At 56.5% G+C, this 116077-nt stretch overlaps 40 protein-coding genes across 40 annotated transcripts; 19 read left to right on the top strand and 21 right to left on the bottom strand.

Annotated features, from left to right (window-relative positions):
• Positions 1–4148: 4148 nt before the first annotated feature.
• PHYSODRAFT_337132 (hypothetical protein) lies at positions 4149–5674 on the top strand (the record flags this gene model as incomplete). Its single annotated transcript, XM_009534753.1, has 2 exons — positions 4149–4555; positions 4618–5674. 2 exons carry the CDS (start codon positions 4149–4151, stop codon positions 5672–5674), a joined length of 1464 nt encoding a protein of 487 aa, XP_009533048.1.
• Positions 5675–15755: 10081 nt separating this feature from the next.
• PHYSODRAFT_514989 (hypothetical protein) lies at positions 15756–16436 on the bottom strand (the record flags this gene model as incomplete). Its single annotated transcript, XM_009534752.1, has 1 exon — positions 15756–16436. The coding sequence occupies one exon, from the start codon at positions 16434–16436 to the stop codon at positions 15756–15758; it is 681 nt and encodes a 226-aa protein (XP_009533047.1).
• Positions 16437–17883: 1447 nt separating this feature from the next.
• On the bottom strand, positions 17884–18189 carry PHYSODRAFT_337130 (hypothetical protein; the record flags this gene model as incomplete). Its single annotated transcript, XM_009534751.1, has 1 exon — positions 17884–18189. One exon carries the CDS (start codon positions 18187–18189, stop codon positions 17884–17886), a length of 306 nt encoding a protein of 101 aa, XP_009533046.1.
• A 1863-nt stretch (positions 18190–20052) lies between these two features.
• PHYSODRAFT_304260 (hypothetical protein) lies at positions 20053–20759 on the bottom strand (the record flags this gene model as incomplete). The annotated part of the gene is made up of 3 exons (XM_009534750.1): positions 20053–20396; positions 20444–20594; positions 20646–20759. 3 exons carry the CDS (start codon positions 20757–20759, stop codon positions 20053–20055), a joined length of 609 nt encoding a protein of 202 aa, XP_009533045.1.
• A 4929-nt stretch (positions 20760–25688) lies between these two features.
• Positions 25689–26273, bottom strand: PHYSODRAFT_515952 (hypothetical protein; the record flags this gene model as incomplete). Its single annotated transcript, XM_009534749.1, has 3 exons — positions 25689–25838; positions 25881–25976; positions 26073–26273. 3 exons carry the CDS (start codon positions 26271–26273, stop codon positions 25689–25691), a joined length of 447 nt encoding a protein of 148 aa, XP_009533044.1.
• Positions 26274–28118: 1845 nt separating this feature from the next.
• PHYSODRAFT_515881 (hypothetical protein) lies at positions 28119–29669 on the top strand (the record flags this gene model as incomplete). Its single annotated transcript, XM_009534748.1, has 1 exon — positions 28119–29669. One exon carries the CDS (start codon positions 28119–28121, stop codon positions 29667–29669), a length of 1551 nt encoding a protein of 516 aa, XP_009533043.1.
• Positions 29670–29899: 230 nt separating this feature from the next.
• PHYSODRAFT_515489 (hypothetical protein) lies at positions 29900–32997 on the top strand (the record flags this gene model as incomplete). The annotated part of the gene is made up of 5 exons (XM_009534747.1): positions 29900–30174; positions 30441–30591; positions 30663–30717; positions 30788–31105; positions 31583–32997. The coding sequence occupies 5 exons, from the start codon at positions 29900–29902 to the stop codon at positions 32995–32997; spliced, it is 2214 nt and encodes a 737-aa protein (XP_009533042.1).
• Positions 32998–33060: 63 nt separating this feature from the next.
• PHYSODRAFT_518018 (hypothetical protein) lies at positions 33061–42147 on the bottom strand (the record flags this gene model as incomplete). Its single annotated transcript, XM_009534746.1, has 5 exons — positions 33061–36279; positions 36790–38506; positions 38558–38823; positions 38893–41118; positions 41425–42147. 5 exons carry the CDS (start codon positions 42145–42147, stop codon positions 33061–33063), a joined length of 8151 nt encoding a protein of 2716 aa, XP_009533041.1.
• A 1358-nt stretch (positions 42148–43505) lies between these two features.
• On the bottom strand, positions 43506–44003 carry PHYSODRAFT_409250 (hypothetical protein; the record flags this gene model as incomplete). Its single annotated transcript, XM_009534745.1, has 1 exon — positions 43506–44003. A coding segment is annotated over one exon (498 nt), but the record flags the coding sequence as incomplete, so codon positions are not given.
• A 1316-nt stretch (positions 44004–45319) lies between these two features.
• On the bottom strand, positions 45320–47029 carry PHYSODRAFT_517031 (hypothetical protein; the record flags this gene model as incomplete). The annotated part of the gene is made up of 2 exons (XM_009534744.1): positions 45320–45755; positions 45963–47029. 2 exons carry the CDS (start codon positions 47027–47029, stop codon positions 45320–45322), a joined length of 1503 nt encoding a protein of 500 aa, XP_009533039.1.
• A 335-nt stretch (positions 47030–47364) lies between these two features.
• Positions 47365–49155, bottom strand: PHYSODRAFT_515284 (hypothetical protein; the record flags this gene model as incomplete). Its single annotated transcript, XM_009534743.1, has 2 exons — positions 47365–47895; positions 47965–49155. The coding sequence occupies 2 exons, from the start codon at positions 49153–49155 to the stop codon at positions 47365–47367; spliced, it is 1722 nt and encodes a 573-aa protein (XP_009533038.1).
• A 153-nt stretch (positions 49156–49308) lies between these two features.
• Positions 49309–51198, bottom strand: PHYSODRAFT_548332 (hypothetical protein; the record flags this gene model as incomplete). Its single annotated transcript, XM_009534742.1, has 1 exon — positions 49309–51198. The coding sequence occupies one exon, from the start codon at positions 51196–51198 to the stop codon at positions 49522–49524; it is 1677 nt and encodes a 558-aa protein (XP_009533037.1). The 3' UTR covers positions 49309–49521.
• A 1727-nt stretch (positions 51199–52925) lies between these two features.
• On the top strand, positions 52926–53810 carry PHYSODRAFT_317650 (hypothetical protein; the record flags this gene model as incomplete). Its single annotated transcript, XM_009534741.1, has 2 exons — positions 52926–53583; positions 53668–53810. 2 exons carry the CDS (start codon positions 52926–52928, stop codon positions 53808–53810), a joined length of 801 nt encoding a protein of 266 aa, XP_009533036.1.
• Positions 53811–53883: 73 nt separating this feature from the next.
• On the bottom strand, positions 53884–55048 carry PHYSODRAFT_563420 (hypothetical protein; the record flags this gene model as incomplete). Its single annotated transcript, XM_009534740.1, has 3 exons — positions 53884–54585; positions 54669–54759; positions 54855–55048. 3 exons carry the CDS (start codon positions 55046–55048, stop codon positions 53884–53886), a joined length of 987 nt encoding a protein of 328 aa, XP_009533035.1.
• A 166-nt stretch (positions 55049–55214) lies between these two features.
• On the top strand, positions 55215–55762 carry PHYSODRAFT_287011 (hypothetical protein). The gene is made up of 2 exons (XM_009534739.1): positions 55215–55539; positions 55625–55762. The coding sequence occupies exons 1-2, from the start codon at positions 55238–55240 to the stop codon at positions 55632–55634; spliced, it is 312 nt and encodes a 103-aa protein (XP_009533034.1). The 5' UTR covers positions 55215–55237; the 3' UTR covers positions 55635–55762.
• Positions 55763–55960: 198 nt separating this feature from the next.
• Positions 55961–57464, bottom strand: PHYSODRAFT_361606 (hypothetical protein). The gene has a single exon (XM_009534738.1). It carries the CDS (start codon positions 57414–57416, stop codon positions 56031–56033), a length of 1386 nt encoding a protein of 461 aa, XP_009533033.1. The 5' UTR covers positions 57417–57464; the 3' UTR covers positions 55961–56030.
• A 159-nt stretch (positions 57465–57623) lies between these two features.
• On the top strand, positions 57624–58843 carry PHYSODRAFT_515950 (hypothetical protein; the record flags this gene model as incomplete). The annotated part of the gene is made up of 2 exons (XM_009534737.1): positions 57624–57772; positions 57862–58843. The coding sequence occupies 2 exons, from the start codon at positions 57624–57626 to the stop codon at positions 58841–58843; spliced, it is 1131 nt and encodes a 376-aa protein (XP_009533032.1).
• A 262-nt stretch (positions 58844–59105) lies between these two features.
• PHYSODRAFT_517121 (hypothetical protein) lies at positions 59106–61193 on the bottom strand (the record flags this gene model as incomplete). Its single annotated transcript, XM_009534736.1, has 2 exons — positions 59106–60482; positions 60573–61193. 2 exons carry the CDS (start codon positions 61191–61193, stop codon positions 59106–59108), a joined length of 1998 nt encoding a protein of 665 aa, XP_009533031.1.
• Positions 61194–62311: 1118 nt separating this feature from the next.
• On the top strand, positions 62312–63387 carry PHYSODRAFT_304247 (hypothetical protein; the record flags this gene model as incomplete). The annotated part of the gene is made up of 2 exons (XM_009534735.1): positions 62312–62485; positions 62518–63387. 2 exons carry the CDS (start codon positions 62312–62314, stop codon positions 63385–63387), a joined length of 1044 nt encoding a protein of 347 aa, XP_009533030.1.
• Positions 63388–63683: 296 nt separating this feature from the next.
• Positions 63684–65234, bottom strand: PHYSODRAFT_516429 (hypothetical protein; the record flags this gene model as incomplete). The annotated part of the gene is made up of 2 exons (XM_009534734.1): positions 63684–64639; positions 64688–65234. 2 exons carry the CDS (start codon positions 65232–65234, stop codon positions 63684–63686), a joined length of 1503 nt encoding a protein of 500 aa, XP_009533029.1.
• Positions 65235–65701: 467 nt separating this feature from the next.
• Positions 65702–67369, top strand: PHYSODRAFT_317644 (hypothetical protein; the record flags this gene model as incomplete). The annotated part of the gene is made up of 2 exons (XM_009534733.1): positions 65702–67210; positions 67256–67369. 2 exons carry the CDS (start codon positions 65702–65704, stop codon positions 67367–67369), a joined length of 1623 nt encoding a protein of 540 aa, XP_009533028.1.
• A 98-nt stretch (positions 67370–67467) lies between these two features.
• Positions 67468–67968, bottom strand: PHYSODRAFT_361605 (hypothetical protein; the record flags this gene model as incomplete). The annotated part of the gene is made up of 2 exons (XM_009534732.1): positions 67468–67779; positions 67840–67968. The coding sequence occupies 2 exons, from the start codon at positions 67966–67968 to the stop codon at positions 67468–67470; spliced, it is 441 nt and encodes a 146-aa protein (XP_009533027.1).
• A 482-nt stretch (positions 67969–68450) lies between these two features.
• Positions 68451–71638, top strand: PHYSODRAFT_304243 (hypothetical protein; the record flags this gene model as incomplete). Its single annotated transcript, XM_009534731.1, has 3 exons — positions 68451–70325; positions 70370–70397; positions 70476–71638. 3 exons carry the CDS (start codon positions 68451–68453, stop codon positions 71636–71638), a joined length of 3066 nt encoding a protein of 1021 aa, XP_009533026.1.
• A 327-nt stretch (positions 71639–71965) lies between these two features.
• On the bottom strand, positions 71966–73297 carry PHYSODRAFT_317642 (hypothetical protein; the record flags this gene model as incomplete). The annotated part of the gene is made up of 2 exons (XM_009534730.1): positions 71966–71988; positions 72529–73297. 2 exons carry the CDS (start codon positions 73295–73297, stop codon positions 71966–71968), a joined length of 792 nt encoding a protein of 263 aa, XP_009533025.1.
• Positions 73298–73435: 138 nt separating this feature from the next.
• PHYSODRAFT_317641 (hypothetical protein) lies at positions 73436–75430 on the top strand (the record flags this gene model as incomplete). The annotated part of the gene is made up of 3 exons (XM_009534729.1): positions 73436–73457; positions 73632–74640; positions 74668–75430. 3 exons carry the CDS (start codon positions 73436–73438, stop codon positions 75428–75430), a joined length of 1794 nt encoding a protein of 597 aa, XP_009533024.1.
• Positions 75431–75541: 111 nt separating this feature from the next.
• On the bottom strand, positions 75542–79027 carry PHYSODRAFT_563407 (hypothetical protein; the record flags this gene model as incomplete). The annotated part of the gene is made up of 6 exons (XM_009534728.1): positions 75542–75760; positions 75836–75972; positions 76049–76326; positions 76365–76424; positions 78183–78631; positions 78683–79027. The coding sequence occupies 6 exons, from the start codon at positions 79025–79027 to the stop codon at positions 75611–75613; spliced, it is 1419 nt and encodes a 472-aa protein (XP_009533023.1). The 3' UTR covers positions 75542–75610.
• A 259-nt stretch (positions 79028–79286) lies between these two features.
• On the top strand, positions 79287–80714 carry PHYSODRAFT_516828 (hypothetical protein; the record flags this gene model as incomplete). Its single annotated transcript, XM_009534727.1, has 1 exon — positions 79287–80714. The coding sequence occupies one exon, from the start codon at positions 79287–79289 to the stop codon at positions 80712–80714; it is 1428 nt and encodes a 475-aa protein (XP_009533022.1).
• A 400-nt stretch (positions 80715–81114) lies between these two features.
• On the top strand, positions 81115–82776 carry PHYSODRAFT_248726 (hypothetical protein; the record flags this gene model as incomplete). Its single annotated transcript, XM_009534726.1, has 1 exon — positions 81115–82776. The coding sequence occupies one exon, from the start codon at positions 81115–81117 to the stop codon at positions 82774–82776; it is 1662 nt and encodes a 553-aa protein (XP_009533021.1).
• A 3473-nt stretch (positions 82777–86249) lies between these two features.
• On the top strand, positions 86250–87563 carry PHYSODRAFT_337103 (hypothetical protein; the record flags this gene model as incomplete). Its single annotated transcript, XM_009534725.1, has 1 exon — positions 86250–87563. One exon carries the CDS (start codon positions 86250–86252, stop codon positions 87561–87563), a length of 1314 nt encoding a protein of 437 aa, XP_009533020.1.
• A 39-nt stretch (positions 87564–87602) lies between these two features.
• On the bottom strand, positions 87603–88454 carry PHYSODRAFT_317637 (hypothetical protein; the record flags this gene model as incomplete). Its single annotated transcript, XM_009534724.1, has 1 exon — positions 87603–88454. The coding sequence occupies one exon, from the start codon at positions 88452–88454 to the stop codon at positions 87603–87605; it is 852 nt and encodes a 283-aa protein (XP_009533019.1).
• A 714-nt stretch (positions 88455–89168) lies between these two features.
• Positions 89169–90423, bottom strand: PHYSODRAFT_438959 (hypothetical protein; the record flags this gene model as incomplete). The annotated part of the gene is made up of 3 exons (XM_009534723.1): positions 89169–89525; positions 89599–89721; positions 89797–90423. Coding segments are annotated over 3 exons (1107 nt in total), but the record flags the coding sequence as incomplete, so codon positions are not given.
• A 658-nt stretch (positions 90424–91081) lies between these two features.
• Positions 91082–93928, top strand: PHYSODRAFT_248704 (hypothetical protein; the record flags this gene model as incomplete). Its single annotated transcript, XM_009534722.1, has 5 exons — positions 91082–91135; positions 91316–92167; positions 92496–92541; positions 92679–93394; positions 93476–93928. The coding sequence occupies 5 exons, from the start codon at positions 91082–91084 to the stop codon at positions 93926–93928; spliced, it is 2121 nt and encodes a 706-aa protein (XP_009533017.1).
• A 152-nt stretch (positions 93929–94080) lies between these two features.
• On the bottom strand, positions 94081–97952 carry PHYSODRAFT_563400 (hypothetical protein; the record flags this gene model as incomplete). Its single annotated transcript, XM_009534721.1, has 4 exons — positions 94081–96686; positions 96780–96918; positions 97087–97638; positions 97725–97952. 4 exons carry the CDS (start codon positions 97950–97952, stop codon positions 94081–94083), a joined length of 3525 nt encoding a protein of 1174 aa, XP_009533016.1.
• A 372-nt stretch (positions 97953–98324) lies between these two features.
• Positions 98325–99356, top strand: PHYSODRAFT_337099 (hypothetical protein; the record flags this gene model as incomplete). Its single annotated transcript, XM_009534720.1, has 1 exon — positions 98325–99356. The coding sequence occupies one exon, from the start codon at positions 98325–98327 to the stop codon at positions 99354–99356; it is 1032 nt and encodes a 343-aa protein (XP_009533015.1).
• Positions 99357–99562: 206 nt separating this feature from the next.
• On the top strand, positions 99563–100424 carry PHYSODRAFT_563395 (hypothetical protein; the record flags this gene model as incomplete). Its single annotated transcript, XM_009534719.1, has 1 exon — positions 99563–100424. Exon 1 carries the CDS (start codon positions 99570–99572, stop codon positions 100422–100424), a length of 855 nt encoding a protein of 284 aa, XP_009533014.1. The 5' UTR covers positions 99563–99569.
• Positions 100425–102681: 2257 nt separating this feature from the next.
• On the top strand, positions 102682–103596 carry PHYSODRAFT_514935 (hypothetical protein; the record flags this gene model as incomplete). Its single annotated transcript, XM_009534718.1, has 1 exon — positions 102682–103596. The coding sequence occupies one exon, from the start codon at positions 102682–102684 to the stop codon at positions 103594–103596; it is 915 nt and encodes a 304-aa protein (XP_009533013.1).
• A 93-nt stretch (positions 103597–103689) lies between these two features.
• Positions 103690–105073, bottom strand: PHYSODRAFT_514957 (hypothetical protein; the record flags this gene model as incomplete). Its single annotated transcript, XM_009534717.1, has 4 exons — positions 103690–103748; positions 103820–104101; positions 104173–104311; positions 104474–105073. 4 exons carry the CDS (start codon positions 105071–105073, stop codon positions 103690–103692), a joined length of 1080 nt encoding a protein of 359 aa, XP_009533012.1.
• Positions 105074–105106: 33 nt separating this feature from the next.
• On the bottom strand, positions 105107–105472 carry PHYSODRAFT_518192 (hypothetical protein; the record flags this gene model as incomplete). Its single annotated transcript, XM_009534716.1, has 1 exon — positions 105107–105472. A coding segment is annotated over one exon (366 nt), but the record flags the coding sequence as incomplete, so codon positions are not given.
• A 1541-nt stretch (positions 105473–107013) lies between these two features.
• On the top strand, positions 107014–107850 carry PHYSODRAFT_287008 (hypothetical protein; the record flags this gene model as incomplete). The annotated part of the gene is made up of 1 exon (XM_009534715.1): positions 107014–107850. The coding sequence occupies exon 1, from the start codon at positions 107047–107049 to the stop codon at positions 107848–107850; it is 804 nt and encodes a 267-aa protein (XP_009533010.1). The 5' UTR covers positions 107014–107046.
• Positions 107851–108491: 641 nt separating this feature from the next.
• On the top strand, positions 108492–109100 carry PHYSODRAFT_337094 (hypothetical protein; the record flags this gene model as incomplete). The annotated part of the gene is made up of 3 exons (XM_009534714.1): positions 108492–108608; positions 108691–108802; positions 108877–109100. 3 exons carry the CDS (start codon positions 108492–108494, stop codon positions 109098–109100), a joined length of 453 nt encoding a protein of 150 aa, XP_009533009.1.
• Between the last annotated feature and the right edge of the window lie 6977 nt (positions 109101–116077).

Below are 116077 nucleotides of genomic sequence, written 5' to 3'. Positions count from 1 at the left end.
GCTGAAACTTCCTTCGCCACTCGTAGGCCGTACGTTCAGGAAGGCTGGACGGTTTAGGCCCTAGCATGGCGGACACGGTACCCTGGGCATCCCATCCATGGACAAGGTAGAACGGAGTGTCGAGCCTGGTTCCATCGAAAGAGGTATTCAGGGCGAACATCAACCTTTCAGCATGTTCGTCCCAGTCACTCTGGTCTACCTCGGCCACGTAGGCACGGATGCTCCTGACCACGGTCTGGACAGAGCGTTCTTGCTGGCCGTTAGCCTGGGGCCGGTAGGCCAGGGTGGCTCGTTGCTTACTACCCAGGAGGTCCCGGAACCGAGTGAAGACCTCACTCATGAATCTAGGATCCTGGTCGTGACGCAGCATTGAACTCGCCCCGAACCTCCTGAATACCCGCTCTTCGTAGGCCTCGGCAACATCTTGGGCAGTTGTGGAGCCCATCGGCGTGCACATCACGTATCCGGAAAAGTCGTCCTGAAATAGTAATAGGAACGTGTTTCCACGCTCTGATTTGGACAGATGAGTCACAAAGTCCATAGATACAACCTCGAAAGGTCGCCTAGGTTCAATGTTCCCGGGAGACGGGCCTGGATTAGGCGGGCGCCCCTTGCCGCTAGCACAATCTGTGCACTCTTTCACGCACGCCTCCACATCGGCGTACATACCATGCCAATAGAACTCTGATCGGAGCTTCTCGTGGGTCCGGATAATACCCTGGTGACCACCCTGAAAATCTTCGTGGGCGTAACGCAGCACGCCCGCCCTCAAAGATTCAGGCACGACTAGCCTGAGCTCATCATTCATGTCCCTGGGTCGATCCCGAGTAGCCCGACTCAGGCGGTAGAGAATACCTCTTGCATCCAGGGCAAAAAGTTCAGCCTGCTTGGAGATCCGCCGTATCTGAGGGTGAGAGGAGTCTTCCAACTCACCATTCAGAAACTTCTTGATCTCAACGAGCTGGCTGTCCTGATCCTGATGCGCTTTGGTGCGTCTCCACCGTTCAGCCTGATACTCGAGTGGGCCCATCGGGGCCCGATCCTCGGACTCCATGGCGGCTCGACTTCGAGTGACCGCTGCCATGACACGAGCGGCCAGGGGCAACGGGTCTGAATCCACGCCCGAAACACCCTCGTCTTCCTGGATGGCAACCAGAGCAGTCTGGTTCGGACCGTCCTGTTTGACCTCAATCTGGGCTGATTCGTCCAGCACCACAACCGTCTTCATGAGCTTTTCTTGGATCTTCGACACACGTTCCAGGTGAAGAAGCTCTTGGGCGTAATGAACCTGCCACGACTCACCCAGTGCCAGAGTCTTGGACATCAGGTAGTCTGCAGCCTGGTTGTAGTCACGCTTGACATGGACCAGCCTGATCGACTTGGACTTGTCCTTCTGAACTTCATACTCGGCGAGTTGGTGCTGTAAATTGGGCTGATTACAGTTGATCAGTCCCTGAACTTGCTGAATCACGATCCTGGAATCGCCCACCACGACCAGATCCTGGATCCCACATTCAGACGCCAGTTCCAGACCCTTCAGCAGGCCATGATATTCGGCGTCGTTCCCAGTAACGTCATCCAGGATGAAACCGTGTGCGGTCAGGACGTGCCAGTCTGGAAGCTCCCAAATGATGCATCCACAACTTCCTTGGCGCGTAGATGTTTTCGCAGCGCCGTCGAAGCTCAGGACATATCCTTGGTAGTCTGAATCCAGCATCTCCACGCTGATTACAGGTGGCGCCTTGACGCGCCCCTTGGCCGGAATCAGGGTTTGAGCAACCTGATTCAGGTGTTCGCGTGGCGTGATGCCTGCTCCCATGATGGCAGCAAGTCCGTCCTCGTTCCGCTGCACCTTCCGAATTTCCAGGTTCCACTGAGACAGGATGACTCCCCAGCGCACGCACCTACCGTCGGCCGACTTGGATTTGAGCAGTCAATTCAGGACAGAATACCTTGAATAAACCACACTCTTGGCGCCCTGGACGATAGTTTTGAACACTTCCAGAACCCGCAGGACTGCAACGACTTCCTTCTCCGCAATGTGGTAACGTAGCTCTGCGTCGTTCAGGACACGCCCCGTGTACCGGACAGGCTGAATCACCCCGTCATATTCCTGGCCAAGGACAGCGCAAGCTGCGCACTGGTTGGCATGGGGAATGACCACAAATGGCTTCGTCCGGTCCGGGGGTCTGAGCAGCGGAGTTGACACGGTCTTGCGTTTCAGGATCTCAAAGGCCTCCTTAGCCTGTCCGAGGTCTCGTCCAGCCCGGATCTGGTCATCCGTCAACTCGTACAGGGCAGCCGCCACCACCGGGAAATCCTCTATGAACTTGTGGTAGTGATTCAGGCTGACCAGGAACGATTGGACCCCTTTCAGGGTCGACGGGAATGGGAGGTTTTGGACACCCTTCGCAATCTTCGGAGTAGCCCGGACCCCTTCTGCACTGATCTCGTGAGAGAGGTACGGAATAGACAACTTCCCGAACTCGCTTTTAGGCAGGCTAACCGAGATGTTGCAGTAGCGTTACCGGAAAAGCAGCGCATTCAGTTCCTGGCAAAGTTGATCCCAGGTGACCGCCCCATGAGCAATATCGTCGATATAGGAACTTCGACCAAGCACCGATCCCATCTGGGGTGGCGTGGGAATGTTCCGCTTGACCACCGTCATGACATCGGTCAGGGCAGGCACCCTCTGCTCAGCCTGAATCCACTCCGCTTCATCCTGATCGGAGGGGTCTAGCTTCAGGAACTCCAATACGTCCGGATCCACCTTGGCCTCTTCTTCGGGTGGCAATCTCACAAATCCCCAGAGACAGTTGTTCAACATGGCTTGGTAGATGAGCGGGGCGTTTTTCAGGCCGAATGGCATGGGTACCCACTGATAGTATCCCAGCGGGCACACAAAAGCCGAAATTAGTTTCGCACGCTCGGTCATCGTAATAGCCCAGAATCCACTCGCCATATCCAGACTCATAAACCACATCGCACTCTCGAAACCGATCAAAAGGTCGTCAATCAGGGGCAGCGGGTAATTCGAAAGTTGGATGAAACTGTTAACAACCCCGTAGTCGATGCACATCCGGAAGTCAACCCCGTTCTTCTTCAGGACGATGACAATAGGAGAGGCCCAGGCAGACGTGGACGTCTCAATCAGGCCTGTTTCCAGGAGCTTCTTGAGCAGCTCATACACCTTGGAAAACAGGTTCGGGGCAATCGACCGCGGACGTTGAGCAACAGGTTTCGCATCGCCCACGTCCAGGTCACACACGATCCCACGAGCAGGTGCCGGCGCTGCGTTTCCATCACCTAAGAAAATTGTGCGATGCGCGTTCAGGATGTCACGCAGTTGTTCTTCCTCGATTTGGGTCGTTCGTCCCGGTTCCCCAACGTCAGCCTTCTCGATGTCACACTCTGGACTGAGATCCTTCAATTCGGGAATCAGGGCCAATTCGTCGCGCAGTTGGGAAAGCAGGTCACTGCCTTCATGGATGTAGACCTCTGGCTCGTAATCCAACTCTTCTGCATTCAACCGCATACAACGGGCGTACGCCTGCTCCAGTTGCTCGATCGGGGTACCTGTAATGGGCCTACTTTGGCTCACTACTTTAGCTTACACGTGCGCGCACGTGTGTGAGGAAGCGTAGCGTAGTTTAAGCTAGAGTTAATTATACTCGGGCCTCCGAGTATAGATTGATCTAAATAAACGACCCAAATAATATTTTTGGGTTAAAAATGAGAACTGCTATTTTTGTTTTATGTTTCTGACTTCCTCTAAATGTAATATTCTAAACTAGGAATCTGCCAACGGCTGGTTCGCAGCATTCTGCTAACATGCAAGTCACTCATTGGCTAAAAGATGCTGCTTTCAGCCAATAGGAATCCTAAATGTGTATGGACCACCCGTCGTGGTGGTCGTAAATGTATGTAGCCATTGGTGTACCTTACACCAAGGTCGAGGAAGTGTTCAAACCTCTAACAGACGTCGTGTCTGTTAGAGTTACAAGTGACTGTAGCCACTTGTGCGTGTGACCCTGTTACACCATCCCCCCCTCAAGGATAGACGCGCCGAGTCACGGCACGTCAATCAGGAAATTGACCATTCGTCAATTCTTCACGTTGGGAGAAAGAAAGCTCGAGCTCATTCCGCAATGAGCTCGCCTCAGAAGAAGACCGACGCTGCAGCAGAGGGGAAGTCCTCCGCTGGGATAGAGATTCTCTCTATCCCCGTGTACCGCGAGCGTCTCAAAGCAAAGCGTGACGCTCTTGCTACCAAGGCTGCGGCGGGGACAACTCAACCAGAGATTGTCCTTGAAGGTTCTTCTGTAGTCAACGACGCCGTTGACTACGAAGACGATGACGTGAAGATGGAAGAGGGCGAGGCCTCTTCTAGCAAGCGCAATGAGTCTATCGACGGCGATAGTCTCGACCCGCAAGCCGGGTCGAGACGCCCTCGTGAAGGAGACGACTCGGACGCTTCGAGCTCGAAGCGTTCGCGCGGCGAGAGCGACACTCCGCTCTCTGCTGCTGGGGCTTTAAGCTCCCCGCGTGAGGTGGCGTCTTCAAGTTCCCCGCGCGCTGCCTGAGCAGCGCGCGATCCGTGGATGCCGTCTGCGTCAGAGATCACAGCAACACTGTGCCTCCAAATGAAATCCCGCTGTACGTATGCAGCGGTATCCACGACGATGCTGTTGCGGAGGAGCAGCACTTTGATCCGTTAACGAATCAAAGGTGCGACTACTGCATCGGGCTCTTCCACGAGCTCCGGTACTTATCCAGCAAGAAGACCTCTTCTCGCAGCAAAGTGCCTGAGTGGCAGGCACTTTGTCAAAGTTGGAATGCTTTTGTTGAGAACTTCAACAAGAAACCGGCTGCTTACCGCGAGCGGGTTAAGCATGCCCGTGAGCGCTTCGAGACATTCTCGACGCGCGGGAGGTTGGCGCAGCTCCACAGATCCTCTGTGGACGCTGGTATTCCATGCGCTGTGCTCGAAGGCCATCAGTGCACGTTGTGTCTTCCGGGTGCGGTGCGCTTCAGCGACCGCGACCTAAACGGGTACACGACGATTCGTGTACCTGAGAGTCTCAAGGATCTCCGTGCCAAGTTCTTGGCACGCGAGGAACGCGACGATCGTGGGACCTCGGGCGCTGTAGGTGACGACAGCGCTCGCACTACCTTCGCGTCGGCAGTGCGTGGTGAGCTTCGTACGCCCTCACCATTTCCGGAACGTCCTGCAGCAGGACGTCCCGCGGCTCCCATGTATCTTGGTGGGGCGGAAACCCTCTCCAACGAATACGATAACGAACCGGTTGCCGGTTCGTTTTCGGGATACTATGGTCCACAATACGCTCAACAATCCAGCGTGTTGAGCCGCGGGCGTCGCGGATCGGAGGCGGTGGTGGTGGGAACACGCCCCGGGTATGATCAACCTGGGGTTGACCTTGGCCCGGCGCTCGAGGAGCGAGTCGCTGCTGTGGAGCAGCTTCAGAGCCGTGAGTTCGCCGCTCTGAAGCAGGAGGAGGCGATCCTGAGGGCTCAAGTCGCTCAGGCCTCGCAGACCGCGTCGGACATCTCTGTCGACGTGGGAGGTCGCGTCGCACGCTTGGCCCAGCGCGTTCACGCGCTGGAGCAGAGGTTTGCTCCCGCTGGGGCATCCGCTTCGGGCCAGCCGAGCTAGGTGGCTCGTACAGCTGGTATGGCTTCAGCCACCCGACGTAAAAGGTCGGATGGAGGCGCATGCTCGATGGAATATCTAGCGTGTAGGCGTTGCGGTGGCGTGCCAACACTGTGAACGGCCCGATGAAGCGCGGAGCGAGCTTGCTCGCCCCGAAGTCGGAAACTGCATGTTTAGGCAGGTTTTGAGTTGCTAACAAAACTAATGAACCCTTCTTGAATTCATTAGTGTTGCCCCTACCAACATTGTCTGCGTTCAGCTTCTGTCAGTCGACAGAAGCTGCAATAGCGTCTTGGACAAACCGAATGACGGCTTGTCTGCGCTGCACGAAGTTGATTGCGCCCGAGCTGAACTCGTTCAGCTCGTTTCTAGCCGTAGGCCCGGCCTCTGCGTTCGTCTTCGCGGTGTCTGTGCCCTGCACAATCCCCAATCTTCTTCTTCTTGTTGCGCGTAGTCGCGGCTGACACTGTGCAAGTGTCAGCGGCATTCTGCGGCTGCTGCGTTGCAGTCGTAGATCCTCCCCCACTTAAGGAAGGAGCCACCATCCCGAGTAGACTCGGGAGGCGTGGGTGCCTGATGGCATCACGTAGAACGGTGTATGCCCGGTCGCGGCATGCACCGAGTTGCTGATGGCGAACTCCGCCATCGGCAGACACTCGCTCCAGTGTTGGAACGAGTGAGCGTAGCTCTTAAGCACGTCTACGAGCACGCGGTTCACGCGCTCGGTCTGCCCGTCCGTCTGCGGATGGTCCGCAGTCGACATCGAAAGTTGACTCCCAAGAAGTGTAAACACTTCTTGCCAAAGGTGTGCAGTGAAGCGCGGGTCCCGATCCGACACAATGTCGATCGGCATGCCATGGTGTTTGAACACCATGTCAACGAACAGACGCGCCGTCTGCTTCGCAGTCACTTCAGCGGGTACCGCAGCAAGATGTACCATCTTGCTGAAGCGGTCAACAAAGACCACAACGCCCGTGTTCCCCTGGCTGTCCGGGGGAAGACCGAACACGAAGTCCAAAGACATGGACTGCCAACACTCCCGTGGAGTCGGTAGTGACTGCAAGGGAGCCTGCGCGAAAGGCGCAGGCTTCACACGTTGACAAACCTCGCAAGCAGGGACGTACTTGCGCACCCATTTATATTGGTGGGCCCAGTAGAAGTCTCGCGTGAGAAGAAGGTATGTCTTCTCACGGCCCGGATGCCCCGCAGGCGGTGCATCGTGATACTCATACATGATCCTGAGTCGCAGGTCATGGGCATTGGGCACGACAACGCGGTCCGCGTTGTCGTCGACTGCACTATAGAGTAAAAACCGGTCGTGCACCCGATAACGGTGTGCACGAGCACGAAGATGCTTCGGCAGCTTCTGACGAGCTTTGTCAGAAGGCGCTGAGCCGTAGGCCAGCAAGAGCTTCGCGTCCGCGTCGTGCGCGTACGCGACCTTCACGTCGTCCAACAGTGACGACGTCGGGGTGCTCGATCGCATGGCGTCAATGGCATTGACGTCGGCATCAGTCGTGGCGTAGTCAGGTCGACGCGAGAGCGCGTCGGCCACCACATTGAGTCTTCCGGGTTTGTACTCAACCTGGAAGTTATACTCTGCGAAGAATGAGAGCCATCTCGCCATCCGTTGCGAGATGTGCGGCGACTTCACAGCTGTCCGCAGTGACGCGTGGTCTGTATAGACCACGAACGGTTTGCTTCCGAGTAGATACACTCGGAACTTCGCGAGTGCGTACTTCATGGCAAGGAGTTCGTTGCCATGTACCGGGTAGTTGCGCTCAGCTGGCTTCAGCTGACGCGATTGGTAGTAGACGACCCTCGTGATCGTGCTGCATCAACGCACATCCGATTGCGAAGTCGGATGCGTCACACACAACGTGGAATGGACGATCTTGGTCGGCCACCGCCAAGATTGGCGCCTTAGTCAAGCCCCGCTTGACTGCATCGAAGGTCTGCTGACACTCAGCAGTCCAAACCCACTCGGCGTCATTCTTCAGGAGCTGTGACAGCGGGCGTATCATGCCCGCGTAGTCCTTCACGTACTTGCACAAGTATGTGGCCAAGCCAAGGAACTGCCGCAGTTCCTTGACGTTCGACGGCGTCGGCCACTCATTGATCACTCTAACCTTCTCAGGGTCAGGGCGGACACCGTTCTTCCCGACGAGACACCCGAGCACGGGTATCTCGCTCGCCCCGAAGATGCACTTCTTCAGGTTCGCATAGAGCTTGGGCTTGCGCATGAGCGCAAGCAGCTTCCGGAGATGCACGTTGTGCATCTCAACATCGCTCATCCCGTCCGCAGCCCGGCTGTGGACGAACACATCGTCGAAGTAGCTCGGTGCGAAGTCGCGCACCGAGCGCAACAAGTGCGCCACGCACCTGTTGACGGTCGCAGGGGCGTTCTTCAGACCCTGTGGCATCACTAGCCACTCCCAGAGCATGCCGCTCGGCGTACTCACAGCCGTGAGAGGGATATCGCTCTCACGCATGCGGATCTGATAGAATCCATCGCGCAGATCAAGAGCACTGTAGATAGTGCTCCTGGCCATCGAATCGATGATGACATCTTTTCGCGGTATCGGTGTCTGTGCCGGTATCGTCGCATCGTTCAGCTTGTTGTACGCATGAACGATGCGCCAACCGCCCTGTGGCTTCTTGACACAGAACGTCGGAGCACTGTGCGGGGATTTCGATTCCCGCACTTGTCCAGTTTTGCGACGACTCTCAAAGAAGTCGTCGATCGCCTTGACCTGCTCTCGCGGCAGTGGCCACTGCCGCGTGACACAGTACTTCGTCCCCGGCACGAGATCAATCTCGTGCTGGATGCGTTATCCTGCGGAAGCTCCGCAGGAATCTCTTCCGGGAGTACGTCCGCGTACTCCCGTAAGATCTCGTAGTAGGGGCTCGTCTTCAATGAGTCCCAGCTCTGCTCTTCAAAGCGCTTCTTCTTAGTCTTCGCACAGAGAGTGTCCTCGCTCTCAGTGGTGTTCTCCGTGAAGAACTGCCTCAGTTCTTCATTCTCGCTCTTCGTTCTCTCGGTGTCCGAGAGAATGCATATTTGCTCGATGCGTCCATCGTGCAAGTCACGCGCGAAGCGCTTCCAGCTCATGACTGGAAGCGAAGTCAACTCCGACACTTGCGTCGGAGGGTTAGCGAGAGTCATCTCCCTGTACCGGAACCCGGCACAGGTACGCGTCAAGACGTTCAACGTCTCCACGTCCGGCTTCTCAGCCTCCGTCTGCCCGGCAGACATTCCTTGTAGCGTCTCGGCCCCAGGCCGAGACTTGCGTAGCGACCTTCGCATGCGCCGTCTTCTTGTTTTGTGGAGCCCGGCTCCGCTTGGTTCTTGACCCCGTCCAGGCCCAGCCGTGGACGGGTGTTCTTCTTCAGTACCGCCGGCGGGTTCCTCCCGCGGGCGAGCGACTTCAAGCCCGGCTTGGTCGCCCGGCGCTTCATCGTGCAGCCCGGCTGCACGACAGCATGCAAGTTTTTCCGGTGCGGAACGTTTGCAACCGTCCGCACCGCTTGCAGCGTCGACTCCCGGAGTCGACACGCCATCCTTACCTCGACGCCTGTTATTGGCGGAGCCCTCCATTACGGAGGGTGCGTCGGCTTCCCGAGCCGACGAATCAAATTCACCCAAGCCATCGACTTCCGGAGTCGACGGCGTTATGTCACCTTGGCCCTTATTATTGGCCAGACCTGATCCAATCAGATTCGCGTCAGCCTCCACGGCTGAGGCGTGTGACTCGCTTGCGCCATCCGTGCCCCTTGAGGCCGGAGACTCTTCCTGATTCGCTGAAAAGCGGGTGTCGATCTCCGAGGTCAACACATGTCCTTCATTAGTTGTCGGCAGCAACGCCGACTCTTGCGCGCCCAGAGCGCTCCGGGACAGCGGCGTTAGGCGCTGTTTCGAGTGGGGAGTCGCGCGCATCTGTCGGTGTGTGCGTAGCGGTAACAGGGCCATCGCTCACTGTTCCTCTGTCGCGACCGAAGCGCACGAGAGTGCGCTTCTCCCAATCGATGACGGGATCATGCCGTGCAAGCCACGGCATGCCCAATACAATGTCACACTTATCGTCCAGATCCAGGACGATAAAGGTCTCGACAAACTCTTGATCTTCATACGTGAAGCGCACGCGTACCATGCGCTTCTCGGTCTTCACGACGGCACCCGTTGCCAGTCGTACTTCCAACATACTTCGAGGTATCTTTAAATCCTCGAAGTCAAGCCTTGATAGACTTCGCAGTCGAACAAAGTTCTTCGACGCGCCAGAATCTACCAAAGCACGGAGAGAGCCGCTTGCTCTCATCGAGTTCACATTCAGGATGACAAGGTCAGGGTTGTCATCTTGGTTCTTGCAGTGAGGATGAACCTCACTGGGGGCTGCAGTCCTCAGTGTCGCGTGTCCAAGGTCGACACGCGGAACTGCATTACCAGTAGGGCGCCCCGCGCCTACTGGCATCCAGCGTTTTTGTTTGGTTGCGACGGTGCCCGGCACCGCCGCGATAGCCACCCTGCTGGTGCACGGGGGCCGTGCACTCCCGAGCAAAGTGACCGACTCTACCGCAACGGTAGCATCGCACATTGTTTCCCTGCGACTGCTGGGGTCCAGCAGTTGCAGCACTCGAGAGGTCCAAGGGTTCTGGGCCTCCCGTCCTCACTACCGGGCGTGGCTGTGGCCTCGGCACATGTGCATGCAGCTTAGCCTGCCGCAGGCTAAACTCCTCCTGCATTGCAAGTGTAATTGCAGCTTCGGAATTCCAATGCTATGCATGTCGCTCATTGGCTAAGAGATGCTGCTCTCAGCCAATAGGAATCCTAAGTCTCTATGGACCACCCGTCGTGGTGGTCGTAAATGTATGTAGCCTTTGGTGTGTCTACACCAAGGTCGAGGAAGTCTTTCGAACCTCTAACAGACGTCGTGTCTGTTAGAGTTACAAGTGACTGTAGCCACTTGTGCGTGTAACCCTGTTACAGTACCAGACATGGCCGGGGTCAGAAATTCCAACTCGTCTTCATCATCAAACTCTACCTCCATGCGAGTGTCATCCTCGACCGCATCCTGGATCCCATCCAGAACGTTTTCCTGAATCTCTTCCTGAATCTCAGTCTGCGTTGAGATATCCTCCACGGCGGAGAGCTCGACATCCGGCTCGTGTGCCTCCGACGAGTCACCACGATCGTTCTCCGGACAGTCTGTCACATCTTCCAGGGTATCCGGCACTTCATCCACGGTTCCCTGCGCATTGTTGTCCTGAATCTACGCTTCATCGGTCTGAACGCACACATCTTGAGTCGTGATCGTTTGAGTAGCGACATGGCACATGATCCTGGATGGCCGCCCCTGGGGGAGCGGTGTTTGTTGTAGGCAAACCAGCTTCTCTTCCTTCCTTTCCGGTCCAGTCTTGATCCGGAGCCTGGATGGCCACTTGTAAACCTGCTTCGGGACGGGCGATGGTGCCTGTGCCTTCGCCAGCTCATCAAGTCGGTCAGCCTCGGCTATTTCCTCCGGAGTCAGGGCGCACTCCTGCATCAACTTCTGCCTCTCCTTGTAGTCGCCCCGTCCAGGTCGGACGAAACGACCGTAAGCCGGATAGTGTCCGTAAACCACAATCCTGGCTACCGGGGTCCGAGAGTCAATCCAAATCATCTACAACGAAATGTTCATCACCTTAATCGCCACCGGCCAGGACCGGGATGCGTAGATGACCTGTGTCACCCAGCGATCTCCCCGGCCGGCCCAAACCACATCTCGTTCGGGGTGTGCTCGACCATACTCGATCCGGACGATCGCGTGTTCTCCTGGCTGAAGATAAAGCGTTCGTCTGGGGGCCACAGGCAGGTCCAATTCTGGACGTCGCCTCAGTGGCCCACCCCGCATCACGATAGTCTCCTCATCCGGGAGCTGGACCAGGGCTTCTCGCACACAGATCCTGACTCCAGCAGAATACATGAAGTTCATGCCCAACAGCACATCCAATCCTTCTCCAATGTTCGCGACCCACACATCCAGGACATACACCACTCGGAGACCGCGGGTAAGCTTGATTCGAGCCCGGGCAGAGATATAAGTCGGAACGCCCCCTAGACCAGACACCTTGATTTGTCTGTGCATCTGCAGTTTCAGCTTGAGTCTACGCGCTAGATCCAGGCTGACCATGCAGACAGACGCACCAGTGTCCAAGAGGATACTTGTTCGGAAATCGTTCACTGCACCATACACCATCGCAACATCATGACTATTTTCGTCTGCTTCGTGACCTTCCCACCATCCGTATCGTTCACCGAAATTCAGCCATAATTCGACTGGCCCATCCAGGGTCTCTCCATTCGGGGCTTCCCCGATCCGGTCTTCTCCATTCAGGGTCTGCGATTCAGGCCGATTTGGTTCAGGGTCAGCAGCGGGTCCATCTTGAATTATAGAAGTCATGCATTGTTGGTTATCTCGTTTCTTCATCCTCAAATCAGGGCCGACATACACTAAGACACACAATCCTGGGGTCTTCCTAAGCCCGACGCGTACTGGATCCCCATCCAGCGGGCTTATTCGTTTAACGACCGACCAGGATCGGCCTGACCACCCTGGATGGGATCCAGGATGGCCTTGGGCAGGTCTTTCAGGGCACCCTTGCGAATGAGGTCCATGATAGCCTGGATGGCCTTGTGCTCTTCACATCGTCCAACGTGGAACTCGCCACACTTCTTGCAGGGCAGGGCTCGGCATCTGTCAGTCGGATGCCCCATGCGTCCACAGCGGTCACAAACCAGGTCGATCCAGTAGCGTTCAGCGCGATGTCCAAACTCGTAACAGTTTTCACAATAGTCGGACTGATCCAGGTTGTTCCGGTCAGGATCACCCTGCCTGGGTGACTTCGCCCCTGACCGGAAATCCTGATTCGGGGGACGCCAGCCTGAATGTTCCAAGATCTGGAAAACAGCCTTCCTCATCTCGTCCTCCCTAGCCGTACTCTCTGCGATGGCGTCTCGAACCACTCCATTCAGGTTTTCGTTCACCGCAGCAGGAGGGGAATCAGGCTTGGACTCTGGTTCATCTTCGAAATGGACATGGATTTCCTGATCCTGGTCTGAATCGCTCCCATCCAGGCCGACAAAAGCACGTCCGGTCCGGCGAGGCTTGAATCGCCCCTGACCAGCATTGTCCGCTCGGAAGTCGCGCGTCCTGGATGGAGGGGTATCGTAACCCCCACCCAGCGTCACCTCTTCATCCTGTTCCAGGGCGAACTGCAGACCCGGGATCCGCTTGAATCGCTGACTCTTCAGGGCCTGCATCAAGTCTGAATCTTTCAGGCCCTTGATGAAACGCTTAACGTGATGCGAGACGTCCTTCCTGGATGACCGGTAGTTGATGCTAGCCTTGCCAGCCGCGTCGTTCAGGCGGTAGAAATACTCCAGAGCCGACTCGCCACCCTTCTGCTTCATCGTTCAGTAGCGCTCAGAGTCGGGGGTCCTGGCCTTGAGATACTTCTTCCTGAACTCGCCGGCCAGGGACTTCCAGTCGTTCTGGACCTGCTTCGGGAGTTGCCCACGCCAATTCCGGACCGGGGATGACATCTTCATCTTGAGCTCGCTGATCTGGGCCCGGTTGGACCAGCCTCCTTGGCTGGCTAGGTTCGTGAACCTTCCCCACCAGCTTCGGCGGTCGCCCAGGGACGCCTTCTCGTCGAACTTCTCCAGCGCACTCGAGTTCACATAGGGGTGGATCGTCAACGAGGTTTCCCCCGCCTTGATCTTCCTGGCCGAGGCCTCGACCAGGTCGCCCCCGTCCAGACTGCTGTCAGAATCACTTGAGCTGGAATCGCTGTCGCTTGAGTCAGAACTGCTTGAGCTGCTTGACGACGGATCTTCATCCTTCTGGGTCTTCTTCCTGGATGGCTTGGGCGGGGGCTTCCTCGGCGGCGGCTTGGATCCGGACTTAGCGGGAACAGTCGCCTTGGGCACCTCTGCCTTCGTCGCCTTGGGCGTCGGTTCAGCCTTAGGCACTTGGGTCCGGGTCTTAGTGCTGGAAGTAAGCCTGGCCAGATCCACTTCCGGGATGGTCGCACGAAGTTGAGCTTCGGCGATGTTCTTCGGTCCCGGCTGTGCACCGTTACTGGCGATCTGTCCCGCACTGACGCCACTCCTCATGGTTGCCGATTCAGGGTTTGGCTCTTCCACTTAACCGGGGTTACCGAATCAGGGTTGAATGGCGCCCGACCAGATTGAACCTGAGTGGATGTTGCTCGAAGGTCCCGAATTTGGGACGCTTGGAAACGCCTCATGTGCTTCGCAGCTTCTCGCTCGTTGTCTCGCTCGGACGCCAAGGCCTGGTACCTCCGCTGGAACGCGTTCTGCTGGGCATCCAGACTCCTCTTTGTCTCCGCGGCCCACGCTGCGCGCTCGGCCTCCATGCGCGCCTCCACCTCGACCTGTTGCTGCTGATCGTAATTCAAGGCATCGGCCTGGAGGCGTTGACGTTCAGCCTGGGCGGCCTCGTCACGAGCGGCCTGGACGACGGCGTCCAGGTCTGGTTGGACCGGGTCCAGACGGGGACCTCCAGCCAGGGCAGCAGCAATCCGACGTTCGGACTCCTGGATCCGGCGTTCAGCCTCTTCCAGCTTGCGCTGGGCTTTGACTTCACGCTGGCTCTGGGCTTCCGACGTGGCTTGCTGGGTCAGGGCCATGAGGTCCAGGGCGGTCTGTAGGCGCTGTGACGTCGTTCATCGTGGTGACCGCAACTTCGGCCACCCCAGACGAGATCGACATGTACGACCGACTGGACGCCCTGGATCCGTGCGAGCGTCTCGAGCGTCCTGACCGGCTAGACCGCCTGGACGAAGACCTCCGCTTCGACTTCGAGGACCGCTTCGAGGAGCGTCGGTGACGACGGCTCCTGGCGCTGCTGGTCACCGACTCGCTGGACGACTCCGAGCCTGATTCGGACTGGTAGCGGTGCCGGCGGTGTCTGGACGAGGACTTGGTCCTGGATCTGTCCGTCCGCGACTTGGAGGTCTGAACGGACTCGGCCATCTCGACGTCATCCTGGTCTACCTCGACGGCGCGCTTCGACACGACACGCTGGGTCACGTAGTAACCCACCGCGCCTCCACCGACCGCGAATCCAGGACGCCCAGCCTAAATCGACATAGTCATCGGACCGTACGTCGAGGGCGGCACGAGGGCGCCAGCGCTGAATCCAAGTCCGATCGAGGACGAGCTCTCGGAGCTGTTCCTGGATGGGTTGGATCCAGACATCGTTCCGTACAGGGAGGCCTCCGGGGATCCAGAAGTACCGACCAAGCTCGTGACAGGGTCCGAAGTCGCATTTTCCTGGATCGGGGCGGCCTCCTCCGCCTGGACGACATCACTCCGACTGGAGGTCCTGGGCGACGCCAATTCAGACGGGTTCGACGCGGACGGCAGCGACGCAAGCGGCGGCCGGGCTGGATGGTGTTGTTGGCGCTTCGGTTCAGGCTCGCCATCCTGGACTCCTCGCCGAACGAAGACCAGTCAGCTTGAGGCGGAGAACGTATTCCCGGCCGAGTAGGCCTAGATCGTAATCCGTCATCAATAGATCTCCGTCTTGATCTTCAGCGTGGTAGTCCTGGATGGATGCTTGTTCAGATTCGGGAGTCTCTGATGCTTGCGCTTTCACGACAGGGATGATCTTGAACGTAGCGCCAACAACAAGTGAACGCCACTCCACCGGTTCCAGGGCCAGCAGACGCAGTACGTCCTGGATGACCACTCCCAGCTTGGCTGGAGCGACCTTGGCCGCTCTCGCCCTGAACCAGACCGGAGCCAGATTATCAAACCTGAATCCGGCTTCGAACAGCAGAGCTTGCAGGATGGCCATGCACTCCCGCGGCGTCAGCATCTGGACCGGAACCTGGACAGTCATGAGATCCTGGGCGGTGCTCAAGTCCCGACGGTCGAGACGAAGTTCCGCGATCCAGCCTCCATCCTGGTCCTCCAAGAGTGCTCGCGCACTGAGGTACCTGGACGTGGTCAACATGGCGGCCATCCAGGGCTGTGCATCCGGTTTGGGTGTCGATCAGGAGTACTCTACAGCGGGCGGGGTCACGCGTTCGGACTCCACCCGCTCCCACCTGGACACTTGCTGCGCGACGTACGCCTTTTCCTGGACCTCGGTGAACCTCTGGTCAGGCGAAGCGAGCCTGGATCCGGAGCTTGGTCTGGGACGACTTGATTTGGGGTCGTCTTGGTCGAAGCTTCCTGGACCGAGGATTCAGGGTTCGTCGTGGTCGCTTGGGTGGACGGCGAGGTCTCTTGCGAGTCCTCAAGCTCGGCCACTTCTTGGACAGTCGGCAGCGGCTTGTCTTCCAGGTTCGGGGTCTCCTTGGACTCCGCATCTTGATCCGGCAGCGGAGAGTCCGAAACTCGATCCGCCGCCGGGGGCTCAACCTCATCGGCGCCTCCCGCAGACGCCTTGGCGGGCTCATCCTGGACGGACTCACCCTGATCTTGAGCAGCCTTCGGGTCAGGATCCTGGACGTCCAGCTCGCCATCCGGGGACACTTGGTGCGCGTCATCCTGGACGGACGGTGCTGGAGTCGGCTCCTTCTCCGACGACTTGGCTTTTGCCTCGCGGGCCGCCTTGTGCTTTGCAGCGCCTGCCTTCCGAGCTGCCCGGACAACCTCGTCCAGGCTCGCGTGCTCCTCCGGCGGCAGCCCCTGAGACCTACGCGACTGGCGCGACGCATCACCGCGTCCCTCGCCATCGCGTCCTTCCTCGCGCATGTCTTCTCCGTTTTCTCTCGCCATAAACGCTTCGGTCAGAGGGTTAGTAGACTTCGCAACCTCAATCATAACAATAAATGTAACCGCAACTCAGTGAAGTCCCAAAGGATTCGAATCCGGGCACGCGCACCAGCTGAGGCGAGGCGGGTGAACGCCTTTTGCCGCCCAGGTGTACAGTGGCCCGAAAAGGATCTAGACTTGTCCCCTCGAAACAACCCTGGACGAGCACTTGGTGTTGTCATGGGTGGCGTGTGTTTTTTGTGGAATCCCTTTGGGTGTCGTTTGTCTTCGAACGTGAGACTTGCACTGCGTGGGTTGCGGGAAACAGGATAATATCGCTAGGACCAGGAAGCGGAGCTAACGCACACTTCAGAACGCAGCTTTCATAGCCTGGATCCGGAGAGATAACCTTAACAATACAGAGTTATACACAAATATACAATACACACAACCGTCACTTATTCTTTGGTTGGCCCTTGGACGGTGGGCCCTACGCACCAGTCAACAAAGATGGTAGATCCAGGACACTGGCAAGTCCAAGACCCTCAATCAATCGCGCACCACCCTCAATCAAGAGGGAAAAAGCCGAATCAATACAAAACACAGTCCTTCCTATCACTCAGTAGCCTATCGACAAATCACTAGGTGGTGACTACCTCAACCGCCCTAGGAGTAGCTTAATATGAAATGGCAGTGCTGTCCAGGACAAACACCCCAACTAGAATATGAAATAAAGCTTATCAACCCTGGCCGCACGACAGCTCAGGTACTCGCCTTAACTTGGTTTGATACTTACTATGAGAGCTCCACACACGACCCTTACGTTCTTAGCCGAGGTGCCCTGACTGCAGGGGGAGAACCAAAGACACAAGGCTCCTTTGAGTCTGAACCAGCTCTGAATAGCCTGGCTCCCAACCGAAGACACTTGCGATGTAGCAGGAAAAACGAACTCTGTTTGGTCTTATCTTTGTAGGCTATCACTAATCGTAACATGCAGTCTTGGAAGTTTTATCTTGGTTTCAGTATAGGTTGTCGTCGGTTGAGTCGCAAAGATCCAGCGGGGATCGGCAGCACAGCTGGGAGGGAGTTCAAGGTTCCATGTGCCGAGCAGATCTTGGACGGTCGGCTTGGTCGGTCGTTAATGTCTTGGTTTCTATGGTCAAATCTTGGAGCTTGGAGAGTCGTCCATTCGGGATACACGTTGTCGATTCAGGATACACGGGCTTTGGTCAGGCAGCTTAGGCATCGACGAGCTTGGTCGGGCACGTCTTCGGCTCTTGTGGCATGACTGGCTCGATCTTGGCTGGGGGGGGTCCAGGCTGGCAGCCTTCAGGGTCATCAATCTTGGTCCAGCCTGGACACACCTTGATCATCCTGATTCAGGGCGCTGAGTGCATATCCAGGCTCTTCCGCCACTTGGATCCTGGATCCAGCTAGAACCAGGCCGTCAACGTGGGGCTCGGGCAGAAATCTGGAGCCGCATCGTGTCACTTGTCATCGTCGTCACTCTCGTCGTAGCCAGCGGCGTCGGAATCGATCTCAGGCGTCTTGCCGGCGTGGTCTTCGGCGGGTCGTCGGCGTCGGACATGTCGCTCCCGCTGTCCTCGGTGACACCATCGTAGTCGGGCTTCGTCACGAAGCCGAGTAGCTGCTTTCCGTCGAGGGCTGCGCACACGGGAGCCTTCCAGACGTCGAAGTTGTCGGCTCCGATGAGTCTGGTGAAGTCGTCGCTGGAGGCTTGGCTTGAGCTCATAACCTGTTGCGAGATTAACGGAGAGGCTAGGACGAGAGGAGTGTGGAGGAGTCGTCAAAAGACGAAGTGAGTTAGATTAGAGATGGCGCACTGTCAGCAGCAGAGTTTAGATGGTTGGTTCTAGCAAACCTACACTGGTACAGTCTATACAGCATAGTTACTCCTTGACTAACAGCTTTGAAGGGACCTTTTGTATCAGATCATCCGCTTCCAGGGGTAGTTGTATAGTATGTGCCACTATGTAAAGGGTGCAAACATTGGCACACCCTACTGCCAGCTCGGGCTACAAGCCTACGATCGACCTCGGTGGTTGGCAGTGGCAACCCGCCACTGCCAATCTGAAGATCAGCCTGTCGCCCACTGCACGGGCTGAATTGGGGCTATCCACTTCAACCCACTACAACAGTTAGATTGCCATTTCACAACCTTAGGCAATTCTTTTGAAATTTAAACGTAGTTTTAGCCAATCAAAACGCGTATAACAGCTGAATATTAACAAGAAGAAAACAGTCTTGAAGAAAATGAGAGCTTTTTAACGGTAATTTGAGTGCCAAATGAGAAATACCAAAAGTAATCTTCGGGTGAGGTACGGTATCTCGAAAACTCCAAATGGTTTGTACTAAGTAAGCATCATTTTGTTTGACGCGGTCTCACCAGGATCGTGACGCAAAGGGGCAGATTTTGCGCATTTGCGTAACGATCCTGGTCTTCACGGACTTCTACTGTATAAGTTCTACGAATTTGTTAGCACGTCGCGCACTACGATGAAATACATCCTGCTGCCAATTCTCTGCCACGCTCGCTGTACGCTGTAGCCTACTTTAACGGGGATAATATTCGGTTCATGGTGACCGCTCCATAACCATGGGCGCATGGGGCTTACAAAGTATAGCTAAGAGGGATGTCCAGATAAAAAAGTGATAACTTATTGGCTGGCTGACTTCTTCAGTCACAGCGAAAAAGTAAGCGAAAAAAGTCGGCGTTATGTCTAAGCCTGGTAAAAGTCATCCAACCGACTTTTTCGCTGTAACCTACGGAGTATCATACTGCAACATTCTTTTAGAGAGGCGGTTTCCTTGAAAGCTCCGACTGCGGGTGTTTCCTGTTGCCTACCGACTGCGGTGGCGGCCACTACACCATTTCCGGGTCGTTCTGTACTAATGCTCGATTCAAAACGATCACGAAGAAAAAGGGTGAGTATACTTATGGCGTATACTTGGCCGACTTCTGATCAAATTCTCGATTCAAAATGACCACAGCCATTTTCAAAACGATCAGCTGCCCTTTCTGTGATACCACAGAGGGAAGCAGATCAACAATTGTCCTTTTCGAGAAAATTCTGGCTGATCTCAGTATTAATTTGGGAACATAAATACGACGCAGTGTCAATTGTTGATCAGTCTTTCCCACAACGTACCAGAAAACTGGCACATGTTCATTTAGAAAATGAAAGTGATTGTTTTGAATCCGTGTACTGTTCTGGTCGGAGTCGGACGTGTATACTGCCCTTTTTTCTACGTGATTGTTTTGAATCGATCATTTGTGCAGAACGACCCGGAAATGGTGTACAGCTCGCAGTAGAAGACGAAGGCGACGCGCACAGACTCATTATGCCAACCCGGAAGGCTCAAGCAACTAGATCCGGGCTAGTCGGGACGACAAAGCCACCAGCGTCAGCAGGACTACCGGCCTATACCAAGAAGAGGGAAACTCGCAAAACGGAGAGTCTTCTGATAATTCACCGTCCAGCACTGGGACGCCTGGGCTTCGTGAGCCCCCCTTGAAGAGAACGAGAGCCTCAAGTCACACACCATCTCCGCAGGAAGAAACCGTACTTGGTGCGATTGCCGTCCCAGCTACCGGTCAAGTTGCAGCATCAACGGCCAAAGCAACTGGGCGCAGAGCCGCCAAGAAGAAGGCCAACAGTCGGCGTAACCAGTCCGACCCGAAGAACTCCACTCGCAAGACCACCAAGGTGAAGACGAAGCCGACGTCGGGTAACACAGTGGACACAGATGGCGCCGCCACCACATAGCCCAATGCAAAGAAACAAAGCTCAAAGAAGTCTACGGCGTCAAAGGCGAAGGTGAAGTCTACGGCGTCAACGGCGAAGGTGAAGGAAGTGCAGAGCATGCAGTGGACAATCCAGCTGACGGCTTTGGCAATTGAAGCGCGTTTCAAGAACAAGCTGATTCTGTCAAAGTTCGCTGAGCAGCTACAACATCTTGCCGGGGAGCACCGTGCCGACTCTCACCGTCAAGCTCGTGGGCTGCAGCAACCTCTTGCTTGTGTGTGGCATGCTCACGCTCGACGCCTGTAGCAGCAGGAACGTTCCCCTGCAAAGCTTCAGGCAACCGCGCAAACCCAACTCCGCTAGCACTGACCTGTTGGAAGGCAACATACCGCTATTGTGGGCTGAAAGCAACACCGTCTTTAGCCAGAAGTGCGTCTTCTACCTCCACTGCGGCAGCCGTGGCCGCCAGCGTGACGTCTGTCACTCCTGAGCTGACGCTGTCGACGTCCATGACGTCAGGTTCATCGTCGTCTGAGCGCGCTCTGCTACGCGCCATTGTGGTGCTGCTTTTTCAAAGAAAAAAAGTCTGATCTCCCGGGAAAAACAGGTCCCAGACCTACTTCTTTTCTAATGACTTTTAAGTTGGCAAATCTGGCACCTGCTTTATTTATCTTTCGGTTTTTTAAAATAAGTCGGCCACCAAAAGTAAGTTTTTTTTTTTATTTGGACATCCCTCTAACATGCCGTGATGAGTATCTTGCAATCGAAATCAAGCACACCTTTGAGCCAACGGCTGTACATGTAGATATCGCTGAATCCATGCCTAGTTTTGCCGAGTGCGCTAAGCTTAGTTCTGTGCTGTTTGTACATTGCAGTCATCTTGCCCTTAAATTATTCATTTTTTATGTAGGAATGAGAATTCTAATATAAACTGGTACCTTATAGGAACAGGGATTAGCGCGTATAAGAGCGGACCATCAACTCATATTTTTTATAATGAATTCAATTAAACTATAGATATGATTGTATCGCAGTTATAATTGTCTGTAACATTGTACATGTACATGTATACCCGTGAAACATGATTTGGGAGGTCCGCTCTTATGCGCGCTAATCCCTGTACTGTCCGGAAGGTGAGACGAATATTGCCCCCCCCCCCCCCCTCTAAGAGGCGCAAACGACAGTTCTTACGAACTGCGAATATGTGCGCGAATCCAGAGGATCTGAGTCCATTCATGGTCACAGTTGTGGTGGAACTTTACCCGGCATGCTTTAAGAAATGGACATTCACACAGTTAACGGTCTCTGGATAGTGATTAAGCCTAATCTCGTATCACTAAACACTATCCGGAGGTTAGAGGAGTTTTGACTTGAATTTGTATATCATTGGTCATCGGGAGAGCCTTTATTAGTGCTAATCAGAGGGTATCCCTGTTCGGGATATCACTCCAAAGAGGATTCATGTTCTTTCGTAAGACGATACATAGCCCCAGAATGGCTATCATAAGACAAAGCGTCTTACGTTTTCCGATCAACGCGTTTTGACTACATCTTGGTTTTTGTATACCAGTGGCTACATTGCATATTGTCTGTCAAAACATAAGACAGTTTGTCGGACACTAGTTTGCGCCATACAATTGGCCAAAAGTGTTCAGGTCACAGCGGCATCGTTGCCGCGGACGCGGTGGCAACGTTGAGCGCCGAAACGATGCAGTTGCATGGTGCGGTAGGGTAAGTAGCCTCTTGTTCGCACACGAAGCGATGTGCCTGTAGTTGGCCGCTGGCAGCAAGCTTAAATATCGGCATAATGACTGCACGAACGCGTGCATGCAGTCCGTGGAGCTGTTCCACTCAGAGGTGCAGCCGTTGTAGGGCACGGAGTTACGATGAAGTTGGCAGACGTAAACTAAGAGGGACAAATAGCTCGTAACGGTACTACATGTACATTTTAATGTAGTAAATTTTATGCTTGAGCGTACATCATAGTAGTTGTGAAGGCGTGGCAGCCAGGGAACGGTGTTGCCAGTGGGCTTCCCGAGATCCTCCAACCCCCTCTTACCTAATCATTACAGTCCAGCAACAAAATGCAACCACGTACTCTGCAACGGCGATAATACCTAGATCTTATACCTACGACGCTGAGGTGCGGAGGAGCTCCACACTGCTGCGCGGGCGCTCGGCGCGCGCCATATCGCTGCTGGGCTCGACCTTCGGCATCGGCGAGTTACTCGGTATCTCCTGCAACTAAGCCACTGCCTGCAGCCATGCTTTTTGTCGATGCTACAGCGTAGACTGGTTTGCGTATGCGCGCTCTATCCGAATCTCCATCTTCTATGTAGTGTTAGTACTTTACTGTAGAAAGGAGAGTTGGCGTGGTGGGGTGAACGACAACAGTCGTTCACCCCAGTAACGCGAAGAAACATTGCTCCACTACGGGAACAAACGGTCGCATGATAACTGTGCTATGATGTCCTTACATTCCATTCCTGGCAAGTATATTTAAATCTTCTAGCAGGAGGTTAGTGCATGGCGTCAGGATCAAAGGCCCGGACATTTCAAGGGGCATTTTTCAAGTGCGCTGCCTCTAGTAAAGGGGGCAAAATGCGCACACAGATAAATCAGTCCAATTTACGAGCCGAGATGCAGCAACACTCGAGACTACATAATACAATATTAACCAATGAAATTGCTACATTTGATTTGTCGTCAAACTGTCTTACGAATGCTCGACACAAGTGATTGTCTGTACTGCACACCTGCGGATGTTTGAGATAATGCAACATAGGGTTTTATGTTGCATTATCGGTTAAAGAACCATTTGAAACAACAGCAATGACAGTTGTACAGCAATTATATTACAGCATAGCAGCGCAAACTCCGATTCATTTGAGCTCAGAGCATGCTTTCGGAACCAGACAGCAGCAATAATAAAGAGGGGTGATCAGTCAATCAATGTAAACTGCGAAGAATCGACCGTATCGGAGCAGCAAGCGAGCAGGGTCGTCGTCATATCGGCTAAGTTAGTTTAGACAAGTGACTGTCATTTCTACGATACGATATCTACATGTACATGTCGGATGACACAGCAGCAGCAATGATAAACCGTCGTTGAGTAAACAAAATTATCGCTATTGATTAATGATAGTGGGTGCAGACTGTTTGTTGCGAGCCGATTTCGAAGTGAGGAGAGCTAAACGGCGTGGAAGTCAGTATAGCAATTCTACAAAATCAAGTTGCAGGCGTCACAATTGGACATATAGCCCCGATAACCCGAGAAAAATAAACAAACTATACATTCAACATGAACTGAAGTTCAGTCTGGCAGCTTGAAGCTGTGCAAGTATGCAGCATGAATATCTGTAGTGTGAGTTCATGTAGATCCGCCACGGCAGATCGAGCAGCGTAAGCGACCCAGCAATTGGACGCATGGTACTTCACAATACAAAAATTAGAGCATGTGCTAAAATTCAAGAACTTCTTCACGCAACGCTCTTCTACAGCTATTACTACATAGTACTACTAGTAGTAAATAAAGTTTTCTACTCTACAGGTTTTGGGATACAGTAAAAAAAAAGCGACCGAACTGCGAACACCGCGGGCCAAAGCCCGCACACCAGTTATTAAATTTGACATGTTTGTGATTCTGGAACGTGTATTTATCATATCAGCATGGGCGCTAGACTAGATTTCGCGTTGTAGCTGCCTGTGCAGTACTCCCAGTTCCATTTGAATAGTGGATGGCGTATCGTCACGCTTCGTGGCATATAGTTGTAAATATTAAAGCATCCAGCACAACACATACTTTTATCTAGTGCTTTAACCACGTATCAAGTGCAATACAAGCTCCCAAGTACGCATTATCACTATACTGGTACCTTCAAACGATATTGTACCGTCATTGTGGTACAATTATGATTGTGATGCCTCTGGATTGTGATAAAAAGTGGTCTCCCGAGGCTGTCACTACGGAGAGGATCGTCTGTACACGAGTACATGTACTGTATTAATATAAAATGTGGTCTCTGCTCGACGAGCAGTGCTTGGCAAGCACTGCTTGCTACATGTATTGACGCATCGTCGAGCAGAGGGCAAAGATACAGATTCCTATGCTAACCTTAAGGGCCTGGTCGTGGAACGCTCGTCTCGGCTTTCGATCGTCTTAGACGATGTGGCGACATTTTTTCTTCTTTTTGATTGGTCAGTTATTAGCTCGATCGGCTAGGTTCATCGTCTCCAGACTGACCAATCTGAGACGACTAAATCACCGGTCTCACTTTGGAGACGAGCGTCTTCACTGCGTTTCGATGGTGCAGAGCGAAAGCATCGTTGCTGCAGTTGCTGCGGCCACGGAAGCTCTCGCGACGGCGGTCCACACTGCTGTGTGGGCAATTTCGAACCCAAAGCAGAACATCATTACCCTGACACCGCTAGAGTTTGAGGCTATGCTTTACGACGCGGTCTACGACGAGTGGTTTCGACAGAATCTAACGTGTAGCCAAGCTACGTTTCTAAGGCTTTGTGGTGTTCTGCGTCAGGAGCTGAAAGATTTTGAGCTAGATCGATTTATGAAGGAGCACTCATTTGAGGAGAAGGTTGCTTGTTTTCTTTTTTTTTTCGGCTCGCAGGGTGGCTATAGAGAAACTACGGCTGCGTTTGCAATTTCGAAGTCATGGGCTATCGACGTGATTGGTATATTTCTCAAGACTTTACGCCGGTCGCTGCGCAAGTTCGTTCATTTTCCGCGGCATGCTCATGAATGGACCCGAGTTCAAGACAAATTCCAAGCGAAAGGTGGAATTCCAGGAGTGGTGGGCGCGATAGACGGCTCTCTAGTGGAGATTAACAGGCCCGAGGACTTTGAGGGATACTATTGTCGAAAGATGTTCCCAGCGCTAAATGTGCAGGCTGTTGTTGACGACAAAATGCGCTTTGCTAGCGTGGAGATTCAGCCGGGCTCGTGGTCTGACCAAAAAACATGGCGTGCGTCTACTTTAGGCTCCAACTTCAAAGACGTTTTGCCAGCGGGGACCCACTTGTTAGGAGATGCAGGATATGCTATTAGTCCGGCTATCATGACGCCGTTCATGGAAAATAATGGAGCCGGTTTGACACGCAAGCAGCTACGCTACAATTATCTACATTCCCGAACTAGGACGACAGTCGAGTGTGCTTTTGGACTCTGGAAAGGTCGCTTCAGAATTGGTAACTGCTGCATTAACACCAAATGCGTCGAGAAGGCTGTGGATATTGTGGCTGCAACGATTGTTTTCCACAATATTTTGTTGGGTTTGAAGGATGACACTTCTTTCGAAGATGAAGATGACGCGCGGGTGAACTTCGATGAAGAGGAAGATATTGTTGTAACTGGGAACAACTCTGAGATGACTCCAAGCTTTCTAAGAAATGTTGCTTCGAGAAAACGTGAGTCCATTTTGGCTTTTACCGAAGCTTTTGAGCTAGTCTAGAAAACGTGTGTAGCTAGATTTTAATGGTCGCGGCGAATCAAATCCAGTAGCTCTCGGATCGTTTCATTCTGCACTCGAAGTCGCTCGCTCTGAGCTTGCATTTCCGACAAGAGTTGCTCGGTTTGGGCATGAGCCCGCTCATTTTGCTCGCGGAACAGCTCGGTCTGTTGCTGCACAGCAGCTGCAATGTCTTCGGCACCCCCATTTCGGACTGTAGCAAGTCCTTGGCCCAAAGCTTCTAGCCCTTCGCTAAAACCTTTAGCAACCGCACTCAAACCCGCCTCCACACACTCCCCCTGGGTGCGCTTCTGTCGCTTATTAGACGACACCGTGGAGCCAGACATGGTGCGGGGCGTTGGAGATTGAGGAAGGGGAGGTGAGGCAGGCGTGGCGAAGGCAGCGACGTCGGCGCTCGCAGCGTCACCAGCAGCAGCAATTGTATCCGGGTCCTCCGTGCTAAGATGCGGTCGGTTGTTCATCCCCGTCGCATCACCCCAGTAGTCTTTCATGATGGAGTAGTGATTTGGGCGCCGCACGGGTCCGTCGTTGCCAGTTCGACCTTCTGCTTCCCGCGCAGACGGCCACTTTTGCTTCATGTTCTTCATCTTTAAATAATATTCACCGCACATCATGATTAATAACTTAGTAGTGGCTCATTCCGATAGATATTTTCACATTGTAGATATTTACCTTAGATTGACACTGGTGGTCAGTGAATACTTTGCTCTGGTTAACAGAGAGTGTTGATGCTAAGACGGCCCACGCATATTTGATGCGCTTGATGTCCTTCGTGTTCTTGAAGTTGTCAGCTAACTCTGCGTAACGGAGGCGAAAGAACTCGCTCACGTCATCATCGCTTCATGATGCAGCTGGCCTGGTCGAAGCTCCTCGTCCTCCACGACCACCGCGACCTGCCCCGCGACCACCACGGCCTCCACCATGCGGGGGTGCTCTCTCGACGCCGCTCCCGTTGGGGTCCGTGCCGCTTACGCTTCTATCAGTAGCGTCTTCAGCTTCAGCGCCGCCCACAGGTGGAGCAGTAAGGGTGCCTTCCATGGCTGCGAGCTCTCGAGTGTGATGGTGCTGAGTCGAGCAGCTTGACACACCAAAACTAAGACGGTCTCCAGCCAACCGACCACATCGGCTCGATTCACCTTAGGGGTAGGCTTACCGGAGACGAGCGAGACTGAGACGATCATTCCCCGACCAGTCCCTAAGGGGGATGGGCACAACTCCCACCCGCTGAAAGATACAACCAGTGGTTGGTTGTCAACCACCACAAAGGAAAACATTAGCAAAAATAATGATCGCTAAACTCAGTTCCTTACAGTTGTGTACATCTATAGGTAATACATGCACAGTATCCGAAATGGCAACGCCGTGTCCGGGCGTCGCATCGTCTTCTCAACCGTTCCGGTGCTTCAGTTGCCGCTGCAAACGGAGACGTACATGTAGTTGTAGTCCCGTTGCAGCAACCAGGTCGCTGGTCGGTGCATGCAAAAACCGTTCCGAATTTCTAACAAAACGGGCGACAAACAACGACTTTGCGCACACAAAGTTTAGAAAAGCGCATTTTGCACTTGTAGTGCATGTACCGGTACTGTACACAGCACATTCAGTAGTGTTGAATGTTCCAGTATATAGTTTAAATTCTATACCACCTCCTAGTCAAGTGACTTTACCGGACAAGTTGCGCGTAACAGAACAAATTGCTGATTAACGCTGAAGTGGAAGACGAGAGGAGGCGCCTTCAAGCTGACCAGGTTTACGATTCAAAGCGCGCTTTGGAGGCTTGGAAGGGCACGGTTCTTTTATGTAGAAATCGTTTGGGTAAACAGTTTGTTTGTAAACGACATCGTAACCTTCGATCATTCTGGAAACATCGAGCACGCGTTGACACCGTCGGTGTCCGGCAAAGACTGCCATTAGTTCTCCTGCCCTTTGTGCACGATTGCAGGTATAATGACAACATTGTTCTTGTCAACGGCTCGAGGGGCGCAATGTTTATTAATAGCTGTAAAGCTGGTGCCTTTTTGGTCCAAAACGATTGCGATCCATTTCTGTAGACGAAAAAAAAGTGACAGCCGAAAAGAGACGAGGCGTTTACGTGTCCATGCACATCCCCCCACCATCTTCTTTCGCCAGTGTACATAGTTAATCTCTGTCAAAGTTCAGGCTTCCCCGCGAGTTCTTGTGGCAGTGGCGGCCGGACATTCAGCGGCGAGCAAGCGATGGATCGACCTGGCTGAGCCTGTACCACCAGAGCTAGGCTGGCTCTGGTGGTAGGCTCCCCTAAAGCAACGGACATGCAGCGCAATGGTGGCGGTCGGTCGAGCTCTAGAAGATAGGCATGCAGGACGTCTCACTTTCCAATTTCTCCTCTAGCGGAGACTTCCAGCGAAACCAGTCAACGGCACCCTCGAACTTCCTCGCCCGACCTTCGACTAACCATGGTGTCCACCGTCTCCGCTGCCCAGCGCGGCAAGACGGCCTTCTTCACGATGGACGATGCCAAGGCGTCCTTCAACCTCTTCTGCTCGGTCTTGGGCATGGGATCGCTTACGATGCCCGCCAACTACGCGCGCGCCGGCCCCGTGTACGCCTCCATCGCGCTGGCCTTCATGATCTTCGCCAACACGTACGCCACGCTCAAGCTGTCGCGAGTGCTGCTCGTGTCGCCGTCGTCCGTCAAGACGTACGGTGACCTGGGCGAGTGGGCCCTGGGCAAGTGGGGCCGCTTCTTCACGACTCTCTCGCAGATGGGCGTGTGCCTCCTGTCGCCCTGCGCCTTCCTGGTGCTTGGCAGCACGCTGCTCGACGTGCTGTTCCCGGACTCGTTCAGCCAGACCTTCTGGATCATCTTCATGGCGCTCATGGTCATCCCCGTGTGCCTCATCCCGACGCTCAAGGAGAGTGCCGGCATGGCCTTCGCCGCCACCATGGGCACGGTCATTGCCGACGTCATTGCCGTCATTGTCATCCAGTGGAAGATGCGCGGCCACGGAGCGATTCCCACCCCCGACATCTCGGCTCACCAGGTGCTGATGTGCTTCGGCAACCTCGCGCTGGCCTACGGTGCTGCCATTGTCGTCCCGGATCTCCACCGTGAGCACTCGCAGCCGCAGCGTATGCCCCGCGTGGTGGTGATCACCATCCTGATCATCTCTGCCTTCTTCATCGCGATTGCGCTGGCCGGTTACACTGCCGGTGGCTGCCAGCTCTCGGGTAACATCCTGTACTCGATCGTGAGCACGTCAGCCCCGCTTGGCCTGGCCCCGCTTGGCTTCACCACCGACCGCGGAGCTGTGGTGATGGCGTACCTGTTCATGCAGGTGCACATTACCATCGCCTTCTCGACGCTCATGATGCCGCCGTTCTACATGGCTGAGCGTCTCATCCTGGGCATGCACAAGGGCCCCAAGGTTGTGCGCTTCAACAGTGAGGAGGACCGCGCCAACGTGGAGCAGGACCTGGAGCTGCAGGGATCGTACGTGCGCAGCTCGACGCCCAACGAAATGTCCAACCGCCAGGTGTCGACCTCCAGCATGATCGAGAAGTCCGAGGGCCGGATGTCCCAGCTGCGTGTGGCGCTCGAGTTCGGCGAGGAGATCACGGAGGAGCAGCTCCACGAGCCATACAAGAAGAACGCGCTGCACTACATCGCTCTGCGTATCTGCATCATTGTCATTCTGGTGGTGTGCGCCGTGCTGGCGCGTAAGCGGTTCCTCGACTTGGTGGACTTCACGGGCGCCACCGCCCACACGACGAGCTGCCTGCTCATGCCGCTGATCATCTACCTGCGCGTGTTCTGGAGGAAGATGTCGGTACTGGACAAGGCTGCGTCCATGGTGGTGATCGTGGTGTGCGCCGCCGCCGGCTGCTACGTCATGATCTACGCCGGCAAGGAGCTCTTCACGCCCTCGGACGACGACACGCTGTTCCCGTACTGCGAGGCCGAGTTCCAGGACGCGCCGTACTACATCAGGAATAGCACCAACTAAGCCAACCCCGTCCTGATCGCGGCGGTACATCATAGTTTTGCGGCTGGGTTCAACACCGCACGAGTTCTATACAATGAAAACTTGGAATACACTTGACGTACAGCTTACATGTACCCCCCCCCTCCCTCGCACAAACAAAAATTGAAAGAGAGCGGTTGCTGCTGAAAAGTGGCATCGTAGTATTGTACTACTACTACTACATCTCACAGGCCGCAAGCGTAGCAGATACCATGACTGCCGCCGTCTCCGCTGCTGGTGCGCTGCTCTGGATGGTGCAAGCGCTGCTGGAGGAGCACGGATGGACTGTGCAGGACGTCGACCCTGATGCGCGTCGCCCCCAGCGCCCCGAGAGCTTTGCAGGGGACGCAAATCTGCTGCCAGCACAGCGCTATCAGCCGTCGTCGTCAGGAGGAGACGCCGACGTTCACGAGCGCGCGCTGCTGGTGGGCGGCAAACTGTTCGTCCACTTCGTATCGTCCGCCGAGAGCGTCCAGCTGAGTCTACAGTGGGTGGCTCACTTGAGTTGACCTTTTATTCAAGGAAGGCCTCAGCTAAAGTTATCGATACTTTTATTTGTTTTTAGAGTGTCCGAGTTTGTGAAGCCTCGTGGGCAGCAGTCGGATGAGCAAGACCCAGACCAGGGGCATGTGCTGTACACTGGACCGTGGCGCTGCAACCTGGAGATCCTCGGCTGGAGGTTAGCGGCAAAAAACTCATTATCTTTATCCTGTTTTTCAGTTTTTACCCAGGGCTAACTTTTTCTTGCGGTAGACTGGAGCGCAACTTTTTTCCTGAGTCCACGAGCGGACCCTGTTCGGTGGCTTCAGATGCAGAGCTCAGCCGTCTCCCAGAGCCGCTCCTTGCTCGCATTGGAGGATTCTTGAGCATCCCGGACTTTTGTCGAGTCACGCAGACGAGCAAGGTGGGAGAACTCGGGAATGTGTCTGACTATTGATTCGATGCAGAACATTGACTTCGTGTCTTCCGTTGTAGTATTTGCACCAGCTGCAAGAAGATGCGGAGCTGTGGCAGCAATTCCTGCAGCGTGGTACGTCTATTGTGTTCTGAATGCAGACCCTCCAACCACCCCTAACTGTAGAACTATGTGCTCTGTGCAGACTACCCAAGCGTGCACTCTGAAGACCACCCAAAGTCTCTATATCGACAGCACCGTGCCTACCTGAAGCGAATGGAGGCATGGAACCAGTTCGACAGCGAGCGTCGTCTCCAAGAATTCATGCATCACCAACCGGCTCACTGGCGTTGGCGCTCGGGTGGGCGGATGCCAGCACCGCCACTGCGCCCGCCCATGCCTCCACCGTTTTTATCACTAGAAGACTCATGGTCGCTAGTAGCGACGCCACGGCCGCCGCACCACCCTAGCCTGTTCGGTGATGAAGATCTCGGGTTCCTGCATGATCCGTCCACGTTCTATCGTGACCCGTTCACGTTCTATCGCGAGCTCGAGTACCCGAACTTCTTCTTTGACTGATCTTACGGCAGCAGCGTAATCTCCAGGAGAACGCTGCAAGATCATGCTCGTCCAATTTTGGGCATCCACGTATTTGGTATTTATATAGCAAACTAATTAACACTCTAACACGGAGGCCGAAGGTTTTCACACGCAGATTGTCACCTCGGCGTCCTGCCCATGCGGTGGGGAAGCACCGGAAACGGCAGCGTCGGCGTTGGAGCCTCAGCGTACACTTTAGCATCGGGGGACGGAAATGCCAGCTACTACTACTACCAAGAACCGGCAGCTCCATTTGCTGCGCCGACTACCTCGCAAATCCACGGCCAAGCCCGCAGAGCGAAGAAGCCACCCGATAAACGACCGGCAAGGAAAGTTGCCGGACCTTCAAGATCAAGCCTCGAGTCGGAGGGCCCGTCGGAAGCTGCTGATCGCCCGGAAGGAATAGCCGATCACGAGTCAGAGCCTTCCAAACGCTCGCTAATTATGTGTGCTGGAAAGAGTGTGTATGGGTCAACTACATGTAGTAATACCGGAGCCGATGATTCTCGCAGCGACAATGGCGAGCGATTACTGCCAAACAACAACAACGCTGAAGCAGCTCACAGCAACCAGACGACCCACTTTCGATCTCCTGCCACAGCCAAGACAACTACACTGAGTGAACCGCATTCACCGCCACGGCAGCGTACCGACGAGGAGCTTGAGCAGATCATCCGAGACCTACGCCAGCAAGTCTTTCAACAGCAGCAACAGCAACAGCAACAGAAGCAAAACCATATCAAGCCGACATCTTCTGCAAGAAGTGAGCACTCTGCTGCTGATTCCGACCAGCCTCAAAAACACCACCGCAAACACTTGAAAAACCCCGTCGAGAAGATGGAGAGAGTGGCCCCAACTGTCCCCGTGGCTGCGAGTATTGGGTCAAGCTCGATGACAAACAGCGGAGTACTCCTCCAGCGCCCGCTTTCAAGCAGTTACCTCAACAAGATCTTTGCCGAGAGCACCATCCAAATGGTTGTGCCTGCCATCATTTACGAGGCGCCTACAGCCACCTCGGGTCGTGGCTGCAGATCCAGCGGCAACACTAATGCTGACGGCCAGGTATCCTCGCTCGACTTTGCGTCCTTACGCAGTGCGATGCCGAGATCCAGGCCCAGCTCGAGTTCTGGGGGCCACCACGGCGGCAAGCAACCCTCGAATCCACGCCAACTGCGACCTAAACAAACGTCCGGATCCATGCGAATACCGCGCGATAAAGCGCGTGGTGGGCAAACTGGCGACGAATACTCGAGCGACTACGACGACAGTTTTCTCTACTTGGTCGACGCTGAAGGCGATGCAGACTGGCCGGAGTCAGTCTCCCTGTCACCCGTCGGTCCGTGGGTTGTCGACAATTTCGCTTCCGGAGTTGCGACCGAGACACCGCGTTCGCCTTCTGTGTCTACCTGCCATTCCGTTTCAAGTCTCGGCAGTGACGACTTCGAATGCAACGATAGCGGGGGAGGGGGGGGAACCTGGAGCAACACTGAACTGTCAGCAATGTCACCTCGAAGTCGCCTCCTGTACTTTTCCGCTTGTGCAGACGAAGTCGAGACGTCGAGGGGTTTGTTCTCACAGCTGCAGCACCAGCAACCTCTGCGTCGATCCGCCACATGTGGAAGTGACCTACTAGGAAACATGAAGCTTTCGACCGCCACTAGACCAAAGCGCTGCTCGTCGGCCAAGACTGCACGGCATAAGGGCCGTACCCCCAATTCAGCTTCATTCTCAAAGGGCTCTAAGCCAAAAGCCCCTTGTCGACCGAATCAATTGCGAAAGCGCCCACCCAGTGGAGGCGCCACCGACACGAGCTAATGCCATACTACAGAATTCAAAGAAAACTTGTTTAGTAAAAAAATATCGAGTTTGACTGTCCTTCTAAGCCTCTCGCGCATTGTTGTGCGCCGTGTCGAGGTCAATCCGGAGCAGCATCGACAGCTCCTCGCGTGACCGGTGCAACGTCCAGTTTGGCTTCGGACTAGTGTGGGCCTCCGCTTCGGCGCCTTCATGCTCGGGGCCGATATCGGTTGAGATCTTCTCCAGCCAGCGACTTCCGCGCTTTACAGAGTGGCTCGAGTCGTGTTGGTTCTCCCCGTCCAGGTCGAGCGCCTCCAGCAGCACGTCTTCGGTAGTTATAGCTGCAGGTGAGGACGGAGGAGAGATCAGCAACGCCCCCGTGTCACCATCAACGTTGTGGGTGACCTCCTCACTGTAGGCAGGCACCGTCACCCCGAACGCCTTCTCCACCTCAGCGAACAACTTCTTCACTTCTTGAACTCCCTGAGCCTTCTCGCTTGTAGCATCGCTGTCTTCTGCATCGATATTGTCCCGCATTTGAGCCCGGATCGTGCCGTTGGAGTCGAGGTGGTCCACCAGCCACTGAGGGATCCAGGTCGCGCTGTCACGGAATTTTGGCTCATTCCTGAAGAGCTCTTGAAGCATCAGCGAGCTGCTGGCGCGACGAAGCACAAACTCGAGCAGTAGCAGTGTGTACTCGTGCGACCCATGATCCCGGTAGTACGCCACGCTCTCCAAGATGCCCCGCGATGGCGAGAAGACGTGTCGATGGATATCCCACACCTCCTTTGCTTGCTCGGAAGTCTCCGCACGCATCTCTTCCGTGTCCAAGAGTTCCCCGAATACAGCCAATACCTTCTCTGCATGGGTGTCTTTCACCTCTTCCAGCACCCCGATTAACAGAGCCACAAGACGGTCGCACTTTGGCGAGGCAGCTTCACTCTCAAAGATGACGCGCGTCAAAATCGGCAAGACGATCTCTTCCAGTTCAAACAGAACCACGTTCTTCAGTGCTGTGTGGTTGAATAACAGCGTGGAGTCCACAGGCAGAGGCACTGGCTTGTCGTGAAATTTCAGCATACACCGCAGCAGTTTGATCTCCAACTGGAACGTGCACAGTCGAAGGTCGTGCTCGCGCAATGGAGAAGAGGATCTCGTCTCGATCGCCAACGGAGCGATACCCCTCGACGACACAGCGGGACTCGCTGAAGACGTGGCGACCTCCGAGACTTCACAGGACATTTGCAGACTCAGCAGGAGGTGGTCGACGAACTGCAGCTTCTCCAGGAACAAACGGTGGATCGCACGAGCTTCGGTCACCTTCGCCCCCTGCCCGGCGCCTCCAATTGCCTTACTGACGCACTTCTCGAGGAACGCGCCCAACTGCTTCATCGCTGCCACCCGCATCTCCATCGAGAGCGTCAAGACGCAGCCAGAGGCGGGGTCGCTCACGTCTAGATGAGGCTCCCGACAGTAAAACAGGTTGAGGGACGCGCGGAAGAACGCCACCAGCGACTTCTCTGCGTCTTCACGCTGCTCTGCAGCTTCTCGAGCTAGGACAGTCACAGCAGCTGAGAGCACCAGGAAGCAGCTTTCGGCCAGCTCGGGGCTCTCAGGACTGAGGAACAGCACGTCAAACAGCCACGTGCGTTGACTCTCTGCGTGCTGCAAGGCCGGCTTCGCGGACAAGGAGGTGGGCGATGCCACCATTTCCGAGAGGACCCACTTACTGAGTTGAATCTGCTCCTCTTCGACCCCAACGTCCGGGGTTTGGTCAAAACTGGACAACCACAAGGCTATACGAGCGCTGACCTTGTAGTGACTTGAAGTCATTGCATTCGTCACCACTGGTGAAGGTTTAGCTGAGGTAGATGCTCGACACCGTAGTGAGCTGATACCGAACAGGAACTGACATCCCAGTTGACACACTTGCCGAACCACTCGAGGATCACATTGCCCCGACATCCTCGTGGCGCTCTCCACCAGGTCGTGGATGAATCGGTCGTAGATCGGGTCAAACGCGTTCACAACGGTCTCAAACCGCGCGTTTTCCTGCATGATCTGAGTCGCGAGTGTCTGCACTTGGCTGGACAGCGTCAGGTCTTCACATTCTGGTACAGACTGCTCCTCTGCTGACCGCCTCTCGTAGATCAGCATGTAGGCGCTCCTCCTCTTCATCTGAACGACGGGCGAGTAGGTGCCTTGAAGCGCATCCCATTTTTGTGCCACTTCCTCTCCTCCGAAGCATTCGTCGCCCATCGTGTCCACGTCAAAGTCGCGCACTACTTCATCGTTAAACTCCAGCCACCGCTGAGTGTCGGTATCATGTCGGTCCTTGATAAACGAGTAGTAGTGACCGGTGTCTGACGTGCCAGAGTGCACCACCACGCCCACAAGATCGTACATTATCGCTTTGCCGCCTTCGTCACTCGCAGTAGCTCCGTCAGTAGCTGCAAGCGCTTCGCTCGTGTATGGAAACATGTTGATCTCAGTGGGGAACTCGAGGTAATCGTTGATCTTGACCTTCTCCATCGTGTCGTAGTCGAACTCAAACCGCTTGAGGTGGCACACCAACGTCTGCGGGAGCGTCTTGATGCAGACGCGCTTCGTCGCCGACACTTTCCGCTGCACGCGCTCGCAGAAGTACGCGTTCTCTCCCTCCAGCGTCTCCCCTTGCACGTATAGCTCCAGCGACTCGGTCAAGTGCCGCTTCTTGGACACCTCTAGGCTCAGCGCGAAGAATTTCTCCTCCCGCTCGGATAAATTACCCTGCTGCGTAAGAATCTGGTTGACTAGGACGCCTCCGAAGCAACGGGCCATGAAATCTATGTCACTATCATCGCTCGACTCAGTGTCTGTAGATTTTGTAGCAGGTTTGGGTCGGATGAACATCTCGAGTCGGTCCAGCAACAGGCTGAAGAACTCGTCCGCGTCCATTTGGATGTGGACGTCAGTTGAGCTGCCGTCCATGTCCTTGTGAGAGAGAGCGAACGCCGTGGGGTCAGACGCGCGGTAGTTTGTGTATGCCAATGAGACGAACAGCTTCTGGAGCTGCTCCACCTCCTCCCGCCACGACGACGACGACTTGTCGGCTTTAATCTGTGCGCAGTCCAACGCGAGCAACCCCTGGCAGAAGCTTGGCATCATAAAGAGCTGCTGCACCAGCGAGTTCATGTAGCAGATGCACCCGGGGTTCACCAGTCCAGCGTGGTGCGTGCTCTTCTCGGTATCCAGGAACGAGTCCGCCGGCGCATAATTCCATTGTCGGCCTGCTGCGTTCACAGTCTCCAATACGCGCAACTGATGGTCGTGAAGATACGACAGTAAATCCATCATATCGCCGTTCAGACTGCTTATATCGACAGAAGTCTGGGGGAATGCTAAGTTCAAGAGAAGTCGCTGGGCGAGCTCCCGCGTGATACCTGTCTTGCATATTGGAGGAACGGGAGTGGCAAGCTCGCTGCTCATATCGCCAAAAAGTAGGTCATTGTGGACAAATTGAATCATCTTCCCCCCGGAATCGTGGGCAGATGAGCACTTTGGGTCACAATGGAGTATCACAGTGCGAATCTTCTCGGAGATGCCCGTAAGCAAAGCCAGTAGCATCAAATACCCACCCAGAACCCCCTCTTCCTGATGCCGAGGGCTTTTGATACTCCTCGTAGCGGCAGCTTCTTGTCGCTGAGATACAATTCGACTCAGGTTCCTCACCAGTCGACCTGGAATCCTTCTCCTGATGAGGCTATCAGCTAGAGCCTCATTCGCATCCTCTGAAGACGTTATTGACCGTGCGCTGCAGCCCAAGAGCACTCTGCAGAATGCAAACAGTTCCTCCACATCCGCGAAGGACGAAACTCCAGTAAAGGAATTCTCGGATACGAGAAAACACGCCGAGACTACGAGCGGCTCATAGAGCGCTCGTGCGGGGCTGCCGACATCCATGACGCCAAAGGCCATCGCCATCTCGGATAAAGCTCCAAACGCTAGGGTGCGTGTAGATTTCGATGGACAGTCCACTAGCAGTGCCTTCAACCACTTCGAGAGTGTGATTCGATCATCAACCACTTCATTGTCAATCTCCGATTCAAACACCGTGATCGTAAGATGCGGTGCGAAGCGGATCAGCGAGCAGCACATTTGGACGCCGCAGTAAACCGCCTCCGCCGCTTCTTCCGAAAAGAAGGACTCGGATTTACGAGAACAGAATTTCTCCGTCAGCTGTACGGCCGATTGCAGCATCGACGACAGTTCAATCGACTTGACGAACTCGGGCAAAGTCGAGGACTGTAGACGAACATCAAAAGGCGACAAACTATCACGCTGCGGCTTCTCTAACGAGCTCATGCGACTCCAGTGGAAGAAATAGTTGAGAACTCGCATCACCGCCGCTAGACACGTCGCTCGAATGTTCTGAGCGTACTGGGGCGAGATTGAGTCTCCTGCCTCACTGTTGTCAGTCTCCAGGGGCCACTTCAGCAGCGTCTCGTACAAGTGTCTGGCGCCTCCCAAGCGGACGAAGCGCTCCCTCCACTGCCGACGTCCAGAATTCAGCTCCTGGTTGCCCTTCGCGTCGGTCTCGATCGGTATCAACAGCGCTTCCACCAATCGAAGCGCATACAGCAGTCTGTGGATGTTCGATCCGTCCAATAGCTCCGCCCATTCTACTTGCCCTCCTCCAGCCTCTTGGTCCTTCGCCTCGCTACGCAACCGAATCATTTTACGCAGTAGTTCGTTGTTTGTCGGCAGTCGACAGAGCAGATCCCAGGTCCGTTGCGAAGTCGCTTCATCCCAGTCAACGAGCTCCAGTAGAACGTCGAAGTGCGAGCCTTGGTTCGCGAGGATCTGGCTCATGATGCCGTACCTCGTCTGCTGCTTCTCTGAGTAATTGCGCTCGTCTTTCAAACCTCCAGACGTGAAGTCGGTCAGCGCTTGGTCGATATCTTCAGGCCTTAAATCCGGCCCCCGCTGTGGTGAAGGAGCTTGAGGCCACCGCAAATTCGCTCGTACACATGGAGACCGCAGGTTGGTCTTGACGGGGCTTTCGGTCATCATGAGTTCGCCTCTGAGGTCGACTTTCAATGGAGAATTGTCAGCCTCCGAGGGGCGACTCGCTGGGCGTGGAGGTAAAGTCGAGTCTTCTCCTCCCTTTTGGGCGTCTTCCACCTCTGTTTCGTCATTTGCGTCAACGATAACGTCCAGCAGCGCGTGCTGCTGCCGGAACGTCCAGCTCGGCCGCCGACCCGTACGGAATCCGACTTTGGCTGGGTCAGACTGCGGGTCCTTCATCGGAGACGGGTAAATCTCCAGGTATGGGAGCCGCTCTTCCAAATGCTCGATCCGGAACGTCTTCTTGCGGTTAGTATCGCCGCTGTCGGCAGTACTGCAGACTCCTTCGCTCTCCAATTTTTGCAGCATCTTCTCTTCGTCTTCCTTGGCTGCAGAGTCGTCTCCTACTCGACAGGCCTCCAAGAAGTAGCGCAGCAGATCCACACAGCGGTTGACGACAGCTACGTCGGCAGCGAGTTTACTTGAATAGCTCTGATCGGCATTATCCAGTTGATCAGAAGAAAGTGGAGACGGAAGCATGTGCGTTCGCACCATTTCGGCGTCCGCCTTGGCCGCCGCGATGAACTCCATGCACTTCTCGAGGAACCGCATCTTGCACTGGAACGGCAGCTCCGTATCCCGAACGCTGGGGGCAAACGCCAAGTGGAAGCTCGCCAGTAGAGTGATCGTCTCCTCTGCTACCGCCGAGTCTGTCGCCTTAACAGCGAGTTGCCAGAGTTCGTCCAGTCCGACGAGGGGTTGGCCCGTCATGAGCTCCACCGACTCGTCCTTCTCGCCCTCAGAGCTGCTGCCACTACTTGGTCTCTCAGTCGGTGACGGAACCAGGGAAGAATCCCCTACCGACACAGCTGTTGTGAATATCTCCAGCCCTCCTTTCAAGAGGTTGATGCGACGGAAGATACTGTGGAAGCAGCACAAGGTGGAGAGCGTGATGCAATCCCCCGGTAGAGTTGGGAACTTGGTTGTAAGGAGATATTCAGCGATGCCCAACGGCATGAGAGCGCGAGGTGGACGCGCGTTCTCCTTCTCCTGGGCGATCGCTCTTGTCTGCAGTGGCGTGCTCATACAGAGTTCAATCCACTGGAAGCAGAGCGCGCCCTCGTCCAGCAAGAACGCGTCCACGACCATCAGCTGCCACACGTTATCCAGCTGCTCTTCAGTGAACGACGAGGCTTCGGACTGCCTGTACTCGTCCAGAATCCACGCTCCTCGGAGTGCAAGCAGTCGGGTTTTGATCTCATTCACATGATCCACCAATGCAAGCAGCTTCGCTCGCTCTTCGTCTTCCATCTTGATCCACTTGGACGCGTCTAGCGCGAGTCGAACCCGCTGCTTGTACTCGACAATCTCGTCCAGGAGCACCTGCACGTACGACTTGTTGCACTGACTCGGGGTCGCCACAGCGATATCCACCTCCACAACCAACGAGGCCAACTGCGTGAACAGCTTCAGAGACGTCGCCAGCTTCTCCCTCCGAAGGATATTTTCCAGGCACAAACCAAGGAATTCGTCCACCATCGCTCGGTCCTTTACGCCCTCAAGCGCCTCACTGTCGTCCCCAGCCACCTCCAGCCGAAGCATCTCGTGCATGCGCAGCAGAACTTCATCACGGACGTTCTCCGACTTGACCGACGGGAGCACAACCGTCCAAAGGTGCATCAAAATCCTCTGTCGGAGCGACCGTCGAGTAGAATTATCGTCCTCAGGGGAGCCGTCGGGTATATCCGCCAGCAGCTTCCGCCCTGCAATCGCAGCTAAGAGCCCCAGTTGGTTCAAGTCCAACTTGGCCTTGACCGCTTCAATGCGCTGCACGAGGTGATTCAACGACGGGAGCTCCATGAACGTCGCCATCTCCAGCAGCAGGTCGTGGATCGTCGCCCTGAACGCCTCGTGACGGCGCTGAGCCGGTCGCGACTCCTCCTCCGCGTCTGCGTCTGCCTCTGCGTGGTAGCAGCTCCAGACCAAGTCGATCCACTCGCTCGGGAGGCGCTCGAGCTCGGACGTGAACTGGAAGAGCGACGTCGAGCGCTTGACCAGCTCCACGTGCATCTTCTCCCCCAGCAGCTCCTGCATCAGCCGCTTGTCATGCATCCAGTCCACCAGGAACTTGAGCTTGGCGTAGAGCGACGCGGCGGTGGGCTCTACCTGCTCCTGGATCTGCTCGTTGTACAGCCGCGTGATTATCACGACGATCTCTGTGAGTCCGTAGATGCGCTTCTCCAGCGAATTGCTCTGGAAGAACCGCAGCGAGATCTCGAGGCGAAGCAGCTGCACTCGCTGCTCGCACACTTGGCGCTCCGAGTCGGTAGAATCTGCTGCAGCGTCCGAGTCGTGCTGGATCTTGACCAGGATAAGCTCCATGACCTGCACCACCTCCAGCAGCGAGTCCCTCGACAGCGCGTAGAATTCTCCCGGCTGCAGACTCGTGATGAGGGCACGAACGGCGTCGATCAGCTCTGGGAAGTAGAGCGTCAGGAACTCGGTGGTCAAATGGTCCTTGACGTCGTAGAGCAGGCGTAGAACGCACTGCAAGGCTTCGAACGACGCGCTCGAGCGCAGCACCTCGAGCAACGCCGAGAAGCCGCCGACCGTCCCCCAGTACTCGAGGTTGCGCAGGAAGTAGCGCGACGTGTACTCGGAGCTGTCTGGTACAGTGAATCTACCTCGACGTTCTACCTCGTTCTCCTCGTTCTCCTGATTGAGCGCGCTGCCGTCGTTACTGGTGCCATGAAACAGGTAGAACCGGCGGTGGGCGTCCAGGATCCTGGCCAGACACGCCAGGCGAGCGATCTCCCCTCGCTGCAGACTCTTGACGACTGCACTGAGCGTCCACTGGTAGAACGCGTTGACTCGTTCTACCGCACTCAGGTCGAACGCTCTACCCAGCAGCAGCTGCACCACCTGCGGTAGCAATTCAGAGTCGAGTCGTTCTACCAATTCCGCCGGTAGAGCGTCGGACGCCGCCAACGTCGTGAGCAGCTCGAGCCAATGCGTCGGGTCGTCGCAGGCCACGAGCTCACTCACGACCGCCGCGCAGGTGCCTTCCACGTCGCGCTGCAGCTCCTTCGCCACCTGCGCCACGTCCTCCTGTAGCTCCGTCGCCATCACCAATGGTAGTAGCACTCTACCCTTCCGCCGGGTTTGGCTTTGCGAGATGCCAGGGGTCAACAAGCTTCAATTCAAGCTTCAAGTGGCGTCGCTTCAGAGGCGTCCGTCCGTCCGTCCGTCCGTCCAAAGCAGGAGAGATAACCGTCGAGAATCTTTCTCCTCTACAGACAGCCATGCGCAGTAGTATATTGAGCCGTTCAACGCCTCCTCCTTCCGTTCTCCTTCCTACTGCACGTCCACCAACGAGGTGATGACGTCGCCTTCGCTTACGTCGCTGGGCGGGGCTCTGCGCTCGCTGCGCCAGAGCAGCTTGGCGTGCGCTCCGACGGCCTTGGCCGCCCTGTAGTCTTTGCTCGGGTGGTCCCCCACGTGCAGGAAGCGCTGCGTCTGTAGAGCGCCCTCCCCCACCTGCCCCTGCAGCTGGCTGAAGGTCGAGTGGAAGATGCTCGCGTGCGGCTTCACATGCGGCTGGGTGAAGGAGGCCGTGACGACGTCAAAGGCGTCGCGCAGCTGCAGCCCCTCGAGCAGCGTCTCCAGGCGCTCGTCGAAGTTGGAGATGACGCCCATAGGCACCTGCTGCCGCTGCAGCCGCTCGAGCGTCGGCCGCACGTCCTCGAAGACCGTCCAGGCCTCGGGCCGCGCGAAGTGCGCGTACAGGTCGCGCGTGAAGCGCTCGCTCTGCTCCTGATGCGCGCAGTCGGCCACGTCCGCGCGCTTCATGACGTTGAGCACGAGGCGCCGCCACCACGGGAAGGCGGAGGAGGCCGAGGCCCCGTCCGAGCCGAAGTTGGGCGACTGCTTGGACAGCCGACTGAACTCGGCCGGGAAGTGCGCAGAGAGCGCGGCAGCCGCGGCCTCGCGCCGCGCGGACGAGAATCGCTGGCCCGAAGCCGCCTCCCAGAAGCACAGGTACGTCGCGCCCGGGGGCTCCGCGGGCCGCAGCAGCGTCCCCGTCGCGTCGAACGTCACGTATCGCCAGGCTCGGGTCGTCATGGGATCAGAGGGAAGTGATGCGTAGAGATGGCTACAACTACTTGACGAGATGGCTACAAAAAAGGCAACTGTTAGTTGAAGTTGACACTGTTGCCTTTGAGCCAGGGGAAGCGGAAGCTGAAGTCGAAACCTGCAGCTAGAACGTAGAACGAGAAGGTGAGTACGCTCTACATGTAGGAGAAGAAAAGGGAGGAGACCGACGCACCGTAGTGCACCACGCGGCACGTGAGCGTGAGCAGCATCCAGACGAGCGCCCTCTGCGTCTCCAGCACGAACGCGAGGTGACTCAGCGCCCCCGTCCCGGTGACGCGTCGGATGGCACTCACGACGAGCAGGAACGAGGCGCACTCGAGTAGGCTGTTGAGCAGGACTGACTGCAGTCTCTGTAGAGCGTTCTCCTGCGTGATCCCCTGGAGCTCTTTGTGGTACTGAGCGCTGGGCAGGTGCACCATGACGCGCACGAAGCCCGCGTAGAAAAGCGGGGTGATGAACTCCAAGTACTCGTTGAGCACGAGGAACTCCGACTTGAACAAGACCTCGAGGGTTATCTGCAGGACGCGCGACGGGTGCTGGTCGCAGCCGGCGTGGCGCTTCCCAAAGGAAACTTTGTCCTGTGATGGGTGTTGTGATGGTTGAGCGTATATCTTAGAGCTGAGTCCATTGGTCGCGTTCCAGCGGATGGTGGGGGGGGCGTTCGTAGGATATGCGGCACTAATTCGAGCTAGCATCGACTCCTCGCTAACCGCACGAGAGAGAGTTTTGGTGCTTGACTTCAGTGAGAACTTCTCCAGGCTGTGAACAATCTGCTTCCCCGACTGCGATATTGTATGAGGGAGACACGAGCGCAGTTGGATCTGAGAGTGTCTCTGCCTAGCAAACTTGTCGTGTTCCCCGCATATGAAGCGTCCTAGATCGAGCAGTGCAACGTCATGCACGACCACGCCAGCCTCGCGACTCAGGCGGCCGCGGATGGCCACAACCCCCTGGTACAATTCGTACAACGCCAGCGCTGTGTTCACCAAGCCAAAGGCTATAACAATCGACACGGTCGTGAGGGAGGTCATTTGCTGCATGCGCGTGGCCAAATACACAGCGTTGAAGAAGTCGACGGTGAAGGTGACGGCTTCCGGCAGCATGTCCTCCATGTGGCGGATACTGGACGCGACGATGTTTTTCGTGACTAACTTAATCAGCGGGAGCAGCATCATGACTGGAAGCTCGTATCTCGTACTCACAACGGCGTGAAAGAGCACTTGGTAGGCCGGATACACGACCAGTGTCAACGCTTGAGCGAATATGAAGAGCACGAAGCCCCAAAGCTGCTCACTGTGTCCAAGCAACGGTTTGAAGCCTTGCTGGCCCAATGCCAGTCTGAGGGACCCAGCAACGATTCCCAGCAGTGTAGGCACCATCAGGGCGCTCACAAACGGAATCGGGAACGCCAGACTTCCAGCAACAACCATACACAGCGTCGTATTTCCGATCATGGCGCAGATCAGTACAAGAATTACCTGTCTAATAGATATCGCCACAGCCTCAACTACGTTCCTCAGCTCCACGAGCATCGTGTAGGCGATGACACCACAGATGACGACGCAGCGTATCCACAGACCGTAGTTGTCTTCCCATCCAGCATTCGGGTCTTGAAGGGGGGCGCACTCGAGCGCGAGTACAAATCCTACCATCGGCAATGGAGTCCCAACGCATACAAGAAACACCCGAACGCGCGAGACCTTCCTGGTATACTCGTGGAGGGCCAGTAGCCTTTCAACTGAGAACCTGCCACGATTCTCCACTTGAAGGAACACCCAAGCCCGCCTAAGCTTGGTGCACAGAGTCCTGGAAGATCTTGCCACTTGAACTTCATTACCCCCGAGCTTTCTTGTCTTGAGGATTCCATCCCGGCTCCAACACGACAAACATGTAAATGTAAAGTGCTGATAAGATGGCGTAGACAGAGCTATGATGCCCGTTATAGCTCCCACTTGGCCTGACGCACATGAATAAATTTATGGTTTGAATATTTGTTTTGCTATGTAAGAAAAAGTGTAAGCAAAAGTGTCATGAAGAGGTAAAATAGTGCAAACTTGCGCTGGGTTAGATATATTTTCTTCTACATCACGAATGTGAGATGTACCATCCGTAGAAAACACGAACCTGCAAAAAATTGTTTTCGTTACAGCTCCTTGTGTCCGTGGATGTCCTTCACGTTCGTCGCAGTGCCCCGTGCACGCGGTGGCACTACAAAATGATGTGGTGGGCTTCTTTCATGGATACAAAGGAATTCCACATGCAGGGGCGCGTGCCGGAGCAGTACTTGCCCGTCATGGCGTACTAAGTGGGAGCCTGTGGGGAACAAGTTTCTCACTCCCATCGCCATCATGCACTCACAATATTGCTGCTTTTGTCGCCCTTTATCATCTGCGCAGCGCTGCAGACACACGTGGACTCAGAGGCATCCATGTCGCTGGGGACAACGAGCTGATCCTGCGAGTACTTAAAACTCGAGCGCCACCAAAAGCAAGACGACTACAAATGTGGTTTCTCAAGTGCAGACGTACCGCGGACAGAGTGCGAGTCGCGTCATGGACACTCTTGAGCAAGTCGGGGAACACTGCAGCGCGCAGCCTGGCCTTGACAGTACCGGAGGAAGAGCTGACGCACGACCTCGAACCAGAGGCAATTCAGGCAAGATTCCCACATATCGACACACTTGTGTCGCGATGTATGCTTGAGTGGTCTAACACGCACACAGATGCAACAGAGGCGCTAATAGATCAACGCCTACAAGGGAATAGTGGAGAGGAAGCGGCCGAGGGTTAAACCACGGCAGTAGGGTTGTTAGGACTCAATCCTCGTTAGGAGAAGTTGTCCAATATACCTCATCATCACATCGATGTCCTTCACGTTCAGTTGGAATGAAGAATACCAGTTCCAAGAATTCTCCTAATTTTTAAGGGTGCACTCTGTTTATTCAAAATTGGCTAAGATCTTGGCAGAATAGAAAATCCCCCACAATACTCCTGCGAGTCCTAATGAATTCAAGAAATGCTGCTGGCCTCGTTGCTAATCCACGGGAACTGAAACGTAAAGTCGTAACCTGCTAGCACCACCGGGCCAAAGCAAAAACACGAACTTGTGAGTGAGAAATGTCAATTTACCAGCTAGTTAGTTACCTATCTGCAAACGCACCGTAGTGCACCACCCGGAAGGTCAGCGTCAGCAGCATCCACACCGTCAGTTTACTTTGAACCAAGGCCATCTGCGTCTCCAGCACGAACGCCAAGTGATATAACGCGCGCAGGCTAATCGTGCGTTGGATCACTACCAAAAGTGCCAGGAAGGACACGATCTCGAGCCCTCCGTACGTGAAGACGGACTGCACCGTATCTCGAACGGTGGCAGGAGTAATACCGTCTAGCTCTGTATGGTATTGGACGCTTGGCAGCTGGACCATCACGCACACAAAGTTCGCGTAGCAAATGGGAACAAACGACCCTAAGTACTCGGTCAGTACGAGGCACTCCGAGCGGAACAAGATCTCGAGAGTTCTCTGGAGAATGCGCGACGTCGGATGAGGGGAATTCGCGCTTGCTCTTCTGGATGCGCTGTGTTGCTGGGATGATCTTACTGGGATGCTGCTTATCGGTGCCCCCGCACAAACCTTAGCACTCTGGCGTCTGGAGGACATCCGTCTTAAACTTTGAGATCGTTGGTTCAGATAGGCCGTGGCCATATCTACGCTGCGAATGGATAAAACTGCCAAGCTACTGAGGCGGCGGAGGTGAGCCTTGACGGCTGGCTTGAAAGGGAACTTCTCCAGCCGAGAAAGCTGAATTTTTCCAGCTTGGGAAAGTTTATGAGGCAGGCATGAGCGCAGTTGAATTTTCGAGAGTTCCTGTCTAGCGAATCTGTCGACATTTTGGCAGATTGAGCAGCCCACTTCAAGCAGATTCAACCGTTCACCGCTGCACCGCATCTCTCGGTTGACCTGCCGCTGCAGTTCGTACGACGTCCCATACAGACTCTGCAGCGTTATAACCGAGCGAATAATGTCCACGGCCATCACGGTCGCCACTGTAATGGTCGACGACGTTCGCTGCATACATGTAGCCATGTACACGGCATTGAAGAAGTCCACGGTGAAGATGATCGACTCGGGCATCATGTCCTCCATGTAGTCGATGCTCTCAGCCACAACATTTTTCATGAGAATCTTGATGATTGGCAGTAGAAACAAGACCGGTAACTCGAATTTCGTATCCGTCACTGCGTTGAAGAGCACCTGGTACACTGGGTAAATTACGAGCGTCGCCGCTTGAGCCATGATAAACAGAACGAAGCCAAATATCTGGGCGTGGTGGGAGACCATCTTCTTGAAAGTTTGGGTACCGAACGCTATCCGGAGAGAAATGGCTACAATAGCGAGCAACGGGGGCACCATGACAATGCTCATGAATGGAATGGGAAACGCCAAGTAAGCAGCTACAGCCATGCACAACGCGATATCCACCACCACCACACAGACCAGGACGAAAATCGTCTGCAACACTGAGATCGCCACCTCTTCGATCAAGTTCTTGAGCTCTACGAGCATCGTGAAGGCGATGACACTGCAAATGACGGCACTTCGTACCCAGATGCCGATGTTTTCGCTCCAGCCAGCGTTTGGGTCTTGGAGTGGCACGCACTCCACCAACAGAACAAAGGCGACCATGGGCAATGGGGTACCGAGGCACACCACGAACACTCGAGCGCGTGATGTCCGTCGAATGTACTCTTCGAGTGACAGGAACCTTTCGATGGAGTACCTGCCTCGATAGCTTATTTGCACCCGCATCCACGCCCGTCTGAGTTTGATTAGCAGAATCTTAATGGGCATCTGCATTGCTCGTCTATGCACTTGAGCATGCCCTGGACGTCGTGGCTGGGGTGGAGCCATCATGGCATCAAACCAAAATGACAGTCAATGACGAGTTCAAGTGCTACAATTATAGGCGAAGTGAGAAACAAAATAAATAGTTTCTCCTGATGCCGGACACTATTTGTAGAGCCACAGACACATGACAAATCGAGAAGAAGCTATGAACAATATCTACATGCTAATCTGTAAGTTTTTTTTAATCTGTAGGTATCACTTAGATACTTGCGTTGGTCCACGAAAACTGGAAGGTGAAGTCGAAACCTGGGAAATAGCAACAACATAATCAGCTGAAGCTAGTCAAGGAGAGCTCTCACTAACTCACCATAGTGAACCACTCGACACGTCAGCGTCAGCAGCATCCACACGATCAGTTTGCTCTGGATCAACGACGTCTGCGTCTCCAACACGAACGCTAGGTGATACAGTGCATCCATGCCAATAGTACGTCGAATGGCAAACACGAGGAGCAAAAATGACAGAAGCTCGAGTAGTCCGTAGTAGAAGACCGGCAGCAGCGTATCCATCACGTTGTCTTGTGTGATGCCGTCGAGTTCTGTGTGGTACTGCGCGCTCGGGAGTCGAACCATGATGAGCAGGAAGTTGACGTAGAAGGCTGGTGTGAAGGACTCCAAGTACTCGGTGAGAACGAGACACTCCGTCATGAACATAATTTCCAGCGTTCGCTGGAGAATCCGTGATGGGGGTACTGAATACGACGAAATGACGCTTTGAGTCCGCGTGGCCGTGCTTTTTTGCGATGTCTTGGTGGTGATACTGTTCATGACCGAAACTGCGTAGGCCTTGGTAGCAATTTGTCTTGCAGCCTTCCATCCTGCACTTTGAACAGGTTGGCACAGATGTGGAGCGCTAGTGCTGTTGTCTATCGGTACAACACTCGTACTAAAGGCGCGTCGTCGGTGCGCTTTAATAGGAGGTTTGAGTGGGTACTTCTCCAACCGGGCGATGGTGCTTTTGCCAGTCGAGGAGAGCGTATGAGGGAGACACGAACGCAATTGGATCTGCGAGAGCTCCTGCCTCTCGAACTTGTCGCGGTGCTGGCACAACGAGCAGCCAACCTCCAACAGATCCAGGGTAGTAATATTGCTGCCCAAGTCATGATTCAGTCGCCGTTTGATCTCTATCCCAGTATGGCGCAGTCTCCGAAGAGCGTAGACAGTATGAAACACGTCAACGAACATGATAGCCGCTACCGTAAAGACCGACGAAGCCTGGCGCATGCAAGTGGCCACATAGACAGCATTGAAGAAGTCGACAGTGAAAATGACCGACTCGGGTAGCATGTCCTCCATGTAGTAGATGCTCGACGCGACAATGTTCTTGACCATCATCTTGACAATCGGGAGCAGCATCATAACGCTGAGCTCAAAGTGCGTGTTCACGGAGGCGCTAAACAGCACCTGGTAGATGGGGTAGACGACCAGCGTCAGCGCCTGAGCGAAGATGAAGAGCACGAAGCCGTACAACTGCGCTGGGTGCTCCTGCATCTTCTTGAACCCGTCACCTCCGAACGAAACTCGGAGCGCCACCGCCACAATCGCGAGCAACGGAGGCACCATCAACAGACTCATGAACGGGATTGGGAACACCAAGTAGGCCGCTGCGGTCATCAGCAGCGTAGAATCCACCACCATCACGCAAACCAGCACGAAACCTGCCTGTCGTATGGAGACTTTGACGCCCTCGATCAAATACTTCAGCTCCACGAGCATCGTGGCCGCGATCACGCCGCAGATGACAGCGCTGCGAATCCAAAGACCGTAGTTCTCTCTCCACCCAACGCTCGGGTCTTGCAGCGGTACGCATTCTACCAGCAAAACGAAGGCGGTCATGGGGAACGGAGAACCCAGACACACGAGCAGCACTCGAAGTCTTGAAGTGCGCTGCGTGTATTCCCCCAACGCAAGAAGTCTCTCGATGGAGTACTGTCCTCGGTGGCTCACTTGGGTCGACTTCCACACGTGCTTGAGTCTGCCCAGCACGGTTTTGGGCTTCTTCAATCGCCTTGTGGGGCTGGCACCGCGCACTGGACGCTGTGGCTGCGGTGCGACGGAAGGGGTAACCATGAGTCAGCACTGAAGTGTCTTGGCGCTTGAGAAGAGAACTTCTCAACAAGAAGTCCAAATACGAATAGCCTGGCAGCTGATTTGGTGAGGGCTAATACTGGAAGCTCACGATACAGACGACTTGGAGGACACACCAGTGGGACTGTAATGGTTGATAGGATGGAACTTCCTGGTCCTGCTTGTCACCTTCTGGAGAAGCAGGATCGTGGGGATACATTAACCGAGACTTACGCTCTTCTTCCTTTTGGTTCCTCATCCTACTCGTTACGCATAATGTTGTGTGGTTGATTTTGGATAGGCGGCGGCGGCATGGGCCTCGGGCTCTTCCATTAACGGAGTGCGAGGCAACGCCGCATTGGGGGCCACTTAGGCGGCGCAGGCAGCCTCCTGAGCCGACTCGACCACGAACTCGCCGGCGATCTCCAGCGGCGAGTTGGCCCACTCCACCTTGGGCAGGTACTCGCCCTTGGGCACGAAGTGGCGCGGCAGGTCGAGCGTGGTCCAGACGTCCTCCAGAGCCGTCATCAGGTCCTCCACCATAGCGTCCGAGTGGGTCGGCAGCGGCGTCAGACGCAGACGCTCCTCGCCACGGGGCACGGTCGGGAAGTTAATGGGCTGCACGTAGATGCGGTGCTTCTCCATGAGGATGCGCGAGGCCTCCTTGACCTTGACGGCGTCGCCCACCATCAGCGGGATGATGTGGCTCACACTCGGCAGCAGAGGGAAGCCGGCGTCCACCAGCTTGTTCTTGAGCTCCTGCGAGCGGGCGTGCATGGTGGCACGCTCCACCTGGCTCTCCTTCAGGTGGTTTACCGAGGCGCGGGCGCCGGCGGCGAGCATGGGAGGCATGGACGAGCTGAAGATGAAGCCCGAGGCGCACGAGCGCATGGCGTCCACGAGCGCGGCGTTGCCGGCCACGTAGCCGCCCATGATGCCGTAGCCCTTGGCCAGGGTGCCCGTCACCATGGTGATACGGTCCAGGCAGTGGTCACGCTCAGCGACGCCGGCACCGCGGTTGCCGTACAGTCCCACGGCGTGCACCTCGTCGTTAAAGGTCATGGCGCCGTACTTGTCGGCCAGGTCGCAGATCTCGTGCAGCGGGGCCACCGTGCCCTCCATGGAGTTGACGCTCTCGAAGAGGATGAGCTTGGGCGCGTTGGGGTCGGCCATCTTGAGCTTCTCCTCGAGGTCCTTTGTGTCGTTGTGCTTGTAGATGTACTTCTTGGCGCCGCTGTGGCGTATACCCTGGATCATGGACGCGTGGTTCAGGCTGTCCGAGAACATGATGAGGTCGGGGAAGATCTTGGTGAGGGTGCTGATGACGCTGTCGTTGGCCACGTAGCAGGATGTGAAGAGCAGCGCCGCCTCCTGCTGGTGAAGGTCGGCCAGGTCGCGCTCGAGCAGCACGTGGTTGTGGTTGGTGCCCGAGATGTTGCGGGTGCCGCCCGAGCCGGCGCCCGACTTCATAAGGTACTCCTGCATGGCGGCGATGACCTTGGGGTGCTGGCCCATGCTGAGGTAGTCGTTGCTGCACCAGGCGACGACCTCCTTGGTCTTGCCCGAGTCCTCGTGGTGCGTGGCGCGCGGGAACTTGCCGCGCTTGCGCTCCAGGTCAGCGAACAGGCGGTAGCGGCCCTCGCGCTTGATGGTCTCGATGGTCTGCGCGAAGCCCTTCTCGTACTGCGTGGCCGAGAGGCCGCCGACGCGGTTCTGACGCGTGGCCGCCGTAGGGAAGCGCGCCACGGCGGACGAGTAGGGCTTGGGGCCGCCGAGCTGCGCGGCCTTCTGCTGCTGCGCCTTCTTCTTGAGCTCGGCGATGCGCTTGAGCGTGGCGTGCGACGTGGTGGACGTGGCGTGCGCCTGCGAGCTGCTGCCGCCGGCGGCCGCGGCGCCCATGACCGAGGACATGTGCGGGCACATCTTGGCCAGCTGCGAGATGTTGGGCAGCAGCGCGGCGCGGGACGTGGGCAGCGCGTGCATGAAGGGGCAGCGCGAGGCGGCCTGCATGCGCCCGGCGGCGACGGAGGCGCGGGTGAGGGCCATCGTGAAGGGGGGGCGGACGGCGCGAGGGGCTTGTGCTGGTGGTCACCAGTTCCAAAATGAACAATCGCGCAGGAGGCGGGGCAGACCACCAGCAGGGGAGCGCGGCCATTGGTCTAAAATATGTAAATGCGGAGACCTGCATTAATCGATAGTATAAACTGTCGATTTTATCGCTATACTCAGGTATGGTGAAAGTGTTTTGTGTCTAGACTTTAAAGCAAGTTTAGAACGCAGAACCAGGATAGTCGATCTCGGCAGCGTGTGGTCAGGCTTTACCGTGCGAAGCACCGTTTGTGTCGGCTGAACGGTTTCGGCGTGTCTTCCCTCCCGAACAGCGCGCAAGGCCGGGCCAGCCTTATCCAGCTACATACAGCGTTCAAGTCTAACTGCCTGCACCAACGGGATACCGAGCGGAGGAACTGGGCTCCCTCGGGCGAGGAAAACCTTCGGCCGCGAGAAACGCACACCCCGGACTGATCATATTTTGCGTCACTCAACATGGCGACCCGCCGCCCCACGTTGCGTACGATGTCCGCCACCGGCAAGCGCGGCGGCGATGGGGAAGAGGTGGCCAGATGCGTTGGCCGAACTGTCGATAGGATGCGGCCCGTAAAAGCTCGGAGACCGTGGTGCCGCGCTCGGGCAAGCGAGCTCTGCATCGAGCGTTGTTGCGATGCAACGAGCGTGTTGCTTGGGGTCGGTTTGTCTGGCGGCGACGTTTTTAGCAGCCTCTGAAGCAGCACCGGCGGGACGGCGCCTGCTCGCTATGTCTAATTGCGTGCCGCTGGCACACTTGCATGCGCTGTTTGCAAGCGCGCCGAGCTGTTCCGATGGCGCCGCACAGCTGGGCAGCCAGCAGACTGCGGCTGGTTCCGGAGGTGCGGCCGCCTTTGCCAAGCGAGACTCAACGTCTCGACGAGCCCAAAATCCGCACGTGATCGGATTTGGGTCCGCCTGGGTTCTACCATAAGATAATCGCTCGGATTGCGCTTCGACCGTGCAGAGCGGTGTCTTCAACGTCGAGGTGTCGCGCAGGCGGAGGTTAAACCCGCCAAGCAATGGCTGAGGGGGCAGACTACGGCGCGCTGAGCAATCGACTCGATTGCTCGATTTCTGTATCGACTTACATGTATCGAGGCGAGCAGACTGCTTGAAGGTCAAGCACCAGGTTGAATCGAGAGCTGCCCGTGCTCAGGCCCGTGACCCCGTTCGGTGAGCCGCTCATTCAATCCAACGCGGGCAAATGATCCGAGTAATGCCGATGATTTCCAAGCGGATCAGCACCAACTTCGTGTAGTTCGCACCGGACCAAGGCTCATTTCGCTGGCACCGACCGCGTGCCTCGGTTACCTTCGCCTCTCACTGGCGGGGGCCACGCCAGTCGCCCACGCCCCGCACTGAAACGCTCTGCTTGGGTCTGCACGCAAGCACATAGATCCTCCGCGCCCAAGCACCCGCACTCGCCACCACTCGATCTGCCATCCTAGACTGCTTGCAACATGTGAAGTCCGCTTCGAAACTGGACCAAAATTGGTCTGGAATTGGTCCTGCTTCAAAATTGCACCACCGGATAATCGAGCAATAATGCGCTAGAGCAGGTTCAGTTTTCCAATCGGCTAAACCGGTATGTAATCCGGTATTCCCTTCTCCAGGCCCACTAATACGCTCAAACATTCCTCCTCATAACAGCACCCGCATACTTTTCACATCGACCCTATCAAAGCATCATGGGCGAGCGCAAGGTGCTGAACAAGTACTTCCCGCCGGACTTCGATCCGTCGCTGATCCCGCGGCGCAAGAAGCCCAAGAATGAGCAGGTGGAGGTGCGCATGATGCTGCCCTTCTCCATCCAGTGCGCCACCTGCGGCGAGTACATGTACCGCGGCAAGAAGTTCAACTCGCGCAAGGAGGAGGTGCTGGAGGAGAACTACCACGGCATCCGCATCTACCGCTTCTACATCAAGTGCATCACGTGCTCGTCCGAGATCACCTTCAAGACGGACCCCAAGCGCGGCGACTACGTGGCCGAGCACGGCTGCCAGCGCAACTTCGAGCCCTGGCGCGAGACGGAGGACGAGCAGGAGGCCGCCATCGCCCAGCGCGCCGAGGAGGAGAAGGGCGACGCCATGAAGGCGCTCGAGAACCGCACGCTCGACTCCAAGCGCGAGATGGACATCCTGGACGCGCTGGACGAGATCAAGGCCATCAACCAGCGCCACGCCAAGGTGGACACGGACAAGCTGCTGCAGCAGCACGCTGACGAGGGCAAGCTCAGCAAGGAGGAGCAGGAGGAGCAGCTCGAGGAGGACCGGCGCGAGGCGCATCGCGTGTTTGCGGAGAGGCAAAAGCTGCAGCAGAAGCAGAACACGCTGAAGAGGCCAGTAGGTGATGCAAGTGAAGATACCAAGGCGACTACAGCTGCGACCGGGCTGACGTCCTCGATTGGTGAAAGTAAAGCTGACTCAACAGCAGCAGCGCCGCTTACACTGGCGGTGACGATAAAGAAGAAGACCACAGTAGTTGCCAAGAAGAAGAAGAAGGCCAAGGCGAAGGCACCAGCAGCACCTGTAGCCAGCCTAGTAGCTGAATATAGTGACAGCAGCGACGAATAGGAGGATCTAGACGTGTTGAACAAAATGCTATCTTCTCTCTTCTCTCAGCACGGAATCGTTCGCGTAGATCTCGTTACTGGTTGGGCTCATACGGTGCCAGCAGGTTCTCGGAGAAGGCCTTAAGCGACGGCACGCCGCGCACCTCCTCGGTCAGCAGCGGCATTTCCACGACGTGGAAGTCCTCGTACAGGTCGTAGATCTGGTCGATGTACTTCTGCTGCATCTTTTGGCGGGCACCGCAGCTCTTGCACGTTGATCCCTCCTCCGGGTACAGCACCTGGTTCACGACCACATTGTGCACGTCGATCTCGTACTTGGTGAGCTCCTGCACAAGGCGCTCCGTCTCGTAAAGCGACAGGAACTCGGGGATGCACACGCACACGAACGTGGTGCGCTCCGGGTCCTTAAACTGCGCGTTCACCTTCTGGATGACCTCGCGCGTCTGCTCCAGCTTGCCCAGCAGCATCTCCTGCGAGGGCAGCGCGCCGCCCAGCAGCGCCGACACCTGCGAGAACATGCCCGAAAACTGGTTCTTGAGCGACAGGATCTTGTCGAAGGCCTTGTCCAGCGCCGTGGGGAAGCTCAGCAGGCGCAGCGTGTGGCCCGTGGGGGCCGTGTCGAACACGATGACCGAGTAGTCCATGTTCTGCACCTGCTTCATGAGCTCCGCGAAGCTCATGGCCTCGTCGATGCCGGGGATTGAGTTGGTCAGGTCCTTCATGAACGAGGCCATGCCCGAGTTGTCCTGCACGCCATCGGCATTCATCTCCTCCAGCTAGCAAGGGCAGCAACAAAACGTTGGTAGAGTCAGTAAATCGAAGTGGGGCAGTAGGTAGAGGCGGTAGAGCGGCGTCCTACGTCGACATTGGGGTCAATCTCCATGACCGCGAGGTTGGTGAAGCCGTTGACGGGCGTCGGCTCGCGCGTGAACTTCTGGCCGAACGCGTCACTACGCAGGAGAGAGGGGTAGAATAAAGCAAGTAGAGTGAGCGCCAGAGGAAGAGAAAGGTAGAGCGCATGTACTACTTGCAGTACAGCGCAGACCTGAGGTTGTGCGCGGGGTCCGTGGACACGATGAGGACCTTCTCGCGCTGCGCCGCCAGCTGGATGGCCAGGCAGCAGGACGTGGTGGTCTTGCCCACGCCGCCCTTGCCGCCCACGAAGATCCACTGCAGCGACTTCTGCGCCACCAGGTTGCGCAGGCTCGCCTCGGGTACGTCCGCCACTTCGTCGGCCATTTCTGCGCTTTGGCTCGGTTGTTTCAATAGTGCAGCCACGTCGGCAGCGAACCTTAGCTAGAGTCGTTCTAAGTGCGTTTCGAACTTAGATATATGTCTATTTTGACTTCCCGATAAACATATTGCCTTCCTGGAAGACTTCGCGTTGGACCACAGACTCCATTAGCAGCACCCCGAGCTGAGACCAAGATGATGTCGGCTCTGCTCCGCTCCGCCGCGCGCCGCCCGACGGCCACGCTGGTGTCCCGCACCACTCAGCAGCAGCAGCGCTCGCTGTGGGCGAAGGTGCCCGAGGGCCAGGATGCGGACCGCGTGGCCAGCCGCATGCAGACGATCCTGGCGGGCGACGGCACGCTCAAGACGCTGGCGCTCAAGCGCTTCCACGAGAAGAAGTGGCAGAAGCGCAAGCGCAAAGCCGAGGAGCAGAACATCCGCCGCGCCAACCGCCGCGTCGGATCCATGATCGACTTCATCCTGCGCCGCAAGAAATCGTGCGTCTCCTGCTTCTGCTGCTGGCTGTGTCAATTAACTGTTGCTGACCGTGTTGGTTTTGTGTGGCTGTGCTGTGCTGTGCAGGGGCCACTAAGCTGGAGCAAGGAGAGCTGCGTCTGCCTACTACTACCCAGAGACTAGAGAGAAGAGGAGATACAGAGCCCGACTTGTTGAATAGTGAGCGCCGCTAGTGGCGAGGAGAGATGATCGTGGAAATCGAGTGTTTCGCCCGAGTTGCTGGCTTGGAGTGCTGCTGAACAGGGAGAAGCAAGCAGCAAGTCGAGTGTTTTACGTTACTGGCGCTACAGCAAGCTGTAAAGCAGGGAAACCGGAACAGGGAACGCAGTGCAGATGTGCTACGAGTTGCAGGGTTCCTGCTTCTTCATTAGGAAGGGGATTATAAAGACGCGGCTCGAGGGCCGATGTGTTTGTTATCTGCGAGTATGGAGGCGACGTTGGCAGCGGCCAACGCTGCTCAGCTGGGTACCGCTTAAGCGAGCCACGCCTTGATGTTGGCGATCTGCTTCTCCACGGCGCTCTTGCTGGTGCCGCCCGTGACGTTCTTGCGCTCGACGCTGACGTCAAAGTTCCAGACGTCCAGGACATCCTGCTCGAACTTGGGGTGCAGCGTGGACAGCTCCTCGAACGTGAGCGAGCTCAGCGGCTTGTTCTTGTCCTCGGCCAGACGCACGGCGGCGCCGGCGACGTGGTGGGTCTCACGGAAGGGGACGCCCTTGCGCACCAGGTACTCGGCCAGGTCGGTGGCCAGCATCTCCGTGACGAGGAAGCTGCGCATCTTGTCGCCGTGCGGGGTCATGGTGGCCAGCACACCGGTGGCGATCTGCAGGCAGTCCTGGATGGTGTCGACGACGTCGAAGAGCGCCGTCTTGTCCTCCTGCAGATCCTTGTTGTACGAGCGCGGCAGACCCTTGAGCGTCACGAGGAAGCCGTTGAGGCGGCCGATGACGGTGCCGCTCTTGCCGCGAAGCAGCTCGAGCGCGTCCGGGTTCTTCTTCTGGGGCATGAGCGAGCTGCCCGTGCTGTAGGCGTCGGCCATGGTCACGAACTTGAGCGTGTTGTAGATGATAAGGTCCTCCGAGAGCTGCGAGAGGTGCACCATGAGCATCGAGGCCCAGAAGAGGAACTCGGCGATGAAGTCGCGGTCGCACACGCCGTCCAGGCTGTTGGGCGTCACGTTAGCGAAGCCCAGCGACTTGGCCAGCGCCTCGCGGTCCAGGCCGAACGAGTTGCCGGCCAGCGCGCCGTTGCCCAGCGGCATGTAGTCCACGCGCTTGGTGAGGTCGGCCAGGCGGTCGGCGTCACGCAGCAGTGCCGCGCCGTGGCTCAGCACCCAGTGCGAGAAGCGCAGCGGCTGCGCCGGCTGCAGGTGCGTGAAGCCGGGCATGAGCAGCTCGATGTTGTTCTCGGCCAGCTGGTTGGCCGTGCCGATGAGCTCCTTGAGGCCCTCCTGGATGCCCACGATGGTGCGCTTGAGGTACAGGCGCACGTCCGTGGCCACCTGGTCGTTGCGGCTGCGGCCCGTGTGCAGCTTGCCGCCCACGGCGCCGATGAGCTCCGTGAGGCGGCGCTCGTTGGCCGTGTGGATGTCCTCGTCACCGTCCTTGGGCTCGAACGTGCCGGCCGCCCACTCCTCGCCGACCTTGTCCAGGCCGGCCACGATGGCGTCAGCCTCGGCCGTCGTCAGCACGCCGCTCTTCTCGAGCGCGCGCGCGTAGGCCTGGCTGCCGTCCAGGTCCACGCGCCACATGCGCTTGTCCACGGACAGCGACTCGTTGAACTTGTTCATGACCGGGTCCACGTTGCCGCGGAAGCGGCCGCCCCAGAGCTTCTTGGCTTCCTTCGGTGCCTCGGACATGGCGGAAATGGCTACACTACGTTACTCTTGGCTACTGCGCTTGGGCTCTCGTCTTGAGTTGTGAGAGCGCGTTTAACCGGAGCTGATGACCACCAGCGCTCATCTCGCGTATTAGCGGGCGGATCCCAAGATCGTCTTTCCGCCAATCGGCGCACGCGATCGTGTACCATGTGTGAGTGGTACATGGCTTCACCAGCGGTGGAAGGCATGGCGACGACGACGGACGCCACGACGGCTTGGGATGACCAGCGCGTGTGGGAAGACGCGGGTTTCCTGTGCTTCCTGGAGGAGCACAAGGTCTCTACGAAGGACCTGTTGACTCCGTCGTGCAATGGCGACTCGCTTCGCTTCTTCCGGTAAGGCGATATTGGCGCCTAAAGTTGTGTATCATTCCATGTCCTCAGATTCACGTTTTCCTTGTTTTCTCTGCGTCACACGCCTCCAGACTCAAACAACTTGCTGGGACCGGTGCAACAGAAGATGAAGACCCTCGACTGCAGGCTATTGCTGCCAATTTGGCCCGAGAAGCGGCTGAAAACGACACAGAGCACGTCGAGCAGGCTGTACCACAAGCTGTTCCATGGCTTCCAGGTTTCTATTCGCTGCCGGTGTCGGCTCCATTGGCTCGAGTGGGTCTCTACAAGGAAGGCCAGCTGTACGGTATCGACATTTCGTCGGGTTATGCGGTGTCGCTGCTGGACATTCAGCCGGGAGAGCACGTCCTGGACCTGTGCTGTGCCCCGGGAGCCAAGTTGACCATGATCGCCGACCTCCTGCAGCTTCGCGGGAGCGTCACGGGCGTCGACTTTTCGCGATCGAGACTGGGCGCTTGTAGGCAATTGGTGCACAAGTACCAGCTCTTCCAGCCCGAGAGTGAGGCCGCAGACACCAAGTGGAGATGCAGACTGTTCCATGCGGACGGAAGGACCTTCAACATCGGACCCAAGACGGAGTGCGCACACATCGACGGGATGGAAGTGCTGCTGGACACGCAGGAGATTGCGTCGCGAGCGCCCAAAGACCGGATGCGCAAGCGTAAGAACAAAAGTGCTCGGGCGAGGGACGCCAAGCGGCAGAAGCTGCTGGTTCTGGACTCCGCCCTGTACGACAAGGTGCTCGTGGATGCCGAGTGCACTCATGACGGGTCGATCCGCCACCTGCAGCGACTGAATACTGCCGCCAAGTGGGAGGAATATGTGCGCGACCACTTGAACTCGAGCGAGATTGAGCGGATCTTGAAGCTGCAGCATGGACTAATCCGGAACGGCTTTAGTATGTTGCGGCCTGGTGGCACCATGATCTACAGCACCTGCAGTCTGTCTGTAAAGCAGAACGAAGACATCGTCTCAAGCTTCCTCCAGGACGAACCGCTGGCTAAGCTTGACCCGATCGTGCGTAGTGAAGATGTGCCGTGCCAGGTACGATAGCATTTCGGCTGCAGTTTATCCATTGCATCGGTCTAACCTAAGACTGTACGCTTCTTAAATTGACAGGAGGGAAGACTTCCAGGCACCATCCGCTTCACGCCGTCGCAGAACACAAGCGGGCTCTTCATCGCTCGCATCCACAAGGCAGCATCAGATCTGCCCTCAACTCACCAAGACCAAAATGACGGCATTGGTGGCACGGACTGAAGCTGGATGGAATGATAAGGATACGTTTGCCGTCTTCAGTACCGAAATCCTCGACTCACTCGTCGCGAACCATGCCAGGAGCGCTGTTCGTCCATGATCTTGTCTTAGGGTTCGTTTGGTGATCGTTCTCACCCTGTGAATCGCACGAGCGCTGTCCGAACGCACCTCGTCTAGGTTTCTGCTGCTGTTTCACGCTCGGACCCACCACACCAGACAGCAAGATCGCGGAGCTGAGACGTCGAACTCGATGCCGCCCTGTTATAGAGACCCTACGAGTGCTGCGCCCACTAGTGGACGACCTCCGCAGACTGCTGAATATGCGTCTGACGCCGGGGAAGGTCTCGAACGGGCAGAAATACTCGAGCGAGCCTCGCATGGTGCTCAACTCCTCTTCATCTGGATCTGTGGCCTCTTCCTCTGGGATTTCTGAAGGTTTTGGCGGCCGCAGGAACCTCCAGCAGCGTGTGAAAGCCCCCGTGAAGACGTTCCACGCGTGACGCTGCATCCAGAAGAACATGATGATGAGGCGATTGAGCAGAATGCTCTTGGTGTTGAGCACCGTGACGTTTTGCCCCACGTGGAAATGAACCAGGTCTCGTTCGTGCAGTCCGCTACGCTCCATCGGGATGAAGACGCTGGCGTACGCCACCGCGAACATCAAGGCCCACAGCAACCACAGCACCAGAACCACCTGCACCTTGGAGAACAAGAGCTGTCGCCTCACCGGAGGAGTGACGGCGTCCAGTAGCTGGACCCACACGAACCAGACAAAGGCGCTACCCACCGCCCAGCATCGATTGTCCCAGCTCATCATGTCGGCCACGCACAGACAAGCAACCGAGCAGTGCATCATCGAGAAGATGAACCCGAAGTTGTGGAACAGCAGCGCGCGTAGCATATCGCGTTGGCTCGCGCAGGCGAACACGCTGCAGAAGGCCATCGTGAGCGTGAAACCCACTACTGGGATGACGTATTGGGCTGATGATTGAGCTCCGCTTGGTGGAAGTCCTAGTGTCACCACGGGAAGCGCTAAACCTGCTGACCCAGTCGCGTAGATTCCCAAGAGCTTGATAGTACTCAGCCGGCCTGAAGTCTGCACTGGCCACGACAGCAGCAGCGTGTTGCGCGTATCGATAGCGCTGAGTCGCAGTGCCACGAGCGTAATTTGCTGGTGATGCCGCGCCGTGTCGTTGCCGCTGGTGATCGACATCTCCGGTGCCGTGATGCCCAGTTGCTTATGCAAGACGTAGCTCCTACGATTGGTCTCGACGCCCAGACTGGCAGTACGTGAGTACCGCACAGGACGCAGCACAAGTTGGGCTCGGTACAGTTGACAACGCACCAGTTTCGACCCAGCGCTGCGTGCACCGAACAACTTGCGCTTCGTGTAGAGCACCCGCATGACGAATGGGATGAGCGTGGCTAGTGCGTTCTCGAAGAGCCCAATGACCGGCAGCGAGACGTTGAGAGCGGAGTAGATTGGGATCACCAATTCGAGGCGCGTTGAGTCCACATCGATGACCATCAAAAACACCAGCGCCGCGATGATCATGAGCACGACCAGCACCAAAATGTTGCTGCGTACAGCCACTACGAAGGTGCGAAAGTTGGCGTCCATGGACACCGTGAGCTGCAGGATGAGCCGGAGCGGAACGAGGCTGACGATACGAAGCGGATCCGCCAAGAAGAAGGCGAGCAGCGACCATGTGACGAGATTCGCCACCGAGAAGAACCAGAACTCGTAGTGTTGGGTCAGCAGCCGCAGCACGTCGATGCTGGCGGTGCCGATTGTGCTTACGATGGACGTCAACGACATCACCACAGAAATTGGCCCCAATACTAGCCCAACGTTGCGAGGTGCAGCCACCACCACGAGTGTAAGCAGCGTGCCCAGCACCTGGCCGAGGTGCAGAATCCCGAAATGTTTCTTCATCCACCAGAGGAACTTGAGGTTCAGCTGCGGGCCTTGAAGCCAAAGCGACAGCGTTTGCCGCAGATCCACGACGGGCAGAGAGCGAGTCGCCTCGAATTTGTACAGGAAGGACGCATTGTCGCGACCGTCGGAGTGCCGCCTTGATTTCGTGAACTTCTCGTCCGGCGTAGTGTGTCGTCGCGGGAACGGAGACACTCGGATCACCGTCATAGCGACTCGAGGGGATTATTGACACGACGGAGGAGCCTGGTGACAGCAACGCGATGCTAAGAATGACAATGGAATGGCAGTCACCAAGCCTTTTATAGCGACGGAACGGAGGGTTCTTTTGTCAAGGTGGACAAGACGCGTGCTCGGTGATCTGTGTGCTGTCATCCACTGCTCTCGCTCAAAGAGACCTGCTGCACTTGCTTTTCTGGAACTTTGACGTGGCTTTTCAGCCTTCCAAGCCACCGCGCTGGTCATATCAATAGGTCGGGGCCATTTCCGTCTCCAGCATCTGCAAGCAGCACCGGTTCTTGCATGCGGTAGTTGCTCGTAGTCCAGTGGCTCTGCGAAGGTCGGAAATGGGCTGGTGTACTCGATCGACCTCTTGATGAAGAGGAGCTGGGCTGGATCGCACAGAGCAAGTTCGTTGTGTCTGCTTGACCTGCTAAGGTGGAATATATCGCCGAGTCTTGCTCTCATGGCGTGGTGGCTCTGGTTCATCTGGATTCTGATACTTGACGCGCTCACCCCCAGCGTCACGCAGCAGCTGAGGCTGCGCAAGTTCGCTCTCCCAGTCATTCTTGTAGTTTTGTCAGTTGCTGCAGTGTGCGCGGTTGAGATCGTTGCGGGTGATGGTAAAACTTTCACGTCACGGTGCTGTTGGCTATACCCTTGCCTAAAATCGGGACTTTCGAAGAGCACACCAGCTCTCTCGCAGTACAGCGAATCATCACAATCATTGGGTGGAATGCGCGGCTTGTCCTACTAACGTGTGATGTCGTGAAAGTCAACGGGGGAGTTGGATTCATGTATTTACACCATGAGTTTTGACGCTTTATCCACTGGCAAAGGAGATGGAGCTCTCTGTGGGGGGACGCGCAAGTCTCCCGCTTCTTTGATGAAGTTGTCGAGTTTGGGCTGTGCGAAATGACAGCTGGGTGAAATGCGCTCGTGGGGACAACGTGAGCATCACACAAAAAACGTCGTGAATACAACGACGAGGCTCCCTTCATTTCCGCTTTCCCGCATTGAGAGGACCAATAATACGCCTCTCGTGGACTCAGCTCAGCTTCGCTTGGTGGTCGTGGTACAAGTAGCACTCCACTTTTTCCACTATACTCATGGATTTACTTGGGCGCAGACAACCGAGCTTATGGAGAATCAGCTTGACCCAAGTCGCGAATGCCACCACAGCTGAAGTTGTGGGACCAAGCACGCGCGTGGTGCAGAACGGAAGGAGAGGCGGCGCGGTTGGTGAAAAGAGTGATGCGGGCTGGTTCTACGAACTGCAACTGGTACACGCTTTGCCTATCGTGGACATTTCCAGAACCCCACTTTCCGCAATGCTTCCGCCCGCGACGTACGGGCAAGCAATACGATGGATGCACCATGTAAAACCTGCGCTGGTGTGACTCAATCGGATCTGTGTGGCATTTTGCTGTGTACTCTTCTCACCCGCGGACTCTATTCGCCCTTGGGTGCCGCTGGTCGGCGCAGTCTCCATGATCCCGTCCCTGTGCTTCGTATTGCTCCTAACTTATCGCTTGAAGTTTTCGCCCTTTTACAACGAAATTACGAGTGCTGGCTCATCTCGATCCTCAGTGCCATCAACTGGATTGGCTTAGGTCGCATCTTTGAGGATTCTCGAGCTGCTGTGTGCGTTGTCCTCTGGCTGAGCTCACAGATCGTCGTATCCGTCGATGCGAATTATCGCACGGACCCGTCGACGGTCAGATCTACGATACTGTTGGGGCCGTTATTGATAATGGTCGTGGCATGCTGCGCGTACAGGTTAATCCCGGATTCCAGCTCTCCTAAGCTGCCCATCGGCATCTTGACTATGGAGTCGCGGCAGACCGTCATTTTCACGTCGTCAACGCTCGTCATCTTCTTGGTCAAAAAGGCGTATTTGCGAGTATATCGGCAACGAGTTCAAGCTCGCAACCAGGTGGATCTGGAGTCTAGTGGTGACCGGCATGTCATATCATGCGTCGTTCTGCACGCCCGGATGCACCTGGTTCCGGTCATCTCGAAGCAGCGACTGAGACTCGGTACTGTTGTCCGGAACCAAGCCGCCACAGCGTCATGCGCTCAGCAACTTCGATTAGCCCACCACGGCTCCATTATCCTGGACGTTTGTCGGAAAAGCAGCTCGAACTTTTCGTATCGCCTCGGACTCAGGTTTTGCTGCACTTGATCGCAATCGTAGGCCTCGTCTCGACTGCCACCGCTTGGATACTGCTACTTTATCACGTTGGAAAGTACACTCTGCACATCGGAATCGTTGCAAGCTGTTATTTGCGTGAGAAGACCAAAAACGAACACTACACTACATGTACGTACAGTACACGTACACTAGCACAGCAGTTTGCAGACTACTTCGAAGTACAAGATTTCCACGACAAAAAAGCTGGTGCTAAGTATCCTATCCGGTCAAAAACGCAGCAGGTCCATTCGCTGCTTTGGTGTCAGGGCGTCGCGAGATTTGGGGGATCACAACAATGGGCTGCAGTACAATAGTTTCCTTTGCCACAAGTGTGCACGCTTTGGTTGCTGCTCTGTCGGTAGTGGCTCGGAGAATGTGTGGAACGGACTGACGTACTCGATCCTCCTGCAGATAAAGAGGAGCTGGTTTGGGTCACCCACCGCCAACTCAAACAGAAGTCGAGCATTCCACCCAATGATCGTCATAACGCGCTGCACCGCCAGAGCGCCCGTATGCTCCTCGTACGTCCCCAGATTCGGCAAACTGATGCTGAAAAATAGGCGCGACGTGAATATCGAGTCATGGCTCGAGACGATCTCCATTGCACACGACAAAGCGATACATAGCACCAAGATGATCACGGGAAGAGCGAGTTTTCGAAGGTGCAGCTTGGACGTAACACTGGGCGTAAGCGCATCGAGCAGCAAGAGCCAAACGAACCACAACCACCACGCCATCACAGCACAGCTCGCCGCAGCACGCCAACAAAACAAGTCCAGAAGACACAGAGCTAATGCAGTGGCTTGAAAGGCTGAGAACAGGACATCGAAGTTCCAAACGAGCAGCCGGACCAAATCCCTCTGAGCGAGAGCTGCGGTAGTCGACACAAAAAGCAGTGAGGTCACGAATGCAACGGCGCTGGACACTAACACGTGGCGCTTTGCGTTGTGCAGCAGCAACACCCAAGCAGCAGCTGTCGAAGTGAGACTCGTGACTGCAGTCGCATACAGCGCAGTTTTAATACTTGCAGCGCCAAGACGCTCGAGATATCTTTCCGGAAGGAACACCCGTCTAGCGTCAATAACCACGGATCTATGACGTGCCAGACGCAGTTGCTGCTTGTTCGACGCAGTAGCGGGTTGGTTCCTGACAATGTTCGCAAGTCGGAGCCTCTGCTTCGTCGCGGTGGGTACCAGGCACACGCGCGCTCGCAAAACCACACAAGAGATGACGTGTTTACCGCCTTCCGAGTGTACGTGAGCCTCGCTGTGGATCTGACGACGTCGGCGACGACGGTGGACCTTAGCGTACGCCTTCTTGAACATGAAGATAATGAGTGTGGACGCCGTGAAGATGACGATTTGGCGCCACTGCAGCTCTACTGAGCCGATCATAAAGGACGGCGAAGGGGCCGCGTCGACAATGATTCGATACGAACAGCAAAACACCAGCGCCAACATGGAAGGCCCCGCCATGACAATGGACTTGACCGTCGTCTGGTACGTCCTATAGTTGCCGTCGATGGAGATGACGTTCTGCGAGTTCAGCCAGAAGCTCACACACACGAGCGCTCGGAAGTCGCCGAAGACGTGAGCGATCCCGATCCAGTTGATGACGTTGAGAACGGACACAAACCAGTACTCGTAGCTCCGGCTTAGTAGCAATCCAAGGACCTCGACCGAGAGGAACAGCGTGAAGCTCAGAGGCGGCACCAATGAGATAATCCCAAGCAGTGGCAGCCACGGTCGAGTTGTGCGCGCAGGCAGGAAAAGGATCGACCCAAAGACCAAAATGTTCGCGCGGTTAAGTCGCACCAGTACTGGGGTCACTTTGTGCATTATCGGCACCACCTTTGTATGCCTCGACAGTGACATCATTTCGGACATTGGCGTCCTGGAGATGTCGATGGCAGGCAGCGGCCGTGATAGCTGCAGCTCGTACAGCCATCAACACTCGATGGCTGTACGAGCTGCAGCTATCACGGCCGCGGTGGGCAGCGCTGGTTGTCTTGCCCCGTTTGCTTCGGCTCTGGGCCCAAGGATCGACGCCCGCTTCCAGTAGCTGCTTGCCCATAAGCCACTAGACCACGAACTCATGGCCGTCCAACCTCGCTCGCTAGTGTCCCCTACAGCTTGCCGCAGTCCAATTTATGACGTATAATTAGACCACGAGTTGAAGTGGGGACTATAATAAATGTCCAACCAAAAATAGCTGATACCCAAATACATATCAGGTGTACAGTATGCGTGAATTAGCCCGGACCAGAAATAAGTCATTTGCTGATACGATACCATTGCGAAGAAGCATGGCTACAGACTCGTCGTCGTGGTTCGCGGGCGAGGCGCTGCGGCTGCTGGAGGCGCGCAACCGGCGCGAGGTGGCGGCGTTCAGCGACCTGATCGCGTCGCACCAGCAGCTGCTGTTCCGCTCGGCGCTGGGCGCGAGCTCGTCGTCGCTGGGGGCGTCTCTGCGGCTGCCGGCGCCCAGCGCGCAGGAGCAGGACGACGCGGCGGCGCAGAAGTACCTGGCGGCCATCCAGCGGCTGGAGCGCGAGCTGGCGGATAAGAACGCGCAGCTCGCGAGCTACGCGGGGCAGCAGCTGGCGCTCGTGAGCGAGAGCAAGACGCTGCTGCAGGAGCGCGAGGCCTGGGAGCGGCAGCTGCTGCTGGTGACCAAGCGCCTGGACGAGGAGACGGTGCTGGGCCACGAGAAGGACAAGGCGCTCAAGGAGCTGGACGCCGCGCTGCTGCTGGCGCGCGAGGAGCTGGCCAGGCAGCGCGCGCTGCTCGAGCAGAGCGAGGCCGAGGCCGAGAGACTGCGCAAGCGCAACGCCGAGCTCGAGACCCAAGTGCAGGAGAAGAGCGCGCTGCTGCACGAGTGGATTCAGGCGACGAGTGGCGACGGAGATGGGAGAACGGAGCACCCGTCACCGGCGCTGTCGGCTAGTGCCAGGATGGCGCAAGAGGTGGCGGAGAGCATGAGCCACTTGCTGCTGAGCGAGGAGGAAGGACTGGGTGGTGCGGGCCCCGAAGCCAAGTTGGTGACGCACGTCACACACTCCATCCGAGCCCATGCCACCGAGGTGAACTCGGTGTGCTTTAATACGTCTGGGAAGATTCTGTTTAGTGGCAGTAGTGATGGAACGGTGAGAGCGTGGGAAGCGGAGGCGGGCTCGGCGTCGCCGCCCAGAGCTCTAGGAGAGTACCGAGGGGTGGGCACGGCTCATCCGTTGCTGTGTGTGCGAGCGTCGGAGGACGGAGCGTTGGTTCTCGGCACGGGCTGTGATCGCAAGTGTTTTGTCTGGAGAGTGGGCACTGGGCGTGTCATGCAGACGCTCACAGGACACAAGGGCAAAGTTCTGGCGGCAGAGTTTTCTCCTGTGGTGCCTCACGAAGTGATCACAGGTTCGTCGGACCGCAGTCTGCGGGTGTGGGACGTTATGCGCGGGGTGCGGCTGCAGACGGTGGGCTGCGTCTCGAGCTGCAATGACATTGCGGCACCGACAGGTGCCGATGCTGGGTTCGTCCAGTTCGCGAGCGCTCACCAGGACGGCGCAGTTCGTTTTTGGGACACCAGGACACGTCGCTGCGTGCAGGAGATGCGTGGTCTCCACACCGAGCAAGCGACGTCCGTGAGTTTCGGCGGCAACGAGCTGCTCACCAACTCGCGCGACCATTCTCTCCGAATCATCGACCCGCGCACCTACGGCGTGTTGCGCGAGCTCCGTCACAAGGACTACCAGTGCGGGTTCGACTGGAGTCAGGCTTCTCTCAGTCCAGACGGTCGATACGCACTCGCCGGTGGAGCTTCGGGTGTGCTGTTCGTCTGGAACACGCGCACGGGCAAACTCGAGAAGCAGCTCAAACCCGGTCCCACCGGCCACCACGGCGCCGTCGCCTGCTGCGTGTGGCGTCCCGACGGCCAGGGCGTCGCGTCCTGTGACAAGAACGGCGTGGTGGTGCTCTGGGAGTAAGCAGCACACAAAGCGAGGTCAGCTCAGCCAAGAGGAGTCTGCGGTGGAAAGAGGTTAGCTGTATTTATTATGCATTCAGAGCCGCGTGGTCTTCTGCCTCAGTCCTTGAGGTCGAAGGACGTGCCGCAGCCGCAGCCGCTGACTGCGTTGGGGTTGTTGACGATGGCGAAGGCGCTGCGGATGAGCTCCTGCTCGTAGTCGACGGTGCTGCCGCGGATGAGCTCGAGCGACTCCTTGTCCACCACGACCTTGCCGCCGTGCTGCTCGAAGACGATGTCCTCCTCCTCGTCGGGCGTCGCGTCCTTCTCGAACTCGATCACGTACTTGAAGCCGGAGCAGCCGCCACCCTCCACAGCCACGCGGAGCATCAGATTCTCCGTCTTCTGGCGCTCGGCCGCCTCGATGAGTTTCTGGTAAATAAATTAGTCCGCGTCAACGTCAACTGAGACCAAATGTTGCGTGAGCCGCACCTTCGCCGCCACTGGCGTGATGATCAGGTCGGGCAGCCCTGTGTCGCGCGTGATCTTGACATCGGAGATCCAGCGCGGCTGCTGCGCCCGCAGAGCGCGCCGCAGAGGCCGCGAGAGCGCTGACCGCATGTTCATCATCTTCGCCGTCTTCGCAATGGATAAGGCGGTTGTGTGCACACGATTAGTGCCGTAAAAACGGTACGCGGTACCATACTACGGGTACTTGCTTTTAGAGCCTTGCCCCTATGGAGCACTGACCAGCGTAGAGCTCTACTTAGACTTCGCGTTTTCTTCCACTTGCACACGATAATGGTGAGTTACATGTACTAATTGAGTTCTCCCAGACAGCGTGGGTACGGTACCGGTATCCGGTGTTACGATTTTTCACCTGCGGAGTTTCGCTATGCTCTACATCATTCACCGTCAGCCTGGCAAAGGAGGCGTGCTTTGATTCTCCAGCACAGATCGTCAGCTGAACTTAGATTAGTCGTGCTTCAAAGAGGATCAGACTACCGGTAGTAACTACACTTTTTTTATAGCGTCAACCTCTTTAGCATGAGCTTCTAGCATGAACATGACAACACTTCCGTCCGTCAGTCCGACCTCGCAAGATGCGCATTGTTCCGGTGCGCAACGAGGCCAAGCCGCCAGGTGAACCGCTTGCAGTGCTCGGAGTTGCCCCGGAAGTCCCATTTTCTACCGCTCAGACCAGTTCGCGCGTTGCCAGCATGCTGGACCCGCAGTCGGAGCATTTGTACGAGCTCCAATTGGCGCAACCTCTACCAAGCTTTGACCTCAACAAGACGCTGGTGTCCAAGATGTTGCCGGCAGAGCTTCACAACCGACTGAACCAAGTGATGCACCGTTTCCTCAACTCCTTTCTGGTAGCGCTCTTCCGGTTCAGTCTGCTCTGCTTCGGTTGTTTGCTTTTCGTGCCGACAAAGTTCATTATGCCGGTGGTGCCTGTCATGGTTGCGGCTATCGTGTTACCTCCCGTGATCTTCGTGACCTTCTTCTCGCTCGATGTGCTCGTGTTGCTGGCCTACCACTACGAGTTCTGGTTCGTTTCGACGCTCAACACGCTCAACTGGGTGGCGCTAGGCGTCATTTTCGGAGACATTCGAGCCATTTCATGCGTCGGACTGTGGCTCAGTTCGCAGAGCGTCGTGCTCATTGACTCAAACTTCCGGACATTCCCGACCGCCGTCAAGTCCATTATGATCAGCGGCCCGTTCCTTATAGTTTTGGTCGTGTGCTGCTCGTACAATCTCGTGGTCGACGCCAGCTTTCCTTCTATCAGGATAGGGACTTTGGTGCTGCAGTCGCGCCAAGTTATTGTCTTCACGGCGTCAACTCTGTCGGTGTTCGTGGTCAAGAAGGCCTTCGCGAAGAAAAATCGACTGAAGAAGCGTCTTCAAGATCGAGAAGCTGACCCAGAGGCAGCGCAAGGACGACACACCATCCCTTGCGTCGGTCTACACGCACGACTAAAGCTGAAACATTTGAAAGCAAAACCCCGCGTAGGATCAGCAAGCTTTAGCGTATCAGCCGTGAGGCTGACGGATCAACAAACTACAAGTGACACGTCAAACACCCAAAACCTGAAACTCGCTCCCCATGACCCGTTCATTGTGGACTCGAGGAACGTGGTGCTACCTGGGCGTCTTCTGTGGTGGATGAAAGCTCCATTCACTCTGATAGCTGTGTACATTGCCGGCGTGATAGGACTCAGCGCTACAGCGATTGCCTGGGTGGTGATTCTGTACCACCAGGAACACCGGCCAACTGATCAGCTCAAACTTATCGTCTCCTCTATCGCTGCTGTATTCTCTCTCGCATTCACGTTCGTGTTCGTGTCGCTCGCTCAACGAAATCTAGTCCGCTTGGTTCTGTGGAACTTTGACGTGCTCTTTTCGACGTTCCAAGGTACGGCTCTCGCAGTATGTCTGCTGGATCTGCTGCGCTGGCAGACCTCGTCCTGCCTTGCGGTTGTTGCTTGGTGGCTCTGGTTTCACTGTCTGCTCGTGCTCGACGCACTTACCCCAAGTCTGACACGGAAGCTGCATATTCGCAAACATTTCGGACTACCAGCAGTTATTGTAGTGCTGGCCGTCGCCGCTGGCTGTGCTCTAGAACTCATCCTAGGCGACGAAAGTGTCTTCTCGTCGCGGCTGCTTTGGAGCGTACACGTGGTAGGAGGCACCGGTTTCGATCTACACACATCAACGTTAGCAGTTCAACGCACAATTACGATTGTGGGCTGGTTTCCTCGGCTCCTAGTGGAGCTAGCTACCGGGAGTCCGGAGCAATTGCTGTTTCTTCATCGGCATGTCGAATACTTTAGTCCATACGCGACCTTTTCAGATCCAGCACCAACGGGGGTGGTGGAAGATGCACAGAAGCGAAGTGTTTCGAGGTGTTGGCGGCGACGACAAGCAAAAGATTCTGTCCCGGTAGTGGAGGCAAATAGTGGTCGTGTTGATAGTGTAGACGTTGCAAGCTTGACTCACTAGCATTTGCTTTGTCCTAGAAAATTACCGCGGACGCTATTGGAGGGCGTGTGTGGAATACGGACAGCGAGTAGTTATAGCCCGATATGTTGCTGCCAGCTCGTTCAAACTATTTTGGCAATTTAGTATTTTGGAAATCTACTTGCACTCGTCAATGTGTCCTGCCACTGCGCCGACTGCATTCTCTTCCTAATGTTCGATCCAGCTCGAGAGCGCTTCGCCGAAGCCTACGTATCGCCCCAGTCCCCTCTGTCAATTATCCAGGGGGCCCAAAATCCACTCATCTTGACGTCGTAGCAGGTACTGTTGCTATTGCCAACAGACTCGAGCGTCAACTACAAAGAGCAACACAGTCAGATGCAACGGGGTTGTATGAACTACAGTCAGCGCAGACATTGCCAGTCGTCAGCATATCCAGAACACCCGCGTCAGCTCTTCTGCCAGGTGGAGCGTATCAGTGGTTTGAGAGGACCATGCATCGCTTCACCCCGATACTTTTGACACTGTTTGGCATCAGTTTGGTATCGTTTGCTGGCTTGCTGTATGTGCCCTCGACAATTGTCCGTCCATGGATCCCTCTCTTCTTTGTGGTTTCAACGCTTCCTCCAGTATTTTTCGCGTCGTTCTTCTCGATCGACATCCTCTGCCTGTTGCCTCGATATTACGAGTTCTGCTTCATCTCAGTTCTCAACTTCCTCACGTGGTTTGGGCTAGGCGTGATCTTCGGTGACTTGCGTGCTCTTACAGGTTTCACATTATGGTTCAATTTCCAGACGGTGGTGACTATCGATGCGAACTTCCGGACATTCCCTGCCGCCGTAAAGTCCACAATGATCGCTGGCCCAGCAATGATAGCCCTCGTCGTGTGCTGCGCTTACAGTCTCGTGGTGGACTCGAGCTATCCGACGCTTCACATCGGCGTTATGCCCTTCCAATCTCGCCAAGTCGTTGTCTTCACGGCCTCGACGATCGCCGTCTTCATGTTCAAGAAGGCCCACACTAAGCGTCAGCGCATGGAAATCCGTCTCCATGACCGGAGGAACAATCCAGCTCCAACGCCTGGCCGACATACTATCCCCTGCGTTTTGATACTGGCACGGGTGAAACTTGGGCTACGCGATTCAGCACCCGCCTCCGTATCAGTGCCAAACACAACCAGCAATTTATTACGAGCTCAACAACTGCAACTGGCGCCGACTAAAGCTCTAGTCGTGGACGCAACGAAAATTCTGCTCCTTGCTCATTTATTAAAGCGGTTGATCTCACCTCGCGAAAACATTGCGCTGTAGATGACTGGAAGTGTGGGGATCAGCGCTACAGCGATCTCCTGGTTTATGATTTTTTTGCCCAGCGGGGAGATTCCACGAACCCCTATATAGTCGGCGTGGCAGCTACCGCAGCTTCATGTTCGCTGATCTTCACGTGCAGTGTTGTTGCACTAGCCCAGCGTGCTCTGCTCCGCTTACTCGTCTGGAACTTCGATGTGCTCTTCTCCACCTCCCAGGGCACTGTCCTCGCAGCCTGTCTGTTTGACTTGTCGAGTTGGCAGGTCTCGCCGCGTCTTGCGGCCGTCGCTTGGTGGCTTTGGTTGCATTTTTTGCTGGTCCTCGACGCTGTCATACCGAGTCTGACGCACCAACTGCATATCCGCAGGTACTTTGGACTGCCAGCGGTCATTCTGGTGCTATGCGTCGCTGTTGGCTGTGCGTTTGAGCTCATCATTGGAGACGACGAAATTTTCTCGCCGCGTTTACTATGGAGCATCCGAGTCAACAACAAAGCGAGCTTCGACATGCACACCTCGGTATTGGCGGTTCAGCGCACTGTGACGATCGTGGGGTGGTTCCCTCGGTTGTTGGTAGAGCTTGCGGTAGGAAATCCGGGCCAACTTTTATTCACTCGTCGACAGGTGGAGTACTTCAGCCCGTTCGCAACGTTTACCGAGCCATTACATGGAGCTACGGTGGCAGCTCAAACTCTGTCGTGAAGACGAAGTCAGTTTTGACTTATAACCTACTATTAAGTACTTGTCCACATTGTACTCTTCTTGAAGAATTGGGCCATCCTTCGGTATCAAGCAGCCAGCTTTCAAACCGCCTTCGTACTGTGTCACCACACCACAATATCAACATCATCTCACAAACTGCCACTCACTCACTCGCTCTTCTTCCTCACACACTGACACGATCCTCCACGACCGTGCTGAGCCCCGCTCTGTCCCGTTGCTGCTGTCTCTTCAGCGCTTCCACGTAGCGTTGATGCAGCAGCACGCGGCCCGCCCCGCCATGCTTCCTAGTTCCGCTCCTCAGCCTCTGCTGGATCTCCCCGTCCAGCCCCTCCGTCACCACTCGCGCTGTCATCTGAACTGGCACCGCCGTCCCCACCACGCGATGGTCGTGCGCTTCGAAGTCCCTTTTGAGCCGTCGGAGCTGCTGGCTACAGCTCTCCTGCCGCTTGCGCAGCTCGCATCGCCCCTGCCCTTGCTCGTCCACGCGGCGCTGCAGTAGCTTAAGCTGCGTCTCTGCAGCCTCCCAACTGGCCGCGACGCGGTCTGCAGCCGCGAGCTGCTGCGTCTGCGCGTCGGCCGTCGCCCGGGCGGTAGCGGCCACTTCGCCCCACAGACTCGAGAGCGTCTGCTTGCTCTTCTCGTGGCGGGCGTCGGCCTGTCGCTGCAAGTCCCGGACCTGCGTCTTCAGCTGCCGCACCTCGACCTGCAGGCTCTGGATCCTAGGATCCTGTTCCTCCTCTCCGGCGCCTTGAAGCGCAGCGGAGCGAGGCTGCAGATTTGCAACCAACAGGCGCTGCAGACGCCGCAGCTCCGTCGCCACCAGCAGCAACGAGCTGCGCACCACCTCGGGCACGTCGCGCCACTGTGGGTCGTCCTCCAGCGCGCGCGCACTGAACGTCGTCGCCAGCAGCAGCTGAAGCCTCGCGCCGTCCACCTCCATCGTTGGCGTCAAGGTAGTGTAGCCACAACTTCAAATACTTAGTAGGTACAGCGCATATGGTACACTGTACCATATCGCCTGTATATGGTACGCAGTACCAAATGAGGAAAGCATTTGAGAACAAACATTCCGCACACCATGGAGAGCGTCGCTAGCTCCGGTACGCCGCTTGACGTCTTGCGCTCTGTGGTGCACACCGGAGCCTGCACGGAGCCCCGCTAGCTTCCTCTGTGTCTGCGCTTCAGTTGCATACCAGTTGCACGTGTTCTACGTGTGAACAAGCTAAGAAATACCCCAGACTAAACAACTCTTACTCTGATATTTGTGTCGGCAGGCGGCGTCAAGCGCAAACACAAGGAGAACGCCTTCACCGCCAAGGCTGAGACGGGCACACTCAAGGTCAAGATCCTGCGGCGGGACCAGCGCCATGCAGCCAACGCGCCGCTGGACGCGGCGACTAACAAGACCAAGGGCCGACGGGCTGCCCGACAGCCGCCGCCAGCCCCGGACTCGCCTCCAAAGCCCCGCCCCAACAGGAAACATGTACCTATCTTCTACGAGCCGCAGTTCCGTCAACCCATCAAGCGGGGAGGCAGCAGCCAAAGCCACAGCAGCTCCACGGACGAGTCGGTCATTCACTCCACGTCGTCCACGGGCGTGCCGGGCATCCACTCGACCTCGTCGACGGACGTTTCTGCCAGTGTGACGGGTGCCTCGACCTCGTCCACGACGTCGAGTTTTGTATCGCAGTTATCGGATATCAAGATTCAGTCGGCCAGCTCGAGTGCTGGGGAGGTGGGGCCACCACCGAGATCCAATCCGCTGTTTGCTCGTAACGACAGCGACGGATTGGGGACGCTCGGCGACTTATTGCGGCCGTACTTCCCCTCGCCGTCAGCTGGACTTCAGCCGATTTTTACGCTGGGCGGCACTCAATCTACGGGGACGGCGTCAGCGGCGGGGCTGCTGGGGGACCAACCAGGCTTGTCCTCGGCCCTACACCAGCTGACGTCTTCTTCTGCGTCCTATCGCACTGCTTTGGACGCGTTGTCGAGTGCAGCGCGTGCACCAGCTAACTCTTCTCCGGTCGATGGATCTACTACGGATACTAGTGCGCATACCTCCTCGGTCACCACGACGGCTTCAGCACCGACTTCGGACACGACTCACAATGGGGCCTCTGGAGGTTTGGAAACCTACCGGTTTGACCCACTTGCTGCATTACAGACTGCTATCAATCATGCACGGCGAGCGTCAACATCATCGGACGGAAGTAAGAAGCAGCAAGAGCCCCGCGAAATTGGCAGTCCTAACAGCAACGCTCGATTTTACCGGCTGGAACCGTCAGGGTCGAGTGGAAGTACACATAGCAACGGAAGTGCAGCGTCGGCGACTGCGACTGCGACAAGTCTAGGCCCTCCGCCTGAACTGCCTCCAGCATTTACTCTCCAGAACTCGCTTATGGGAGGTGGAATTCAAGGACTGTCTTCCTTCAAGCCTCTTGGTGATCGTGACGCCAGCAAAGACGACAAGAGCTCCGACGACAATAGGGGCAAGAATGCGGTAGCCATGCTTGGCCCACCGCCCGATGCGCCACCCTCGTTCCTGCTCCAGAATTCGCTCACGGGTGGCGGCATTTCGATGCTCAATCTACCGAAGTCACACCCGACCCTCGACAAACTGGGCTTGTTGACGCGTTTAATCAGCCAGGCGAATGAGACCGCGAAAGATTTGACCACGGCGCCGTCATCTCCACCAAAGACAAACCTCAGTCTGGACAGGCTGGTTTCACTGACGAGCGTTGCGAGCGAGGATGGAGAAACAACCAAAGACACCAATACTGCGTCCACTTCTACTGAGGACAACAGCGGGGCCGTCGACTTAGGCCCACCACCTAGTGGCCCTCCAGCTTTTACGATCGGGAACTCGCTCATGGGAGGGGGCATCGACCTACAGCCTGCAGCCACGAACGTCAACACGCACAATTTCGACTGGAAGTTACACAGGTCGGCGTCAACCAACGGCGGTAATGTACTTTCCAGCCCAAGTGCGACCAGGGGACTCAGCCATAGCTTACGGGAACGGCTGGAGCGGACGCTGGCGTCGACGCAAAATGGCTCGGACAAATCCTAGCACCTCGGGCCCGATAGATACTGAAAGACGTCAAGATGCACACCAAAACGTGTCGTACCCATTACTTTGAGTCAAAAATTGCGCCAAGTAACTTCGGATGAATGAACAAGGGTTGAGTTCACGTCAGAGTAACTGGACCATCAAGTGCTCTTCTACTCGGCCAATCAATCTGCTCGCTGCCTAATCGATGTGCGGGCACGTCCACAGGTCGTCGCCCAGGAAGTGCACCATCTCGATGGCGATGCCCTTGTTCTTGTTCCGAATGTCGTCCGTAGACATGGTGAGGATGCCGATGGCCATGGCGTGCTCCTTGCCCTCCGCCATAATAGCCTGTCACCCCAAAAGAGAAAAAGCATCAGCACCGAACGAAACGTACAGCCCTCAAGTTTCACTACACCAACGTACCACGGGGGTGCCAGCCTCGAGAGGCTCGGGCATGTCGCCGCCGGCCGAAGTCAGACCCGGGCACATGACGTTGGCGCCCGACAGCACGAACGGGATCGCGCCCTTGTCCGCGCGCACCTGCTTCATCACGTGCGGCACTGCACACAACCATCAAGTAAGTACGCTACGCCAAAACCCAATAGCTTCAGCATCAGTAGCTGGAACGGTGCTCACCCTTGTGCAGCAGCTTGAGCGTGGGCATGAAGGGGCCGTCGCGCTGGTTGAAGAAGACGGGCTCGCCCTCGTGCAGCACGATCTGGATGTGGTTGTGGCACTTGGCCACCACCATGGGCGCCTTCTTGGGCATGAGCATCTCGGCGTAGGGCTCCAGGTCCGGGTACTGCTCCAGCACCTTGGAGCGGATGCTGCGCTGCTGCGAGGACTTGACCTTGCTGCTGGTGCTCACGTGCTCGTCCACACTGAAGCGCTTGAACATGGCGGCGGACGGAGCTCTTTGCTGCTGCGGATCGGGCGGGCGCTTGGTGTCGACTGCAGCGGCACGCACGAATTGACGCCCAGCCAACAGATACTTCGAGTAAGTACGAAACCCCTATTTAAGATATAAGTTGACATGGGTGAGAGGAACATGGCAACATTCAGGAAGCTGTTGCAGTGTTGTCAATCCAGCTAATGGCCCGCCAGGTACAGGTTGTGCACATCGACGCCTGCGTCGATGTGCTTCAGCGCGCGCCTCACGGATTCTACGTCGTCCGTGATCTGGACCCGGAGGCCGTTCAAGCTCTGGAACTACGACTTCAGCATCTCAACGCACTGCTCCACCACGACGAAAGCCGAGAGAGTTAAAGCGCAACTGGGCGTCGGTCAGAGGTTCTTCGGGGTCAGACTCAAAGCTAGGCACCAGCGTTTCGTGGGTGCTGTAGGCGGAGTCGCCGAGCAAGTACTGGGTTGCGTCGGGTGTGTGGACGGCATGTTGATTCCATTGGCATTTCCACCGTCGCACCGCGAAGAAGATTACCTCTGCCAGGACGGCTTTCACGCGTTTAACACCATTGTTGTCTCGGACGACAAGCGGATGATCTGGTGCGTCTTCTGCTGAAATACCTTTGCATTGCCATTATAATGAGTTGATTTATCTGTTGTTGATGCTGTTGCATTGGTAGCTACTTCAATGCGGGTTGGCCGGGCTCGGTTCATGACAGCCGAGTGTTGGGACAAAACAATCTAAGGTTCGAATGGCGAGACTTCTTCGGCGAGGGTACTGAATCCATGCTCGTCCTCGATCCGCTGCGCGATCCCCCCCCCCCCCTTTTCGTCCGGCCACAGTATTAGATCATCGCGCAGGTTGTGTAGGGTGTGGATGCAGCGCATGTAGTAGCGATGAGCCGTATCCCCTGTAATACCGAACATGCTGCCCAGCGGTTCACCATCCACCTCGTCACCAGAAGAGCCTAGTCGCTTCAGCGTCACGAGAAGTTGGCAGCAGACAGGATCATCCAACTAGGCTTCGCTGTCAGAGAAGACGGGGTCGAGATCAATGATAATCACCGCCTGGTTGAAAGTCTCCTTGTGGATGGATACAGAACTCGTCCTTGAATTGCTGCCTGTCCAGCTCGAACAGATAGCGCTGCCACACGTTGGGCCGCTCTGCGGGCGGTGGGTAGGCCACGGTGTTGAGCACCCCCAAGAGGCCGATCGCGCGGTTGGTCGCGTCGTCGATGACCTGGCGGTACACACCTTGCTCTTCCATGATCTCGAGGACCCCCATCATTTCGTGAGCCCACACCACAGAGGGCGGCAGCAAATAGCGAATCTCGTCGGGTATCTGGTGCTGCATCCGAGACAACGGTACACTGACGGGTTGAAGGCGGCGGAAGTTGTCTTGGAGGCCGTGAAATGGGAAATGGCGAGGCGCGCAGAACTCATAGAGGTGGCGCTGGCACCGTGAACTGCCGCAGCCACCATTTCATATAAGCTTAGCGATGGCTGAAGGATGCCATGGACATTCTTTTGCTCCAGCGTCGCAGAACCCTCGCTGGCGAGCCAGCTCAGCTTCCCATGGAGGGGGCATCCCAGCATAGTAATTGCAACACGCCGACGCGAGCTTCACATAAATCCAAGTGCATTGGTTAACATTAGTCTCCCCCGGCAGCTCCCTTCTTCCTCGATCCTCTGGCGTAGCTTTCGTCGATACGATTCCTCGGAACGGATAGCCATGAACCCCCACAATATCTGAATATGTGCACTTGCCCAAAAGCAAGTCGCATTCTAGCAGACCCATTCGCCCGTTCAAGTCCAATACTGCTTCATTCGCCAATTCGCTAATACGGTTGCTTCAAAGGCCGGCTACAGGTGCCGGTTCACTAGCGCTTCCATGAGCTTCTGGGTCGCTTCAGCCAGCGTTTGGTGGGACTTGGCGAGTCTCTCGAGCTGCTCAGAGCGTCTCTCCAGAGCGTGCATGATCTCGTTCTGCCTCGGGAACTCTTCGTCTTCAGCTGGCACTTCGTGTCCCCCCTCTTCCTGTGGAACCGGCTCAGGCGACAACGACGCTGGCTCGGGTGAGTCCTGTACTTCTTCCCGAAGAGACGGTGGAGATGGAGATGGAGGTGGTTCCACTGGCTCTACTAGTGGTGGCGAAGTTGGCACAACCACCACCGTCGTCTCGGTCTGCGGCGGCGTTGGCACAGCCGTCGTCTCCGCCGTCTTCGTCCGCTTCGGAGATGTCTCCACCCTCGCGCTCTCTTCTTCCTGCGCCATGGCCTGCTCCATCGCCCTGTTAAAGCTGCGTCTAACCGGTTCCTGTTGTTGCTGCTGCTGCTGTGGAGGTGTCTGCTGCTGCTGCTGTGCGACGCCCTTGCTCTTGCTGAAGCACTCGGCCATCATGAGGTGCAGCTGCGCCGTGCTGCTGTCCTGCCACTGCTGGCGCAGCCTCGTGAGCTGGTCGCTGCACTTGACGGCGTCCACCTGCGCGTCCAGCAGCCCGTCGGTATCATTGAGCCTGGCCGACACGACCCCCCAGGCCTCGTGCACGTCCGCCACCGTCTCGGCGTCGTCGAACAGCGCGCGCAGCTGGCGGAAGCGCAGCCGCAGCAGCTCCTGGCTCGCGTCGGGGCTCCACTGCGGCGGCGCCTCGCGCGGGCGCTTGCGGTGGATATTCGCGCCCGTCTCCGGCTCCCCATCGCGTGACGTCGTCATCCCCAACTACTACTAAGTACGCTACAGCACAACAACGACACCAGCGTAATCGTCCCCCCCCCACTGAATATTGTCCGCCTGATGGATATTCATTCCGACCACCTACTGTAGCATAGCGCGTCCACTATAGTCCCACTTAAGTACGCCATGTGACGCTCCTGTTCCCGTGTCAAGCAAGGCATGCCATTATTAGCTCTTCCTAGCTGTCCACAACTGCACCACCCCGTGCTCCACCCCTATACTAACTGACAGACCGACAATGCCGTCGCGCCCCGACCGCTCGGACTGGAAGCGCGTGGACGTGGTGGTGCCCGCGGGTCCGCTGGGCCTCATCGTGAGCAAGAGCCCCGTGGGCGAGGGCCACGTGATCGTGGACGGCTTCCGCCCCGTGGGGGGCTCGGGCGAGCCCGGCGCGCTGGAGCTGCAGGGCGAGATCGGGCCCAACTCGCTGCTGCTGGGCGTGAACGAGCACGACTTCACGGACGCGGCCGCCGCCTGGAGCTTCGAGAGGATCCGCGAGATCCTCGTGAGCACCAGCGGCGCCGAGCGCGTCGTGCGCTTCCTCGTGCCGCCGCCGCCGCCCGCCGTGCAGTTCGAGGAGCTGGCGGCGCACGACGCGGCGCGCCGCTTCGCGGACGAGTACGCGCTGGGCAAGGAGCTGGGAGCGGGCACCTTCTCGGTCGTGCGCGAGGCCACGCACAAGGCCACGGGCGCGCGCTTCGCCATCAAGTGCATCAAGCGCGCGCAGCTGTCGGCCGACGACCTGCGCGCGCTCGTGGCCGAGGTCAAGATCCTGCGCGAGATGCAGCACCCGCACATCGTCAAGCTCTACGACGTGTTCCAAGAAGAAAAATACTTCTTCCTCGTCACCGAGTACATGCCCGGCGGGGAGCTCTTCGAGCGCATCGTCAAGAAGAACTTCTACTCGGAGAGGGAGGCCAGGGACCTCGTCAAGGTGCTGCTGGAGACCATCGCCTTCTGCCACGACGCCGACGTCGTGCACCGCGACCTCAAGCCGGAGAACCTGCTGCTGAGCAGCCAGGAGGACGACGCAGACATCAAGCTCGCCGACTTCGGCTTCGCCAAGAAGTCGGCCATCCAGAACGGAGACGCCGGACTGTCCACCGCCTGCGGCACGCCCGGGTACGTGGCGCCCGAGATCTTGATGGCCAGGCCCTACGGCAAGGAGGTGGACATCTGGAGCATCGGCGTCATCACGTACATCCTGCTGTGTGGCTACCCGCCCTTCCACCACGACAACCAGGGCGTGCTCTTCAGGCTCATCAAGGCCGGACGCTACGAGTTCGACTCGCCCTACTGGGACGACGTGTCGGCCGAGGCCAAGGATCTCATCAGCAAGATGCTCGTGCTCAAGCCCGCGGAGCGCTGGACCGCGCGCCAGCTGCTGGAGCACCCGTGGATCGCCGGCGACGCGGCCAAGGACGTGCAGCTGTCCACGGCGCTGCAGGAGCTGCGCAAGTTCAACGCGCGCAGGAAGTTCCGCGCGGCTGTCAGCACGGTCAAGGCCACCATCTCGCTCACGAAGGCGCTGACGCTCGGCAGCAGCCCGCGCAGCAGCAAGGACAGCGACGATGGCGAGAAGGACGCGAGTGCGAGTGCAGCTCCTGCTGTCAGCTCCAACTCGTCGGCTGAAGTGCCGCCCCCGGCGCCCACAGCTTCGCAGTAGATAGGATCTTTTCAGACCCCTGTGAAGCACGAAGGCAGTCAACTGGCTAATGCGTGCGATGCGATGCGATGCACTAGAGCTGTGTGCTGTTCTGACGTGTGGAGCAGGTGGAATACATACTACTTCAAGACGTGAAGACGCAGTCCCCACCGCTCGCTTTGCTGCGGTAAGAATCAGAGATGATGGAGATGAAAATGACCTTGCATGGATGGGTGTCTTGAAGCAGGCGCTGGTAAGTTTCGTTTCTTGATGCATTGAGGTGCTCACCAGGCTGAAAATAGGTCGCTCTGAGGACGAAGGTGCGGGTCATACTCGAGGACTGGCGCGTTTAGTGAGCTTCACACCTGAGACTTCATTGTGGAAAGCTCCATTGATCCAGCAAGTGGCAGCAGACAACACCATGATGGCGCTCTTCTCGGCGATCAAGCCGACCACGTCGGACACGGTGCAGCTGATCGCGACACCCGGCAGTCCAACTGGCGAGTTCACTCAGATCTCCGGCGGGTTAGTCAAACCCTCGAGCATCATCGTTGCTGGCATGGATATCACGGCGTGGCAGATCGTGGAGGTGAACGTCCCTGCAGGCCCGCTCGGTATCTTGCTCGATGGAAGCTGCGCCGATGCCGCGTTGCTGGACGACTTCGCTCCGGTGGCGCGTGAAGGCACTCCCGGCGCTGTGGAAGCGAGTGGCAAAGTTCCTCACGGCAGCGTACTGGTCGGGATGGACAAGACGGACTTCATGCAAGAGCCGAGGAAGACGCTCGCTGAGATTGGCACCATCCTGCGAGAAGCTGCGCACCTCAAACGACAACTGCGCTTCCGCGTGCCGCCGCAGAACTACCAAAAGATGGCACTAAGCACTCCCCAGAGTCCTGAACAGGATGACAAGGCTCAACTGCTTCTCGGTCCCACCAGTAGCTCAACAAGTCTCGTGGAAGGCAGTGACAACAAAAAGTCTGCTGGGGAGTGGTCAAGCTGGATGTGGAGTGGCCTACGCGCTGCGACAGCCTTAGCTACGCCTCGCACAGCAACCCCGGAAGGTCAGACGACGTCGCCTACAGCTGAATCAACTGCTGCAATGCCGACCGTGCCTGCGGTGGCCAAGTCAACGGGTAGATCTCCGTCGTTCGTGCGCGTGACAGGCATGGAGGATCGTGCGCTGGAGTCCGACACGCATCCGTTCGTTCCAAGCGCATCCGACAAAGTCGTGAGCGTGGAGGTTCCAGCAGGTTCGCTTGGTCTACACCTTGATGGCTCGGTGGCGAATCGTGCCGTGGTGTTGGGCTTCATCCCTCTGCCTGACGGTTCTCGTGGTGCGCTGGAGAGGAACGGCAGCGTGCCTTCGGGTGCTGAGATCGTGGAAATCAACGGAGAAGACGTCTCACACGAGTCGCTGGCAGGCATTCGAGAGCGCCTGGGCCGTCTGAGTAGCGAGCCTCGACGATTGAGCTTCCGTCTACCACCCCCAGTGAAGCTGACAGTGCAGCCACCGCCAACTACTGCAACGCCAGCACCCGCACCGGTGTCGCGGTCACCAAGTCGCAGAATCTCGGCTGTCAGCTTGCAGCGGATGAGCCTGGCCTCGGCTTCCGAGCCCACGTACTCGGAAGACATCGAGCTGCGTCGACGTCTGGAGCTGAAGCTGGTGATGACCTACGACCGGAAGGAGCTCAAGTTCAAAGAGTGCTGGTTTGCAGTGCACGCCGACTGGATGAACCGCTGGGCGCTGTTCGTGGGGAAGGGCGGCCCCTTGCCGGGTCCGATCACGAACCACGAGCTGCTGCAGCCTGGCTGGGACACGGCCAGTGAAGACCCCAATCGGGCGGCTTTTGTTCGGTCGGGACTTGAGATCATGAAGGACTTCCGGCTCGTGACGCCGATGGTTTGGAGCCTGTTTGTCGCGCTGCACGGCGAAGGAGACGCCCCTCCCATCGCAAGATTCACGCTCGATATCAACTCGGAAGCGCCCGACAATATCAATGAAGTGCTCCACGACGCCAAAGCGCAGGCAGGGGGCCTGACCAACAGCCTTCGCGAGAAGTGCCAAGTGCTCAACAAGTAATACTACGCAACGAATGATCGATGAAGCTTACTTTATGAATAATATATTGCAAGAGCTGCACTATGGTATTCGAAATGATCCTCAACACCAGCGACCCTTGACTTCTTGCCAACCTGCGGTGATGTGTTTTGTCAAAGGGAGGAGGTCATCCTGCTGGAAATGGGGTGGAGAAAGGTGGACGGCTTGCTCGAGTTCGCCGATCGCATCCAGCTACAGCAAGTGAAGCAAGACGGCGTCGATGACGTGGTGTGGAGTGTTGCGCCGAGCTACTTCCGCATGCTGGCCAGCGAAAACCCGGGGCCGTTCCAAGACTGCGTTGGCAAGTTGATACGCCAGCTTCTACGCAGACTAGCGCTGTTGATCGTCAATTGGGTCGGGATGTCACTGTGGACTGCCGCGATCCTAGCGGCGAGTTATTTTCTCGTGCGAAGCGATGCCGAAGACAAGAAGGAGCACGTGAGCCTCGCGGTGGCCGTCATCTTCACAGCGATCGCAGGCGCTCTCGAAAACTTGCGCGGTTGGTGCGACGACTCGAAAGGATATAAGGACAGCGTCAAGTGTATCCTGCGCCAACTTGGCTTCTTAAGTGCATTCACGAACCGTGGACCCATTTTCAGAGCACTTCTGTGTTGCACGACGTTCAGCCTCTTGCGTTGCAGGACGTGACGATAACTTCAAGGGGGGGACTTGAGATCGCGTAGTTTACAATTCACTTGACATGAGAAAAGTCCGATTATCTATCTATCTACTGCTTTTTGGCGCATGATTGATGTTTCTTGCAGTCATTCGCACATTTCAGGATACAGCGATGGCACGCAAAGTCTGGTTCCAGTTAGTGATGAAGGCACCCGGGACGCGTTCGAGCGTTGGAACGTGGTTTATGTCCACCCTGCTGAAGATGTCCAAGACGTCGACGAGCTCCTCTGTGAGCTCCACACCAAGATTGATCCCTATGTTCCACCCTGCGAGCTCCATATCTACGCCAACAGAGCCACGTACGATGGCAAGAACGGCCGGCCATTGATATCATCCGCCTCAGTGGAAAAGTTGGGGCTGGACGAGGATAACGCGCTCATCGTGAAGTGCCGGCGAGACCGACCAAAGTGCCGAGAACTAACGTCAGGTGGACAACCACGACAACGCTGGATCCAGCAGCTTCAACATTACCAAGTGTCCGCGACGACAACCATCTCCCGAGGTTTTGGAAGCTTCACGCCGCTGCTATCTCCGGTTTTGGCGTTCATTCTTTGGGTAAGAACCTGGACCTTTACTGTCGCGAGGACGTTGCCAAGTTGTTTCGTTTTTTGCAATATGAAGTTCTACGCGATGGTCGATAGGGATACGTTTTGGGGCCGTCCGGGACGGTGAAATCAGCAACTGCTGCAGCCTTCGCATTGGCGGTTGCTCGTACGAATACGTGGGTGGTCACGTGGATTCATCTCACTCACGACGAGGCCCCGGCGTGTGTGCGCTTGGAGGGGAACGTGAAGAAAACAACAGATCTAAGTGTGCGGTGCCTCGAATTTTGAGCGATGTTGACAACCGGAAGCAGCATGTCGTGTTTCTGAATGGGGTGACGGTGGATCATAACATGGAGAAACTAACCTGCACCGAATGGCTCGAGCAAAATCGATCGAACCGTCGACTTGTAGTCGTGACAGCCATGTCGATCCGAGGTAAACTCGATGAGCAGAGTGAACACAGTTTGGGTGTCCGAGAGCTGTATGTATCCTCGTGGGTGTTGAGCGAATTCCTCGAAGCAGTCAAGAACGACGAACTATTTGAAAGCGTCCGAGCTCAGTTGTATTCGACCGATGACCTTGAGCCAAATAATGCGGAGTTGGCGCTTTCTTGGCGCCAGACGCTGGTGCGATCGAAATTCTACTTCGCGGGGGGCAAAGCTCGGTACATGTTTGATCGCTCTACTGCAGAAGTGGTGGAACTACTACAACGAGCGGTCCACAACCTATCGGATGGTGTTGACGCAAGTGCTGCGACGGATGGACAAAGCTGCGTGAACGTGAAAAGATCATTTTATAGCCACAAGGAAAAGTCCAAGTCGTGGATCCCGACAATCTGCCAGAACTTCCGAAAACTGGTTGGTTGAAGCGACAAGGAGCTCAAGTTGGTTCGGTTCGTTCAAGTGACGCGAGCGAACACTCACGCATTAAACATGGGGTATTTCCATAAGTTTTTGTGCTCATTGCAAGACTCCGACTCAGCCTTGAGATCAAAACTCGCGAGATTTTCTGCGTCGTCGAAAGTAAAGCGCTGGTCAGATTCATGTTATTCCCAGTCTCTAGTGGAAGGTTTTCCTGAGTGGACTAAAGATGAAGTGCAGAAGAAAATTCGAGTTGCTGGCATTGACGGACTTGATCGCTGGAGTAAACACTCCGAGGATGTGTTGTTGCAGACTTTTTACCAAGTTTTTTTTTTTGCTGAATAGCATATGAATAAAAAATTCTCTCTTTTTATTTTTTATCAAAGTGATTTACGTGATACTGGCTAGCGCGGAGGGAGATCGGAGTTCAAAAATTGCAAACGGCAGCGGAGGGCTTCGCTCTGCTGTAGATCCTGCATCGGAACGGATTTTTTGACGTGGTCGATTGCTTCGGACAGCGGCATCACTTGTGCCAGCTCAAAGATACGAAGTCGCGCGGCCTGCCACACTAAGTCGACTGCTTTCGCATCAGAAAACATCGTGTCCTGCTGTTCTAGTTGCCGCTGGAAGGCATTCACCCCGCAGGTTAGCGCTGTCACCCATCCAGTCAAGGTGCTCGCGCTTGATGCTACGAATGTATCGGTTGCCACCAGAGGAGTAGATGAAGTAGCGTTGTTGCCCTCCTCATCGAACTGTAGCGAGAAACTATTCGCTGGTGTTGTGTGCACGGCGATTCCTTGAATGTCGACCAACTGAAGCGAGCTGGTGAGTGCATCGCCAGCGTCTGCCAGCACGTGAAGCGTTGATCCGTCCTTCGAGAGCCTCAGTGTTACCTGTTCCATCTCACTGTGAGGATTCAGCTCTGTAGCAAACCGAACTCGGTGGAAACTCGTTCCTCGTTTGGCCTCCTGAATGCCGCTCAAGTTGAGACTCTACGCAAATTTCAGGTCAGCCACACTATCACCAAAGCTCTGTGCTATACTTCGCACCTGTAGCTGCTGCAGTCGCTGAGGTAGCGGCGTCTCCGACAGGTGCGGGGTCAACTGAGCGTCCGTAAGCAGTATTTCCTAGTGAATGGGGACGAATTAGAGCCGGCAAAAACCTTAAGGTCTAATGACAACAAGTAGTAGCTACTACCCCCTCTCTACCTGGAAGAGCTGTTGAGCTCGACGCGGATGCAGCGGCAGTGACAGACCGCCTGGCGTCGCCTCCATTTCTCAACACGACCGCAGTTAAATCGCAACTTGGTGAACAGACGCAGAGGCGACGGATCTGAATTTGAATTGACGCCCCGTCAGAGGATATACCAACAATGGACACAGCACCTTTGCCGCTCTTCAGCTTCGATAGGAATGAGCTACAGAGACTCCAAAGCGCGCTGCCGGCCGATCTACAGTTGCTGCGGCTTCGACTCCGCTTTGGCTTACCCGTTCGTGTGCAGCTTGGCCAGAGGTTTCGTGTTGTGGTCGACATTGTGGACGAAGTGGGGCAACCGTTCCCCAAGCACTTCGCACCTCCAGAAGGGGTCGACATCGCTCTCACTTCTGGTGACAGTGGTAACCAGGAGAGCGGCTCTATGGACTCTGATGATCTCACTTTGGAGATCGAGGAGCAGGTTTCTCCTGCCGCTGCTGATAGACAAACCAAGTGGCTGTTCTGGGCTTCGGTGCAGGGCTCAACGTCCTCGGTCATTGACGCTTGTGTCAGTCTCAGCATCATGATGAAGCAGACAGCAGCGCTCGGGGGTGATCCAACCATGAATGACCACCGCCGACTGTTGTTGCAGACGTTCTGCGTCGGTAGTGCGTGGCTCAACGAACGCGTGCTGGTGCTTCCGCTTCAAGTTCAGCTGCAGGTCACGAACGCTCGCGACTCGAGCGCTTCCAGCCTCACCAGCACATTTTGTCAGCGGCTTTTTCGTTCCACGCCGTCCAAAGTCTCAGCTACAGGACGCCCCACAGATGAAGGAGGGCTGTTGATAGTGGAGGAACACTATGGTGACGCCATGGGGGCGCATGTGTGGGACGCCTCAATTCTGCTCAGCTGGGCAATGCTTCACGCTAGCACTCGAGCTCCAACATCTCCGGGGCAAGCCGACCCAGCGGACAGCAACCAAACAATGCTCGAACTTGGCTCCGGGTGTGGGTTATTTGCAGCAGTACTGGCTAGGTTTCAATGCTCGCACCAACACGTTAAGGCCGTCTTCACGGAGAAGCCTGAGTGCACGGGCCGACTGCAGAAGAATCTTGACCGGAATGGATCTCCACCATCAGCATCAGTCCTAGCACTTGAGTGGGGCACGCCATTGCCAAGTCCGTTGCGAGGTGCAAACGTCCGCGTCGTGTTCGCTGCCGACGTGCTGTACAACTGGGCCGCGCACGAAGTCTTCCTCGACACACTCGACCAACTGGCCGAATCCGATGCCAAGCTGGAGGTGCTCGTAGCTCATAAACGACGCGGAAAAGCTTCAGCCGAGAGACTCGACGCTCTCGCATCGGATACATTCGATCCTGCTGCACACTGCGTCATCTCAAGCGACAAGGCCGGATGTCGATGGACTCAGTGGCGAGTCGACAAACTCGCTTCACTTGGTCGCGTTGACCTATTCCAACTTTCCCGTCGATAAGCAGGGCGGTGTCGAAGACTCGTGAATAATTCGATACTTTTATCGTATTTCCATGCGTTTAGTCTCCTTGTTCTTCCGTCGAGCCGCTCTAGTCTGCAGGAAGAAGCGGATGAAGTTGACTGCGCCCTGCAGTTCAATCACCAGCTCGTCAAACTCCTTCTGGAAACTGGTGAAGTCCCCGACGTCGCTTTCGGACACGGCGTGCAGCAACTTGGCCACGAACACCTGAACACGACGCGCGCAGACGAACTCGGACGCTCGAGCCACGAAGTCCAGCGCCTCCACTATCGCCCCGCGGTTGCGCGTACTGAGCGAGTTCTTGAGCGTCGGGACCATCTGCGTGTCCACCAGCTCCGCGTATCCGTCCAGCATCTCCCCCATCGCAGTTCGGTTCTGCACGTACAGGGTCAGCGCTGCCTTGGTGTCCACGGGTGTCAATTGTTCCAGCTCCTCGGGCGTAGGGAAGATCCGCTCCACGTGCGGGGTCGATACACCTTCGTCGCTCTGTTTTCTACCGGAGTGGGGTTCGATCGTGACTTGAAGAGGTTCAGGTGGTGTCATGGGGGTATTGAGGGCGCTGTCGGGGTCGTCGTAGTCGTCCATGGAGTCGTAGTCCGAGTCGTAATCCTCTTCATCGGCTTCGATCGACCTGCTAGTCGGTCGGTTCTTGCTGTTGGCCGAGTAGAGATCCGCGTGGAGCTTCTGGAAGTGGCCACTGATGCCGTCCTGCGGCACTTGCTGGTTCTGCTTGTGCATCTGCATGATGAGGCCCACGTGCTTGAACCGGTCTCGGAAGTGGGCCGCCACGGGGGAAAGACCCACGCGCGCTTGGTTCTCGGCGTACATGGCGCGGTACGCCTCCTTCTCCTTGAACTTGATGATGTCAACCATGGCCGCGTCCTCCTTAGCGAAGAGCTGCAACACACGCTCATTCAATGGGTGGCTCAGTGGGGTGCCTCTACCCGTGGCAGACTCAACTCCATTGTGAACGGTAGAATCTCTCGACGTCAACGCAACTTGAGGGGGTAAAGCCAACCCGTTCTCAGGTCTCGCACTGCGACTCGCTCTACTTCGGGCGGTTCTCCTCGACCCTGGCAAAGACGCACTCTCCCCATAAGTATCTTGCTGAGGGTCCTCACCGGATGCAGTCGAGTCGAGTATCCGCTCTTGCTCCAGCATTCGCATGACGTCTCGGAACTGGCAGCACAGATTGTAGCCGATAGAAGACGAATGACACAGTCCGCAGCTGCTTATCGGCTCTGGTAGAGAGGAAGTCGACCGCGACGAGCTCATCCGAACGTCCGTCGCCTCCTTTGAACCCCCAGACTTGTCCGAACCAGCGAGCGACTGCCTTCTACTGGTCGCAATGATCTCCACCGATGAACTACGGAGCAACGTCCTCTTCCGTCCCTCGTCAACCAAAGCACTATCGCGTCTGATCCCGCTATTGGAGCGTCGGGTGCTGCCTCCGTCAGCGTTAAGATTGTCCTCAAACTTGATGCCCACGTTCATACTCCGCGCCTTCTCTCGCATTTGGCGATCGATGCGTTTGAGCCTCAACTCTTGACGCTCGGCATAGCGACTCTCAGTCTGGCGCGTCGAAGCTGCCACTTGAGCTCGAAGTTGGGCCGTAAACCCCGTTCCTCCACGCAAATTGGGGCCGTAGACCTTTGTTTGGCCTGCGCGCATGCGTTGCGACTGCTTCAATTGAGCCTTCGCACGCAGTAGCAAGCGCTCCATTTGTTGCTGAGCCAGTGAGAGCCCCGCGCCGCCACTGCTGGAGTCTAGCAGCCGCAGTTTCCAGGCTCCCCGACGCTCGACGACGTAGTCACCAGGCTTGATGTCCTTGCCAGCCATTGCCGGCGGGAGCTGGCGCAGCACCGCCATCCCTGCATCCGAGTCAGCGCCGAGGTAAAACCAATCTTGCTCCAGATACACCTCGTCGTTGTTGTAGACGAAGTTCTACAACATATCATACCGAGTAAGCTTCATGGACAAAAAACAATGTTTTCGTTGTAGTATTTTGAAAACGTACATCTTTTTGCTTGCGGCGCTGGCACACAGCAGAGCGAATGGTCCATTTGCCCAACATCTTGGCGCTCTTGTTCCTCAGACGAGATTGGATCTCGTCTACCTGCAGGTCTCCGTCATCTCGACTCTGCAACCATAGCAATAGTCACGTAAGAACCCAAACGAAAAGCATTGAATGGTAATGGTAGTAGTTTATACAAACCTTGGGGAGGTAGGCGGTGACGGGGACTGGGTAGCCCACTGAGGCAGGGGCTTGTACATCGTTGCGGATAGCGTCGTCATCCAGCAGCCCGAGCGCTTTGAGTTGCGGGGCCTCGCGGACTTTGGCTCCCAGCACTCCGCCCTGCTCCCACGAGACGTCGCCAGGCCCCACACTCAGCTGCAGCCAGACGGAATCGCCGTAGCGTACGGAGCTGGCACTTCGGACGTCTGCGAGGTCCAGCAGCGTGAAGATGGCGCGGTCCTTGTAGCCTTTGGCCTGGATCTGCAGCTTCTCCAGCGACTGGACTCGCACCTGGCCGTCCGGACTGCCCACCATCATCAGGTGGCCATTGAACAGCTCCAACGCCACGCTGCAGCCGAACGAGAGGCGCGTCGCCTGCGAGTTGAAGTCGTTGCGAAGCTTCTGCGCGTCGGACACTGGAACGACGACAGCTGCGGCTCCGTTTGCCCCTTGACCGGCCACGCCCGAGGTTGCAAGCTGCAACGGAGTGGCTCCTCCCTGTTGGTTCTGGTTGGTTGTGCTCTCCATCGTGTGGAGATTGTTGGTAGGTGACGCAGACAACGCTGGAGTGGACGCGGACGTCCCCAGAGCGTTGAGTCTCCGCATGATCTCGGCCGAGTTGAAGCCGGAGCCTCCAACCACTCGCAGCCCTGCGCCTGCCAGAGCTGAGGGCGATACTGTGAGCGTCCTCCTGCTACCTTCACGTAGTTTGCCGACGTGGTGGAGGTCCGGTAGACTTCCCACGCTTGAGATGCGAGAGGACGAGCCTTTGTGTGCCCTGCTGTGCCGCTTGATGGACACTTGGGAGCCTCGTTGTCTCGCTTGACGAGCTGCGGCGCCGTCACTGTTGGATGGAGCCGGCTCCTCGTCATCGCTGTCACCGACGTCGGAGGACTCGGAGAAGGCCGACAGCGCGTGATCGTCGGACGGCGGGGTATTCTGGTCGTGGACAAAGTCCAGGTACTGCCACACATTCGACGACCGACCGAAAGCGTGCGGACGCGTGCTGGTCGTGCTGGTCATGGCGAAGCTCTGCGCTCTTGATGGCCCCCTCGGTTGAGAGGGGCAGAGCAGAGAGAGAATCAACCTGACGGCGCGCTAAATGGAGACTTGGCATCATTCTACCAGCTAAAACTGGATGACTTCACTGCGTTCATCCGAAACTTGAGCATTTCCTGATAGGGATGACGGTTCCCAATGCGACCTTCCGGCAGTAAGGGGTCGGTCCAACTTGTGCAGACACCGCTGGCGGATCTAGTGAGCGATGGATGCTCACCACGCTCAGGTGCTGCAATCTCTTCGGGAACAAATTCGGTACGCCAGTCAATCTACCATTGAGTAGAGGGTTCCCCTGTCCTTACTGTTCTGTCTGTAGGGCGGTGTGTGTGCACGACCAAGCGCAATGGGATGCAACGTGGAAGGTGACGTGGATCTGCGTCTCTATCATCAGCTCTGAACAATGACCGACCTCACCTTCCTCTGCTCCTGCTTGTTGTAGGAGGCACTCAGTGACGTCAGCTCGAGTCGACGGGGTCTCATGCTACCCAGCGCCTTCCTCGAGGTGCTACGAGCGAACAGTGTCCCCCTCGGTCGATCCGAAGCCCGTGTGCTGCTGTGGCAGTTCCAAGAGCCTAACGGAGCCGTGTCGGCGACCACGTTCCTTCGGTGGATCGCGCTGAGCGCCCCTGTCGACCACGTGAACCCTGACCTGCTCTTCCCGCAACTTCCGCAGCCGTATCGCCGCATCATGAAGGTCTGGGAGCGCGACATCTTCGACGCGGCGTGGGAGATCATCACGACCGAGAGCGTCCGATTCAGGGCCGAGACTGCAGCGTCCGAGGGCGGGATGAACTCGTCCAGGTCTGCGACTGGAGCGGACAAGCCTCAGCAGCAGAGAAATGACTACGAAGTCGCCAAACGACGGACGTGCGAGCCCTCGTGGCAGATTCCCCTCGACTCCAGCGCCCAGCAAGTTGCCGGCCTGGCATCTCACTGCCTGTTGTCTCTCATGGTCGCTGGGATAAATTACGACGACGCATCGACCAGTACCGCTCCATCACTTCCTGTACTGAGCACAGCGGAAAATGACGTCAAGGTTCTTGGTGACTTCCCTGTTGAGTTCCCTCGAGTCGACGCTGAAGTTCCCGTTGGAGCCGCTGATACCGCCACTAAAGTGCACGTGTCCATCAAAGCGCTTAGTTCACTGCAGCTCGCGAATGATAATTCGGGACTTCCGAGCTGTGGTATCGCTGTTCATCTCGTTGAGACAACGACCAGCCAACAGCAAGAGCCCGTCGAAGACGCCAAGCCTGCCGCTCCAACATTCCGGGAGTGTGTGAACATCTACACGGTAAGAGCTGGAAGTCCGAGTGACGATGGTGCCGGGGTTTCCTGCAAGCTTCTTGCTTCGCTACGTCCGACGCAAAGCTCAGCGGAACCTTCGATCGTTTCAATCGTGCTCTCCCCGGGCGTGTCGCTCCTCGCTGTCACGTCCGTCGGCTCGAAGATCGTCTCCTTGTACAGTCTTCAGCGCGAAGAAAGCAGCAACCAAGACGCAGAAGCGGTTCTCCAACCTTTGAACCTCTCAACTCCGACGTATCAAGTCGATCTGGAGCCAACGCGATCGCCGTTCATGGAAGACGCATGTGAACCCGCACTGCACTTCCTTGTTGCTCCAGTCCCAACCCGTACACCGCACCATGAACCTCCTCGAGCTCCCAAAGCGTACGCGTTTGTAGTATGCTACGGACTCAAAGTGCTTAAGTTCTTGCTCCCGCTTGACAGCAACAGCAGCAGCAGTGCGTCTTCACCTCTCCATCTAACACCGACAAAGTCATGGGAACACTTGACCAAAATCACAGCGTCAGCGCAGGACATGACGACCCAGTACTTGACCGTGGGGTGTCAAGACGGCACGGTTGTCGTTTGGGACGTGCTGCAAGACTCCGACTACGCCTTCCTCGCCCCCTTCAGCGACGCAGACGACACAGCAGAACGGCCACCGCCGCGGCAAAAGCTGTCGGCCGCAGTCTCCACCGAGGTGAGCCACGTCGTGTTTTACCAAGCCGAATACGTCATCGCGCTGTCCAAGTCCCAGCAGCGTATCTACTTCTTCGACGTCCGGGAACGAGGCAAGCCAGCGCTGAAGCGAGTGATCTCACCGCCAGCAAAGAAATCCTCCACGAAAACACGCCAAACTTCTGCACAGCCCGCCAACTTGATGCTGAATATCACAGCAGTCGCGGATCTCCCAGTGGCGCTCGTCGAGTATTCCAACGGAATGGTCATGCTGTACGACGTGCGGACGGCTGAAGCAATCGGTAGCTTCTGGGCGACACTGCCCTCGGCCACGTCTCCGGCTGCTCATGTGGCATCGTCCACTTCTCTTAAGTCGAACGAAAGTCTCGGTGTTTTGGTAACTATCACGGGGAATCAGGACGTCCTCGGTGCTGCAGCCAACCCTACGCCATCGACTGAAGCGACGGAAACGAACATCAAGCTGTATAGCTGGCGCGACCTTCTCTTGGTCTGCTTTCCGTCGCTAACAACCTTGCTTGAGCAGTATCAGGAAGAAGCGGTACGTCCACGTTCGAGTACCAGGACGCCGCGTGTTTGCTAACAGCTCACGACTTGCCTTGACCCCTTCTCTTTTGAGTAGACCATCACAAACATCAAGCAGCTCCTGCTCACAAGCGATCTCGATGATGTTTCAGCTGCAGCCCCACCATCGACCGTCACTGCTCTCGGCACTTCCGTTGATCCGCTAGAAACGATGCTGCTGAGGATGGCCGGCGAGACTCCGCCGTCTTCTACTCGAACCAGGCAGTCAAACGCCGGCAGTTTGTCCCCTCTGCAGTCCCCCTTTGGACGAAGCTCAGTGTCAATCACCGCCAGTAACGCAGTACTCCTGAGCCAAAGCACCGAGAGCACTAACTCTGCAGACTCAAGTTCCGTAGTCATGCTAGAGCCGCTGGTCCAAGACGACAAAGCCTTCTTCGACGAGTACTGCAGAGAACATCTCGATCCGTTAGCCATCGCAGACCAAGAAGCCAGGCTGCACCGCAAGCGACGAGAGCTTCTCAAGACAATGTCGGCTGGAGGAGCGTGGTGAACGACGGACGTCCTGGCACCACAGCAAGCACGCTGCAACGTAAAATCCACAACCAAGACGCAAGAGAGGAGAATAATGCACTTACATTCCATGTCTGTTTTGCGTATTAGCCCTTCTTCACGACGAAAATCTCTACGAGATTGATTGAGTACTTACGAATCCTTCAGCGGTGATACTGCTACGACGTTGGTCCCGAATTTCCAGCTTTTCGAGGCCTTCAGAGGTCTGGTGGGCACCTTGCGGTAATGTGTCGGTAACGAGAACGCGCCACTGAACAGCGACTCCGCTTTCCTTCGCTTCCGGGAAGGCTCATCCTCATCGCTGTCCTCTGATAGCTCGCTCACTTTTTCGACCATACCGCGGTGCTCCAACTGGCCCAACGCAGCTGTAACTACTGCCAGCGACGCAAGGCCTGACGCTCCAGTCTCCGTTCCAGACTCAGCTGCTCGTTGCACAGCGTTCACAGCTTCGAACAGCTCCGAAACGCTTCGGCGGCGCCGCAAGTCCATGCTCTCAAGCACCAACGCAGCCACGTGGTCGACGCTGGCCTGGGCGGGGGTTGCTGCGGCTAGTGCATCCACTTTATGACTGCCAGCAGTAGTTGTCGCCTTGCCGCAGTTTGTTTCTCTGCTCACCCGATCACTGCCGCTCCATCCTGCCATCGTAGCCGCTGCTGCCATCGCCGCCGGAGACACATACATGCTGCTGTGCTTGTACTGGTCGTCGCGATGGTAGGTCGTGCCTTCATACTCGAAGGATTGAGTGGAAGACTCCGCCGTGTATGCCTTGCGTAGCTGCCCCGTGCTGCCGTAAAGCAATTCCGAGTAGCTCAACTTGCCTCGTCGTGGACGCTGGCCCTTGTGTCCTCCCTTGTGCCACTGCGAACCTGGGTGAGGAGGCAAAGGCACGGGCTCTTGGTCCGCTTCCTCTGGAACACTGCACTTCGCGTGCGATGGGTCCCAGTGGTTCATCGAGCAGTACCACTTATCGGGCAACGTGGAGGATTTAATGTGCTGCGGCAGCTTGCGCCACTTGTTGCACTTCTCACACTGCGCCCACTCCAACACCGTCTTCTTGATCCCACTCGTGTTCGCGCCGCTGTTGTTGTGTCCACGTCCTCCCCTTCCTTTGGTAGAGTGACCAGAAGTGGCGCCGTCTGGGTTACTGCCGTTGTTGTTGCTCCCTCCTTCCGCATTGCTACTGACCCCGGTATTTGAAGCACCATTCCCTGTCCCAGACGCCGTTGCCTTTGAGCCTTTGCCGTGCTTCGTCGTATTCGATTTACCAAGAGAGGTAAGGTCATTTGCTGAAGACGTTGGCGTCATCGTACTGCCAGTAGTCACGGACACAGATGCTGCCGGCGCAGCATCTCCAGTAGATGAAGATGTCCTTGCTTTCTTCGAAGGGCGAGCCGAACCATCCTTCTTGGCCTGCTTCAGCAAGAACGCATCCACTTCAGGAGGGTTTGGCGCGCTACACTTGGCTAACTCCGGAGCCCAAGTGTTGAGATGACAGTACCAGACTGCAGGTAACCGATCGAAGTTAATAAATGTCGGCACCACACGCCACTTGCCGCATTGAGTGCTCTCGCATTGCACCCACTTGACTTCTCGGTACTTCTCCTTGAGTTGCTTGGTAATTTTGCGCTTTTTGGAAGCCTTGTCCTTGCTCTTGAGAGATCTGAAGCCCTTCTCCTTCTCTTCCAGCGCAGTCATGTCGGCAACGGAGCCCTTCAAAGAGCTTCCAGACCTTTTCAGAGTACCTGATCCAGACGAAGAGTATCCGCCATCATCCCCTGTGCTGGATTGAGTCGACTTGGACCTTGACTTCAACTTGTACCTCCTCTTCTCTGCTAGCGGGGACGGATTCACCTTTACCACTTCCTCGGCAACAGCACACGACGCATACCGCTCGTCCCAAGTGTTCATATTGCAGTACCAATGTGTTGGCATCGCGTCCAGATTGAAGTCTGGGGGCACCGTCCGCCACTTCTTGCAGCTATCACACTGGACCCACTTGGCCTCGTTGGCTTCTTCCTCCTCCTCCTCGCTGGTTTCTCGTTTAAGCGCACGCGCTTCCCGCTTTGCCTTGTTCTTCTTGCGTTTCTTGCCCGGTCCACTTGTCTTAGCCACCCTTGGAGTTCTTGGGGTTGCATCTGCGTTAGGAGTCGCGGACCCGGCCGTTCCTTCGTCGTCGTCATCTTCATCTTCGCTTGGAACATGCTTCAGCACTATTCCACCAGACGAAGACGGAATTAACACGCTGGCGGAAGGCGACTTGGGGATCTCCAGCTTCAAAGCACCTTCAAGCGGTTGTCGCTGCTCATCCGCGGCACGGCTGTCTCGGCGCTCCTTCGTACGCTCGGTCTTGACTTCTGGACTATCCTCCTCCGCCGATGATCGAGCTTCTAACGAGTCCTTATCACCGGCTGGGCTCGCAGGCACAGGAGAAGAAGGCACGGGCGACTTTGCCTTATCCTCGAGCTGGCCTTGCTCAACCTTGGACGCAGATGCTATGGGGCGCTCCTCCTTGATAATTGCTACCTGTGGTGCTGCTGCCTCGATCTGTGAACCTGTGATCTGGCTGCTGGGGCGCTTCTTCTTTAGAGAAGGGCTAGCTGTCGACTCGTCGGAATCGTCATCGCTCTTCCCCAACGCCTCTTCAAGACGCTCCTGTATCCTCTTCGTAGCAGTGGCAGGACTTTCAAACAGCGCCAACGCAGACGTGGGCGACCGAGTCGATCCAGCGCCTGGTGTTCCTGTAGCCGGAGAGCGGGGAGTCGCAACCGCCTCCACTCTAATCGTCTCCTTGCGCTCTCCAGACGGCGTCGACGGAATAATCTTCTCTGCACGCTGCGCCTTCGAGCTTTCATCCGCGTCCAGGGACTCTCGCTTGCTACGCTTCCGCTTCTTGCCGCTACTCTCTCCGTCCTTGTGCTCCGCTTCATCGTCCGCCTGCGAGGCCAGACTCTCCCTCTTGTGTTTATCCTTCTTCTTCTTCTTTTTCTTCTTCTTCTTTTCGCGCTTCTCCCTCTTCTCGCGCTTCTCCTTCCTCCTGGCGCTCGACGCGCTGACCGCCGAAGCCTCGGACATGGCCTCGTCCTCGTTCTCATCGTGCGCCTGCAGCTCGCTCAGCTGCCTGGGCACCTGCGCCTTCACCGCCTTCTTCGTCTCACTCTCTGGCGCCGCCTCCTTCTGCTCCGCGGCGTGTTTGGGGCAAATGATCAGCTTGGACGAGATCTGGCGCACGCAGTTGGGCGGCAGGCAGCGCGCGTGGTACGCCACGGGGCAGCGCATGCAGCGCACGGCCTCCTGCTGCGCGCCCGACTGGTTGCAGCCCGCGCACGTGTGCAGCGGGCAGATGAAGTGCGTGTTGGTGGCGATACGCGCCAGCGGGAACTGCGCGATGCACTCCTGGTGGTAGAACTTGCCGCACGACAGCGCGCGGCACTTGCGCACGGGGCGGAGCGTCGGGTCGGCGCCGGCGGAGGCGGGCGCGTCGTCCTTCAGCGCCTCCACGCCCGTCTGCTTGCAGTGGAAGCAGGCGTGGGTTTTGCTTCTGCAGCTGGGGCACAGCCAGGTGTCGTCCTGGGCCTGCGCGGCGCCGCTGTCGGGCGACAGACACGCCGCGTGGAAGGCCGAGATGCAGGGGCCGCCGCAGACCACGAGCGCGTCGCCCTCGCGCTCGCACACGACGCAGATATGCTCTCCCTGGAGGAGTTAAGGGCATAACAACGTCAATATTAGCGTTAAAAGGCTCGCGGAGGCCGGTAAATACGCGCCGGAGTGCCGCGCACCTTGCTGCGGTCGCTGTCTGGCTCGGACTTGACGAGTTTCGGCCGCGCGGGCGCGGGAGCGGAGCTGGGGGCCGCCGCCTCCTGGCGCTCGCGCTGCCGCTGCTGGTCCGCCTGCAGCTGCGCGCGCAGCTTCTTGCGCCGCTTCTGGTCCAGCGGCACGCGGATGAGCACCGAGTCGGAGCTGGAGCTGCTGCCGGAGCCGCCGGAGCTCGCGTCCGAGTCCGCCATGGCCGCGGGGGTTTCCTGCCTTATTGGGACTGAGTGGGCGGGCAATAGAGCTTTACTATGGAGAGCAGCTCATTGGCAGAAAGAACGTGGAAAAACATCGGATTGGACGTAACTAAACGTTGTACTATTGGACGAAAGTTGACAAAGTATCTGGATTGGATAAAAATAGCCTATCGACCCGGGTCTGGATGTGTTTGACCCGACCTGGCCCATGTTGAAGTGCTCAACACCATGACCAGCCTTTTGGCCGACTTGGTTGGTATTGATAGCCGTGGTCTGGGTAGGATGGCCCTCTTAGGACGAACGTCTAGCGTGATAATATCGTTTCCACTATCACTTCATCATCGGCTGTAGACACTGGCATATACTTATATGGTGTTGAGCTGGCTGTGGCCGCAGAAGTCGGTGGCGGGGAGCGTCGTGGTGATCACTGGCGGCGCCTTGGGGCTCGGCCGCATGCTCGCTATCCGCTTCGCGCAACTCGGCGCCGTGGTGCTGGTCTGGGACATCAACGCCCCCAACGGCCAGAAGGTCGTTCAGGAGATCACTTCAGCCGACGGCGGCGGAGAAGCGCACTTCTTCCACGTGGACGTGAGCGACAAGGCCAAGGTCTACGAGACCGGTCGACGGGTGCTCGAGCAGTTCGGGACGGTGGATATCCTCGTCAACAACGCTGGAATCGTATGTGGCAAGACACTGCTGGCGACGTCGGACGCGACGATCGAGCGCACGTTTGCAGTCAACACCTTCGCGCATTTTTGGACGCTGCGGGCGTTCCTGCCGGACATGGTCAAGCGGAACCGCGGCCACATCGTGTGCATCGGCAGCGCCGGCTCGCTCTTCGGGTTCCCGAACATGGTGGACTACGGCTCGACCAAGTTCGCGTCCTACGGGCTGATGTGCCACCTGCGGCAGGAGCTGCGGTCGCTGGGTAAGTACGGCATTAACCTGACGGTGGTGTGTCCGTCCTTTATAAAGACGGGCATGTTCGAGGGCGTGCGGGTGCCCATGCTCACGACGTGGCTCAGTCCGGAGTACGCCGCTGATCAGGTGGTCAAGGCCGTAAGACGCAACCAGTGGCGGGTGCTCATGCCGACCATTGTGGGGCTCCTGGCGCTGGTGGTGGCGCTGACGCCCATCGGTCTGTACGACTTCATGATGCGCATCACGGGCGCGCTGAACGCCATGAAGAAGTTCCGCCAGACGCGCGTGAACCCCGAGCGGAGCGATGAGGAAGCGAGCGGTGCTGCTCAGTGCGAGCCGCAGTTCAGCATCAAGGACGGACGGCCGCTCGACAGCCTGCAGATCCACCACAAGCACATCAGGGCCACCTCGGCCAAAGGCGGAGGAGGAAACCCATTCACAGACTTGCAAAGGGAAGGACACGGCAAGGTTGAGGCCTAATGCCAACAATATACATCTCACGTCATACCCGATAGCAAGTCTCACGTCGAAGCCGCGTCGAGCATGACGGCAGGCTCATCCAGCCATAATCGAATCGAAGATGTCATCCCGTCCTACTATACATTCTCTCGTACACACCCCGTCCCTCCGCACCGCTTCAACTCCCTCCATCCCCCATTAGCGGCCCATTGTTCATCTCTCCTCGCCGCCGCCATGTTCGACTGGATCTGGCCGCAGAAGTCCGTCAAGGGCGACGTGGTGGTCATCACGGGCGGCGCCATGGGGCTGGGGCGCCTCGTGGCCTTGCGCTTCGCCGCGCTGGGCGCCGTCGTGGTCGTGTGGGACCTCCACAGCGATCTGGGCCCCCAACTGGTGCAGGAGATCGAGGCGGCGGGCGGCTCCGCGCGCTTCTACGAGGTGGACGTGACCGACCGCGCCAAGGTCTACGCCACGGGCCAGGAGGTGCTCAAGGAGTTCGGCGCCGTGGACATCCTCGTCAACAACGCTGGCATCGTGGGGGGCCGCCCCGTGCTCGAGTCCTCGGACGCCATGATCGAGCGCACCATGGCCGTGAACGCCACATCGCACTTCTGGACCATCAAGGCGTTCCTGCCCATGATGGCCAAGCGCAACAAGGGCCACATCGTGTCGGTGGCCAGCGCCGCCGGGATCTTCGGGTCCCCCGGGATGGTGGACTACGGGGCCAGCAAGTTCGCGGCCATCGGGCTCATGCTCAGTCTGCGCCAGGAGCTGCAGGCCATGGGCCTCTTCGGCGTGCACACGACCGTCGTGTGTCCGGGCTTCATCACGACGGGCATGTTTGAGGGCGTCAAGCCGCCGCCGTTCACGCGGTGGCTCACGCCCGAGTTCGTGGTCGACCAGATCGTCAAGGCCGTGCGCCGCAACCAGTGGCGCGTGCTGGTGCCATCCATCCTGATGGCCATGGAGTTCGTGGCCACCATCATGCCCATGTGGTTCGTGGACTGGTTCATCCGCGTCTCCAAGACGTCGCAGGCCATGAAGAGCTTCAAGCAGACGCGCACCCACGCGCTGCTCAAGGAGGACTAGTACCGTAGGCTCCTGCTGTCTGTCACTCAATTCCGTACTCCATGTACTCAATCCAAACAACACTGAATGACCAGTAATACTTCGTAAGAGTCATGACCAGGGCTTGATAGTAGCGGTAGTTCTCCTGAACTACTACCAGTAGTATTCCAGTAAAAGAAAACGAATTACTAGTTACTGGGTCCTTTTGCTCAAGCGTTCCTAGCTACTATAGTAATAGTACTATAGTACTATCAAACTACTGGCTGAATGTGGTCCACACACTTATGTTTAAGTATATTTTTCGGCAGGTTGTCACGAAATGGTCAAATTGTTTAAATATTTTATATTATTTAAGGGTGTGACTTCGTTGATGGTTGACATGTGAGAACATCTGGTCGCAAACGGACGTGCGTTGTAAGTAGTAGATACAAAATCTCGCGATGTACCAACACCAAAATATGTAGACCCAGTACTTCTTACCGCCGTCGAACGAGCACAGGGGCTTACGACATTTTTTCCTATTATGCTGAGCAGCAACTTGCGTACCAGCGGCGGTGCTAAACTATTGCAATCAACACTCACCATTTACTCACCGCGATTAAACCCGAGTGGAGCTTTGGGCTCTGGGATAGACTCAGCAGGCGAGGGGTTCGCGAGCGAACGTATGTGTCATTTCAAGTTGTGAACCTCAGGTGAACCTCAGCAGTAACTCGATAGTATTATTGGGGGCGTGGATGAGTTACTGGTTACTATAGTGATAGTACAATCAGAAAGTGTCAAGTTACTGGTTACTATAGTAGAAGTAGTAGTACTATAGTACTATATTCTACTGGCCTCGCGAATTACTACCAAGCCGACTCAAGTTACAAGTTGAAGTGTGTTCACTTCAATGACACCATATATTACTCTAGGTATTCGCTTGAGTGACATCAAAAACCCAAATCAGGCAGAGGCGGCATTAGTCGATTCGAGTTGATACCGTGAAAGGCTCATGGCGACGAGTGCGCGCTGGCTGCTCGGCGAGAGGCGCCACGCCGTGGTGGCGGTGGAGGTGCCCGCCGGGCCGCTGGGCATCATGCTGGACGCCGACGACCTGGACCGCCCCGTGCTCGATGGCTTCGCGCCCGTGTCGCCGTCGCGCCCAGAGCAACGCGGCGCCGTGGAGACGAGCGGTCGCGTGCCCGTGGGCAGCCTCTTGCTGGCCGTGAACGAGTACGACTTCGCGGCGGAGGATCTGGGCTTCCAGGAGGTGGGGCAGGTGCTGCGTGAGACGAGCCACCTGCCACGCACGCTCAAGTTCCGCGTGCCACTGGAGCTGGAGGACGCCAGCGACGTGCCATTGAGTCAGCAGTTCGCTCCGAGGAGGGGGCCGCCGCCCAAAGAAGAAGAAGAAGAAGAAGAAGAAGAAGAAGAAGATGATGATGATGATGATGAAGGAAAAGATGATGATGATGAAGACGACGAGAAGGAGGAGAACATTCAGGTTCCAGTGAAGAAGCAGCAGATGCAGCAGCAGATTATTGACAATGACAGCGGCAGCTACAGGCACTTGCCGTTGAGTCAGCAGTTTGCGCCTCACCGAGGACCTCCGCCACGAGAAGAAGACGAGGAAAACGAAGAAGAGTTTGAAGACGAAGGAGGAGAAGAAGAAGAAGAGAAGGACGAGGAGAATATGGTTGTGTCTGGCAGCGGGTCCTCGTCGTCGACTGGAGACTCTTTCCAGGAGATCCACGTGACAGAAGCGACGGTGGTTGGGGACGTGGTGCTGGCCTCGGCTGCGCGTGTGGCGGAGGATCAGGTGAGCGACGGGAGTACGAGCTGGACGCTGACGGGGTCCAACATCGACGCATCGTCGAGTACGCCACTGACGAGCAGTGTGAGCTCGGCCTCCCCAGAGAAACCGCAGCAAATGCCGCTGGAGGAGTCACGTCTGGCAGTGCAGGAGTTTACGCCTCCTGATTTGACGGAGCAGTCGACGCCGTCATCCGAGCAGCCGAAACGATTGGCCCTGGAGATTGACGATGCCCCTCCGCCGATACCGAAGGAGCTGTCTTTCGGCACCATGGCCGCTCTAGCAGAGACGCGTCACTTTGATAGCGACGATTCAAGTGAAGACGAAAGTGATCAAGACATGGGAACATGGGGCCAAGGCGGCTCCAAAGAAGCGAGTTGGAAGCCCGCTCGAGCTGCGGCTAGAACGGTCAGCTCCTCTTCCCCTGAGCAGCCTGAAACACTGTCTCCGCAGAAGTCGCAACAACCGTCACCTGTACCGTTGTCCATGGCGTCCAACGTGTCGTCCGGCACTATTGCTGCATCGCTCATGGCGCAGACAAACCAGTTCGACCGAGACGACTCGATTGAAGAAGACGATGACGCTGAGTACGTTACCGCTGTAGCTCCTCCTGGTCCGCTGGGGCTGAATCTGGACGGTGGAGTGCTCGACTGCGCCGTTGTGATGGGCTTTGTCAAGTTGCGCGATGGCTCTAAGGGAGCGCTTGAGCGTAACGGAGATATCGTTCCTGGATCAGTGATTGTCCGCATCAATGGCAAGGATTTCTCGGACGCGACACTGAATGATGTGCGGACGAGACTTGGGGAGCTCGGTCACCTGCCGCGCACAATTGTATTTCGCCTACCTCGCCGCCAGCAGCAGCAGCAGTCCAGTGTGCCACGCTCCACTGGCATGCGGCGTGCCCCGACGCTCCCTGTTTTCCACGAAGACTTTGACAAGCGCCGCAAATTTGAACTGGGCCTGGTGATGCACTACGATAAAACTGTTTTAAAACGGCGCGAGTGTTGGTTCTGCATCGACGCGAAGTGGATGGCTCGGTGGGTGGACTTCGTTGCCCGCGGAGGGCCTGAACCAGGTCCCATTAGCAACGAAAACCTGCTTCACCCTGCTTGGCGGAAGATGCTGGCTCACGACGCTCCTGGCCGACCTGACACGGCACGCGAAGGGCTGATTCTCATGAAGGACTACAGAGTGGTGGCACCGATGGTTTGGTGCTTATTTGCCGAGCTGCACGGTCTAGGCGAAGCGCCCTTATTGCCGCGGTATCTGATGGACATTTACGCCGAAGCTCTGAGCGACGGAGAGGTAAAAAGCATTCTGGAAGTCCCTCGGCCCAAGGCGTCCGTGCTTGCCAATGAATTGCGCGATAAGTGCCTCGTTCGCTCGAGCAGAAACCGCTAAAAGGTGGAAACGAGCACGGATTTTGCCACACTGTACACTGTAGCGAGTATTCATTCAATTCATACACTGGGTCTTGTACATGTACATACGTGATCAGTCCATGTGGGTTGGGCCGTCTTTGAGCCAGCTGAACGACCAGCTAAAGTCGGCACCTGAAGCAACGGAAAAACCCAGTCAATAGCCACACAACCTCCCAGTGCTTGATCATCCCTGGTACCCCTACCGTTGTGCTCCAGCGAGTTTGTTATCGTGTAAAAGATCCACAAGAACAAGTTGGACTGGACGAGTCGCCACCCGCAGTCGAGCACGAACGAAAGCAAGTGAAGCGTGGAGAAGCTAATCTTCCGCTGGACGAGGTAGCCTATGATGAGAAGTGATAGAAATTCTACAGCACCGAACATTGCCACACCGCTGAGCATGCTGCCAAGGCCTTCACTATCAAGGGCTTTTATCTGGGCGTAGTAGTCGCGATTCGGAAGATAATACATGGAGGTCGTATACATACCTGCAGGCACACACATACACAAGTTCGAATTAGATGCAAAACCTGTCAACCCTACAACAAAAAGTACGCACAGAAGATGAACGGGACGATGACTTCCGTGTACTCCACGAGGATGACAAACTCCGCGACGAACAACACTTGAGCCGTCCGTTGGACGAATTTCCGACGCTCCTTCAGCGAGAATTTTTTTTCGAGCGTGGCAAACTCTTCCTGGTTCAAAGGTGTGAAAGCGTCTGCATCTGCGGCAACTGGAAGTGGGTCGTTCATTGTCGTCACCGGGAATATTCGTCTGGTAGTTGCATCCGTCGGCATTGAATCAGTAGTGCGTCTGGGTTTGAATGCCATGAAGAGAAATGTATATCTGTGCTGAACTAGAAGAGCGGCTGTCTGCGGAGCTTCTTGGACAATTTGCAATGCTACGTCGATGAACTTGGCGGAGCGAAGGGGGTGGCCATGGGGTATTTTATGCTGCAGAGCGACGATGTCTCGCATTAGGTTGCTGATATCCCAAATTGACGTACACCCTAGGAAGGCGTCTAGTGCGATCATTTCGAGCACTGTGGTGATAGAGCTGGAGTTTTGAACCGAGCTTGAGACGTACAGCGCGTTGAAGACGTCCACGTTGAAAATCATGTTCTGCGGCATCAGATCGAATTTCCTGTCGAGAAAGTAGGAGATCCAGTTTTTGGCGATGATTTTAATGACGGGGAGGAGAATAACGTAGAGCTTTTGACTCGACGGTCCGACATGCATGAACCCGTAGAGATATGCTGGGTAGACGAACGTGAGCAGCACTTGACAGATCAAAACGACAACGTAGTTGACCAACTCGCGGACGAGCTGCGTGTCTTGCTTCAAAGCACGACCAAAGCAGCACGCGAAGCAAATGATGAGAGCGGCGAACCACACCGGAATCCCCACCACGAGTGCAAACGGTAGCGGGAACCCGATGACGCTGGCCATGACAATCATGAATGCAATCGCGCCGGCGCTAGAGATGATTGGCATTGAGATCGTTTTCATGGAGTTGATCTTCAGACCAGGGACATTGATCCGGAACTGCTCCAAGATCGCGCACGTCATGAGGGCGATCGATACGTAGTCGCGGAACCAGAACAAGTAATTCGCTCTTAATCCTTCTTTAGGTGCAGCCAGAGGGACACAATCTACCAGCGCGACCACGACCAAGCACGGAAAAGGGGACACCACAGCGATCAGCAGGGCCCATAACGTTGAAGTAGTTTGGTGGTACGTAGTCAGGTTCCGGACGCGTTCGACTGAGTAGTTACCACGCAATTCTACTTGGAAGCTGGTGAAGAACCTGAGCAGCCGACGTCCAAACAGACAGGCACCGCGCCAGCGTTTGCGCATGGTGGGGACCATGTCCGCGGCTCTAGGACAATTTCGAATGATGTCATCGTTTCTCCTTTCGCTTCTATCTTTATCTTCCACGCCTCGTAATCTAAGAGAGTCAAACTGAGGTGGATAATCTCATTTTTTTAGCGTCGGATCAACGAGCATGTCATGGTGACTGAATCGTAGCAGCTACTCTGCGCTAACATCAATTTAAAACAAGCAAAGAAAAACCTATAGCTTGTGAAATGCTGAACGGCACCTATTTCTTCACCCACTTGCCGCTGAAGAGGACAGCAAAAAATTCAAAGTAGAAATCAATAGAAGCAAATATTAGGTTTTTTTTGTCGTAAATTAGATCCCTGAACTTCAATTATAATAGTCTTTGTATTCATATTGAAATATAAACTATTTAACATTTTTAATTTCAAACATTGGTTCTAAGACACGTATAAAATAATCTTTTTACCACCAATTAGTTTTTATTTAAATATATATTGTTTTCAACTTTTATTAATTGTTCAAAGAAACAGTATGTTGACGAAGTAAATAATGTACCCATATAAATGAAACAGTAGGGTTGACTCAGTTTAAATGCAATTAAATGTATTGGTCTTTGACATAAAATGTTTATAATAGTTTTAGTAAAATAGCATTTCTATATAAAATGAAACATTCCTTGTCAAGAAACAAAGAACGCCGATTGAAGTACGTAGCAAAAGTGACGAAAGCAACCTAACGTTAGCGGTTTTCGGGGCGTTGGGTGCCACATGGACTCGTCTTGAAACACAACAAGTGAATTCTTGTTCGACTGTAGGATTAAAAAATTCAATGCGTGCGGTGTCCGAGGTCCTTGCTTCAAATCTCTCAGGTAGGTCCAGATAAAATGTACATGTATTGGGTCACCTGCAACGTTTTCGACGACAGCACTGACGCAACCTTTTCCACGTGGTTTTGTGGCTTGCGACAGCAACTACAGTACCTGCGGGCCCCCAAGTCTTGTGTCTTGGGCCAAGACCCCAGCGCGTGCTGTCGCTGTAGTTTTTGTCGTGCTTTGCCTTCCTGTTGCGCGAAACGCCGTATTGACGACGGTGGGCATGTACAGTTTGAGCGGCTCCGGAAGGTGTACGAGGAGTATCCTGGAGGCTCTATTGGAGATGGTCGCGCAATTCTCTTGAGTTGGGGTCTTCCTCTGCAAGCCCTAGCCAGCCAAACTCTCTCGGAATCGAGATGTGATGAGCTGAGCTCCTGCTTTTAGAGGATACGACCTTGAAGTTGGATCGATTTGAAATGTAGCGGCTAGACGATCGGCAGCGTGTGTAGCGGAGTTCCGTCCAAATCACTCTAAGCATAGGACGCAGCATGTGGATTCGTCGGTCAGTGTTTGATACTGTAGTCGTGGCCTGCGGAGAGTTGCTTCCGTACAGATTAATTAACGGCGCAAGATTAAATTTACTTACGACAATGCTATGGCCTCTATCTGACGTCAAGCCACTGGTTGGTATCCACAGCATCCTCCGGCGTACATGTATCAGCTCAGTTTCAATTTTGCCTTCAACGCACCAACACCACCTTCATCAACTCTCGCTACAATGAAGATCTTCGCCGCTGCCGCCATCGCCGCCTGCGCTCTCACTGCTACCTCTGTCAACGCCGACGGAGCCGAGGGAGCCAAGTGGGGATACAAGCCCAGCGACACCAGCATGGCTGCACCCAACCAATGGGCCGAGCACTACCCGACGTGCGGCGGTCAGCGCCAGTCGCCCATCGATATCGAGACGACGGAGCTAGACAACGTCTCCGAGAAGCGCTCGCTGACCTTCAGCGGCTCGTGCGCCGACTTCGATGTCTCGCAGTCGGACGAGTCCTTCACGGCCAGCGTGAACGGCGGCTCGTGCGCCGTGAGCGCCAACGGCGCGTCGTACAACATGCTGCAGTTCCACATGCACGTGCCGTCGGAGCACACGTTGAACGGCGAGCACCTGGGCGGCGAGGTGCACTTCGTGCACAGCAACGCGGACAGCTCTGCGCTGCTGGTGACGGGCGTGTTCTTCAAGGCCGTGCAGGGCGCGAGCGACCCGTGGGTGGTCTCCGTGCTGGACGCGCTGGACAAGATGAGCTCGAACGCGACAGCGTCGGCAAGTCTGACGTCGTACGCCGACCTGGTGAACAAGGCCGCGGACGCGCAGGGCGTGTTCAACTACGCCGGCAGCCTGACGACGCCCGCGTGCAGCGAGATCGTGGACTGGTGGGTGGTGAAGAAACCCGTGGACGTGTCGACGGCCGACCTGGAGCGTCTGCAGTCTCAGTTGCGCGAGCTGCACATCACGGACGACGGCAAGAACGCGCGTCCGGTGCAGCCGCTGAACGGCCGTGTCGTGACGGCGTTGCTGTAGTGTAGGTGTTTGTTTGGTACTCGAACGGGAACAGCTCGTGATGAAATAAATATGTACACATTTTCAGAACTAGCTTTGTATTAGTTTCTAACTGTCTCGATTAACTAGTGTGGGAGTTGTATTAACAGTAAATGTTCACTGCTTAGAATTTGGGTTTGAGGAGTGGATCATGCTGTATTTTTTGTTTATGTTTTGTGAATATGGCTATGAACATGTTTAAATTCCCCAATTAATTTTTTTCTGATGCTTTCGACTGAAATAGTAAATACAGAACTTCGAAAGTTCTGTATTAACTGTTTGTCAATTGGGTCGATGCTCGACGTATGTGTTACAGTAATGTGCGTCAATAAGGGACGTGTGGCAACTAATATCCTTACATACATTATATAGCTGTCAGTCAAAAGAACACAGCTAACATTGATTTAAGTTAACTTTCGACAGGATCCTGGCGCTATTGGTTGGTTTCGCAACGAGCGCGACTACGTGATTGGCTAGTGAGGTCAGATCTAGCCAATCAGTGATTGAAGCTACCATTTGAATTCGGGCGCGAACATAACTCCTTCCCTCCAACCCGCTCAGCGCGATCTCCAAGCACAACGGAATCTACCACAACACCAGCGCCCTACCCATCCACCCACCTCATGAGCTCCTCCTCCAAGACTAGAACTCGCCTCACCCAGCAGCAGAAGCTGCGTCTGATCAAGAAGGCTGAGAGCTCCACCGCTGTCAAGTATGAAGACCTGGCCCTTTGGGCCAAAGTCGAGTTCGGTCTGCAAAGGCCCCCCTGGGAATGCCACCATCGGCCGCATCATCTCGGGGCGTATCGCGCTGTTGCTCCAGCCTCACGAAAGTGCTCAGCGCAAGAACAAGCCGTCTCCGTTCCAGCTACAGATCGATCAAAACATCGTCGAGTTCATCATGCTTGCAGAGGCGGAGGGCATTTGCCTCAGCGGTGCAATGATCGTCTTCTATGCGACTTACTAACTGCCATGAAGTGGTGCGAGTCTGCGTGGGATAATGTGTCAGCTTCTACGATTCAGAAGTGCTGGTTTACTTCTCGATTTGCTAACTCCGAGAAACCACCCGACCCTTCCGCCCTCTTCTCCCCTCCTAGCGTCATGGCGATGCAAGAGCAAGCTCAGCAGCCACGCGGCCGTGCAGGCTTCTCGCGCCCCGATCCTGACGTGCTTCCAGCGGTGAATGAAGTAGATGAAGGCGCCGACGAAACCATGGCCGAAGCCACCGTGTGACGGGGCACACAGTACTTCTTAACAGAGGAAGCAGGAGTATACAAACTCCAAGTGAACAGCCGTTCACGTGTCTCTGGTCTGAAGGGGACGACTTGACTTGAAAAGCGGTAGATCTAAGACTGAATGTATTTATAGGTTGGTACAGATTTGGCCTGCATACAAATCCTAAGTTCCCTATAGTTTGTGTCATACAAAATGTGTCTGTTAGCTCTGAGGCCACTTGGGTCACTATCCAGGGGAGTGACCGATGTAGCCATCCCGGAATAGTGACAGAGTCACTATTCCATGTAACCCCGTTACATCCTCCCCCACTTAGATTCGATCTTATCGACCAATCAGAGCGAGGTTACGCCGGCGACTCACATTTCACTCGCAAAGTCGAAATCCATCGACAACGGCGCGAGCTCTGGCGCCTCGGCTCCCGGGCCTCACAGAGCAACTGGCGCATCGCCGAGCAAGCCGCAGGGTCTCCACGTCGACCGGAAGCATGCCTCCAAAGCGCAGTGCGCGCAGTGCGAAAGCACCTCCGAAACCGCGGGCCGTAGGGCCGAAGACCAGGGCGGCCAAGGCCAAGGACGAGTCGTCCGCGCTGATGGAGGCCACGAAGGCGGCCGAGGAGGTGGTGCGCTCTCGCAGCAGCACGCCGGAGAGTGGCCGTCAGGCCGGGGCTCGGAGCAAGTCTCCTGACGCCGCGCAAGGCAAGGAGGAGAGTCCTCGGGGCCATAAAAGCCCGGCTCGTGACTGGGAAGCCGCCGTCGTTGACTGCACGATGGTCCAGTACTACGGTGAGAGTTCACCCGACGACGAGAACGTCTCGGAGGGCAGCACGCACGCTGCCGAAGGCACGGAGCTGGCGGCAGGCGACATGACCAACGCCTCGGCCGACGCAAAGGCCTCGTCAGAGAAGGAGACGGAGGACGCCGAGTCCGGCTCAGGCGACAGCAAGCAGTCTCACGACGAAGTCGCCATGGCCGACGCTGGGGTCGTGGCCGAGAAGTCGTCGAGCGACACGGGCTCTGAGCCCAAGGCGGTGTCGCCACCCAAGCATCTGACGCTGACACAAGGTCGTGAGCGTGCCCAAGCGTCGAAAGCGGCTGCCGCTGCGAAGGCCGCCGAGGCCAAGGCGAAGAAGCGTTCAGCTTCCAGGTCGCCTCGCGGCTCCAGCTCCAAGCTGTTCATCGACTCGGGGTCTGAGGACGAGGAGGGTGCCGTCCACGAGCCCAAGGAGCTCTCCAACAACCTCGACGAGCAGCAGCAGCAATACCACGCTGCTAGCTCGGGTGCGTATGCCAGGCAGCCGACTGCCACGACTGCCATCGAGTCTTCTTCAGGCGGGGATGCCACGTACCCGCAGGGCTACTTCCCGCCCGAGCCTGGCACTGGTGCGCCAGCGCTGTTGGAGAAGCTCTCGGCTCCTCGTGGCCTTATCGGTGGGTACACCTCGAGGGGTTCCTATGAGCGTGCTCTTGTTGAGAAAGAGCCACTCTTTCTTGGCGACGTTGAAGTCGCCCGGTGTGTGCTACTAGCACCACACAAGCTCACACTGAAGGAGTTCACCACGCTTCGCAAGAAGCCGGAGGACAAGGGTGGACTCCATCCTGTGTGGGGTTACCACTGGGTCAAGACGAATGAGAACATGACCTGGAACGAGGTGGAAGACCGCTTCTGGCGCTACGTCCAGCGCAAAGGGTATTCCGACCAAGAGTTCAAAGAACTCCTTGAGGATCGCACTCTGACCGCAATCCTGGACGTGCGCGAGCTCCGCATCGAGTTCGCTCAACCCGTGAGCAAGCGCAAGCTCCACTCGAAGATGGACGAGCTGAAGCAAGAGGCGAGAGCCAAAGCTCGTGAAGAGCGTGGGCGTGGTGCGACTACGTCTGCTACCGTGCCCCGGGTACCGGCCAAGAAGCCAAGGACTACTTACGAAGCTGCCGCTGCTTCTCGTCCCATATCGCAACAGCCTTCGGGCAGTCTGCCTGGAGCTGCTCAACGAGCTCCCACGAGTTATCCGACTCAGGGTAACCCCTCCACTTCACGAGCAGCTGGCGCTTGCCATGGAGCCGCCGCTCCCGGACGACTCGTTCCACGTGGTAGTGGATCTGCCCATTACGATCAAGGAGGGCCGGCGGTGGCCTCGCACGGCCATGGCTACGAGCCTGAGGCGACGCAGCCGTATGCTGGGGCCCCGAGTCAGGTGGTGGCCCTGCAGCAAGAGGAGATTCGTCTTCTCCGGGACCGTGTGTACGTCCTCGAGATCGCGCTTGGCGTCGGCCTTGGTGGCGAGGCTGCCGCTCGTGCTGGTCAGCCTGGTGCCGTGGAGCGGCTCCGTGAGGATGTTGCCTCGCTCTATCAAGAAACTCGCAGTCTCCATGGCCGTGTGGATCGTCGAGCCGACCTGTCGTCTTACGACTCGCTGCGAAACCAGCTCGCTGGCCTTCGGGCCGAGCTTCATGGCCACGCGCCGTATCCGGAGCAGCAGCCCCACTCGTATCAGGCCCAGTTTGGCCAGGGCTCGTACGGGGCCCCTGCGTATGCTGATCCGATGTACGCCGCGCCGTCTTACGACCAGCGCGCGTATCAGGCGCCTTACCGCGACCCGACGCCGCGCTTCGAGGAGCTGCGCTCTTCTCCACCGGGCCACCCACCGCTTCCTGCGGGGCAGCCAGAGCCAGAGGGTCATGGTACCTCTTAAGACGACCCACGTAAAACGTCGGGTGAGTCGTCATCGACTTGGGCAAGTCTATGGTGTACGCCGCGCCATGCTGGCTGAGGACCGTGAAGGGTCCAATGAAGCGGTGCTTCAGCTTGTTGCTCTCGACCGAGCTAACAGTGTTTAGCGGTAGGTTTCTAGTATCTAGGAGAACTAAATCCCCAACCTTAAACACGTTCATGTTTCCTCTTCCATTTCGGTCAGAGTACTCCTTCTGTTTATCTTGGGCTTGCGCCATGGTGTCTCGCACCCTGCTGAGTATGTTCAGCCTGTCTTCGGCAAACGAGGACAGTTGCTTCCGCAAGGCGGCTGGACTCACGTCCGAGACTTGGGAGAAAAAGGTTTTCCGAGCCTCTCCCCCACTTAGGACCGAAGCCCCGGTACTGCCTCGTAATGTGAGCGGCACCTGAGGGTGGCGCAACCCGTTCAGGTAAAAGGGCGTAAAGCCCGTCGATGCATGTACCGCATTGTTGAGTGCGAACTCAACCATGGGCAAGCGATCAGCCCAAGAGCGGGGCATCTCCGCGCAGATACTGCGGAGCGTGTCCTCGAGCACGCGATTGACGCGCTCCGTCTGGCCATCCGTCTGCGGGTGGTCCGCCGTCGACATCGACAGCCGTGTGCCGGGAAGGCGAAACAGCGTCTGCCAGAACGTAGCGGTGAACCGCGGGTCTCGATCAGAGACAATGGTCTCGGTCAGACCGTGCTGTCGGAAGACACAGTCCATGAACAGGCGAGCGACCTCGTCGCCAGTGACGGTGTCACAAACTGGAGCAAAGTGGACCATCTTGCTCAGACGGCACACGAAGGCAACAACACCAGTGTTGCCACCGTCATCGGCCGGAAGTCCGAAGACGAAGTCGAGACTCATCGACTTCCAGCAGCCCGCTGGGACCGGCAGGCTCTGCAATGGTGCCGAGGCGTGACCGGCAGGCTTCACGCGCTGGCACGTCTCGCACGTACGGACGTAGGTGGCGACCCACTTGTACATGTGACGCCACCAAAACATCTGCGAGACAGACGCGTACGTCTTCTCACGGCCGAGATGGCCACTGGATGGAGCGTCGTGCACCTCCATCAGGATGTCGTACTTGAGATCCTCGTCGTTGGGCACGACAATACGGGGAGGATCCTCGGGCTCGACCCTATAGTGGAGCAAACCGTCAGCCCACTCATAGCGGTGCAGCCTTGCACGTTGTCGGGGCGTGAGCCACTCGGCCTTGGCTTCCGAGCCAGCGGCCAAGAACCGCACAAGAGCTCCGAGACTGGCATCGTCTCGGTACCCCAGCCTGATGCGATCATACAGATCCGTCGTGACCCGACTAATATGAGCAAGCTCGTAGTCGGGTCGGCGCGACAGCGCGTCGGCAAGCACGTTCAACTTGCCCGGCTTGTACTCGACACGGAAGTTGTATTCCGCGAAGAATGACTGCCAACGCGCCATCCGCTGTGAGAGATGCGGCGTGTTGACGGCAGTCCGCAAGGACGCGTGGTCTGTATAAACGACAAAGGGCGTCGAGCCCAGGAGGTGCACTCGGAACTTGACAAGAGCGTACTTCATGGCAAGTAGCTCCTTGTCGTGGACTGGATAGTTCCGCTCGGCTGCCTTGTGCTGCCTGGACTGGAACGAGATGACCCGTTCGCGGCCTTCATCGTCGGCCTGCAATAGCGCACAGCCAATTGCGTAGTCAGACGCATCACAGACTACGCTGAAAGGCTTCGTCTCGTCCGGCAATGCCAGGACTGGCGCGCGCTGTAAGTTCGCTTTGATGCCGTTAAAAGCATCTTGATGGTGACGCTCCCAGCGCCAGTCGACATCCTTCTTCAGGAGATCCGACAAGGGCCGTGCCAGCTCGGCGTAGCCTGCACTATACTTGTGCAGGTAGTTGGCGAGGCCCAACCACTGTCGTAGGTCCTTCTGCGACCGAGGTGGCGGCCAAGCCGCGATGGTTTTCACCTTCTCCGGGTCCGCCCGGACCCCGGCGCTGCTGACGAAGCAGCCCAGGACCTTGATCTCCTCAGCTGCGAACACACACTTGTCGATGTTGGCGTACAGCTTGTTCGCCCGCATGACTTCGAACACACGTCGAAGGTGCTGGAGATGCACCTCCATGGCCGTCTGGCCTGCCTCGGCACGGCTGTGGACGAAGATGTCGTCAAACTACGTCTGTGTGAACGCACGCAAAGGTCGGAACAGTTGTGTGACCAAGCGATTGAACGTTGCCGGGGCGTTAGAAAGCCCCTGAGGCATGACCAGCCACTCCCAGAGCATACCGCTCGGCGTGCTCACAGCCGTGAGTGGGATGTCGCTCTCGCGCATCAGGATCTGGTAGTATCCGTCCTCCAGGTCCAGCGCGCTATACAGCGTGCAGCCGGCCATGTTGTTGAGCAACACGTCCTTGCGCGGAATCGGTGTCTGCGCAGGCACTGTCGCGCTGTTCAGCTTGTTATAAGCATGAACCAGACGCCACTTTTCGTTCGGTTTGCGAACACAGAAGGTAGGCGTCGAGTGCGGGGACTTCGACTCCCGCACCATGCCTGCCTTCGCCTTGGCGGCAAAGAAGGCATCAATGACTTCACACTGCTCCCGGGGAAGAGGCCATTGCCTCGTGACACAGTACTTCGTGCCCGGCACGAGATCGATCTCGTGCCTGATTCCCCTGTCCGGAGGGAGATTGGGCGGTGGATCTTTGGACACCACGTCCTCGAACTCCTTCACCAAGGGGTACACCGGGTCCCGGGGGTTCTTAAGAATCTCAGAGCCCATGCGCGACGCGCGCTGTCTCTGGAACTCCTCCAGGACTTCCTGGTCCATGACCGAGGACGAGTTCAACTCGGCCGACGTGGACTCCGGTCGGAGGAGAACCAACTCTGCGATCTCCCCGGCCTTTAGCTCGGCCAAGAAGTCCTCCATGGCGAGCTCCTCAAGGTTCAGCAACTCTGAAACCTCGGGCAGAGCTGTAAGCTTGACAGCTCCTGTCTTGACCCGACGACCGGTCACGCCGTCGAAGATGTGATAACACTCTTCGGCGGCTGGAGCCTTGGCTGGAGGCTCGGAGTCGCTGGCGACTGGCGTCGTCGGCCACACGACTAGGCCCGGCTTACGACGTGACCCTCGGGTGTCTTCGTCTCGTGGCGCCGCCTTGACGGCACCACCGATCTTCTCGATCTCGTGCGGAACTACGTTACCCGCCTTGTCCTTGAGCGGAACTTGGTTACCCGCCTTGTTCTTGAGCGGAACTTGGTTACCCGCCTTGCTGGGTGGGACTATGTTACCCACCTCGCCGAGTGGAACTTGGTTACCCACACCAGGAGCGCTTCCAGCGACTCCCGCATCAGTTATGGTCTGAGCGACCTCCTGTGGAAATATGTTACCCACATCGGAAGCGCCTGCAGTGCCTTCCTCATCAGTTACGGTCTGAGTGACCTCGCGTGGAACTTGGTTACCCACGCCAACGCCAGCGGCGCCTTCTCCAGCAGCCCTTGCTGCCTGCGGTACTTCGTTACCCGCGTGTGGACCTACGTTACCCACCTGGTAGGTGCTGTCCGGCACCTCCACTCTCAGGCCTTGTCCGGCCCGGTCGGAGTCGTCGTCAGTCTCGACGGGCCCCAAGAACTCATTAGACGCTGCTGCGCCCTGGCGGCCCTCACGGGCGCCCCAGCTGCTGCCAGAGGTGGGAACATGACTCACCAAAGCTCTGTCAGAGCGTGGGGGACGGCTGGCCCCGATGTCCTTGCCGCGCCAGTCGATCCAAGGCTCGTGTTTCTCCAGCCACGGCATGCCAAGGATCAAGTCGTACTTGTCCATATCTAGGACCAAGAACGGCTCCGTGCTGTCGAAGTCCTCGAACTTGACAGTGAGGTCCATGTGGACCCGAGGTACTTCTACCACCGTACCGTCGGCCAGTCTTACCGAGACCAGCCCGTTGCCTTTGCTGCCTCGTAGCGCATCGGCGTACTTGTCACGATTGCGTGCGACAGTCTGGCGGCGCGCAAAGTTCTTGGACGCCCCAGAGTCGATCAAGATTCTCAAGGGATGATCGTATCCCGGTACACTCGCGTACACCACAAGCAGCCCACCGCTGCCCTTCTCCGCTTCGAGAGTACAGAGACTCTCAGGGGCTACGTCCCCATGGCGTGCGCCACCCGCACGCCCCTCATGAAGACTTAGTGTTTCCCCAGTAGGGCGCCCCGCCCCTACTGGTGTCCGGCGTTCCCCTGGTTCCTGGGGCGCGGCTTCTGCCAGCGACCCCTAGAGCCAAAGGGC

The sequence above is a fragment of the Phytophthora sojae genome (genome assembly GCF_000149755.1).
Source record: "Phytophthora sojae unplaced genomic scaffold PHYSOscaffold_7, whole genome shotgun sequence".
NCBI classification, from domain to species: domain Eukaryota; phylum Oomycota; class Peronosporomycetes; order Peronosporales; family Peronosporaceae; genus Phytophthora; species Phytophthora sojae.
Note: the sequence above shows the minus strand (reverse complement) of the source record. Positions and strands in the feature narration are given on the sequence as shown.

Excerpts from the sequence above, each read along its gene's own strand:
- PHYSODRAFT_287011 (XM_009534739.1), top strand. The coding sequence starts at position 55,238 with ATGATGTCGGCTCTGCTCCGCTCCGCCGCGCGCCGCCCGACGGCCACG.
- PHYSODRAFT_361606 (XM_009534738.1), bottom strand. The coding sequence starts at position 57,416 with ATGTCCGAGGCACCGAAGGAAGCCAAGAAGCTCTGGGGCGGCCGCTTC.